This window comes from Vanessa atalanta, chromosome 9 (assembly GCF_905147765.1).
Source record: "Vanessa atalanta chromosome 9, ilVanAtal1.2, whole genome shotgun sequence".
Classification (NCBI taxonomy): domain Eukaryota; kingdom Metazoa; phylum Arthropoda; class Insecta; order Lepidoptera; family Nymphalidae; genus Vanessa; species Vanessa atalanta.
In genome coordinates, this window is record NC_061879.1 from 8,113,917 (window position 1) to 8,245,789 (window position 131,873).

Sequence of the window (131,873 nt, forward strand, 5' to 3'; positions counted from 1 at the left end):
TATATATGTAAAAAAATATCGATTTTATGATTAAAATACCATCAATAGATACATTTTTACAATCTGTAATTTTATGATGTAAGACATCGAATTAACTCAAATATGAAATGCGTCTGTGCCAAGACGCATATAATATCTTAAGTACCAGGGTAAATGAATCCGATAAATTTACTAAGCATTAGAATATTTCTAATGTATAATTCAATTCCAATCGTTGTATCATAATTAAATAGCATAAATATTCGTAGAAAGAATTAAGTAATAGACTAGTTACTTGTTTTAAAAACTTTGATGTTGATTTAAATAAAAGACAATTTTTTTATATTATCTTTGTATTTATTCAATCAAAACCCCATCGCCCACGCCCCCCTCGTCTCACACCCACACACTCAACCACAAAATTTAACAAGTGATAAGTTGAAAAATAAACTTATCATTATGTAACTCAAAACCTAAATTTTGCGTAATATAATTGTTCCTTTCAAAATAAGTGTTATTATTGAATATTTTAAACACATAACTATGTTTTTTAGATTAATTTTACGCAGCGCAGCCATGTTATATAATGTAAATACACATATAAATATATACGACAAGTGTGTAAAAGCTATTTCGATACATTTTTTTCTTCACCGGTGGATTTCAGATTGTTGCGAAAATACATAGCCCTCAACCCGTTTTAATTTTTATTTAAATTATAGATCAATAATTAATATAAATTATAATAAAAGCAACGTAAGTCAAGTGTGAGTCTTGGACTGCAACGCTAAAATATGATACAATTAAACAAATATAAATTACGAACTACCGTACCTCTGCACGAAATTGTAATTTGTAACAAACTTTCTGAATGCACCGCCAACATGGCCGCCCGTTGAACTTCATGTCATTGAATATTATGGATTTAATATCAAAATATCTCGATTATACGAATTTTGGGAGTGTATGTTATCGACTAAAAAAACATTATTTTCGTAACGATCTATAATTGTGGAGCCGAGATGGCCCAGTGGTTAGAACGCGTGCATCTTAACCGATGATTTCGGGTTCAAACCCAGGCAGGCACCACTGAAATTTCATGTGCTTAATTTGTGTTTATAATTCATCTCGTGCTCGGCGGTGAAGGAAAACATCGTGAGGAAACCTGCATGTGTCTAATTTCAACGAAATTCAGCCACATGTGTATTCCGCCAACCCGCATTGGAGCAGCGTGGTGGAATATGCTCCAAACCTTCTCCTCAAAGGGAGAGGAGGCCTTTATCCCAGCAGTGGGACATTTACGGGCTGCTTATGTATAATTGTGGATAGGTTTCGATCAGGTAACACGCATTCCGACTTGCCGAAGTTATGTCTCGTCTTCAATCAGCACTAGAAAGCCAACATGGACAATTTCTTACTTTTACTAACTCTTTTCAGTAATTTTTTTTTATTGAAATGGAGACTTTAAATACTTAAAAAGAAGAATCCCTAAAAAATATGCTTAAAATCTAATCTTTTGTCCAAGTATTTAGTTAAGTAAGTTTTTTTAGACCGTTAACAATAAATTGAGATAAAACACAGAAAAATGATTTAAGTCTCCATCAAATTGCCTTTATTTGACAGATAATTTCATGGAATTTATGTTTGAATATGATTTCGGGCATGTAACCGTCGCGTCTGTCGCGTACATAGCAATCACGTACATACAATCTGGATATCCTTTTTTCATAAACTCTTAGCAGCAAGCGAAACACCTCTCATCAAGAGATTTCCGAAACTTACCATAGTGATTGTTTCGAAATTTAACATACATATGTATATGTATATGTATAATAACGATTTTTAGAATTTTAATTCAATGAACTGTTAGATGTAACTTTGATTTTAACCCATACGAAGACGGGACGGGCAACAAATAATTTATAATATACATATTATTTAATTTATGCGCGTCAATCCAAGCCAAGCTGTAATCCCACATAATTTGTATTGAAGATTTGTATTTGATGAATATACTTCTTGCAAAAGTTTTAATATTTGGATTTCGTTCATTCTACTAGAAGAACTGGTACGCTTGATTATGAAAATGAACTGGTTAACCGGCACCTTTTTCTTATATAATTTTATTTATATAAGCCAAATATAATATTGTATTTTTTTATTTAGTTTAAAAAACAATTTTATTATTTATTATACTTAATTACTTTTCATATATGATATAAATAAAAAATCTTAAAATGTTACTAGGCTCTTATGAATTCATCAAAAATCAATTCAAGCTAAATATAATATTCCTTTTTGTATTTAGCTTAAAAAATAATTTTATTCTTTATCAGACTTATATAATACTTATATTACTTTGTATATTAAAATAAATAAAAATTCTTAAAATGTTACTAGGGTCTTATGAATTCATTGGAACGTTTGTGTGAAAAGGGATTGACAGATATCTGAAATGTAGAATGGTGTTATAGTTCAAGGTCCAGATAGAAAAATATTTTACCGGTAAGATATCGGTAATTTATCGGGTAATTAATTTTCTATTTATCTTCTAAAATTGAACCATATCTTGGATTTTAGTTATTATTTTAATTTGGCTTTATATCAGTAATCCTGAGAAAAATGTTCGATCTTTTAAATACCAATTTTATTTTGCTTTTAAGGTCAAAATAAGAATTTACTTTCATTTTATTGTATTTATCTTCGATGGAAATAATTGAAAAGATAATTAATTATTTATCTTTTCAACACCAACTAGAATTTCTGAAGTGTAAACGAAATAATCGCTCAGACTTCAATCTGTTCGACCTCCAATCAGGCACGTAGCGCAAGAAGAGAGTATATTAGATAAATGAATTCATAGATTTATTGCTTTTAATTTTAAATTCTCAGTCACCATAAAATTTTGTGAATTTGATATCTAGATTCATATCATCATTATTGGTCTATTTTTTATTAGATTTATTTAATATGAAACTTTGTAACACAATATTATATGCGATATATTTCTTCCTTAAGAGATTTTTTGGTCTTTCTGAGTTTCTATTTTAGTCTTCAATGTATAGTAATGTCAAAGAAGTCTGGCCAATGATAACGGACGTGTTTTGTTTTTCCTACTATTTGCATTACTATGGTTACTGTGTTAGTTTTTGTCTATCAATGTGATATTATATAGGTATGATCTGTAAATATTTTTATCTCATATTCTGTGTTAGTAAAATGTCGCTTAATTTATATTATGATCAAGTATTACCTTTTGTTTTCATTGGTATTTCACTTCTGCAGCATATTGATATTTTATACTTCCGTAAATTTTTTAGTTTAAAGTAATATAATTATAAAATTTCATGTCTTTATTCTTAATTAATAATTATTATCTTTATATTTTTTATCTATTGTAAGGAATAATTTATCAATTGTTGACATTAATCTATATATATAAAAATGAATTGCTGTTCGTTAGTCTCGCTAAAACTCGAGACCTGCTGGACCGATTTGGCTAATTTTGGTCTTGAATTATTTGTGGAAGTCCAGGGAAGGTTTAGAAGGTGAGTATGATAATAATGCTAGGAATTTAATAAAAACAGCTTTGTTTTTCCTTAGAAATAGGGATGATCGATTATCATTGATTTTCGATGATCCTCGATGTTAGACAATAAAACATAGATGTTTTAAAATTGATTTTGGTTTATTTAAAACATCGTTGCCTCTATTTCTCAAATTTAATAATTTCTTCCCTTTAGGACGACGCAAAGTTTACAAAAAAACACCGATGTCATCAATTAACATCGATGTTTAGTGCGTTTAGTTTATGTCATAACATAGTAGTTTAGTTTATGTCATTATCGACGCCATAATCATATTTTTGCAACATGGTAACCAACAAACCAACCAACAAATAGATCGAACCTTTACTGTCGATTGATTCCTCTTATGACAAAGAGTGCATTCTGCATTCTTCTATCCCCCTATATATTATTATACTCTTTGCTTCTATCTTTGTGAGTGACGGTTACTACTTCGTGCGCGAGAACTTTTTTTTACTTCGGTGATCCTTTGCGATGTGTTTTTTTAACTTTGGTGATAATGACACTTTACCGCAAAGTGCGCGAGAATTTTTCTTACTTTGTTTACGATGCTGAGGAGAACATGAGCTGACTTAGGTCGTCGCAGTCAATCAAATATGCGAAGAGCTACTTCACGTGTTAACCGTACTAATGACCAGAAAGAAACAGATCGAAAAAATAGTCGTATAAAATTAAATGTTAGTAACATAATGAAATTTAAAGATATCGCAGACTCAGTGCTCCTGTGATTTTAAAACGATCCTGCATTCCACTGTGATCCAGCAATAGATTATTGTGCCGAAAAATCGGTAAAAATTGGGGAACATTAATTGGTAAATATTGTAAGATATTACAATACAGTGGTGAATCTGCTGGATTATGTTGTGCTGGAGGCAAAGTAAAATTGCCACAATTGGTCGCACCACCAGATCCCTTACGCTCTTTAGTTTCTGGGATGAGATATGATTCTAAACTCTTCTTGGCCAACATTCAAAAATATAACAGCAGTTTCCAGATGACATCATGCCCACTTTCAAGGTATTATGCTATAATAGTTTTTTATAATATTCAAGTTGGAATTGTATTGGAATATGTATTAGGAATAATTATATACAAATCTTTAAAAATTACCGATACAAGGACAAGTTTATCACTTTTTGGGGGCGCTATTACCACTACCAGATGCAGATCATCTATTTTTACAAATTTATTTTATGGGCAATTCAGATGCGGAAGTTGGTAAGCGTTGTGCTCACAATCTAACAGTGAAGAGAACCATTGTCCATGAATTACAAAATTTTCTTCATCGGAACAACAATTTAGTAAACATGTTCAAAATAGCATTGGATCGAATGCCATTCGAAAGCCATAATATTGTCGTTCGAGCTGACAAAACACCTGCCGATGAGCCGATGCCGATGAGGCCGATGACACACAAGGAGGTTTAATTCGCTCACCATTAACGAAATGGATGATGTCATTGTAGGAGAAAATTTACAATCTAGAGATATTGTGCTTCATCGTCGGAATAATGATTTGAAACATGTATCTGAAACACACAGGACTTATGATGTGTTACAATCTCTTTTGATCGTCTGGCAGGGGGACGATGGGTACCATTTGAATATAAAAATGTTTACACAAGTAACAGCGCTGATGCCAAATAGGTGCCCCCAAAAAGTTATTGCTATGAATTTCTATTCATAAAGACTCGTGATCCGTGAAGGTGAAGTAAATCTTATTATTATCATATTCTGAGGTGCTTTTCCATCAGTTTGCAGTTGACATATATGTCAATTGAAACTGAACGATTGACATACATCCAATTGAACCAAAGACATCGATCTGAAAAATACATTAATTATAAATGCTATGAAACAGTTGACCCAAAATTGCATGCAGTAGTTACCAAAACACATGATACCCATGTATCTATAGAGTTTTCAACTGTATGGTCGACGGCAAGTGTTCCAAGCGATTCCCATCATGGGAAATGATGGATACTCATTGTATCGTCGGCGATCAGTTGCGGACAATGGTCGATTGGAAGTTGTGAGGGTAAAAGGACAAAATGTTGATGTAGACAATCGTTGGATTGTGCCATACTCGCCAATATTGTCCAAAGCTTTTGAAACTCACATTAATGTAGAACATTGTAACTCTGTGAAGTCTAAAGTACATATGTAATGTTAGCAAAGGTAGCGATATGGCCGTCTTCGCTATAACCGATGCAAATTATGAAGTATCACAGTACCAGATGGGTCGCTATGTAAGTAGAAACGAAGCAATTTGGCGTATCTTTTCATTTGTGATCCATGTAAGACAAATACAGTAGCCCAAAAATAAAATATAATAATAAATTATCGATTATGGCAGTACGAAGTCTGCCGGGTCAGCTAGTGTCCAATATTATTATCCGGTAATTTTTTGTTATAGATAATTATTTGATTAATTTTAAAAAACATGTATAATTTAAAAAAAAAAACTTGTTACTAAAATTTTTTTTTTTTAATGATGAATTGTAAATTTATTTCCTACTTTTATTATTATGAGAGGTGCCATTTTATTTTTATAATAAAAGAAAAACAAAATGACACCATTCTGGAAAAATACGAGAGATCTGAGAACTTTCAAATATGAAATAACTTATTATATTTTTATTTATCCAAACAATTCGTCGGAAATTTCTCTGTGAAAAATGTGGTAAAAGATGTAGAAAGATTCAGCATCTCTATGCAAAGCCAAAGGATCAAGTAGGTTGGAAAGGGCTTGATCGTCAATAATTCAAGCAACTGTGCGTTGAGTACGGTTAAATGGAAGAAACCGGTACTGGAGAGTTCGCAGAGGTGAGAGCATTACTCCATGTGAGGCCGAATTTGCGCCTTGTATAGTTTTAGGCTATGGGCCGACTTCTAGTACCGTCTTGCAGTGTTGAACACACCAAGCTTTTTACATTCCGCGTAATTGAACGTGGCTCGAATTATCAACACTGAGTATTCATGTATATAGTAATTTAAATTAAATCTAAGGATGATATTTTTTTTTTTGTAACTGACTGTAATCAATGCTATCCATTTTACACAAATACAATACATCATTTACTATGGTATATTATTAAAAAAACAACAATATTTGACTAATCATTATATCTGAATTTAGGACCACTGAATGTAAAATTAAAATAAATTGCCTACACTACAACGTTGATTTATATGTATATAAATAGAAACATATTATTATTATATTATTTATAAATAACGATACAATAACTAATTAAAATCTTTAAAAATTCCTTTAAATACTACATTGTTATAAACTAAAACTAAACTTATAAAATACGATTTCAGTAATTTTCTACCTTTAGTTTCGTATGTGGCCATTACAAAGACCTAGAGGCTCTGCCTGAGGCAGGCCACGGATGAATAGAGCTAATCGTGAACCAGTCAACGGAAAAGTGGTCGGGGGAGCTGTCAATAGTTTGGATTTCTATAGTGTAAACTCTTATTTAGAACACTAAAATAAGGGTAGCTTTTTGATGGCTATTTCACTTTAAGCTGTTGAAAAAGAAATTGTGGTCGCTATTAATTTTTCTTTGTTGAGAAGAAAGTATGTAGTTTAGAGAGATATAATAATATATTTTTTCAATGATATATATAGGTGGACGAGCAACTTTGCCACCGATAGTAAGTGGTTACCACTGTTCACATCACCATCATTTCTTGCATCACCAATGCTCCACCAACCTTGGGAACTAAGATGTTATGTCTACTTCTGCCTATAGTTACACTGGCTCACTCATCCTTCAAACCGGAACACATTAATAAGCTCTACTAGCATGTAACACAAAGACCTACTACCAAGTAAAGCAATATTATGAAAACAAGTACCTATTTTTTAAATATTGTTTGTGTGGATTTTTTTTAAATAATTTGAGCACCGTTATAAATTCATAATAAACTTTACCGAATTCATTATTCAGCAAATATTTACCCTCTTATATTCTGATTAAATATAAACACACGTATAACTCAAAGAAAACTTCATCACTCTAATTTGGACTCCCATATAAATGCTAATAAAATGTAAATGTTTCATATTTTATTTAGGATATTCTCTTCTGTTTGTGTGTGTCTCTGTGTAAATAAACTATAATTGAACTCTAAATGTCAAATATGCATACATTTCTGGTACTAATTATGTCCTTTTGACAAATTTTCTGTCGTGGCGAATATCTGCTTAGGACGTAATAAAGTAAACATGTGTGTGCTCAAACATGCATTTGTGTTTTCGTATTCACTTACTATTACATCTGATAAGATATAAAATAGCACACGACGAGAAATTGTTAAGTACTATCAGATATTGTCACCAAGCGACAAGGGTGCGTAAATGCTGCCAAATTTCAGACTCCGAGTTGCTCCAAAGTTTATCGACAGGAAAACTTTAAAACTTTTTTTATTGAACTGATTTAGGATTTGAACCCAGGACCTTAGAAGCAAGGCTTAATATAGGCACTCGATATCTGGTATTCATTTATATTTAAAAAAACTACTACAAGTCCTATCAACTTAATCTATTGTTTTCAAGATAAAGCAGAAATGTATTAGATTTAAATCAGAATATTGAATTTGTACGGCTGTTTATTGGTAACTTACGTATGATAGATTGCGAGGGCAATATTGGAATTCGTCTGAATTTGATTCTGGATTTTGGCATCGGTATTCCTCAAAGTAAATTGAATATGAAATAATAGGGTTTCATATTTAAATTCATAAATGTACTATCCAATATTAATAACCTATATCCAATAAAAGTGATATGATAATATTATAAACCCCACTGCGGCTCCGATTACAGAAATGCAAGCATTTAAAACAAAAATATACTTACGATTTTTTCCATTTAATTATTTAATCTTAAAAATTGTATCTTTTATGAAATGAACTAATGATAATATCCGATAAATAAATTGTATGAAATTAAACTCACGAATTTATGTATTTTATAGTTTCTTAAAGTTTCGTACCATATAAACCATATGAAAATAACACGAGATAAAACAATCGAACGAATAATATACTTAGATGTATGGTTAGATGTACCAACGTATAAGTATCTATACTTTTAACCCAATGAAATCATACGCTTGCAAGTCATTTAATAAACTAGTCTGGGAGAAGAATCTGATAATGGAGAGAAATAAACACATAACGCGTGAAACCAATAATTAAATTAACTGTCCTGGTGAAACCATGGTGCAAATGTTGGTATTTTGAATCCAAGTCAAAAATCGACCCTCGTTAAAAATTGACAAAAAGTCAAACAAAAATGATTAGCATTTCGAATTCCTACATGAGGACTATGTATGACAATCAGTTACATAAAAGTCAATTCAAGGTACCATAAATTGACACGTAGTTGTTTTTTTAGGCATTGGTTGGCGGACGAGCATATGAGCCACCTGATGGTAAGTGGTCACCACCGCCCATAGACAAAGGCGCTGTAAGAAATATTAACCATTCCTTACATCACCTATGCGCCACCAACCTTGGGAACTAAGATGTTATGTCCCTTGTGCCTGTGATTACACTGGGTCACTCACCCTTCTAACCGGAACACAACAATACAGTGTACTGTTATTTGGCAGTAGAAAATCTGGTGAGTGGGTGTTACTTGTTGTAGTATCAACAAGAGCGAATAGAAGCGTCAATGCGGTTAAGACATGTGCTTATAGCTTTGTTTCTTTGTCTATGCAATGACAAGAAATAGTTTATTTTGTCAGAATCAACCAAAGAGATGATGGCTAAAATTTTTATGGAACTCTGAATGTGTAATGGCCAGAAAACGTGGTAAGATATAACACAGTACAATACGGGTATATAAAATGCCTCGATGCTAATATTATACTAACCCTTAATTGTACCCTTGCAAAGTTAGAATAGGATAAAAACTTGGGACGAATAATGTTATATATAACCTAGATAAGGTCATATAAAATATTATTATCACTTATATTTGCCGATTAAATTCAACTAATATAATTATAAATACGTGCCACATTTCGTTTGACCATTTCGTTAACTTTTATAACTAGTTTAGTTTAGGGTTTGCTCGTTCTTAATCTCTCTTAAAAATTGGTATCTAATTTGAGCCGTTATATATTATAACAGTGCTCTTTAGGAATAGAATAGTTTAATTAATTCTCATGTAGTAGATTTTGCTATTCCTAGTATTGACAAGATCTTGTTTCAGTCACGGCAACGATGTGCAAACACAACTGAAACATAATATTTAGAAAGACTTAAGTGATCCCAACATACTTGAGCTAATGAATGATAGGGAAACTTCTGTTCAAATATAATTATCCATTGTTCTGGCTTCTTCTTATCTTAAAAAGAAGGCTTGAACACGGCTTGAAATAATATATGGAAGAACTTCAACCACATATGCAGGTTCCCTTGTAATGTTTTTATTTACGAGCCGAACCGAGCACAGGATTACCAAACACAAATTAAGCATGAGAAACTCAGTGGACTGCCCGGATTTTTTCGTAGCTACAATTCACGTGTTCAAGCTACATGACGACTTTGTATCTCGTCACATAATAATTATACGACCGCCGTCCCTTGCATGCTTTTTATATATAAAGATCATAGAAAAAAAACAATTGTTCCAGTGGCATTACACATATATTTTTTTTTATTTCATAACTTTCATTCTCTCTTCTAAAGCATAATATCTTTTATTTTTGTTTCTGTTTGTAGGAACATTCCGCATGTTACTATTATTATTTAATCTATGTATAGAGAGAAATCGAAACATACGTAGGTATATTTCAATATATAAAGAGTATTTGAGCCGGGATATGGGTAAAAGACACTTAACCAACTACGGTCTACGGACCCATCGTTAGAGAGTTAACGAACAGTTAGGTATAATATAATGTAATTTACTCGTGATTTACATGAATAGACACTCAAATTCAATACGAATCTATTTAGTCGAGGCAATTAAAAACCTATTTCGCTGCATATTTTCACTACCCTGCTCAAATTTATTAAAAAAGAAGATGGATTCTAACCAATTTGCTCTGCTTGCTCTTTGCTTGTAAGGTTAATGGTCAAAATCATCCTAAAAATTCATGAGGCAGACATCCAGCGCTCAACACTATTACGCGAAGTAGTTATAAAAAAAGGCACTTACGTTTAATATTGTGCTAGTTGCGTCTATTATAACCCGGAATAAATAACACATTGAATTTTTTACACTGACTTAGAGCTGTACAATTGTATGGTATTTATGGAATAGATAGATTTTTTCAGAAAACAAAAAGGAGCTCGATGGTAACTGGTCACCATTTTTTCATTGACACCGTAATTGTAAGAATGTTATTTGCAAAATTTGCATCAGCAGTGCTTTTAATTGATAAAATCTGAGATGTTAAAAATAACATCTTAGTTATTACTCATTTTTTTTTTTTTTGTCATAACAGATACATAATATAATATTTAGACAGTTTACAATCTCACAAGATATATTACCAAATAACACACAAATTTTAAGGTGACATATATACAGTAACAGCCTGTGAAATTCCCACTGCTATGGTCTCCTCTCCCTTTGAAGAGAGCATATTCCACCACACTTGTCCAATGCGGGTTGATGGATCACACGTGTGACAGAATTTTATTGAAATTAAAACATGCAGGTTTCCTCATTCATCCGCCATTCATGCGCATTGAACCCGCAATCATCGGTTAAGATGCAGGTGCTCTAACCACTGGGCCATCTCGGCTCTTCTTATAAGTTAGTTCGTTTGAAAAATGTCAAGTGACATATACAATAGATATATATTGTCAACTACGTATTGAAACTGCACACTTAAATAAATAAAACGTTTATGTTCATACTCGGGAATGTCGCCCAGGCCAAGTCTATCTTAACAATTTTCTACGATCTGTAAAACTAGCCTAATCAATTACACGAGCCTCGTAGATCCATTTTGTATAGAATACAAAAGGACAAAAGCCCATGAATAAAACTAATAGACTCCCAGCCAATTGAAAAAATCTCAGGAGAATAGTTGGACTGATTTCATATTGTAAGCCCGTACTTAAAGGAACTAATAGTTAGGTAATATACGTAATGACTATTTTAATGGTCTTTGATAACAAATAATACTTTAGTATATTTTCGAACTTTTGTGACCTTGAATACCGGGCAATAATTATAATTAAATTAACCTCCTCGTTAGTAGAGGTCAATGAATCCCCGTTCGGGCAATGGATTTAAAAAAAAACCGTTAAGCCTAGGTTTGAAAATTGTATTATTGTCATGATGATAATAATATCAAAATATACTTTATTCAAGAAGGCTCATACAGGTACTTTTCAATCGACATTTTACAGAATTGTAGGAAACGTAACGCTGCCATCGGTTCGGAATTTAATATCCGCCGAGCCCACATACTACATACAACAATACGACTACATACAAGAAAGAAGATTTTATTATGTCATTAATTACTACTATACTATATACTATTGTCACCTTAAACTTAAATCAAATTATGTATCGTTATGACCATTATGTATGTTACAATGAGAAAGTGTTTAAGCGTGTCGTATTTAACGCTTGAATTAGCAGGAATATAAGGATTTTGGTTATTGAGTATGTAATTAGAAACTATAATCGTCTTACTCTAAGATATTGGTATTTCTCGGTGCATCTCTCTCGCACGTTAAATTATTTATGTTAAGACAAAATACATTATCACGTAGCCCAGCTGGTGCGATTAGATATAAATACAGCTAACTAAATAATAATACTCGTATGTAATATTTTACGCAAAGTAATGCTTTCTTTGGCCATTAAGATAATCTTAATGTATATTTATATTACGATGTTTAATAATAGTAATAATTATTACTGCAAAATTAAATTAAGCTTATTTCATCTACCTTATTAAGATCACAGGATTAACCAGCCCGAGTCTGTGGCGGTTAAACTTAGTATATTTGAAGCAAGAAGATATAATTTGTAAAACTTGAATGTCAATTTTGTAATTAAAACAGTATATTTTATAATTGTTTTAGAATAACTTAGGATAAAATTTAAATTGGTTATTTTGCAATATCAGCGATGCTTAAGACAATATTATTCTTTAGATAAAATCGATGTCCAGGTATATTTTAAAGTAAGGCAACACATTAACGAAAGCGTCATTAACTGGTTTGCTTTATTCTGGTTAGAACTGTGGTATGACCCCGAATAATCATTGTAAATAAAGCACAAGTAAATCATCTTGCCAATGTTTATAGTCGAAGGTAATTATCAAACATCACGTGACACGTTTGATATCTGTATTCCAAAATCAAACAATAGAATCTTGTCTTTAATTTTTAACTTTTACATAAGTATAACTTACAACGTTCTTGATGCTGTGATATTATTTAATATTATACCATAGTGATTAGGAGTGGCTATTACTGAGAATAATGTGTGTCGTGGGACCACTTCGAGGCCACGGTGATTTATAATAGTTCAGAAGAACACGTCATACTTCATGTTATGGCTAATTTTAATTCTTTTAAGATTTATTTCTTTCAAATCTAGATGGTAAATAACTAAGCACTTGTAATCTGTTTTTTTGATACTTTTTGTAAAGTTATGCTATTGACATTTGCTCAGCAGTTTAGTATCTTTGTGTTCCCTGCATGAACATGGTGATATCGTTAGATGCACTGCGCTTAAACATATTTGAGACATCACATCCAATTTCTCACAGCACTACGAACAAAATACTTAAGTCAACTTCCATTAATAGTTTGCTTTGCATTTAAAGCTGGTTTTTCAAATCAAATTCATTTACGTAATTTAAAAGAACTATACTTACTTACTGGTAGTCAAATTGAATTTTACCACTAGCTTATTATCATTTATATCAATCGATTTTATTGTAATAAAGTAAATAATATAACCATTGTTGAAGCGTAAATTTACGTAATCATTCGTTAATTGAAATTGAAATTAATCACTATTGGATATAATTAGTCCACCCTTTATCTCAGATGGGGTATGAGGAAGTTGCTAGTGCCAACTACCTACTAAAAAAATTAAACGGTACACACTCCATCTTCACAGGGGGTTTCACGGGATCGCTTGCGCATACTACCGTGGTGCCTCCATTCTTAGAGGTACAAGGGTATCCCTTGTCTACGGCTGGAGAGAAGGTGCGGTTAGCGCCGATGCCTCCTCCCAGGTATTCTTCTGCAAAACAGGTCAGCGACGGCACGCCCCGCACGCTCCCACTTCGCGGTACTATTTGCTCCCCTATCTAACAGTTAAAATAAAAAAAATAATGATACTAGAAAATATCATATTGCATTAGCGGTAGTGGCTTAATGGTATGTGTGCTGACGTATAAACATAAAATATTGGGTCAGCTTGTTTTATCGCGTTGTTAATGTATAATTTAGGGTAAATTTTTTGTTATACTGTATATGCTAGAGGTAAACATATAGAAGTATTATAATTAAATAGAAATATTATATTATATTACAAAAAAAATGTCACTCGACCGCAGGGACAACGCGCTTCATACGCGGCTCATATGCGGTTTTTATTAATATAATAGAAATTAACGGTGAGACGATTGTCCATTTATCAGCGACCTGGGAAGGAGCCTTGGGTGGTAGATTAGAGGGATTTTAAATTTATGGAATTTTTTTAAATTGTATTTTTATCAACTGAACGTAAATTATTTTTGCATGCAGAACATAAAAAAATGGTAGTTGAATGTCATTTGAAAATCAGTCTCCAAGACATCTTTCCAGTGATATTTCCCCCTTTCTTTCCGTTGGGTGGTAAAAATTCAATGGCCTATGCTTGGAAAATTTATAAATCCGCTATTGCCGTCCAGTCCCGGTGCAGCTAGGTAAATACCTTATAATATTCGATGCGGTTAAATAGTAACAATGGTATAAGTGTAGATGTTAACATCAGAAAGTACATTATGAGTGTCGTAACATCTAAAAGCTTTCTCGTTGAGCTCTGCTATTCACGTGGGATTATAAATGGCCTCTCACACTAACCCTTGGCTTAAGCATTTCTTCAATGCAAGTAACTAAAAAATGTCTTTTGGCTATATTTAAAGTGAGGTGTCAATTTTTGCAAATTGCAATATTGCATATAATTTGGTCTTAAAAATCCCCCACTATAAATTAAAAACTACATAAAAATATTAGCTGTTAAAATTAAAACTTTCATAAATAAAGTAAAGCGTTATTTATAGTCATCATCTGTAATTAATCTAATTTAACTCAATTTAATGTATTTTTAAGTGTTACAGTGCATTTAAATTCTTAAAAGTTAGTTCACTAATTATAATTAATATGTATTAATAAAAATTTGTACACGTCAGCGTTTTGTATAATTTAGAGGTTATATCCAAAGGTTGTCTGAAAGAGATCGCTATCTTAGCGATAGCACAGCCTCTGTACACTTTTTTATTTCTATTTATAATTTAATTTTTTCGTCTAAAATAAAATTTTATACTATAATGTATTAATTAACTAAAAACGGATAACCCTGTGCCTGAATGTAGCATAAAATAGTCTTTATGAATACTTAGTGTATACATTTATCGAAGGTATTATTGTTTTATTTCGTACTCAATAAAACTTGAACATAAATGGAAGTTTTATATTTATAAATTGCGGTCCAAAAATCAGAGACAAAAGAATGAGCGCTTTCTGTGTAATTACAAAAGATCAAGGGCTTCGCTTGAGGCATTCTCGGATGAATGGAGCTAATCGAAGTCCACTCAATAGAAAAGTGCTCGTAGTATTGTCAATAGACTGAATTACTACTGTGTAAAGTTGTAACGGAAAAGTGTTGCCCTTTGGTAGTAAGATACTACTTTCATAACTATCAGGTTAATGGTGATTTAAGTTGAAACTTAATAACACTTTAAAATGAGAAATCTGTATCTTTTCGAAATCATGAATATTACAATAAAGTTATTTAAATTTTGCGGCATATATGATATATTGTGAAATATTAAGATATTATATTCACAAAATAATAACGACAATAATCAATAATTCCTTGAAGAGGCGAGATGGTCCAGTGGTTAGAACACGTTCATCTTAACCGATGATTTCGGGTTCAAACCCAGGCAGGCACCACTTAATTTTCATGTGCTTAATTTGTGTTTATAATTCATCTTGTGATCGGCGGTGAAGGAAAACATCATGAGGAAACCTGCATGTGTCTAATTTCAACTAAATTCTGCCACATGTGTATTCCACCAACCCGCATTGGAGCAGCGTGGTGGAATATGCTCCAAATTTTCTCCTCAAGGGAGAGGAGGCCTTTAGTCCGGCAGTGAGAAATTTACAGGCTGCTAATGCTAATGCTTGAAGAGGCACATAGATTCAGTAAAGAAATAATGTTTAAAAACCATTATTTCATTAGTATTGCAAAAAAAAAGAAAAATCTTAGTTAGCCATATATAGTTTGATAAATTTCTAATATGCAAATCATATCCTAAATTCCTACGATATTTAGTAAATATAATATAATTTGGGCTTCACTATATCCCAATGGGATAACTGAGTCATTAATGTTAACAGTCGCCAGGGTCTGCCTAAAATTGCCATCGGTCCGTCGCGCCATATTATCCACGTATTAAATTGTTTGAGGACTGAAAGCCGAAATCGGGATCACATCGTTAAATTTAATCTATATCCTAAAGCATTTAGGCTAGCTGGGATTATCCTGGATTAAAACAAAGTGGTGCTAATTTAGCCTAGAACCTTTCATTTCACCTTTCGGATGACAACTGATTGGATTCTAATTATTAAGTATTTGGTAATTTTCTTAACTATTAATTACATTATATTACAAAATTGTTAAGATCAAGTTATTATAGTTAAAGACTATACTGTACACATGACTGAATATATTAAAGGCGTTTTTCTTCGTATAACCAATATTCAAGAAACCTCAATTTTTTCGAGTCAACTGCTAAGTGCTATCTTATGTCAACGACTTATTATAGCACCTTATATATACTACAGAAAATCATTGCTCTTAATGGATACAGCTGTTAATACAAATATTCATCGCGACGAAATTTATAAAATATATCTGAGTCTTAGAATCTTCACAGTTTTTTTACTATCATTTCCACCGATACGACTAAAATGTAGGCAAGTTTAAATGATACAAATCGGGTATAACTGTATAAACGAGAATCATAATTATTATTATTTACTTGATGGTAGTTTCCTGCAAGCCCTAATATATTCCACAGTCAAGCAATATTACTTTGTATATTTGTGTTTCGGTTTGATACACAACCAGGCACAAAGGACTTCTTAGTTCCTAACATTGTGGCGCATTTGATATGTAAGGAATGGTTAAAATTATCCTACGGTTCCAATATTTATAGGCGATAATGGCCGCTTACCTTATGACTCCTTATATATTATATTTCATAAAATAATCATTCAGCAATGACTTGCATAAAATAACTAAATTAATAAAACCAATGTTCGCCCAGTTGCGATTATTTATTTTGTATTACGATATGCTATTTTTAGTGCTACCAAATTTATAAAAAGTATTCGATCGACAGACAATGTTTAAAAAGATACACAGATTATCTATATAATTTTAGTTTAAAAGCAATAATAATTTTAGTATAAACTCGTCTTAAGAGGATCGGATTTGCGATTCAACGGCAAAATGCTGCTAGCACTCTTGTCACCATTCCACGCGGTCAAAATTTATACAGTAACTACTTTTAATACATATTTTTATATAAGAAACTGCATAAAAATTAACCCAACACCTACCCGTAATATCAAATTTGTTGTAGCATGAAAAATATTATCTTAATGATACTTTAAAATTGAAACATGAGCAAAAAATTTAATAACTTGATCGATTTATCGTTTATTATTAATTGTATATTGTATAATACTAGACATCATATAATTGTCACATCTCCCTGCCTTTGAACTAACCCTACAATTAATAAATCGGCCAAAATTATATATGTTTAGCCTCAACTATTAATCGTATTTATTCAACTAAATACTAACCCACTAACAACGACCGTTCCATATTTTCCTTAATTATATTATTTAGACCACTATTAACTCGACTCTGGCTAATGTAGGCTGAAAACAAGTGAAAAGGAAACATCTGCTTTTAGACCCGTCCTCTTAAATAATAAGCCTATATAAATTAATACAATATTATCCTATTTACACTTCCTTCCTTGGTATTATAATAATCTATTATTACAGAATCAGAATTTGGTGAAATTTATGTCTGTGATTGGTGACTTTTCATAATAGATGTTATTTTCGTTTTATTTAGACATAAATAAATTAACACGTGTTGTTCTTATCACTCTTATTTATTTATCTGATATTAAAATCTTCCTTTATTAATACCTCCTCTGTATCGGTCGGTGCATACAAATATCGTAGAATTTTACACAAAATAGCAGTTCTTCTTACGACGTTTTTAATCACCACCGAACAGGAGATTAATCTACACAAATTATTAAACACTTGAAAACTCAGTAGTGCTTGCCCTTGTGGAAAAGTGATTTTGAGAGAAACTTTAAGTCACGGAAAACATAACATAGCAAGAAAAAACAGTCGCTAATTGCAGAGCAGTACACAAATACCTAGATGTCATTTGATTTTGTGAAAAAAAAAATACAGTGAATTGAAAAAATAATTAGCTCACGTTAAAAAAGGCAGATCACATGAACGAGAATTAATTGTATGTGTACGTATAAAGAAACCAAAAACTAGCTTCCGTGACAAAATAGCAGAAAGAAAACGATTAATCACTATGGAAATGTGATTCGGGAAGATGAATATCATATAACAAGAAAAGTGTTGTGAGGATAATGACTATGAGGAAAGAGGGAGACCTAATAATGAATGATAGTTGGTATTTGGTTGACGACGAAGAAGGGAGTTGAAAAGTTATAACTACAGATATTTATATACATATATATATATAAATTAATGGACGATGCAAGACCCTAAATAAATTTAGTAAGACCAAGCGAATTTTAGTGATGATTATCAATATGTTCAGAGCAACTAACTATGGTAATCAGTAAAGTGGCTCAAATTTTTAACAAACACTCAATCAAAACTTCATAATAAATTGAAATTTAATAGTGATATACAATGACATATATTTTCGTTATTCATTGTACTAAATAATGCATAAAAATAGTTGGTTGGTTTTAAATGGTAAACAAGATACACAAGATACAATATAATCAAAAAGTTTGCTGATATCACAATCACGGCTTCCAACAGAAATTTAAACTGAAATCAGACATTTTAATATCGATAATTTTCGAATGGATTCATCTTTTTAGGTCACTTGGTATTTTAAGCGTGATTTTTTTAGAACAATAATTTTATCTTTACTTTGTCCATGGTAAGTATAATAAATGCTGCCGTTCTCTTTAATTAGAACAAACAATAACACGTACAGTCCTACATCTCTAATACTTCTCGTACTTATTTCAATTATCTACTATCGTCCTTGGTATAATATAATTACTTACCATATTTTAAAAGCATATCATTTGTTACATAATATGATGATCTTTATTTTCGTAACAATTTATTGTTTATTTTATGAAACCATTTTGATATAAAGGACGTTTGTTTTAATTTACCATGAGTAACGGTTATTACGGACCCAAAAATCGTAATTGCATTTTTTTTAAATAACAGAAATTTCATTTTTACGTTTCCGTTTTTGATACGGTTATATTTATCATTTTAGCTTTTAAGTAATTTATTTAATTGAAAACGCCCTACGTAATTTGTTTAAGAATTCTCTTAAGCCATATTTTTTGACTTAAGTAATGGAAAGGGATTAGTATGGGTGGAAGCTCGTTCTGAAACTAGACATAAATAAATTAGCACAGGTCTTAGTTCTTAGGACTTTTATCGCATTAAAGGTCACAGGGATTAGATCTAATTACAGGTTCTTTGATCTTCCAGAGTGACACGAGTTTGTCGGGCTATTGTAGTGGATTTTTGAGAGGAATATTTTTGAAGCTACCCAACATAGGCCGTCATTTGACATACTATAATTTTGGAATGTTATCATATTATTTCAATAATTTCACTTTAGAATGTGGTAGCAATTAAGTAAGTATTTCAATTAGATAGTAGGTTTTTATTTCAGCAAACCCTCGTTCCCTTGTTGGTAATATATTTTATTTTCACGAACACGGAAAGCGATGCTCAGCAACGCCATAATATATCAGGTGTTTACCGATGTTTTTCAAGCATTAATTTAATAATATAATGGGCCGGGCTCGCAGATTAATGTTCTAACAAAGTTAAATTAATCTATCTGTCACTAATATTTGCATATGTTTGTATGTTGTTTATTTTATTGCTATTGTCAATATATTTCCTATTATGTTATTATTTTACGCATAATATTTGAGCAAAGTCAACAACTACCCTAACAATAATATTAAGTGTAAATTTTAACTAAGCAGTCATTGATGCCTGGATATTATTTTTTATTTTAATTTTAAAACATAAAAATGTTGGTGTTTTAGGCGTAAATTAAAATAAATTTTATGAACGCAATTACTTATACCGAATATATATTATAACGAATGTTATAAGGTGTTGTTTGTACTTCGGAAAGTATCAGTATTGATTAGTAAAGTCAAGTTAATTATAATTATTCAGATTGTAAAACGTAGATATTGTTAAAATTTTGACTTTCAATAATAGACAGAACCATAATTCCATCTTCATAATGACTTGAAGTAGATATCTATGAAATAGTAGTTGAATAAATCTGAATATTTAAATAATTGTCTAGTAGTATAAAGTCATATAAGTGCCGCGTTATAAGAATATATATTCTATGTTTGAAACTTCGATAAGGTTACGTATACTTGAAGCCTTGTAAGTTATCAGGCGAGGAATTGCGTGATCTTAATTAGTTGCTGATAATGATTGTTCTCATTCCTTGTAAGTAGGCTAATTTACAGCTGCCAGTACAAGGGTATTTCCAATTTTAAGTTGTGTTCGTAGTTTTAATTTTGACAGATTAATACGTGGCTCGGTTTTTTGTTGCAATTAAATCTATTTTATTTTATAAATTAAAAAAATCACCTGGCTGACTGAACATAATTACATTCTTTGATATATTATAATCTAAGAGCACTTAAAAAATGAGTGGGGTTGTGGGACACCCTTTTATTTCGCTAGAAAAACGCCATTATACATTTCTCCCACATGATATGGGCGGGGGAGTCAGTAGGGCTCGCCGGTACTGAAGAAGCGGGAATATCGACTAAAATACCAGCAGTACCCATTCCGTCTTTTCGGGGGACGTCACAGGATCGCTTACGCAAACTACCGTGACATCCTGACGATAGGCCCACCTCTGCGAGCCTCTAAATCCTAGCAGGTTCTCAGGTCATGGAAAACCCAGTTCGATCAAAATTGCTTTCTCAAAATTTTGATAAAAAAATTGTTTGAATGAAAACAATAACAAAAAATATATAAAAACGTTTACAACAGAATAAGACAGAGAGGGAGAAAAGTAAGAAAAAGGACGTCTGGAGGGGGCATAACTATTTTCCCACAATTTTTTTAAGATTATTTGTTTTTCAACATGTTCTTTAAGCTCGTACTTCCCAACATAATATAACATAGATATAAATTATTAAACTAAAAGACCCATTAGAACCAATTCAGGTTAAAAAAATTAAGCGCCTCCATTAATACCATCAGCTCTTTTCGCTTAAATTCGCATTATGGTAGCGGAAACCAGCCGAACAGCTTGAAGAGTCCAAAGAAGTTTATTCTCGGCGGGCGATCGATTGTTTCAAAATGTTTTCCAAATCCTTTTTCTTGGAGTATCAAAAGTCACTCTGCACCGAACACATTTCAAGGAACAGGCGAAATATGATAATTTTGACTGTGATAATATTATACTCTTTGTCAACAAAGTATTGATGAATATTGAATTTCAAATACATCATTTAATAATTTTCATAATTAATCATGCCGTTGAATAAAATCATTAGCACAAAATTCCCAATTATCCAGTAATACTGCATACATTTTCGAGTTTTAAACTTTCAAAAACTGTTTGAGAATACCGATTCAAAATAGTAGGTATTCGGCAGAGCTCGACTTTGCCGGCGTCATGTGTATTTCACTGCCTGCACTCAGTCTTTTTTATTTGAAAAAGAAAGGCTGTTTTGCATATCTATGCAGATACAGAGAATACATCGCTTGAATACAGGAAAGAAAGAATTTTTAAAATTTTCTCATTCCCATTTCGGGCGAACTAAACTTTGTCTTATTTTATCGACAGATTTAATTATAGCAAAAATGAGCTTGATAATTATTGTTATGATAAATTGTTATAATAACAAATTTAGTTTTAAAAATTTCCTCGGAAATTAGTCCAAATTTAACCATAAAAAACTGGTAATTATTATTTTAATTTGATGACTAATATATGTGGAATTTGCATGTTGCACACATTTATTTTTTTTAGTTAACCACAATGACTCGTTAAGATTTGGCAAAACCAACAATAAAATAAAAAGACCATTGATTGAGAAGAGACAAATGTAATGAACTATTTATTCATAGATAATATTAACTAAGCAAGCAGACTAAGTTGTTGCGCGCTGTTAATGTGGCCGTAGCTTTACACCTAATCCGGTCGCTTGGTCAAACTTTTAAAGTTTAATCCAAGCTTAATCCTTCAAATTATATACTGTTATCTATAAACGTTACACAAAATTATTTAAATTATTATTTTGTATGGTATTAGTCTACAGACTTGAGTGAGTGATAAAGATTTGATTTAACTTTTAATTAAATTAATTAAATGATACGACGAAAAGATCTGTTAATGGTATTTCTTATTCAGTATTACATCAATTTTTCAAAATAATGATACTTTTATTTTAATATTCTTGTGCCATATATACAAAAATCTACTCAATAAAATTTAAGAATAAATTGCTGTCATACAACGCACCACTTAAATCGGTGGGTCTAACAGGATGAAAAGGAATTCCTCGTGGAATGTAGGTGAACACTAAGAGAGGATTATTCTAGAAATTCGTCATTATTCATGTTCGTAATTTAACGCATTTGCAAACGCATTTTTGCATTCACTAAACTTTTCATATCTTCTCCATCTTACTGTGCTTATGGATATCCGAGACTCATGAAAACTGAATAATTTATTTTTTAAATTAACTTTTCTATTTCAGTAAGTACATTCTAAGTCTATTTAGCTCCGTGGGGACGCGTTAAAGTCATATTTTCTTTTAATTATATAATTAAGACAGCCATTAACGGAACAGAATAATGAAGCCGAGGTAAATGAAAATAGTAAAGAGTCAGAAAATATTAATTAATTTTCAACGGGCACGTAAATGGATCTATCTTAACATTATTTTATATTTTAAATTGTCATTTTAAATATAAATTCGTCATTTGTGCGTGTAATATAAAGATTACTGAAACAAACCATAAGAAATTATTGTTAGAAAAATATTTCTTTTGTGTAACAATTACTAAAACATAATTAAAAACATAAAAATTATAACAACCCGCTTAGTTATTTTCACCGCTTCTTGGATTGAAGTATGTGTATTCTGAACCGTTTGGTAATATAATATAATTATAATATAATATAATTTTGACAAAAAAATGGCTCTAAATAAATACACAATTCGAATTTTTGATTTTACGATTAATATTTTTTTTATTCATGAATAATATATTCTAACCATTTTAATTAAATTGAATGACAGATTACGACAATGCAATTATATGAATGAAATCATCGATAAAATGAAATGAACTGAATTAAAATGCAATTTAAAATCTCATCAGAGATACGCAATGATTACGGCACTTATGAATAATTAAATCATTTCTTTTATACCATATATTTGTATGCACGTACAAATCGGATAATTACTGGAATGAAAACGTTATTCGAATTTATTTGCTGAGAAGTGTAATTATACTAATTAAATAAAAAGGGCCAATTTAATAAATTGAAAGATTTACTGTTAAATGTGATTAAATAGGCATATAAATACTTTATTAAGTATTCACATATTACGTTATTATTATTAAATAATACTAGTTACCAGACCCGGCTTCGCATGGGTAAAATAAGGGCCTACATAAAACGTTTACGTCATAATATACATTTCTACTGATCTGCATATTTTTTACCGACAACTTTAACATTCTTCATCATGTCAAGCAAATATAAACCAATACTTAATGAATTATACACCAATTCTTCCTTATGTATTGCTCCACCCATTAGGAAAAACCGTATAAATCCGTTTAGTAGTTTTTAGGTTTTTCGTGACTGATGCGGGGAGGACTTTATTTTATAATAATTTGTAGTGATTTATAAAAAAATATTTAATTTTTCACTTTGTGTAAAGTCATTACAGGTAAAAAAAATGAGCTTGCAAACGACTTGGTGGTCGAGCTTTGTGTGAGCCGGTTTGGGCTAGTACCACCCACTTATAATATAACACTCTCACTCTAACACCAAGAAGTAATACTTAGTATCATGGTGTTCTGGTTTGAATGGAAAGTGAGCTAGTGTAATTACCAAATTTCCAGGTTTTCAGAGCATTGACGATAGAAAGAATGTTTAATATTTCTTATTATCCTCTACAGGCTGTGGTGACCACTTACCATCAGGTGGAGAATTAGCCCATCCGTTCTTTTAATAATAGACTTCATTTGTTACAAACGTATAAAATGAAATGTATTCGTTTTCAATATTAACCATTTATATATTATATAAGGTATAAAAATCTGTCACTATTATAATACGTTATATGATAAGTGAATTGACGAACAAGAGTGTTCCTAAAATTAATGTAGAAGAAATAAGCCTAATACACACTTTAAATTTTGATTAGTATAAGGTAGTATCAGGTTATCAGTTTTTAATTGTTTAGAAAAAGGAAACGAGAAAAATATATTTTTTATATTTAATATCGCGGTAATAAACGGAACTGTAAGAAAGTTTAAAGTGTGTGATATCATAAATTCCCTACGACAACTTTATGAACGTGGCCTAGGGTTATATATTTAGTTGGAAAGTTCTGGAAATGAAACTTTTATCCTGGAAAAGATGCAGTCAGCGTAAACGTTAGAACCGAACTTGTTAAATTAAAAATAAAACACTAGAGCATTTAAGCGGATATATCATGTTTTATAAACAATAAATTAAGGGCCTATAAATATCGAACTACTGAAAATGGACACGAGAATCTACATTCTGGTGTCGGGATGTCACCTCTAAAAATGGTAGGTTGCTTGTTTGCCATGCTGCTGCACTGCTGGTATGGGCAAGTTAATATTAGAAGAGAAAATTGAATTGAAATATACTTTATATACATACACCACAAACAACATGAAACACACAGAAAAAAAAGTAAAATAAAATTAGTAAAATACAAAAACGAAAAATAAAAAAATAAATGTTGATTACGAGTGTTGTAAAATGGGCGGACTTATGGCTAATTAGCCATCTCTTCCAGACAACCCAAACTTTCATCCGTTACTTTGATAACTGGACATTGGTAAAATATAAGCCGCAGGTCGGGTCGATAATAACTAAGTGAGTTTTACACTCAAAAAATTCTCAATAACGTCATGTGTGTACAATCTTATGCCTCGAAAAGAGCTTGAACCTGTGCCTGTCGAATTCGCAGTCCTGTCGGTTTACGAGATTGCACCTGTGTTTGCATTGTATGTCCACATTGTGCACTATATGTCCTGCGTAGTTGGCTTGTCACCCTTCAGATAAATGTATATTATTTTCATAATTTTTCTTCCGCAGGTGAACGTGTCAAAGTCAAAGTTTAAAAATTAGACAATCACTTATTTCTCATCCAACCAGCATATTATACCTGTAATGGCTTATAATGGCTATAATTATTAACACTCACCTAAATGTTTATTTTGTTGTTGTTATAACTTTGTTTCAATTACGATATAATTTAAACTAAATATTTTTGACGTTTCCTTCTTAAAATTTGATATAGCTGTTATTTTTTTTTATTCACATATTATTAAGCTTAGTCCACTAGTTTCTTCATTAACAATTCCAATTATTAAAATATTTGAATTTGAATATGTTTGAATTTGATGCTTCCTTAATAATATTCTTGAAATAGATAAAGGATATCTGAATGTAAGAAAAATTTGATTTCTGTATTTTTTTTTTAAATTTTATTATTGATAACTGAAATTGCGTTTGTTCCTGTTTTGTTTCATGATAGTCAGAGTATTAGTTTTAGTACTTAGTAGTTGCGTCTAGGTCTAAAGGCTCATCCAACTAGGCTCTAGTTGGATCTGTGATACAAGGTAGTCAGTGTGGTATTTTAGATTTAGATCTACCTTATATGTATATAAATAAAACTTTTTGGATACTTCAATCGATTTTTATCATTCCAATAATTACCGTTAATATTTTGTCTCAAAACTTATAATTAAATGTCTCGAGGAACCCAAAAATGTTATACTTTTATGAGTATTTTTTCTCGCTTCCTGACCAAAAGTAATTTAAAAATGAGACAATTATATGATACGCTAGCTAATTGGCAAAGTTTTTAATTTTTACTGTAACCGAATTCGCGAGGCAGCTTTAATTCCCTTTCTACTAAAAATAATTTCATTAAAAGAAAAAATACTGTAAAAATCAGATGAGAAGCTGCTCGAAAATCATTTAATGTGAAATTTTAAGAAACAAAGTCGTACAGAAGTGTTCTCTTGACTTACAATTACATTACAATTAATTCATCTACGTAATTATCATTAACATATGCTCACATGGTGAGCAATAAGAATTAAATGAGTATATACGAATTCAATTAAGAGGTTTTATGAGTGCCCCGTAATGACTATTATTCGTGGTAAATTAAAACAAACGTGCAGTCGACGCCACAATAGCCCGCAAACAATGAATGGGGATAATCATCTGCAACAAATGAAGATCACGCAGACCCTGCGGCTAAAAACTTATATAAGGTTTCGTGCACACGCTACAGCGGGCTAAAAATTTATTAGTTTTGTTCAACGTTTTCTATTTACGTTTACATTGTAACATTGTTCAAATACAATTTTCATTATTGTGTTTATGTACACATGTTCCTAACTTTGTTAATTTAGAGGCAAGAAAACTGAATATGTATTTAGGATGATCTTGTATGATTTGTAGTAATAATATAAAACAAATAAGATAACGTCTTAAAGGAGGGTTAATTTAAAATAAATTATATTTGATTTCATTAACAAAACATTAAAGAAGCTATATCCTTATATCGGTGATTCTTACATTATAATAAGAAACGTAAAGATCAAAATCAAATAATTTTTTAATTATGTTTAACGAACTATTATGATCATCTTAGAAAAGATTAAATATAATCTTCTAGGGTAACGTTTAGACGAAAAAAAAAAAGTGTCTTATTGTTAGTTAGTAGAAATTAGGATTTGGGCTTAGGTATTCCTTGAATGGTCATATGATTCGAACAATTTATATTCGAATAGAAGAGATTGCATTTAATTGATGTGTCATATGATGGTTTGAAAAATATTGTTTATTGTTTGATAACATACCCCCTTAAGTCGTTGGTTTGTGTTGAGTCATCGATCCTATATGATTGCCAAATTCAAACTTCTTTCGTCTCATAAATTCGGAAGAACGCAGTTGTGTAATTCAGTCAGACAATACAGTGACCTTATTAAAAATCACCCCAAAATCTTATCGGTAAAAATACATCAGAAATTCATAAACAAAAAAAATACTTCAGGCACTACGTAATATTATTAAAAGTATTACCTAGATTCATCTAAAATATTTTTCAATGATACAGGGAAGAAAATTTCCCGGAAACGTTTGTTTCAAAAATCGTTTAACTGAATTCGAGTAAGAATATTCCTGGGGTTCATCCATCATTTCTTTATACCCGGCGTTGCAGTGGACAAGATTACTTTGGTCGTTAACTTTGCCATATTGCTTGAAGAGGGTGCCTTTCTGATGTAAATTTCAAAAATATGTTCCATTAGCTCTTAGAATTTTGAAGACCCTTTGGATGAATGCACCTTATTTAATTACGGATTTAGGAGAGATAAGCTTTTATTTATTTTTTCTACCGAAGCAAATAAAAAAAATGATTTTTTTTCTAGGATGTTTCACAAATTATTTACAATCGTCAGTTAAAAAGATGAATTTGTGTTACCTACATATATCATAAGTCATATGACTTTTGACTAATGGTATAGGTTATGTTAGTTTACTATATTATATATACTATAATTATTCCTTAATTCTGTGGGTGACCCCACAGAATTAAGGAACCTTGACTTGCTGCATCCTGAGCATGGGTAGTCTAGTCTTTGCGATATTTGTAGGTTAAGGAGAGTTATGTCTATAACGGTTTTTTGTATAGTATAGCTATTCGGATTGGCAAATAGGTCACGTGGTAAGTGGTCATCACCGACCATAGCTTAATAGCTGTTATATAGATTATTAAATATTAAATAAGATATTAAAATATGTTTAATATTAAAATAAAAATTAAAATATTAAAATATATTTAATATTTTAGTGCAAATTTTATTTAGAGCACAGTGCTCTAAGAAATATTAAATACATTGTCAATGCGCTATAAACATTGAGGCTTAAGATGTTATGGCCCTTGTACCTGTAGTTACACTGGCTGACTCACTCTTCAAACCGAAGCACAACAGTTCTTAGTATTATTGTTTGGCGTTACACACGGAGTTGCACAAAGCATAAGCCGCAGGGCTGATATAGTTAATTTTATTTCAATTTAAATAATTAATTATAATTTAAATATATAAAATATAAGATTTGAAACTTAATGTAACATATTAGTGTGTAGTGTACTTTTGTTTATTATTTTTTATAATTAATTTAAATTAAAATATAAATATTTGCCTTGGCAAACATAAAAATATTTGCGGAATATTATTTACGAATAGGATAACTTTCCCCATCAATAATAATATATTGACTTTCCGGGAAACCAAACCGAACATCGACAAATTTGTATTATAAGTTCTTCTTTACTTCTCGAGTATTTAACAAAGTTAAAGGTTACTGTCGGGCTTCTAATTAAATAATATAATCATTATTATTTCATATTTAACTTTAAATAAATTATTTAGATTTATTTTATTTTAAAGTCAACCAGTCTTATAAACTGTCAATATTAAAGTACTAATTTGATTATAATGCCAATTAACTACTTGGATCGTAGTGGGAGCCAAGATGCAAATATCTATCATCTATTTATTTCAATTATATTATAAAATTATTATCAAATTATAGATTCAACGAAAATAAAGTAATTGATTGTAAAATATAATACACACTATATTAGATCACATTGTAACTTAGCAGTTACAGGATTATTTGATTGATTTTAAGACGCAGACATAAGTTTAATAATAACATAGCATAGATATACCATTAAAAATAATATAATCCATATTAATTATTAATATTATAAATGCGAAAGTAACTCTGACTGTTTGTCTGTGTGTCTGTCTCGCTTTCACGCCAAAACTACTGGCCGATTTAAATGAAATTTGGTACACAAATAATCTAGAGTCTGAGAAAGGACATAGGCTACTTAGACATACTTTTTATTTGGAAAAAAGTGCTGTAAAGGGTTGAAAAGGGGGATGAACGGTTGTAAGTTGTTGAAAGTATTGTCATTTTTAGAACTAGAAGCATAAAACTTATATTTTAGTATAGAAATAAGGGTTGAACGTTTGTATGGTAGTCCGTATTTTTTTAAATTAGAAACTTGAAACTTTATGTTTGGGATACTGATTAAAAAGGAGTAGATATTTATTTAAGTGTTTCTGCATATACTACCCTAAGGGGGTGAAATAAGGGTTGAAAGTTCGTATAGAAGTCTGTCATTTTTTAAGATAGAAACATGAAACTTTATTTATGGAATACTGATTAAAAATGAGTAAATACGTATTTAAGCGTTTTTTGATATTCTACCTCTGAGAGGGTGCAATAAGGGATGAAAGTTTTTATGGAAGTTATTCATTTTTTTATGCTAAAAATATGAAACTTTATTTTTGAGATACTGTTTAAAAATGAGTAGATACTTATTTAAGTGTTTCTTGATATTTTACCCCTGAGGGGGTGAAATAAGGGTTGACAATTTTTATGGAAGTCGTCATTTTTTAAGCTAAAAATATGAAACTTTATTTATGGGATACTGATTAAAAATGAGTACATAAATATTTAAGTGTTTCTGTATATTCTACCCTAAGGAGAGAAATTGGGTAGTCATTTCGTATATAGGATAGTCTGGAAGCCCGTCATTTTTTAAGTTAGAAGCATAATATTTTATTTTTGGGCTACCGACTAAAAATTAATTGATTCGAATTTAAGCGTTTCTTGATATTCTACCTCTGAGGGGGTGAAATAAGGCATGAACGTTTTTATCCGAAGTTCATCAATTTTTAACTTAAAAACATGAAGCTACTGATTAAAAATGAGTAAATACGGATTTCGGCGTTTCTGGATATTTTACGCCTAAGGGGAGAAATAGTGTTTGACATTTCGTATACAGGTTAATCTGGAAGTTCGTCATTTTGAAATTAGAAGCTCGAAATTTTACTTTTGGGCTACCGATTAAAAATGAGTTGATTCGCATTTAAGCGTTTCTGGATATTCTACCCTAAGGGCTGAAATACACACCAATGTGGTATACAAAGAGGTCTTACATTAACGTAATATTTGAAGTTAATTTATTAATATATTCATATTCTACGCGAGCAAAGCTGCGGGTAACATCTAGCACAAAAATAAAGCTCAAAAAGGTAGAAAAGTCACCAAATGTACACAAAAAAATACATGTATTAAAAAATAGAAAAGTTACATATAGATAGGCGGACGAGCAAATGGATTTAAGTGGTTTTGTTGTTATGGACATCTGCAACACCGAGGGCTTGCAGGTGCGTTGATGAATACGCTCTTTTTTTGAAGGTTCCTAAGTCGTATCAGTTCGGGAAAACCGCTGGTGAGAGCTGGTTCCACAGACTGGTTGTGCGAGTCATTTTCTGACTTAAAAATTGCGCTTTTGTGGATTTTCGGATAATTCGAGGCGCTCTGCGTTGGATACGGTCAAATAGAAGGAGCTGGTACTAGGGTGCATCCGCCTAGAGGTGAGAGCAGTACTCCGACCGAGTAGGCCAACGTGAAATACTGTCTGGCCTTGCTGAGCACACCAAGGCTTTGTCACCACCGGCCATAGACAATGGCGTTGTAAGAAATATCAACCATTCCTTACATCTCCAATACATTACCAACCAAAACTACACTGGCTCACTCATCTTTCAAACCATAGCACAACAATACTGAGTACTGCTTTTTGGCAGTAGAATGTCCGATGAGTAGGTGACCTCTACGCAGACGTGCTTGCACAAAGTCCAACTACCAAGTAAATTTATTATTATTAATAATAAATATTTCCCTGAATGGTTTCAGCCGTGAATATGTTGGAGAGTGTCCCACGTGGGAGCACCGGAGGTATTCTCTTTTTGCGATATTTAGCGGAAGTTCTCTCGCGTTTCGCGTTTCACCACTTTCTTTGGTGAAACGCGTAAACGAGTTTTTCTTGCTAGATAAAAATGATGCACTCACTACAGCAGTCATCGAACTCCGATGAGACGATAATCTGACATAGCCGGATATCAGCTGTAAGTCTCACAGTTATAAGAGCTTGTCGAGGCACAGGAGTATAATAATACCAACTTCCTAACTCTTGGCTGTTAGTCAGAATTTCCCAAAGGAATAATCCAATAACTTTGTTTGCCATAACCCGGGATTTGATCTCAGGATCCCGTGATCTGGAATCTGAATATTTAGTAACCAGACCAATGTGGCAATTACTGAACTATATAAAGATAATTTTCTTTCACTTTTTAAAATTAAAATTAACGAAAACTTTATTTGCAAAACATAATAATTTAAATAAACTTTATTCAAGTAGACTCTTACTAGCACTTTCACCATATTACAAGATTTAATTCAATCTAGAGCTACGACTTGTTCTTTTTTCCAAGATTTTATATCATCTACAAAATTGTACATAATAATATTAATTTTTAGCATATTTAGGCACCAAATAATTTTCTACCTCAAAACATGTTTTCGATTTCGGACTTTTCTTTACAATTTGAAAGTTGATACAATAGTTATCAAAATATGGAGTGTCTTTACGTAACAACTTTTAGGTTATGATATAGGTATTGAAACAAATTTATCATAGGCATATTCCCGATATTTGGAAATTCATTTCTCATATTTTCTACGAAGAGCCATAAGGAGCTATTGTTACTTCGGGCCATATGCAACGACTATTACGTTCGAATAAGCTTGGCTTGAATTCAAGTGCATTACAGCGAACATATTTTACGTAGATATTCAGAATTTTGTAAAAGCTAGCTAATAATATACGGCTAGAAGCTGATACTATTATTTCGAAGACTGCTCTAACTGTATGATTTTTATTGAGTACGTGTATGCAGACATGCAAATGGGCAACTTAGTGGCTTCTGATCTGATAGCACTGCAATGCTCCGAATTTATTTATTTGTTCACATTCAATAAAAATGAAAACTAAATAAATGTACATAGATAACTAGCTCCTTCAACCCCTAAAATCCTGATAAAGCCCTTCACTTCTCTTCAGGAGATAGTTTTTAAGCTTCAGTCATAGATTTGTCGAACGGAAATCTATAGAGTGTATCAGCTTACAAGACAAGACAAGAGCGAATTCTTGGTATCGATATAACAAAATCTTCAAAAGCTTACTCAAGTCTTCCGTTGTCGTTGGAACTCTCCATTCAGCAAGTGAGAATAACTTATATTGTGAGTTCATTCCAAAAAGTAACATCCCACTATTATTGGCAAGGGGACAGGGAGGTACGGGGAGTTCTGCCCGACTATCATTTTGGAGTCTACCACGATTCGGTGTAGATGGCTAGTTTTGTTTACATTGTTGCAGATCATGAGTCATAGGGAATGTTGCTCTACTTCATATTTTTGTTTTATACATATTGCTTTTATTTAAATGCTAAAAAATAAATAACGTATTGTTCTTAAAGGCAAAAAGTAAATATACTTTACTTACTAAAATCATGCTCATCATAATATATAAAGGATTTACGTGAAAACTAGTGTACCAATTCCTGTGATACGTTGACATTACAGACGGCAACTAGGCTGACCATTAGACTAACAACTTACACTAGAATAGTAGGATGGAAACAGCTCTAAATCTTTTCAACGATGGGAGCGTACTCTTTCCTGAAAGGCCGGCAACGCACCTGCAAGCCCCCCGGTGTTGCAGATGTCCATGGGCGGTGGTAGTCACTTTCCATCAGGTGAGCCTCCTGCTCGTTTGCCACCTTATGACATAAAAAAAAAAAAAAAAAAACCTTCCAATTTATTTATTTAATTTTTCTTGGCGAATAAAAACTATGAGTTATTAAGCTATGATTATTATATATTGCATTTTTTTTCGACATAGTTTATGTTAACATAGTTAAAGAGAAAATCGTCGGTCCGGATGCTTCCCGAGCAAACGCTGCCAAAACAGATACAAGAAAGTTTTATTCGTGGAATTTATAAATTTCGAAAATATCTACGGATAATAGCTATATCACGATGACATTTAATACATCTGCATCGTTTATAACAGTAGATGTTTATGTATATATATATACACATACACAAGTAATTGTTTTGCGGAAATAGTTATTTAATTTTTTATCGTATAGTTTTAATAATAATATTGCAACACTTTAATAATTCTTTCAATATTAGCAAGACATCTTGATGTAATATTGGCTATATTTTATTTGAGTAATAATAATTTTATTTCGAAAATAGTGATATTAGTAAAGCAAGCTAGAAGAAAAAGCGGTACCGAGTTGCTAGATGCGCGTGAACGCATGTAAGTGATAGTAATCTGAAAGCCACTAATTGCATTCCACGAGGGCAAAGACGCGTCCACAGGCAAGTTAGCGACGTAATGAATGGTTAAAATTTCTATGGCGCCAATGTCTGTGGATAAAATCTTAATTTTAACAATACAAAATTGCGAAGGTTTGCATTTAATAAAAAAATATATTTTATGTAATTTCAAAGTAAGGTGAAAATACTTTAGATTTTTTATTAATACCAGAATTTTTTCGATAGTCAATGTTACAAATGTTACATTATTTGGAAAGGTGTGACCATAATATGCATTGAATGTTATACGAACAGAATATAATAATAGAATGATAATATATTTCACATTGCATAATTATCGGCACATCTATATTATTATACGTTATTATAATTATATAATTATTTGATGCCATCAAATAATATTCAGTCGTTAAATTTAAACAAGACAAATATTATTACATAAACACGATTATTGTTGATATTATTATAATAATATAAGGAGTGGTTTTTATAATAATGTAACTAACAAACACTAAATGTAACTATTTTTTTTTTGAAAAGGTACTCTATATTATAAAACAACAAATTAAAAAAAAATATTTAAAACGAAATATAATATGACGGTAGGCTTTAAAATATTGTGATTTGAGAGATGTATTCTCCGAAAATTTATTTCTAGACAACATAGATATATTGATAACTTTAATCATTATGATGTTTATTTTTTCGATAAATAGCATACATTTATATTTAAATAAATTGAATAAAAAAAAATATATATTTTACCATCAGTATAATAAATAAATTAAAATACTTAGAGTCGAGTTAGTCTGTACCCATTTCTCGTGTTTAAATTTATTTCCTTTCTCGAGATAAAACTAAGGATGTAACATTTGTTCATGTCGCAGTCTTTGGTCAAGGTCTTTTTTATCAAGAAAGATCAAGGAGCTTAACGCTCACTTAAATATATGGCTCAGCCCATTTTCAGCATTATTAAAAAAAAAACATAAATAAACATAAAATAAACATGCCTTTATGTGTGCGTGTATACACACGCACATGTAAATATTTTTTGACTGTGTAATTTCAATTCAATGTGCAAAAGTTATTCAAAGATACATGTTGCAAATTAAAAATACAGACACATCTAATTACAAATAAACAGTTCATTTGACTAAATATTCGTGTAGTTTGTTTGATGAGGTGGATACACGTTTAGGCGTAAACAAAGCTTTCACAACGTCATGTACTGAAGTTTGAACATATTGTATTAAACCGTACAAAATTAATGAAACAATTATCACTGAAAATTTAGATAAAAGCAAATTGTCATTACTAAATACTGATATATTAACTTATTTAATATTTTAACAAAATGATAGTTTAGAATTTGTGAATAAAACTTAAATACATACTTTACGGATGGTGCGTTTATTTAAACTGTTTCGAAAATATTAATTATATTTGCAATACTTTATATATTGATAGACATATGCAGTACTTCTGAATAAATATTTTGTATCGGCTAATATCGTGTTTATGAACGTAAACAACCGAAGGTTTATAACATAGAGCCCTTACCAAATGACTATGGTGATTTTTCGATATATTCGATAACGATCAATTCAAAAAAAAATTATGCCGATAATTTAAGGTGAAAGCTTGCGTCTCCGAGATTAAATAAACATAACAGAAGTAATGTATTAATATTACAGATCCTCACGTAAATATAATATACTTTTATATAAAAAAGAAAAACCGAGTCGATTTCGCGTGACTACGATAGTTTAGTCGAGTCTTTTTTTGTTTAATAACTATGTCTTGAATAAAAAATAAAAATAATATCCTAAAATTAACCCCTATTAACAGCTGCATTATTTGCACTATGCATTTATTATATCTTTATTACCAGATTGCAATTGTTTTCGCCTAGTAGATTTGTTGAAATGAGTTGTAACAGACGGATACAGGGTCAATTTATACAGACAAAAATTGATCATTCAATAAGGATTTCGTTTTTTCATCGGACGAACGAAACCATGATAAATTGCACACATATTAACATAGTAATCATTATAATGGCCATACTATTACTTTTGATAAAATATAAATACATAGTGTGAATTATTGAATTGGTCGATTGTCCTGTTTTCAGGCGCCATTACCTTAATCGTTCATTGAGTCTGCTTCTCCGTCGATGAATATAACATTCATAAATGATTTGCATTGTTTGATACTGAAAATATCATAAGCCTATAAATTGTGATGCGCTTTATCGCCCGTAACTTGAAGGTTCGACCACCGAAAACTTAAAAAAACAACTATCAAGGGCGGCTAATAAATAATCACTGCAGTGGTATAAAGTATTTTTGTTATTTACGATTTGCTCTTTTTCACCATTTAAATTATAAAATTATGAAAATCTAAACACAATTCAATAAGAGACCAATGTGAATTTATTTTTAATACTCGGAACAATCATTTCGATTATTTCAAAGCTATTACAAGAGTTTCACTAGTCGAATCGCGAACGTCTAATCGAACCACTACAAAGAACTCGTAGCATTTCAAGTTGGTAAAACGTTTTTTTTTTTACTTTGTTGAAACTTGTTGAAAAGTAAATTTCAAAATATATTTCGATACTAACTTAACACGCGCCAGTTAATTTAGGTGTTTCTGTACCCTTGTATACTTATTGAATATTATGTATTTTTTATTTAATTGCCGAGAATATAAATAAATTGAGATCTGGCCATATGCGAGCAGAAGTCGCTCACAAAGGGTTCCATACGTATTTATAAAAACAGCAACAAAAATCATGTCTGTTATATGAGAGACCCTGCCTTTTAATTGCCATTTGAGCGTGCGGTGACTATAAATTTCTTAGGCTATTAAATATTCGGATTTTTAATAAACATGTAATATTTGTTCAATTTCGATCCTGAATCCTTTATGATATAAATCCATAAAATACCCATTGGCTTACTATTTTTAACCCCACTACTTAAGTACAGTCCTCTGGGAACAAAACCTTGGATAGTTAATAAATTAAGACATTATAACAATAAAACCTTTTGTACAAATTATTTCCGATTTGCAATTTAATTCTTCTGAACTATATGCTCGCGTAGGTTTTGCATGTCATACCATTAGCTATAATTAGACAAACTCGTTTTGAAACCGAATCGAAAAACTTATAACGTATATTTCCACTATTGAAAAGCAAGCACATGAGAAAATTCTCATCATCAAATTTAATTTAATCTAGTTTATATAATGAATGAACTTCGTGCACCGCAATTCAATCGAGTAACTACAATGATCTAACTCATGTTAATCCACACATAAATTTGTAGAATTCAGCGTTCGAATGCACAAAATTTACTAATGGTATTCCTATTCGAATTATTAAGTAAATTTATTGAGATATGTGTTTTTATGGTAAGCAACATACGAGTGTTCTGATTTCAAATAATGGTTTCTTATTTAAATCGAATGAAATCGAAATATGTTCACACTTAAAAAGGCTCAAACATTCTTTCATGTTTTGACATTTTACAAGAATAATTTTTAAATCTAATGGAACATAACGTTGGTATAATAAAACATACTAAAGTTATGGTTATGTATATTTTAGTAGCTAGTTTGGCCAATAAAATCCAGCAATGACATTTTTAAGATTTTTAAGATTATATTTATATTTTTAATTTTATATTTTAACGGAAACACACGAATCCACACTTGCTAAATAATTACCTATGTCAAAATTATTGTGCTTACACTAATATGAATATTTGTATCGTGAACTGAGATGCCCGACAGGCCGTGTGCCTCCGGCAGAATTAATTACAAACACATGTCTACGTATGGACGTTGTATGAACAGATTAATAGAGTTTTTAGAGAGCTTATACGTACACGTACGAGGACGGGAATCAGCGAAGTGTTATGAAGAAGGTTAAGCGTCAGATATGTCGCCGATAAATCATTCCCATTTATATGCCAGATATATTTTTGATTAAAATCTATCTCTCCAGATCGTAAAATGCTCAAAGATTATAAACTATCGAATTTTTATACGTTTTATAGTAAGTTGAATTACAATTCATAATCATTCGACAGAATCTCTCGAGATATATTATAATCTAACGGTACAATATTACGGTGATATATGTATATAATTCTACTAGAAGTATCTCCAGCAAATAATCCAATAGAGGCTTAAAGAGGAATAAGTAGTATCCTAAACGCAAAGAAGAATATCTACCAGAGGGACATTATAGGGCGTTACTATAACGATAAGGCAATTAACTCAACATGATATCTTGATATCATCAGATCAGCCAGAAGGCACGTATAAAGTATATAACTGCTTGTAAATGATTTTTTTTAATAAAGAGGCCCATCGGAGATGATTTTTTTTATTTCAATTAATTTACACATCTCTGCGAATGTTTACAAAGTCAAATAAAAAATATCAACTAAAAAATGTTACTGATGTAACATTTTTTAGATGATTACTATATTTGTACACAAAGATTTGTTAGTTTTGTAAAGCAAAGGGAAAAGAATCAAATAAAAAAGTAAAATCACCCGAAACACATCAGTTCATCTACAAACATAGGACAATGGAAATTACACCGATAAATAAACTGAAAAAAATTCAGGTTAAAAATTTGTGTCCTGTGAATTTACTAGGTGCAGGGAAACGTGAGAATTTTGCATAATTCGCGTTCAAATTACCCGCCTTTGACTTTACTTGGAATTCTGCCACGATAACCTTACTATACTCGAAAAATGTTCCCTGTATGACAACCAACCTTGGCTAATGCACTAGCAGCTGCACTGTATCGTAAATTCGTATAGCACTGTCATGTAACCAATTCGTACTAAATAATGATAGTTGGAAAGATAGAGGCTTGTTAAAATGTTCACAACTATTTACATAAATCTCTGTTTATAAATAAAAGAGCAAAAATATTTTTTGAACTGGCTAGCTGGTTCATTTTTCACAAAGACAATCTAAATGACGATTCAAAAGGGAAATGCTGCTGAAGTATTTACCAACATTCTTGTCGATCATGTACCAATTGAACAGTAGCTATTTTAATATTGATATACATATATACATATGTTATGATACGTGTGTTATGACACGTGTGCTTACTTAGTACTTTAATGTAAATATTAGCGTTAAATTTTTATATATGTCGGCGGAAAATCACATATTTAAGAAAACCACGTGCCCGAAAATAATTATTTTAGTAATTGAAAACTGTTTGATTATTAAATTAATAATATTTAGTGAATTTTAAGATGTTAAATTAATCTGAAATATTTTACCGTCCATAAATAGTTGTTATATTGAGTGAATAGTGCACCCACCTAATTTTGTTATAAAAGGTCGAACGCCTGCCGGTATCGAGAGGCTTGTTCGAGCCGTCGGAGCGATCGGACCTTCTGATGACCTGAGTTTAATTTAACACCTTCGAGGATGAATAGAAATCCAAACCCTGACATTCTTCATGACGTCAGCAATACTGACGTCATGTTTTTATAAAACAAGCCGGGAAAAGCGTCATATATATATTTATATATTGTTTTGAGTTGTATGTTTTTATTTATTACTAAATAAACTTATTATGTATTGTGATTTTTTTCTGAACAAGTTTGGATATACGAATTATCATTTAAATGTGCATCAATTATGTTTTTTTTTACGTTAGTTTGGAAGGACTCATTGGCCCCCTTTTGTGGTAAGCTGAGTCGTACGGCAAATGGAATAACGTTACACCGACATGGCCCCTCTCCGCCGCTCTCTAGGCCCTAGTATGTGCGATAAGGGGATCACCCTTACATTATACTTCATTATTATATATTTTTATTGTTATAAGTATTATAATGATTCTATGTATGTATTCTATGTATTCAATGCGTATTATGTATACATATATAAATCTATTTATTTATTTTACTCAATAATTGTTTACTATTTTTCATTAAATATAACATTTTTTAGTAAACAGCAAATTCGAAATTTTATGTCTACCGTCTCATAACGGCTACACTTTTTTATGTTTTCGATATAAAATCAGTTTACAGAGAAAGAAAAAAATATTACTATAGCATAAGTTAGATACTTCTCACTATGAAAAATGGACGTTTTCTTAAATGTGGCGTTGGAGAGTCGCCATTTCATAAACCACTTACCACGCTTTTCTTGATGTAGGTAAAAACCATTTAAATAATCTATTCATTTTCACTATTATACAAAAATAAAATATATTTTTATTTTGTTCAAAAACTGAACACAACTGGTCGGAGCCGGCCGGCCAAACGGTGCCGTTGTAAAAACTCACGTCCAGCCTCTGTCTTCTGATTAAACAGACGGTCTGTCTCGGTGAGACTTATACCTTATAGTCTAATCAGAGGTGCCCGTGTCTTATCCTGCCCAGAAATGACGAATTTCTTTACAAACTTTCATTGCCTATTTAACCTACTTATGAGATGAATTTAAAAAAAATTTTAGTGCTTCTTTCTTCAGTGCGAAATTTAATATTATTTGACCCACCGCCTTAGGCTTAGCGTTGTATGTCAGTGAAGTTACTAAATAAAATTTTATGAAATCTACTGATTGCATAGTTACATTTTCTCATTTTATGGGTGTGCTTAAGGGTGAGGAATGTGATCTTTCCCAACCGCCTTGTTTCGTCCTCGCCTACAGCGGCACTATTGGGTGCCATATGAAGAGTCATATCTTTTCATTTGATGAGTCCTGAGGTGTATTTATTGTACTATTGGTTCCTTAGAGTTCCACCTTATTTCATATAAGCTTTAAATAGGTGTTACATTGTCTTTGTGGCTTTCAGCTTGGAGTAAAGCCACCTTACTTATGATGTTATCTGAATTTTAAGCTATATCACAAATCACTTTTCTCTCTCCTTCAGTCACTTAGTAAAGAACATAATACTTATGCATTACATAATTATATTTTTCTATAAATGATATATGTATAAAGACCAAAATAGTAATAAAGTCAATTTTTAGTTAGCATAACTTTTTTTATTCACTTAAATTTTTCATAGAATTTATCGTTAATGCAATTATTAAAAGCAGGATATTTAATATCAGTCTATTATTGTTTCCAGAGTTTCAGTTATTATATATATTCAGTTTCCAGAGAATTAAAATAAGCAAAAAATATAAGGCGGAGCGGAATATATTAATTCAAAGCAAATAACTTATACACAGAAATTGCTTTTTTTTGTATATTAATGTAGAAGAAATTATTTATTAAAATATTGATTGGTATGAAGTATCATACAATATTTTGTAAATGTTTGAAAAATATAAGCTGAACATTGAATTTCTCATTACATATAATATAGTGCGACTAATTAATTTACTTTTTTATGATAAAGATAGATGGACAGACAAATGGACCATCTGACGGTAAGTGGTCACCACCATAGACATTGGTGCTGTAAGAAATATTAAATATTTTATTGCGATTGCGCCATAAACCTTGGAACTATGCCTGGAGTTACACTGGCTCTATTCTATCTCTATACAAACTATTGCTGTTTGATGGAAAAATATCCGATAAGTACCTAGGTATAGATATAGGTGCCTTACCAGCTAGGATTGTATTAAACTCTACAACCAAGCTAAGCTTACTGCAACTAAATCTATGTATCGGATTACAATTAGTTAAATCTACGAACTGCGGATCAATTTAAGTTTATGGTTAATTCAAGCAATTTCTTGTTACTTATTTCCTCGTCTACTTTAAAACTCAGCAACCTAGTTACAAGTTTATGGGTAATTCGTTTAAAATAGAACTTTATTAAGAACCTCCGCATTCGTAATTAACAAACAACCGACGACTGGCTCGTTTGTAAACTTGTGGATAGTAAAACTTGACTAACACTAGGTATACTTTTTAAATCTTACTAAAAACGATATATTTTGCTCTCTGATTCATTCAATTTATTTCATAGTTGGCGAGTTTAATTTTATTATTTTAAAAAGTTATAGAGTTTAACATGATTTAAAATTATATAAATAATTAAAGGCATATATTTTCCAGGGCTTGAAAATAATTTGCTTTGAAGTAGATTGATAATAAAAATATGTCGTATAGTTCTTACATCGTCAGACTGCTTTCGACGTTACGTCGAATATTCTATTCGACGAATCGTCTATTGACCATCTCACTCCTTTTGACGTAACCTATTAAACTCTACATACCTACTGCGAATTTGTATCGTTAGTGACTATCGTTAGTAACTTTCAAACTACTGAGAATTTCCTAACACAAATCTCTATTTTATAGCCATAACCCATCATTTGCCCTTTTCCAGGTTTAAACGGCGTTTATGTGCATTATATAATACATAAGCTTTTTAGCTTTTATGAAAGTACAAGCACTTGCAACTAATAATTCTTTTCATTAAACAATATAACATACTATGCATATTTATTCAGCCAGACCAGCAAATGAGTAAATTATAAAAACTAAGCTTTAAAAACTAAGCTGTGTGACACTTGACATATTCATTTAAAGCCGGTATAGCAATAACTCTAGATAAATATCGCTATTCGCCAATAGACACATACACGCAATACAAACGTAAATATCGCAAGCAATAGAAAAGTAACGGCGCTTAGTAAAAAATAGTTCTCAGGTGATGTATGTGCGACTTATTTTTATATCATTTTAATTGCCAAAACTAAAAAATTTTTAAAAATTAGTTCAAAAAAGATAATTCTGACTTACCTTAACGAATTACAATAATAAAAAATTATGCGTCATAAAATTCACCCATATTTGCCAAGGAAAGTCTTGGGACGTAAAACTTGAATATTATTTTATACTTGGTAAACGAAAAACAAAAGACAACAACGCAAGAGATGTCAGGACCGCTTAGCGTTTCAACGACGTCTTGAAAACTTTGCCACGGACAAGTTTGAAATGGTACGACAACATTGTCGAGAGATGTAATATATTATTTTTATGTTTGTGATTCAAAAACTTTAAGTATAAAAGTAAAGATTATAAAACAGAAGTACGAGCGTCTCCATTTCACACTCACCACGCTCTTTAGGAGTTGAATTAGTGACGCGCTGAATTTAAACTTTAACCATTAATTCATTTGATTATTTTAAAAATACTAACATAGCATGTTAGCTGAGCAAAGTTTACAATAATAATAAAAATTGTATACGTTGAATATTATTTATTTACACTAACACTATCGAGTTAATTCAGTAATTTCCAAAAGTGAATTCCCCAATATTTTTATATTTTATTAGATTATTATAAAGCAAACATATTGTATTGAATTCCACAACTAACAATTTTTGACTAAATGTCTTGAAGTGATAGCGGTCATATTTATTTGTTTAAAGCTGCAATTCCAATTTATCCTATGCTAATTCTAGCATATTTTATTCACACGGTATTTAATTGAATATTTATGGTACAGGTAGGCGGACGGATAAATGGGGGATCGTAGCTGCAGTAAAAATAAAAATATATCATTCCTTATATCGCCAACGCGCCTCATCATCATCATCCAAATCATCATGGGCTTGGGAGCTGTGCTGTTGCCCCTTGTACCTGTAGTTTCACTGGCTCCCTCACTCCTCAAACCGGAACACAAAAATACTAAGTATTTTTTCTGTAAAATATGTTACGAGTGGATGGTACCTACTCAGAAGAGCTTCTGCAAAACCAATCTCGTTGTTTTTACTAAACTAATATTTTTATTTTATGATACATTACACAACACGATATAGATTATCATTATATTTATTTAATTAGTCATTATTCAATGCTGACATCATAAGAGTAAGGGTGATAGATATATGTTTACATTCAATTGTTTATAGGTTTCAAAGCTACGTACTTCAGTTAGTTTAGAAGTGATCTCACTTTAAATGCGCACATTCAGTGACTAGCATGCAAGAATAAACTGCGTTAAATGAAACGGTTACCAAATTAAATGACGACAAAGAAATAAAAGTTTCTTTTTATTACATTGCTTACAAAATATTAACTCGTATTTAGTGAATAAAAGACAATTTTTCCCTAAAGACTCGCTGGAATAACGATAAAGAGGAAAGCGCTGGAACTTTTTTAAGCGTTACTTTGTGTGACGAATTTCTAAATGGAACCTCTGTATATAGTTACGTATTCAGAATTCCTTTTAAATGTACATAATGATTCTTAGGTTGATATTTTATATGTATTTTCGGCTATGTGTCGCAGTCAATTTTAAGAATAGCTATCACAGGATGGACTTTTTAGTGGAACCACTACCACGGCTTTTCTTATTGATTCTGCATTTATGCTTGGGCTTAATAAACTTAAGCAATCATATTACTGTGGTACTATTGTGTAGTTGATATTTTGTAGTACGTTATGTAAATATTACATCTATTTTTATATAAATTGTACATTTTAAATTGATTAATTATATTAACGATATGACGTGTCTTATATGAAGCGAAAAAGTTGCGACTGACTTAAACTAGTGGATGTTTTTTAGTTACTCTTTCTTGAAAGAAGATTATCAAACATGGACTTATTCTTTGAAGATGTTTATTCTAAGTGCCTCATCTATAATTCTATCTGTTCTATAATGTATATATAAATGTACATGTACTTGCTTGCCCAAAGCCCTACCGCCAAGTGTTCATTTTTTATACTATAGTTAAAAAATATATATGTATAATATAATTTTAACTACTATAATATAGAGTATATTTATTTTATTGGGTTTCTTTTAAAATTAAACACCAAATTAACGAAATCAAAACGTACTAAAAAGTCTTATCTATATAGCTTTATATCACACAATATGTATCGAAAATAGCAGTTAAAATTTTTGTTTATGTTGTCTCATACAAAAAGGAATTTCACTTTATATATTTCATCTGAGTTCAACGCGGTAACTCATGTATCATTATGAATAATGGAGAGGGAATTAGATTTTGTTGCTATAAAGCTATCCAGTCAACTAAAGGTAAGTGTGCCAGATTTTTTCGTCAAAGTATATACATATATATAATACCGATCAATATTTATGAACGGAGCTATTTTTCACGTAATTTTTGACAATAATCACTTGAAATAGGTTACTGAAATATTAGTAGAATATCCATAGGCAGAATTTTTCATGAGTGACTGAGCACCAAAATGTAAGAGACGTGAATGAAAAATAAAAAAAATCTTTGCATACTTGCATAGTTGTTAATGAAGCTTTTTTGGTAGTGATGAGTACATACTGAGTTCTCAATATCAAATTATTTTTGTTGCATCAAAAGTAGCAGGCGTTACGCCAACTGTATCATATTAATGTTGTTATCATCTTATAAGGGTACAAGCCTCGAAGTCCTTGTTTTAAAAGTTATAGGATTTTACCGTCGTAAATTTCTCAGTAGCAGCTCAAAGTTTTAAAGTTGGCAGTAATAACGCTTCTGTGCCCCGGATACTGGGTAAAGTGGTCGGTCCTGCGCGCATTGCTATCCCATGGACATATGAAAGCGAGAAGAAAGATAGTCAAACTACCTTTGCGCACACATTTATGCCCTTTAATATCTTACATTATCATACTATAATTGAGAGGTTCGATAAAGAAAAAACAACTATTATAAAATTATTAGTTTTTGGGAAAACCTAATTAAGTTAGCAACATACGACTACACTTATATATAAATGGCGTTTACGTCATTGCAGTCACAAATTAAACAAAATTCTATCTTTTTCTTTCGAATATCAAATCAATGGTTTAAGAAAGAGAGAAATCAGTGTTTAAATAAACAATCTAAGTAAAGAAGGTCGATATTTATTAAGTTTGTAATACACGCTTAATGACTGTGTTTACATGAGTCCGGACATGATGCTATTAAAATTGTACCATGTCCGATTAAAGTGAAGGTGGTGTGAATGGAATGTTTACAAACATCCTGTATTCATATTATTTCAATTATTCACAATATATATATTTATTCAATAATAAAATAAATTATATTTATTTTAACCGTTCAGTGAAATTACTAATTGAATTAGATTTTACTAACTAATTCGTTGCTGTATTTGCTTGAAAGTTATTTCCCATCGTATCAGATCAATTTATTAAAATTATTTATAATAAAATTATCAGATCAATTTAATAATATTTGTATGAAAATGTAGTGATACTGGTCACATTCCTTAAACTCTTTAAAGATTTAAGAGCTTTCGTACTCGTTCTTTTTTCATTTTTCTATCATCGGCTTAACACTGAATTCAAACTTCAAATTCGATTTGTTGAATACATCGCTGAACTATCTTAATATAGTATATTATTATAATAGTTGAGTATATATTATAATAGTTATTATATAGAATATATATTATAATAGTTGAGTTTCTAAATTTGTGATTGATTAGTATTTCAGAGCTTTAATAGCATATTTTTTTCAGAATTTAATATTTATAGCGTTTTTAAATTTGACAAAACTTGTTACATTTACTTTCCAACTTAAAAAAAAATCTAAGTCTTTAATAGTCATTTGTGATTTTTGACACATTGGAATTATTCGCCGGAGTTGAAATCGTCATTTAGAGTAAGCACGACTTTAAAGCTCCAGAAGGTAAATTAATTCTTACATCCCTTGATAAAGGTATTATTATAATTTTTTGGTTACTTGATTTTAATTATTGAAGCTGTAGATTTCGTATTGCAGGTTTTTTTTACGTACATACCTCATGGATTACAAATTTAACGCTGTAATATTAAGTATAGACGGCTACAGTTTCCAGGTTGGCTATGATATATATATTTCAGCTGGTACTACTCCAAGCATGGCATACCTGTTCCCTTAAATATTAACATTATCCACATGTTACTGGAAATTTGGTTATTTACCCACTTTTATTTGTATAGTCCATTTTACATACTGCGAAACGGTATTCTAAATAATTAAATACAAAATTATTTTAACGTTAATGGCATCTATCAGTCCTAAATAAGATAAATTATGATTATTCAAATGTTCTTTTATGCCACGTGACCCACGCTGAATCTAGCTAGCCTACATTTTAGTTATAAATTAACTCGAGCAATTGTAACACTATAAAGATCTGTATTTGTATTAACAATCTGTAAAGCAAATCAATATATTTTGTAACTTGTAAATAAATAGTTATCTATCCATAATCTTTTTTTATATAACAATGTATAATAAATTATATCAATTGTAAATTGTTTTTTAAATACGTCAATTGACAGGAGACTGTTCTGAATATAAAGTGTTTAATTTGTTCAAAACTCAATAAAAATGCAAATGCTCAATAATTTGAATCGGTAGAAGTTCGGAGACAGTTCATTTGTTTATATTGTGATAAGCGTTGATATTTACTAATGATAAGTTTTTAATATAAATAATGACCTCACGTCTTGAGTCAGATAGATAACAGGCTATTTCAGATGATACCAGTTTTAATGGAGACACCAAGCACTCACTTAGGGAATCCTACGGCCTTAATTAAACTAGCCAAGTTGTTTGACACACTACTGAGGATACAAACTTGTTGGGAATAACTAAACGTTTGAATGAGTATTTGAAATGGAGTTTTGAATTTAATATATCCAAGTATTAATTTTAAGCGAAAGTACATTAGAGAAGACGGTCGTTTGTTTTTAAAAAATGGAAATTCAAATCTCTATATGAATATGTAATGTTAAGTAAATTGTATCTAAAGTCTAACTAAATGATTAAAATTACGAATTATGAATATTTTTAGCCAATACGTCTTAGTGGCTAAAACAAGTGAAGATCCCTTTTCAACAACAATTTTTTTTTTATTGTGTTTCATCTCGAATTTGCTGCTAAGGAAATTGTCGAGGGTTGATCTGCAAAGCTGATCTTGAAAGAGCCGAGAGGGCCCAGTGGTTAGAACGCGTGCATCTTAACCGATGATTTCGGGTTCAAACCCCAGCACGCACGACTGATTCATGTGTTTAATTTGTGTTTATAATTCCCTGGCAGGCACCACTGAATTTACATGTGCTTAATTTGTGTTTATAATTCATCTCGTGCTCGGCGGTGAAGGAAAATATCGTGAGGAAACCTGCATGTGTCTAATTTCAACGAAATTCTCCTCATAGGGAGAGGAGGCCTTAGCCCAGCAGTGGGAAATTTACAGGTTGCTAATGTAATGTATGTAATGTAAAATGATCTGCATGTATGCAACACGTATTGGAGAGCTAAGCAAATTATTTGCTCAAGAGAAGAGAAAACCTTTGTGCATCAGTGGGCCAATTTGCAGGTGTTATTTCAGTTTAATTTTTACAATTGCTATCCAAAAAGGTTTATCTCCTGTAACATACTATTAGAAAATTACGCGGTACAGGTCTGGAACTCCGGTGTTAAATTTTACATTGTTGCTAGTTGAAAATTTGACTGTAGTCTATTCAAAGTGGGTTAATGCACTGGAACAATTTGAACTTAACCGTTAAGCCAGTCTTGTGTAGTACAGTGGGCGCATTAGCATAGAAATGGAGCCGCGGTCGAGTTGGAGCGTGAACGCTATCGCTTGTAATTAAACTGTCCACGCCTGTCCAGGCCGGATAATTTTCACCTAGGCACGGCCGATGTAACTTTCCGATTACCCCTAAAGTTTCGAGCTCCAAATTTACTATAAGCCCCAATTTGTAAGACTGACAGAAATGATTTTGTACCGCTTAATTGTTTCTAAGTTTACACCAGAATTTTGATCGAAGTATATAAATATAATAAATTATTATCATACTTTCGATGATATAAATTGAAATATTTCTTCGTTTGTATATATGATATTAGTGATATAATCATTTTTGATGTCATTTTATTACAGCAAGGTAAATTTTATATATTTATATTGGAATGCCATTATTTTTTACATGAGTTATATATTCCGAATTTTAATCTTCCTATCCATAATAATCATAAAATTAAACGAGATTTTAATATTCAAATTGTCGAAAAGTATTATTGGAAAATTTCTGAGAAATTAATACGCAAATATTTATTACTTTGCTTTACTATTATAAATAAAAATACAGCAATCCATAAAGTTTAATTATCCTAGAGATTTCCTAAATCACTGTAAAGCTTCAAATAAGACGCGATAAAAGTTCAATAAATAAGGTGGATCCAGATTGCCTAAATGTATTCTAGCCGTGTTGCTCGAGCAAGATTATAAACAACTTGTCGGTTTTAATTAAGGCCATCGAATTGTAAGTGAATGTTCAGTATCTTCAATAAAGCTGCTAATATAATCTACAGGAGACAGCTGTCTAGACGAGACAAGGCGTAGTCTCATTATTTTTCCGTTACATTATTCATCATGTCTTGAAAGATGTTGCTCTCACAATAAAACCGCTAGCTTATTAAAATGCTTAGACATAATGCGTTTTTCTATCGCAAGCTATGAATTCTTGGTATTTAGCCAAATTTTATGTTTCATTTGCCTTTTTAGTATTTTTTTTGGAAAAACGCATTACACGTTTTCTCCGTCTTTTCACCGGGCGCCACAGGATCGCTTTCGCATATGACGCCCTGATGTTTTAGTTGCCCCAACAAATACTGATGTAGTATTTTATACGTCGTATGATCAAGGGAAAAAAACATTTGTAAAAAATCAATAGTCAACTTTTATTACTCTCAGTATAGAATAAAAACATGCCAAAAATAACGTGTTGTTTGTTTGAAATAAAGGTCCTTTATTTCAAACAAACATTATATATATTATATATGAGTACTAACGTTATGTATAAATTAGTTAAGCAAATTTGAGCAACCCTGGTAAGCATAAAACCATTCCTTATACTATCAATGCACTGCTGACCATGAGGTAGTAAACTTACCCTTCAAAGAAGACAGCACAAAGGCCTATTATTCGTTAAAAACGTATAAATAGAACTGTAGGCTGTTGCATGTGCTCAACTCCTTGGTTATATATCCTGCATTGAGGGTCAATACCATCATAACACAGATACACATGTGTGTTACTGTGTATACTAAATATTCCACAAAATATAAATCGTCAATTGGATCAATCTTACGACGATCAGAGTTTAATATTTAACATATATTAAGTAGATTAGCACACGGAAAACTAACACGAATGATGTATTTGTTAATGTGGTCGGAGCTTTTTTTATTTATTTCGTAAACGCCCATTACTTCTTGCAATGCTTTTAAAATCTCGTTCCAATGGTCGTGAGTACATTTAATTACACGCTTGCTTCAATTTGGTGGTGTGCCAAAAGCCTTCAGTAAATCACATACTGTGTACTATTAAAGGAGAATAAGCTTTATAATGGTTGTCTTATGGGCTATAATGGTAAACCTTGGCGTCTTAAAAACCAACATTGTTAACGTAAAGTCACGATCCTGTTCGCACAGGTGTGACTAGAAATTAGAATGAGCGGGATCGTCCACAGATTTCTTGAATGTAACGCATACCAAATAGGCCCAGCTAGATTTGGGGACAATGTGGAATTATAACATTTTTGTTTTCGTGGTAATTTTGCTTTTTTACTTTAAATAGGAGTAGAAATTAACCTTTGTGAATCTTCATTTGATGAATGGTAAAAACACAAAAATGTAAAATAAATAGCTAACTGTTTCCTTAGACCTAAACAAGAACTCTTCCTTTGTGTGAATCTCATTGGCACTAGAACATAAAAACGAAAAACTGAACGAACGACTCAAACCGGAAGACAACAATACTAAGAATTGCTGTTTGGCAGAAGACTATCTAATGAATGGATTGTACTTATCCAGAGGGGATTGCATAAAGCACTAACTCCAAGTGAAACCTACCACCAAATTATAGGGCTTCTATTAATCAGGAAGCGGCTCTGGAATTTTCAATATATGTACATATGTATGGACATTTACGAACTCTATGGTAATAGATACAAACAAAGACGATTTTTAATATAAATTTGTAAGGGATCGTAATAAAATATTTCTAATTATTAATGTAAAAAAAGGAATCATATCAAACATTTCTTATTTTTTATTTTTGTTTTTATCATTTTAAAGTTCCTCGTTGACCTAAATACTTGAATATTCAGCACGTAGCGTTCGTTACTCCGAAGAGAAAAATATGCAAGTGAAAAGTAGGTATAATATTTATTATGCAGATGTATGAAACTTGCATCTAAAATTATGAATTTGTACATCTACTGTTCGCTTTTGAGGCTACAAAAATAATGTAATGTCATCATGAATACCACGCAAAGATCGAAAAATGTCCAAAAAGGTTGAACCAGCAACCCGTACACAGTAGGGATATGCAATAAACAAAGAAAATAATAATTATGTTCAGCATTTTTATTTAATCTATTTTAGTATACTTTATAATATTCATTATTTGCTGTGAAACAATAAATAACTTAAGAAAAATAATAAAAACTACATTTTTTTATATAAAAGTACTGATATAAATACTTGTGTCTGTGCATAAACACAAAATAATAGAAGTGTTTGTTTAATATTTACAATTCCTTGGAAATAACCGCTATTTCCAAGCACGATTTCACAGTGAAAACATAAACTTCACATCCCGCGTAACTTTATTTGCTCCTTGATTAATTATTTATTCGCCATATTACGTTCGAAAACAAATCAAACAAAAATGTTCTGTTTTTATTAAGCGAAGCAAGTTGTACGTTATTTGTATCAAAGGATCGATTCAAATGAAATGTTCGCAGTATTACTTAAATTTTAACAACTTAAACTTCACGGATACAGTCATTTTACCAAATATGTAAGTAAGCAGATAGTAAGAGATTTGCTGACTTTATCCTTATTTTAAAACGAGGCCACTGGCTGCCACAACTTAATCGATACATGACAGCTCTTAATAAGTTGTATTAAAATCTGTTGCTAGTTTCGAAGCTGACTTCGCTGAAATAGATTCATATCATGAAAGTGACTTAGTACATTTTTACACATAAATTATTATTATATTTTTAAGCAAAGTTAGCATCGAATACAATCTTCAGCATTGGTTTACCTCTATATGAAAGCTTATTTGGGTCTCACTGGTGCCTAGAAAGCATGGTGCGCTCGAATACCCACTAAAAACCAGCGGTGGTTATCGCTGGTTCTTTAGTGGTACCTCCGTCTATTCGGCATTGCAGGATCGCCTGGCTCGGCGTTCTTCTGTAACACTTAACACCACCTCCATACAGCAATGGGCAGCCATTACGAGCATTAGGTTTCTAATGATCGGCGGCGAAAGCTACACCAACTATTGCATCTCGAAAGAATGCCTCTCGAGTTCTAAAGCTCTCCAGCTCTAGGTCTAAGGCACTCGTAACAGGAGTGTGTCATCTTCCACCTTAGCAGGTACTAAAATAATAACTAATAACTATTAAGTAGATATGTATAGTAATTTACAACACAATTCACGATATGTATGTATGTAAAAATACACAGAGATACTGAAAGACAAGCCTATGTACAGCAACATATTATCAAAGCAAACAAAATAATATTCATTTCAAATTTTAAAACACGATATGAAAGTTCAGTAAATGTTTCACAATAATGGCGTCTTTCCAACTCTCCATTTAAGGTGCTCGCATTTTTCATAGCGAGAAGTGTCGTGTTTATGAACTAGATAGCTCATTCGGCGAGAGTTCTAAATTAAACTGTGAAAACCTTGAAATTCCGGTTAATAATATGGCAATAAATATTAAAAAAAAATATAAGTTTAAAATTTCATAATATTTGAAGTAGAGCTTACTAGCAACGCAATTTATCGATATAATTTATTCAAAAATTCGACCAAGTAAATGTTTCTCTTAATAGCCAAACTAAATAAAAACTAATATCTATAATGTTTTTACTTTTTTCTTTCCAAAACGCCGATAATATTTATCTTTATTGGCCATAACTTTATATTATTAAAAGACGACTGTTCAGTATTATTATAGCATTCCCTTGCTTATAACCCGTGTCTTGTTCGCTGTGAAAGTTCATTTGTTTTAAAAAGTTACATATTCACTTTCATTGAACAATATATGTTAAAGTCTTTAAATATATATTTAAACAATTGCTATCAAATTCCGACTGATTTCCCTTTTATATTATGTGTTTCTCTAGATAAACTTCAGTGTTCAATGATTATTTTTTTCGTAACGAGTTCCGTGATTAAATCAATATATTTTTATTCATGCAGGCTTTTACAATACTTTTGATTTGTTATTTATCTTCAGTCTGAAATATTTTGAAAATAAGTCTTTTTATATTATAAATGAATTGTAAACTTAAGCATCTAAGTAAAACGTACCTACCAACCAACTAATCTATAAGCAATTGTACAATATATCAAAATGTATGTATGCTAAAGAAATATTGAACAACGGTTTCTAAATGTTTGCGCGAAGTCCTCTTGTTTACATGAAGTTTAGTTAATTTATTAGCGTAATGGCATGAGTCGGAATCACCAAGTTCCCAATTTACTTCATTGAATTACTTTCTAAATGGAATCCATTCGTTTTATTAACTAGAAGTAGAGTTGCATTGGGTACTTTCGTTCGATTGGAAAATTTATTTGTCTTGCGCTATCACTATCTAACTGCTTATTATGGTCTCGGCTTCCTAAACATTACTTGAAAAATTTTGTTTTATTATTATATTCTAAGACTCACTTGGTTGTGGGACTTTGTGCAGTGTGTACCACTCATCAGATATTCGACCACCAAGCAGCAATACTCATTATTGCTATGTTCCGGTTTGAAGGGTGAGTGAGCTAGTGTAACTACAGACCTCGTGCCCTGTGCCTTGGACATAATATCTTAGTTCCCAAGGTTGGTGGCGCATCGGAGATGTAAGGAATGCGTAATATTTCTTACGGTGCCATTGTCTTTGGGCGGTGGTGGCTATTTGCTCGCCTACCTATATTAACAAAAAAATACTAATTAATAATGTAATGATGATCTTATCTTAAATCCCATTTTACTTTTGATGGAAATGCAATTTCATCGAGGCAATTAAGTTTACTTGAAATTTTAGAAAAAATATATAATTATTATTCCGTATCGATTGTTATTAATACGGACGGCATCCTCTACATTTGAACCCCGGAATTTCATATTGTCACCAGGTGCTGTGCATTAGCGTGTGATCGTCATGTTATCAGTGTAGTTGTTTACTGAACAATGGCTGAGATACCTGTCTAGAACTGCTTAGATTATTGTGATTTCGGTATTGACTATTTTTGAGTTTTGCAACTATTTGAAAATAAAATGATTTTTTCAGAACCCACTCACAATATATCGTCTATAAACGAAGACTAGTAATCCTTCTTTACCAAATTACTGACCCGACATATTGACACAAACACAATGTACATAATATATAATACACATATATACGCATAGAGGTGACTTATTGGCGATTACCAAATACAATCCCTAGCTATAATCTACTAGATTACTTAGCTAGGTTGCTTAATAACTTTCCCTTTACATCATTATGCAAGTCACGTCAAAGAATACAGTGAGTTGCTGGTAAACTAACCTTAGTAAACGATTCTCCGTCGTGTTTTATTTCCAAGCTTCCATAGACAACATTGTGATATCAGTGACCGGGCGTACACCCGATAACATCCTATTTGCCGCGTTGACAGCCGTGCCATTTATCAGAGGCTTGTGTAAAATAATTAACCACTATAAGTTGTATTTTTTTTTTCGTTTTATTTTATTATTAACTCAGATGTGTCGTAATATCGTTGGTTTAACATTATGACTCACCTGAAAATTATGATGTTTATTGGCGCTGTAGCCAAAATAGGTCAAGAGGAGGTAGGTGGCAGATTATAGGTAGACCCAGATAATACAAAATACAATTTAATCAACTTCCAGATGAATAAATATATACTCCTGAATGAAAGGCGAATTAGCCATATATTAGAAAACAAATCACATTCAAAATCATATCATATAAATACAATACTCCTTGTATTGATTTTTTTTCATATTAAGTACAAACTAGAGTTACTAAAACAATTGAATTAGAGGATGTACAACTATATAATAGTTCACTAAAAAATGTAACTAACGCTACGTCTTTTTGAATTTGTCTTTTATTTAAACGTATTAATAAGTTGTAGCCGATTGATGGTTTTTAATGTTTCTCGGAAACTATTGTTAAACTTATTAATAATTATATGTAAGTATATAACTTCACCACTGAATTTTCATGTGCTTAATTTGTCTTTATAATTCATCTCGTGCTCGGCGGTGAAGGAAAACATCGTGAGGAAACCTGCATGTGTCTAATTTCAAACGAAATTCTGCCACATGTGTATTCCGCCAACCCGCATTAGAGTAGCGTGGTGGAATATGCTCCAAACCTTCTCCTCAAAGGGAGAGGAGGCATTTAGCCCAGCAGTGGGAAAATTTACAGGCTGCTAATGCTAAAAAAACAAATATAACTTCAATCTTATAACAAATGAACTATGTTATTTTATGAGTAGATAAATGAACTTTAATCCGACTAGCACGAACTTTAATGATCGGCAACATAGTCAAAAAAAAATGTAATAAATCTCTTTCGTCATATTTGACATATATTGTTTACTCGCTAACAATTACGACACATAGAAGCAATTGCAATATTTCTAAAACTGTAACAGCAATATATTTCAAAACACAATACTAATTTATTTTTGCATCACAATACGTCATAGCTCGAAAATGGCTAGGCAGTTGAAATGGGCTAAATTTGAGTTTGTGTCATAAATCACGGATATAATAATGAAAAATAGAGGACGTCTACATATTGATATATGTTCTGAACTATGACGATCATTATTGATGTCATGAAATTTGAATTGCTTTTAAAATATTGGATAGTATGAATATGATCGCAATTTAAGTAGCTAAAGCACTCATATTATGGAAAATCAAGAGTAACGTCGGTACCACAATCACCCAGACTCAAGACAACATAGAAAACTAATGAACTTTTTCTACATCGACTCGGCCGGGAATCGAACCCGGGATCTCGGAGTGATATACCCATATAAACCTGTGTAGGGTACACACACTACTCGACCACGGAGGTCATCTAAATATAATATTAGATCATAGATACGATTATGTTAATAAAATAAAATAAAAAGACTGTTATTATATAGTCTAGTCGCTTCGATCGTGAAGGAATATGAGTGTAGGAAGAGAAACTTAATTAGAAAAATCATTAGCAGCCCAGTAGTCTAAAGCACGTAAACTTGTTGTTTATACGCCTACTCTCTTTCAGTCTGACATTACTGTCCCATCGGACTATTAGATTAAAAATATAGAGAGCATTTAATAAATAGCTGGCGTTTAAGTCGTAATTGAAATTCGTCCAAGGGGACATTATTATTATTAATTGTAATTTATTTTTTAATTAAAACAATAAAGTTTCATCTCAAAAACAGAACTGTAAATTTTACATCAAATCAATTATCAGTTTAATAGATAGAATACTTAGTAAAAAATTAACTAACGTGATGTTTCTTATAGCAACGTCCAGTGGGAAAATTAGCATTGCTCTCTTTTCTCTATATTATTTACTATAATTCAAGGAATACTGATTATTCGCTTTTATCATGTATTTAATATAGTATAATTTTTTTTTTAACATAATAACTTAGTTTCCAAGGCTGGAATTTGTTCAAATTTATATGGGGGGTGGTGACCATCAACCATCAGATGGCATGGCAGATAGGGTTTTAATTATATTAGCTTTATAACAAAAAAGCTAACATTTATAAGTTTTGTTTATTAAGGAATATTTTTCATTAAATACTTTCACTTGGAAATTCAATACACCAAATGAAATAAACAAACAGCATTAAATTTGAGGAAGTTAGCCACGTTAAATCAACTAAGTCACGCGTGAAATTGTAAATATTTTTAAAATATGTTTCTATTTACAGAGTAAAATCCAGTAAAACCTTTTTCGTTATTACGTAAGAATTTCCTATCAGACACAATGGAACAATACATCATATCCTCACAGAAGGGTCTAAATATAAATTTAAAAAGTCTTTTGTCAGTAATTTCTATTAGCCATTGAGTATAACCAGCTGGTGAATCACACTTTGACTGAATTATGTTTTTTTTTTTTAATAAGCAATTTGACTATTAAATAATTCTAAAACATAAACATTACGATAGACCACCATTCGCTGCAGTCAACCCTTCCATAACATAGGTATAAATATAAAATGGAGATTAATAAGAATTTCGTAATTATATAAACTGAAATAACATTTTACCCTTTTAAAATTGCTTATAATATTTTTTTATGTCCTTTGTTTTTCAATGACGGCTGTCAATCCGTGACCGACGCTAATCCAGTCGCCGCCGCTCCATCTACTTCACACAGGCGCACTAAAGACGATATCGTTATTATTTTGTGTCAGAGAAAGCAATAGATGGTATCTGCGATTATATAATTGCATAATCGTATATTATAATACATATTGCTTATAAAATCTGAGGGGTTTTCAAGGAGGGAGGGAATTTTTCATTACTACCCTAAGCCTAACGCCTACGTAGAATGTCAGCATAAATAGCAATATAAAAAATCATAACACATAACTCCTTTCAATCGAATAACAAAACCCATATTGCTGTCGCTTGTTTTCTAATCGTATTGCGTCATAAGGTATTTATAATACAGGACCAATTGACGCAATACTCGATAATACTAAAAAAAAGTGCTAGAAAAAGGAGCTCGGTATAAAAATAGAATTCAATTACGCACTGAATTCTTATTTTACAATACAAACTTCTATAGCTTTGATAAAAATGTATTGATAGCAAAAAATAAATAATGTATTATTAAAAAAATAAAAATAAAAGAAGATGCCACATCTTCTGTTATTTGTTCTGTTGCTATGTGTGCTAAATATATATATGTGTGTGTGTTTTTAATGTAATTATTTTAACGGTACGGTTGTCAAAACTTGGACAAAACCAATAAAACACGAACGAACTGTAATGAAGTAACATTTTCGCAGAAATAGTGTTGCTTTCATACTAACTTGAGATAAAGTTATATTTTTTACGTAACCTTATGAAAACTTCGTCTAGATTGGGGAAGTCCCAAGAGCATGCGACCGCTGACAAACTAGTACCGGTGCTTGAATACAAAATAACGCCTTATTTCAATTTAGATTCTATTTCCCATAATATCTTATTCCTTTGAGGCAAAATTTCTAAATTATAACAAACATATAATATTAGCAGAAATATATATGCAATGAAATAAATCTTTATCTCTATAATAACTTTTTTGACATTTTCTTTTATTGACATTGACATTTTTTGAATTACAGATAATATAATATACATTTCATTATACATACATTATTACATGCACAATGAAATTAATAATGTATAAAATAATAGATATAATAAAAATGCATATACTTACACTGTAACTCCAAAAGAGTGCATTAGATGAATATGTGTTATTGTTTGTATATTCAATTGCTGCACTTATTAAAAAAATTATTAAAAAAAAATTTAATTGACCACAATTCACATTACAGCAGCAGTGTATATAAAAAAAAAAAAATTTAGATATGGATATATTTCTTGCAATTAATGTACATAATTTTACTTTGGATTAATTTAATATGTATACTATATACAATGCACTCGGAAATATTTAGTGCCAGAAAAGTATTATTGCTTCAAATTATATTTCGAATCCGATTATCATGGTCACCCTACGCAAAGTTATATTTGTACTTGATGATATTCAATAGTTCTGACGCCAACCATAATCATGTCGCAGTAAATTTGGGAATCACATGTTGTATAATTTACGACATTGTTATAACATTATCGTTGAAGTTCTGGCTGGGGAATAGTCTGATATGGCTGTACGAATATTTACTTATGCCTCACTATTATTTTAGAATTGTGAGAAGACTATTCGTATATCATGTACTTATTAACAAACATATAAAAATTAAAAATAAAACACAGATGTGCTTCTTTTTGAGAAGCATGAACTTTTAACTGTATTTCGACACAGAGTTACATGCTTTTTGAATTAACCGTAATGGATATAAAGTAGAGGAAAGTGTTTCAAAAAATTAAATGTTTTAAACTAAAAAAATATATATTCCGGTAATTAAAAAATAATGAAGATAGAACATTATCAATGGTACATTTTTTGTAATAGAGCTTAAATTTGAAAGCCGTGTTATCTAGATTGCTTAATCTTTAATTTAATTTTGTACTTTCTACAATAATTTATTTGTAGAAAAATAAAATGTATCTAGTTGGCTATCTTTAGTCACTAATTCACATTTACATTGATATTATTTGCGAGGACTCTCAATTGCGTTTCAGAACCCATTGAGCTCAACTATTTACCTTTAAGAGCCATAATAAAACCCAATCACCGAATTTAATAATTATACGGTTTAATTATTATTAATATTTCATCGAATCCAATCAAATGAACGCAAAGTTTCTGGCGTATACTTGGTATTGGTTTTAAGTTGAAGGGCGAGTGACCATTTACCGATAAATAATGCACTCCACCTTCCGTCAACATCAGCAGTTATGTTGTACAGAGTTGTTATAAGACAATAAAAAAAAGTTATCGTTTTTGTGAACGAAGTTATTTCTTTTCTACTAAGCAGCGTAGGCTTAGTAGAGTGAACTGGCAGAAATCGTCATGTAAGGAAAAATCGTTATGGGTGTTCCACGTGACCTTTCTCTCTCTTTCTCTTTCTTTTTTATACAGTGTAATGTAACATTATATAGTCATGTCTTTTTTGTCATTGTTTTAATTCACATGAGATTTTAAAAACAATTTTACTACTTGTCAATCAATTATTCTCTAAAGATTTTTTATTTGTTTCATGGGGTATGTTATTTAATACACGTTCCAATGAAATATCTCTTATTTTTTTTATCAATAAATTCTCAAATACAAACAATGCAACGAAGCCTAACAAAAGTGTTATAAAAATATCTAATTTCTTGTATCAATATCTCGTTTGATAAATAAAATTCATTTACGGGTTTCATAGTAAATAAAATATTCAAATAAATAATTTAGAGAACACTTTTTGATATAAAACCTATTTAAAGTAATAAATAAAGTCAAGTCTTTTTTAACTCTCGGCGCCGTCGCTTCGATATACTTAAAACACCGACCGCACGCATTTTTTGTACTGCGTTTGAAATTGCTTTTATGGTTTTGAAGATAATTAAAAGCCGGGTCGCATATGCAGTGTTTTTAAGCCCATTGGATTATACCGCTGCTTATATTGTAGAATTCTATATTTAACTCTAAATATATAATTATATATATATAGTCATCTTCCATAAAATCTCATTATTAGTAAAGTCTCAGTAATAAACTCTCCTTTTAAGGAAAAGGCTTGGACTTTATTCCACGGCGAACATCTTATCCGACACATTAAGCTTTCCTCACGGTATTTTCAACAACAAACGAGTACAAGATGAAATATAAACATTAATACTATGTCTAATCAACAAGATAATAATATACATTGCCTATCTAAAAACAACTAGATATCTAGTTAAGTAAGAATAACCTGTAAGAATTTGTTGCGCATTTTTCAATGTTCATGTGACTAAGCTCCTTTTAAACGACCACTAAAAGTGTCGACTCTGTTCCTGTAGCAAATTGGTATTAAGATTCGATTAGCAGTCACGAACAGAGTAGCCTGCCGTCCACACCTTTCGTGTGATAATGTAAAGTGGTAAAAAACGTCTGTGAAGAATGAAAATAGGTATATTTTAAATATAGCTTTTTAAAATATACCTATTTATCCTTAAATAAATAGTTTAAGAAAGAAATAAAGAAATAAATCTTATTAGGACATGACACAATTATAAAAAGTAAGAAAAATAAATAAAAACAACAAAAATAAAACAAAAAAAAGCTAATTATAATTTATTAATTTAATCGTTAGACTGGCTGAATTAACGAAACTATAAATAACATTGATCCATTAGTTCTACATAATATTATATCATCGAATATCCCATAGTTATTTAATTGTTGTTACGGAAGTTTTGAAAATTAAATTTTAAAAAATATACATTTGGTTTTTATGTCATTAGCATTTTAGGTCTTGGAAGTTGGCAATGTTTACACTGCCGACTGAACTCTTGAAACTTGAATAATTCCAATGTTGTGATATTTCTGGTCCAGTCTGGAATCGGGTATCATAATTATGTTATCATACTAATTTAACAGAAACTTAATAATAGGTAAGAGATGCTTTGAATGTAAATTATTAATGGTAAAATGTATTTTATAATTATAATAAAGGCTTTGCATGTTATAGAAAAATGTAATCTGATCGAAATTTATTACATCACGAATATAATAATACTAAGAAAATAATATATTCATTTTATATTTTCTTGAAGCTACATTGACATCCTGTAAATTTCCCACTGCTGGGTTAAGGCCTCCTTTCTCTTTGAGGAGAAGGTATGGAGCATATTCCACCACGCTGCTCCAATGCGGGTTGGTGGAATACACATGTGGCAGAATTTCGTTGAAATTAGCCACATGCAGATTTCCTCACGATGTTTTCCTTCACCGCCGAGCATGAGATGAATTATAAACACAAATTAAGCTCATAAAAACTCATTGGTGCTTGCCGGGGTTGAACCCGCAATCATCGGTTAAGATGCACGCGTTATAACCACTGGGCATCTCGGTTCTTGAAGCTAAGCGTTACCTTAATAAATGATCCAAATTTAAATTTCAGAAATATTTTCTGGTTAGGTTTCTTGTGATGTTAATTGAAGCTGCGATGCTATCAATAAATTGTTATTTGACGTTATACATTTTTCTAAAAATATAACATACTATATATTATCAACAAAAATATAAAACATGATACAAGTAGGCTCCGCCAAGTTATTTTCAATCACTCTTTGAGGTTAAACAGAAAGCTATCACACATTCGGAATGTAAGAGATAAATTAAATCATTTGTTGGTGGGTCTTTGAGCAAGTTAGTCCGGGTAGGTGCCACCCACTCATCAAATCAAATATTCTGCTCCCGAACAGCACTACTTAATACCATCGTGTTCTGGTCTGAAAAGTGAGTGAGAAAATACAAGAGACGTAACATCTTAGTTCCCATTGGCAATGTTGGAATGGTTAATATTTCTAACGGTGTAAATGTGCAGTGATGACCACTTACCATCGGGTGTCCCATACGCCTGCCCGACTAACTATTTTATAATAATATAATTAGTAATATTTTCAGTCTAAGATTTTGTACACGTATTTTATATATCCTTCAAATTGATTTATTTTGTCCATTTCCTTAAATCTCTTCTTTAATTTTGAATTTATGTAAACATCACGCTAAAATAACAGATTAATTATCCGTCTAGTGAAACAATGTCAGTTTATAGTCTATAATTATAGCTATGTTTATTTATTTATTTTATTTAAATGCTTTATTGACCACCAAAAGTTAATGGGACAAAAGGCGGACTTAATGTCTGAAGGCATTCTCTGCCAGTCAACCTTTAGGTCAAACAGAAAAACCATGTATGTATAACAATATATGCACATACTTATATAAAACTACATAAAAAAACCTATACATACATATCCATATTGTATCTACAAAATAAATATATTTCATTCTATGCATGGAAAATTGAAATCTGAGTAATTCATTGTCGTTGGATTGTAAAAGCTATTGAGAGGAGTGACACATTTTACGAGTTTAGGAAACATAAACTCGAGTCACTTGTCAAGCTTTACTGCTTCCTATAACCTGGATATGCACACATTGGGATGATTTAATCATAATTGTTATAGCGCAACATTAAAATACTAGCTAATCCGGGTGATTTCACCATCGTGACTAGTATGATAAATGATCTGTAACCTTTTTCAATGAGTGGGCTATCTAAAGATTTTTTTTCGAACTCTTCACCTTTATAACATGAATATAGATAATAAAATAAATACTAAATAAATATTGGACAACATCACATACATTACTCTGATCCCAATGTAAGTAGCTAAAGTACTTGTGTTATGGGAAATCAGACGCAACGACGGTACCACATACACCCAGACCCAAGACAACATAGAAAACTAATGAACTTTTTCTACATCGACCCGGCCGGAAATCGAACTCGGGACCTCGGAGTGACGTACCCATGAAAACCGGTGTACACACTACTCGACCACGGAGGTCGTCAAATATATAATACAGAGACTTAATAAAATTATATTTATAGACTTAATAAAGGTTAGCATATTGATATTACAAGTACACATGCTTGAATGATAATAAAGGCACTTTTGCGAAACTAAACTAATCTAGATTATAATTACTTAATAATGGTGAGATCATTTATTATTTATATTAAAACAAAAGCTTCAGAAATAAAAAGCAAACTATGTTATATTTTATATGTTTAGTCTACCTGTGTGGATGTCAGATTTCCTCGGTTGAAAGTGAATAAATCGTGAATTCCAAAGCGATGCTAATGTTAGCATCAATCATAGTTAGACCCTACTTTCAGAATTTTGCACCTTGAACTATCAGCGTAAAGCGATTCGTTTCATTTTTCTGATAACTGTATAGTATGGTAAAATATTTCATATTTTAAAAAAGATTCTAGATATACACAAGTCATTAATACATTAATCTCGTGCTTGGCGGAAGTCATGACGAGGAAACCTATCGTATGAAAATCTGCCACAAGTGTATCGACAAAATAATTTTGTAACAGCGTGGTCGTGATATGCTGCATTGTATTAATGAGAGAGGAAACCTTAGTCCAGCTGTGAGATATTTAAATGCTGTACTTTTTTAAAACGTCAAACTATACTATCCACCACATAAGTCTTTTATATTAAACGCTGAAATATTAACAGGTTCCCTGTATAAATAGCCGACGCAATAATAATAAGTATGAATTATATGCGATACAAGGGTCAGTAAAAGGGTTAACTACATATTGCGGTTAGAGCCCTGAAATAGAACCAAAAACAGGAAAACATGCATCACGATTCTTACTTGTTAACTTTATGGCTTTTTTGAGTCTCTACTAACAAATATACTTTTTACAGGGAGCACTCCAATAAGTGATCGAGAATTGTATAGTTTTAATAATGTATGTATTTTTCTCACTTTAGTCCTTGTACATAGTCTCTAAGTTGGCGCAGGTAAATACAATTTTTTTTTTATGGCATTGGTTGGCGGAGCATATGGGCCACCTGATGGTAAGTGGTCACCACCGCCCATAGACAAAGGCGCTATAAGAAATATTAACCATTCCTTACATCACCTCTGCGCCACCAACCTTGGGGACTAAGATGTTATGTCCCTTGTGCCTGAGATTACACTGGCTCACTCACCCTTCTAACCGGAACACAACAATATAGAGCACTGGTATTTGCGGTAGAATATCTGATGAGTGGGTGGTACCTACCCAGGCGGGCTTGCACAAAGCCTTACCACCAAGTAAATTTACCTCTTTATTGGAATATTTATCTGGTGGGAAAAGTTAAAAAAATTAAATTTAATATTATTAACGAATTGTAATCTACGTATTAAACTAAAAAAAAATAAAAATAATACAATTTATATATTGTTGTATTTAAGGGACTTAAGAAAATGGTGACTTGGTCATAAAATCAATAAACAGCTCCGTTATCGTCGAAGAAACCTTTGAGTCGATAATCCGCTTCGTACAGGCCTTAAGCCCCTTGAGGGATTATGACGTTTAGGACTCGCCAATCCTTCATTTCTGTTATTCCACGATTTGTTTGTTTAACTTGTCGTGTTTGATTTTACTTAATACTAATAATAGCGATAGTTCTATTTCCATAACTGAAGATGACTATCTATATCTATATCAAAACACATATAAATCGCAGATGCCATCTATTGCTTTATCTGACACTTAAAATAATATTAATATCGTCTTCTGTACGCTGGAGTGAAGTAGATGGACCGGCGGCGAGTGGATGGGCGTCGGTCACGGGTTGAAAGCCGTTATTGAAAAACAAAGAAATTATCAAAAATATAAAAAGATAGTAAACGATTTTAAAAGAGTAATATATTATTCGAGTTTGCTACGATGTCTCATGATCATATAATTACGAATCCTATAACAAGGTCCTCATTTACCTTCGTTATATAATTTATCTTTACACACGTTGTATATATTCAATGATAAGAAAATTACATGACTGAAAATAACAAAAGTTTGCACTACAGACCCAAACGCCTCTGAATTTTTATGTGTGTAATTCACAATATAAACACATTGATTATATTCATGAAAATTCGGTTTCATATAGTACTTTTAGGAAATCATCGCACGGAAATCTGACTTCCTTGCGATGATTTCCGATTAAATTCTACTTATTATGTTGGATGAAAATCTGCCATATGTATCTACAAAAATCGTTTTGAAGCAGCGTAGTTGTCATAAGCTCTCTTCTACTCATAGGAGAGGAGACCTGAGCCAAGCGGGGTATATTTATAATACTAAAGATTGCATTTAAGAACTAAAAACAAAGAAAAACAGTCAATATACGATCAATATCTATTTTCATAGAGCTATTTTCGATATCAGTTACGACGCTTACTAATAGTTAGAAACGCAATCGTTTCTAAATTCAACAAACAGTCTGATCAGCATGTGGACTCAGTACGAATGCGTTTTGAGAATAAACTGAATGGAATATCGAAAAGTCGTTATCGTAAATCATTGTATTGATGTTTGCAAAGTTTGCAGTTAATACTATGATAATTTGAAGATCTAATAGTAGTTTCAATACTTTTTTGTATCGTAAGTCACACTCAAGTTACTAGAACTCTATAACCTGCCTTTCACTTAACCATTAAAACTCATTTATATTTTTAAGTATAAAATTAGTAAAGATTCTAATAGCTAAAACGGTTAACGATCCATATAACCATACTTACCGCTTTTGTTACCGAGTTCCTTTACTCTTGCAAAATAAAAAAGTAGTTGTTAAATTGAAATATTTACACGTGAGACGATGGTGAAATTCCGTTTCTATACCTTTGCAATAGAGAATTGAGGACCATTTACAGTTTTTTATTCGTATGTAACATTTGTATAATAGAACTTTTTAAGTGGTTTCGTATGTATAGTAGCTTAAACGGTTTGTGCAACTACAATAAAGGTTATTGTGGTTATTCCTGAACACTGAACAAATACTTACGTGAATTTAACGCAACAACATAATATAAAGTTAGTAAAATATATTTTACTTGTTTATTTTATCTTTTATAAAAGACTAGTGATCGTTCAGGCTTGGCATGAGAACGATTATTAAGGGTCGAAGTTTTACGTGAATACTTTATTGTCCAATACAAAAAATATATATTGTAAAAAAGGATAGGCGTGTCATGCTGAGACCGCTAAACGTCAAAAGGAAATCTCTCGAATTTATTGATGAATATGTAATAGATGCCGGGTGCCTACCTGAATCCTATTCAAGGTTATCGATATAGATGAATGAAGATAGGTTCGGGGTATCTTTAAACGATAAAATCAGAAATAAAATTTAGATAAGGAGTTACTGACATACCATGCAAAATTTGCAGGCGTTAAGCCTACAACGGTCGTTGGCACAGGTCAGGGTTTGACAAAGAACGAAGCATATGGCAGCCTTCTACCAGTTGGAGAGAATGCATACTTACATACATATGCAGGAGTAGAAGGATTATACAAAGGGATTGAAGGTAACCATACAGTACTTACGATTATAAGAGACCGCATAGTAAAGTCTGGCATTAATAGGTAAAAAGTTAAAATAGTAAACTGTAAAATTCTAAGACGTAATAAATTAACCAAAGTAATACATAATTTACGCGATACATATTTAATATGCTACATCAATCCAAGAGACAAAAGTTAAGAATTGACAATGAAACAAACAATTGAAAGTGGCAGAGTAGCTTGAAAACATGTCAAAGGATCTAAGGCACTACCCGAACCAGATAAGGTATAAATATGCTATTCCTCGCCTCCGAATCCTTGGAAATAATCACCAAAACAAAATAATTTTGACGATCTAGTTAGTGGTGGAAAAGTCTGCGCGTTTATATAACATATACTAATTAATTACGAAATCCGTAAAGAATTCCATACAACATTAAACCGCTGTATAAGAGTCAGTGCTTAAATCAAGTATAAATATTTGTTATTATTAAATCTAACAAATAAACTATATATTTTATGTATAATCTTTTACCATACAAGATTTTTTCAAACCGGACTCTAGAATCTGAGAACAGACAAACTCTTCAGCTTTTAATGTTAAATATGCCTTGGGGACAGCTTAATAATAATTGGGTACAAAATGCGTCACATTTATGTACAAATTTTATTCCTACTAGTATAAGTCCCTTCATAATAACAAACACCTTAAGGTAAATAAAATAACATAATATTACCGACCAGGAATGAAAATGTCTTTTTTAAAATTATAGATTATCTGACTTTATAATTACAAATGACATCAACAATGATAATAATAACCAAAAAAAACTATGGCGTATTTTCTGAGACTCAGAAATAGGGTACAGTCTGAAGCATTCAAGCTTCGTCCCAAAAAGTAAACCCAAGCCTCTGTTCACACATTCTTTTTTTATTTATTACACTAGAAGGTATTGATGCATTAGGCGGTGGGAATAATAAAATAATATAAGGGTTCCCAGATATTTTTATAATTTCTTTGCTTCCTATGATTTTATTGATATATTCAAATGAAGTATATACATTATTAGGTCATGTAGGCAAGATTTGTGGCCTTTTAATTTTAAAATGTTTCATGAGTATTATTTGAAAGGAAAGAATAAAGACTATTTATCGTTCTCTGGCAACGACGCCATTACGCTAGAAAAGGACAGCTTGTGTTCTTATATTACATCCGAAATTAAATTCAGTAATATTTCTAATAAAATATTCTTGCTGAAACATTTTTTTTCTTCATTTATATTAGAAAACCAGACGAGCAAATAAGTCTCCTGGCGCAAGTGGTCATGATCGCCCATAGACAATAATGTAACCACAATCAATAAGCTGTTAAGCTATGTGACTCTTATGATTAGTAGAAATTTCTTCAAACAGAACACATTATTCCAACATATTAAATTTTGGCGATATAATAATTAACGCGTAGGTACTACTCACCCCTGCGGTACTGCACGGAGCCCTACTAGCGGGTAAAATATGTACTATTGTATATGTGTATGTGTCCTAAAATACTGTTATCTCCCATATAAATTTTGGGCATAGCATTCATAAAACCTTGTTAAATTGACTATGTAAAGAGCCTTTTAATAACAATTAAGCAACGCGTAAACCAAACATGGTAATTGGACTGGACGCGCGTATATATATCAGGCTAAAATGTAGTGCTGTTGGGAAATGGATATCAACAAGCTAGATTTTTAATAATAGTATAAACTTTTAAAGTTGGAACTCATTTTATTTTATTTATAAACTCTATACAAAATAGATATTCTCTTTATAAAATACTTACTAGTCCAAAAACTAAAGAGCAAGAATTCTTAAAACAAAATAAAAATATTTTCGTTTGTACTCGTATATTATATTTTTGATACACCTCGCTTAATAAGCTTTTTTTAGACTACTCTGATATAAAAACTTGTATCTTAAAAAGGACTTCGACATCCATGTAAAATACCACTATAAAACTATGTATTAAAGGGCCCAAATAGATCAGATAAATAATAATACACTCTAACAATAGTTAAATTCGCGAAGTAGATGATAATAACAAATGTATATCTATTCATATCAACTGATACAGATATTTATGTCCAACGAACATACAAATAGTCAATATTTCACTAAATCTCCTACTCTCCAGTAACAATTAATCATCGATTGCGGCTCTCAATCACGTGCTGAATGTCCGACTATGATACGGCGCGTCATGATGGATGAAGATGTCCGCACGAGCGATTAGTCATGTTCCTTCATGTTTCAATTGACAGTGCGTGATCCATATCTGCATTTATGAAAATATGTTTTCGAATAAAATCAGGTTATGGTTTTTTGTCCTTTTTGACTCCAGTAATGAGGATATGTTTAGTAAACGTTAGGTCTCACTATAAATAGTGTGACTTAAAAGTCACATTTAAAAGCATAAAAAATAAGCTTAACGAGAATAAAATCTATTTTTAAGAAATAAAATTACTTCGTCAAACTTTTCATGATTGATGTTTCAATGAAAACTTAAACATAACAACGATATTAAAAAAATATTTTATATTATTCTTAAGGGTGATATTCAAAAAACTCGGGTCCCATCAAAATAATTCTAACAAAACTTAATAGAAATTGTGTGTAGCTTATGAATAATTCCGAAAACATTTTAGAAATTATTATTGTTCAGTTGTTGAAAGTTCGTCAATCGTAACCGATGAACGAGGCTCATTATAACGTACATTTTGTAAGTTATTAAATAAGAAAATTGGCTGCGGTTTGATCTCACTATCAATTTTAATTTAACACCGTATAAGACACACTCTTTACTAAGTGTAACTACAAGGGACGTAATATCTTAGTTCCCAAGGCGCATTGGTGATGTGATGAATGGTTTATATTTCTTACAACGCCATTGTCTAAGGGCGGTGGTGACCACTTACCATCAGGAGGCCCATTTGCTCGTCCTACCGATATCACAAAAAAAAACACAAACTATTCAACATTTCGTCGTTTTCATTCATCGAATCAAATAAAAATATTTATTCAATATAGAAACCTTACAGTTGCTTACTGTCAATAATTTACCAAGTGTTCGGTAAGAAATGCCGCAAACCACAGAGAAACCATCAAAAGAAACAACAGAATTATATTTATATATTTGAACAAAAATTTTTCTTTGCGGTAACAATTTAATGTTTGAGACAGCCCGGAGGCGATCGTTTCATTCCCAAGGTGTGTTACTATCTATAAATATTGTAAAACATAAACTTGGTGTTTGCTCTTTTATTTAAAATTTTAGAATTGAATTCAGTGAAAATTTTCAAACGTCTCGTAATAGAATGCTTTTACGTAACAGAAGAAATTATTAAGAAACTTACTTAAAAAATATATCGCTCTTGATAATAAATGCACTTGCAGGACCAATAACATGACACACGTTAATAAAAAAATGTGGGGAGCGTAAATTATTTAATTGTAATTTTATCAAGAGAAATACGTTAATTCAATTAGCCTCATAGAATTGACTATATGCTTCTGCAAGTCGAATTTTATTCATATTTTAAAATTGGATATTTATTCATGCATTGTAATTCATGAATAATTGTTATTCTTATTTTATGATATCAATAACTTATTACATTGTATGAATGTGTATTAATATATAAAATAGCATGCTTGCTCTGTATGCATATTATCAGTTTTTAGTTCATAGTAATATATCATTCAACGACTAACGCATTCAAGAAAACATGAACTCTGAAAGTAAATCGAATGCGACAGATGCCTCCATCGATAGATCACGTCTGTAAGAAGGCGCATTCGGAATAATCCCATTTCGCGAGGATCTCACAAACACGACGTATTTACTCGTTCTTGTATGTGATCGATTCTAAGATTCGGGATTCTGGTATTACGGCTGACATGAAATGCAATCACAAATCATCGCCAAATCTCGATTTGTGATAAACTTTATTATATCCGTAGTTATAGTATAATGTACATTGTCCTTTCGATGTGATAGGATATGTTGGTAATACTGTGTTATGTGATATTTTTTTACTAATTTATCATTGAAATGTCTCTTTGTGAATTTCATTTTGTTTGACCATGCTAATCGCACATTATAGATATTCATGTAAAAAGGAAAATGGTGTATCTTGGCATTATAAAGGTTCTATTCTAAATCATCTGATTATAGTGCTGTAATTACACGTCGTTGTAATCGTAGGATAATGATGAATGTGACATTTGACAAATGTTACAGGCAGTCATTTCAAATATTTTTTATAGTTTTTTTTGACATACATAACTTTATTTACAAAACCTGTTATATTGAAATTTGACATATATCTCTCATTAGTTGTACGTAAGATTGTAATATCTAGTCTCTTTTCGAAGGAAAAGCGTCATATAATTATCAGACGAGGCATATTTATAACGAATTTTATTTCAATTTTACAATGATTTTTATGTTCTCCCCTCTCTATGACTGTGTCTTTCTACCGAAGTGCTTAAATCGTATTTTGCCAAGTTTCCTTAACATTTCACTGATTGAATACGTGTTAAAAAAATACTTGTGACAAAGACTGTAAATTGACGATTGTGTTTGAACTCTCTTGAAAACTCTATTTCTTTTTCTGTTTTGTAATAAAATTTTACAATATGAAGCCAGGGTTTTAACAATTGTCTAATTTCCAAAACTTGTCAGAGACACTTTTCCTTTCAAGTGCAAAGTCTAGGTATAAAAAAATATTCTAGAACGGTACTGCCCATTTTTGAAGAGTATTTTTTGCCTTCATTTGCTAAACGTTTTCACTTCATCCCAGTTGTGATAATTTTCTGATGATGGCTGACATTGACAACAGGGACCCATTATTATCAACTGTAGTTGGGGTAGGGTGGGGTTCTTGAGGGGATGCAGATAAATATGATGTCAAAGTGGAGGTAATTAACGGAGATGGAGTTGAGTTAACATTTAATAAGGATTCAACATATTGAAGATATACCAGATATACAGATTATCTTACGGCATTAAACATGGGAACGGGTTCTTAACCATAGTGTTAAATAATCTTCTCTAATGACACAAGCAAATGATGGTAATATTAGGATTCATATTCTCTTCATCCGTATCAGAACACAATTATTACATTATTATTAACAACCATAAATAATATAAGATTTGAAATAAACTTGTAATACATTTTTGGGATAACTAATGCGTGGGTACTACTGCAGATCCAATGTTTTTGTGTAAATCTATAAAAAAGTGCAGCTTTATTTGATTTTTTCGTTCAAAGAACAATTAATATGCCAAGAAGAGAAGACGAGAAACAAAGATTTCGTTGTTTTTGAAAAAAATATGGAAAACGTAAAAGGCGGAAATTAAATTGATTTTCAAGAATAAAGTCAGTGAGTGAATAAAACACTTAGATATAAAAGACTGCTGACGATATTCTACGCATAAGGCGTAGAATATCGTCAGCTATAATAATCAATCACTCATTATTATCGAGTCCATAGAAAGTAATATTTACGACCTCCGTGGTCGAGTAGTGTGTACACCGGTTTTCATGGGTACGCTACTCCGAGGTCACGGCTTCGATTTCCGGCCGAGTCGGTGTAGAAAAAGTTCATTAGTTTTCTATGTTGTCTTGGGTACCGTCGTTACTTCTGATTTTCCAAAGCACAAGTGCTTTAGCTACTTACATTGGGATCAGAGTAATGTATGTATGTGATGTTGTCCAATATATTTATTTATTATTTAATACTACGGTATTTACTAGGATTTTTTAGATTTTACAAAAGCTTTTTTAGGAAAGCGATACAAATTTAAAGAAATTTTATTTTTTATTTAAAAAAAAAATTGCAAATTTGTTTACAAATCATTAGATTTTCAGACTTTGATAACTTTAGAATTAATTTTTTTATTGCTTTAGTATAAGAATAATTCACTGAAAAATAAATGATGCTTACTATAAAATAAGAAATAAAACAAAAACTTATAATATGAGCTCAAACTGAGTTATTCCAGATCCCATATATTGGTTAGGTGGTCGTTTAAGTTTACTGCTTTACAAAATTCTTTACCACATATTAAAAATTTAAGCTTTCTTACAATTTCAGGCGTTAGGATAAGATTAATCATATTCAAACAATTATTATTTTTTTTAAATAACTTCGTCAGTTAAAGAAAATTAAGATAGTACCGGAACACATTCAATTAAGAGATAGCATGCTCATAATATTAAACTATCGTTATCCAATCAGCTGACATGAGCCTGTATCGCCGTAACCGCCTGCTATCCATTGTAACTCTACTTGCATTTAATTGCAAATACCATTGCAAATTGCTAAATTAGATCCTGTGATTGTGAACAGAATTCGAGATATTCGTATTTAAACCTGATTAATAGTAATACTTATATTACAGCGACAATGCACATTCATTAAACATTCTATGTATGTATTTTATGTAATTATAACATTACATACCTGTCCATGCTGCTAAGAGCATAGATGTGGATGGATGGATTGTGCGACTAAAAAGAACGTTACTTGTGAGATGACGTCCGATAGAGAAGTATGGAAGAAGAAGACATGCTGCGCCGACCCCAAGTAAAATTTTGATAAGGGTAGGAGGATGATGATGAACATTACATACCTGTATAATATTTAACTAAATACTGGGAATTTTCTTAGCAATTGGGTTTCTTTACCAAGTTAATTAGATATAAAATTATAATTATAAATTGCTTTTAAGGGCCTGCATGAAAAAAATATATTTTGAATTTATATTAAAGGCGTAAGTGATTACAATGATTGGAACAGCGAATAATGCTGTACCGATGTAAGTGTTTTTTTTTTTCATTATTATTTCATTATTGCTACCAATCATAACATATGTTTTGGGTATTGAATAACCCTAAATGACTTTTAGCCCAAACTGAAAACCAATATAAATTTACCAAAACATTTCTCGTACTATCCAACAAGAACTCACCTCGAAACTGAAGCTATATTTAATTGTTAATATTTGAGTAAGCGTCTACCAGAAATTTCTACGTCAACAGACTCAGATTCTATGCCCCTTATGACAAATACAGTTCAGCTCACACAAGATATTGTGGTGTATGTATTTTGGATCATAGATTCTCCTGAAGAGACTATCCAATAAGACATTTATTTCTTTATTGAATTATTTCATTGCAAATTATTGTAATTATACTAGTACTGAATGTAGATAATGCTTTACTAATTAAATAATATATATGTATATTATAAAAGATAACATCGTTTCCACAGAATTAAACAATATTTTTAAGTTTTATCATGTGTTATATAATTCAATTTCATTAAAAGTCAAAACCCAAGCAAACTTAACAATGATAAACATAATATTAATTTAATTGGAATTTTCATTACTCGTAAAACGAATAGAATTAAAGATTTGGAATTTAAATTTAAGATATTATTAAATTTTCGACTAAAAATAATGATTAAATAAGCCCAAGTCCGTAGGTATAAACCTTTTTATCTAAACGATTATATGTATCGTTGGAAACGAAGCGCTTTCAAATTTTTTCTCCAATATTCGACTGAGTTCGACGAATTTTTAAACTTCGTTACATTTTAATCACAGTGCGAATTATGCTCACAAAAATATACAAATCGGTACAGAAATAAGGATGACATTCTTGAAAGCGGAGATGGCACAAGTGAATATTTCCTCAGCACTTTTATTTTTAAATAACATTTTATTTCATATCTTGAATTTCAAAGTTTCTCTTACAAAAATACTAAGGACTATTTAGTGCAAAAAAAAGATAAATTGCAACATGTTTTTTTTCCATTTTATTATACAACTTATAAATAAATTTATTTAAGTCTTAGATTATTTATATTTTTTTTAAAACATTTTTTTTTTCATTAAAAGTTGTAGGTCGTATAAAAATACATTCAAATATTTATATAAATATCTTGTAAAATCATTTGACCTAAATTGCAATATTTCGCCTTTAAAGAATATCATTACAATGAATATAGATGTTATGTTATATAAGGATTAATAACATCTGATAAATAAGTGGAACTAAATTTATTCAACATATTTCGCATGTGGAAAAATAAACATAGTCATATATATGTCGTCGATTATGAATAATTATTAACTTAGATGATTTTCTTGTATCTGTGGAGTGACATAGTGAGTCACGTGATCGGAATCGTTTAAAGGGACAACTGTCATATTTTGAATTCTTTGGAGAGCGATGAGTCGGAAGCTAAACTTTATTATAGTGAGCGATACAGTTCGGGCCTCTCAAACGGGACCGTTGGTTTACGCAACTCGGATAGTTATAATATACCTACTTTATAATTTGTGTTTGCTGATTACCTACATAAAGTCGACGATACAAAATTGTCATATTGTATCGTCGTGGTTAATTGCCTGAGACCTACGCCATGAACCCTGTACCAGAAGCTCATACCGATGACGGGCGTGCTCCTGATCTATCGCAGTCGCCGTCATATATATAATATATTACATAATTTGGAAGGTCATAAAGTAATTTTTACTTTTTATGATGTTACAGATACTTGAGGGTGAACAAACGATTCCTACATATAAACTTTGCATAACTTTTCGACATTTTTCTTTCGACGGGTTTCTCCCGGTACGACGTTTTGGTTCAATTCAATACAAAGCCAAAGTTAAAAATCTTTATTCAATATAGAAAAATTAACACTTGCTTATTGATTGTCAAAAATCACCGTCCACATATGACGCTATATTAGTTTGGAAACTTAAAAGATAGCTACGCTAACGATCACTTTAATATTGAGAGTTCCATATCAATCGGATTCTTAGATTTAGCTTGAAATCAAAAATTAAAAGAATAAATAAAGAATGAAAAAACTAAATAGAATTTATCTAAATAATTTATATAAAATAATAATATATTATATTATAAAATTCTTGAATATGAAATTGTATTCAGAACACTCAAGAAGCTCCTTTATTTAACACCGTTGTCACCAGCGGAGATATAAAATACTCGAATATAAACAATGAGTCGGAATAATTCAAGATTATGTAAATATAAGTAACAATTCACAAAGTATGTAAATGGGAATAGCGTCTGGTAATAAAATAAAAACCAGTAATAAATGAAATAAATTTATTTTATTTCTTTATTTAAATAAATAATAAATTTAAAGTCTTACCTATAAAAAAGTCTTATACTTATTGCTTGTGAACATGAGTTCACAATCTTTTCTATGGTATTCATTACACATAAATTTATTGCATTTATCACACTTGGTTTTTATTATTCTTATAACGGGCATTGCACAATTAGAACGGAATCATCTTTTTAGGGCCCCAAGGCACCGAGGAAATTTCAACTCTTGCCTCAACTATACTATACTACACTTTTTTGTTCAATATTTTGCGAAGCTAACTTTCAGTCAATTTCATCAAACGCTAGGAAAGCTAGGAAACTACTGTAACAACCACTAACTAAAATACTAAATCATACGGGTAACATTTACCGAAATATGTCAAAAACAAAGTCACTTGGGGTCCATAAGACCGCAGGTGACTAATTAAAGGTTAATTATAAAAGGGTTGCTTATCCCCGAAGAGATTTGTTGTAGCACACTCGGGAATGAAAAAATTATAAACATTAGTAGTAATTAGACATAATTAGAGGCATTTAAAATTATATTAAATTAAAGTTTCAGTGAAAGACAGATTTATTAATGGTCATTGTCTTTTTTTTTTAAAAAAAAAATAAAACTACACTTAACTCTCGTTTTAATGCATGACTAACTTTTGAAACGCTCGGGGGAGCAATTTGAATAGAATCTTAGAGTGTAGCCAGTGGAATTAAAGTACTCGTGTAAATGAGTATGAGCTGGAGACGCAGAAATTAGGTCGCAGCCGCATTTACATGTCATATTATAAATTCCTTGAAATTTTTTGCTTTACAATAACGAAACTATCGGTGGTGTTCAAATTAAATATAAACAACGCATCCCGTAAAATTAAGTTACGCTACGTGAGTATTGATTCGATAAATAATAAATCATATAAAGTATTAAAGTAAAAGTCCTTTAATATCCCATGGATAGACAAATATCTCCTACCTTGGTATACGTTGCTGGAAAGGCATTTTTACCTAATAGCTGGATCCTTCAGATGTGTTCCATATCTTCCTTTCACGAATAATATATTCCAGGTTATAGAACTTTATTACTCATAAAGAACCTTACAATGAGGAATACGTATAACTTATACACAAAAGTTGGTTTCGGTGGTAGAATCTGTGGTTTTTTCATATTCAAATTAAGAACATGAAAATAATGAAATAATACGAAATATATGTGTTACCTATTAAAAAATAAGCAACTTAAGCAAGAGCGTTCAGAACGAAGCGAAGTTTATATCAGAACACAACTTTAAGACATGACAATTAATTAAATAACAAAAATATTTCTTTTTAAATAGACGATTTATTAATATTTAAATCTAATAAATATTTTTAATCATTTTATTGTATGGTAAACCTCAGCCTCATTAACTATTCTTGCATCGTCTTTTTAGTATGGATATGTCAATTGGCACGTGATATTGTAAAATTAAAGCTTTTCATATTTCAATAATATAAATCGAAAAAGGAAAGAAACAATTAATAATTATGCTAAAATAAATGTGAGAATTTCCAGGTTCACTGAAATACAAATCCACTTGCGATAACCGCTAGCGAGTCCACATTTTAATCGGATTTCCGTGACCATGTCAGTAGGCATTGCGTGTCGTTTTGATAGCAAAATCTTCAAATAGAAAACTATTTGTAGCAGATCGTATTTAATGGCATTTTTAATTATTTTCAATTTAAGTAACTCATTTATGATTTTATTTATACAAAATGAACAAAAAGTGTAACGTACACGATAATAATGCAAGGAGTAAGCTTAAGCTCTTTACCTCTGTTACACAACTACATAGGAATAGGACTGCATAAGCTCTTAAAACAAATGTCGGATTATTTTTGAATTAAAATATTTTATATTAAAAACCTATTTTAAATAACAGGCTTTTATCTTCAACAAAATTGTCTAAAAAAATTCGCATTTATACTGTTGACTATTGAAGAAGTCCTTCAACTAGATTCAATTCAAGGATTGAATCTATTTGTGCTTAATATAAAAGTGAATCGTCATTGCAACTGAACTATCATACAAAATCTCAACTCACGCTGACTCATGCTGAATTTAAATCACTTATTCTAAGAATGCAACTAGGCAACCTTAAAGTAGAGGAAAGAAACAGATAAAAATAGGAGGGGGTGTGCATAGCCGAGATAGACATAATATATATATTACAATGAAATAATAATATCTTTAAAATAAATTAATGTACAATAATTAATATAAAGCTATAATTAATATTAAATTAAATTATATTCTCACAAAACATACACTTGAATACTATTAATATTTTAATATTGTGTTTATTTTGTATTAGAGTAAAGTATGAAATTAAAATGATTGTTTTAAGGTTTTAAATGAAACAAGTGAGAAGTGATAGTTCCACGTGGAGGTGATATTCTCCAGACTAATTCCAGCTGTGACCAACAAGAGAGACTAGTTAACTACACAGAAAATATTATAATTTAAACGTATCTGTGAAAACACAACTGCAATTTCTATTTCTTTACTTTTACACCAGAAACCAGAAAAAGTGATAACGTGCTTTCTTGGGCACAGGAGTGAAAATATTGTAACTTTCAGACTTCAGACTGACAAAAATGAGACAAATCAAATGAATTTACTTTCTCCAAGGATTAGTACATAAACCAGTATTTAAAATAAACATATACGCCTTAACGCTTTCCTCGTAACCGCACGTATTCTCTTGCCCATAAGTCGCGGTTAGACCAAAATTTATTACTCAGATTTATATCTATTCAACCGCAGCAAATTGTCTTAAATTCATAAGTTTTATTGAACATTTGATAACTCTATAAATGATTTGTTAGGAAAATTTTAATAAATGTGCACTAAAGTATAAAATATATTTTTTAATTTATTTATAGCGCTCTCTTCTGATTTCGTATGGATGCAATTTATTTACTTATTGTACTTTTGTTAATTTTTTTTTTTTGCGGTTAGGCCGCAGGGCCCTTTTGGGGTCGGTGCCTTGCCTGATGTGTGAACTCTACAAGAAAGACATATGCTTTTATAGTACAAGGTTTTTATGTATCTCCTAAGTTTTAGCCAGCGTTAGATTTGTAAGCGTACAAAAACACGATGATCACAGATTGTTGGTGAAAACCGTATCAAAATCTATTGAGTAATTTAGAAGAATAAATGTGGTGGTACACACAAAAACTGACAGGGTATTTGTTTTATATTGTTAATATATAGAATACATTACGAGTGTAAAAATCGGCTACTAATAAAAAAAAATTACATTAAATATGTACATATATAAAAATAATATTTACAATATTTTATTAGTTAAATTTTAAGACCTCAAACCTCAGGACAGTTTTCTCATACGTTTAGATTTGAAGAAAAACTTAATGTTAATGAATTCTATTAATGTTTCGTATATTTTGAATATATTCTATTGTGAATTAAAGTAGTCATTTTAGCATAGCACTTAAGTTACATATGTAAAGAAAAAACAGCTATGTTTAAAAGAAGTGTAACCTTGCAATAACGAAGACGGAAGACAATTGAAAACTAGAATTGTCGTTTTCTATTTCACACGGTAAGCGTTCCGGTTTTAAAACACTAAAACTTTCATATAATAGTCGCCATACTTTGAAATAACATAAAACATTTGACAAATGATAAAGACCTAGTTAAGTCGACAAGTGTATGACACCGTCTAAATTAGTCAACGGTTCAATCACTTATATTAATAAATGCACTTACCTGTTTTCGTTTTAAGCTTCTATCGTCAAAAATGGTTGATATTATACATTTATATATATATATATATATATATATATATTTATTTACATAAGAATTATTAACATTAAGTATATACAAATATGAATTAAAAATAGGCAGTTGTATAAATCTTGACCGCGTGAAACGGTAACAAGAATGCTAGCATAATTTCGCCGTCGAATCGCAATTCCGATCCTCTGAGCAAAAAACGAACCAGCCCTCCTGTCACCAGTGAATAAGGCGAAGGAATATGAATTTATCAAATAACACATGTAATTATTTTGTAAGACAATTTGTATTTCGAAATCGAGAAAAATTCAAATGAGATCATATTTGTTAATGCACGCCGATTATTAATCATAGAGACGTGCGCCTCCGTTCCTTCGTTCACTATTAATTACATAGTACGTTGCCCTGATTTAATTATCTTATACTTAAGACTTAATTGCTTTATACGAAACAAGTTGTCGCCTGCGGCTTCGCTCGCGTTTTAGGGGTTGATTGTCATGTGCAAGGCAAAAAAGTAGCCTATGTTCTTCCTTGGAGTTCAAATTTGCTTGATACTAAATTTCATCAAAGAGCGTCAGACAGACAGACAGTTACTATCACATTTATAATATTAGTATGGATAATTTAGTTCTACTTTTATATGTAACATCAGTCCCTCATTAACCTTAAATGATAATTGAAAATTGAAATTCCTGTGAAATTATATTAAGCAAAGTTTATAAATTAAATGAATTCTAAGAAATATTTTTGGCTGCCGTTTTATTGAGGGTAAATTGTTTCGAAATTGACACATCATAACATTTGCTATCGTTGGTCTATTTAATATTTGTTTTATTATCATATACTTATTAGAATTTACTTAAAAAGTAATACTTCTTGAATTAAATTATCTTAATAAAATTAATCTATCTAAATCACATTCATTACATTTATATATTCTTTTAAGAAAACCATCCATAGTAATAGTTGCCGCAAACGAGTGAAAATATCCTAGAGAGGAGTGGTACATAAAGTAAACGTATTGTTGAATAATGTATCTTTGAACTCCTCACAAAGTAGTTCGAAAATAGAAATATATTTAAGTCATTTACTTGGTAGGGTTTCACACAAACCCGCCTGGGCAGGTACCACACGTTCATCTTATAATCTACCCCCAAATAGTAATACTTAGTATTGTTATGTTCTGGTTGAAAGTTGAATAAGCTACAGGCACAAGGGATATAACATTTTAGTTTCCAAGGGTGGTGGTGCAATGTTGAAATAAGGAATTGTAACTTATATTTAACTATGAACACTGCCTTTAAGTAGCCCACGATATAGTAATCACCACTTTTTCTACCCATATGACATTAAACAAATAAATAAACTATATCACACACTAATAGGCATGAGCCTTCACAAATAGCTTTCAATACATAAGCCAAAAATAAACAAATAATTAGAACTTCAATTTCTACGTTCATGAATATAATACGATTACGTATCACGCGTGGCTTTGACTATTTACGTAATTAGAATTGAAAATTAATTGTACAAATTTTCTAAACGGTTATACCACAAAATATTTCGATGTGAACCAATTGATACACACAACTAAATAGGTTTGAATTGTTGATGAATATCCAGCGATTATTGAAGCTACCCTTTATCGTAATAATTCACACTTTACCAACCTCAAATGTTAGTTTAATAGTTTTTAGTTGTTCAACAGAGGATATATTATTTCACAAAAGGCATGAACGATAAAAAACGAAACAAAATAGATTGGTAGGTACGGTCGACATAACAATATCCAAAATGTTAACGGTTTTTTTTTAGTTTTTGAAAAGGGTATACAAAACATGTATCTAAATAAACTGTTTTATCTATTTGAAGAATATATAACGTACTGAATGAGTTATAAACCACTTTCTTCGTCTTAAGCCGCCTACCATTAGATAAGATAGGTACTACATATACTTGTGATTACACAGGCTTACACTGCCTAGTCTTACAAAATATTTTTGCGTACAAACTGGTAAATGGGTCATATCCCAGGCAGGTTTTCATAATGTTCCACTACTAATAAAATTTAAAATAAATAGAGCGATGTAACGAAATTGCAGAATACCCCGATAATACGGCCAATGGCATTCAAAGTAAAATCCTCGATGTTAAATATACTATTATTCAAATGTGTAAAACGCAAATTCCCATCACGTAATCCAATCTCTGCAATTTTTTTTTTCCGTTTTAATGTCGTAACTTAAAAAGGGAATCCTGACAGTCAATCCTCTGAAGTTTTATGGAAAATAGGAAACTTCGTTAAAATTGCCGCAACTAAGATTAAGTTCATGACTTGAAAAATGTTCTGGTTACTTTCTTTCTACTTATATTTTTTCTAACCACTAATTATAATCGCCTCATTGTTTTAGTGATTAGCTTAAAAGGCTACAGCGTCTTAGTTCAAATCTGGCAGCCATTAATTAAGTCTTTTACGTATAAAGTCATTAAAGTATAAAATTAAAATACTTTTTCTCACGCTGCAACGTATGCAATAATCTTCGTATACAAATTCATCTCTTAGTAAATTTTCCAATTGATTTATTTTCTATTGCTATAATATATATATATATCCATGCTCATATTATATTTTCTTTTATACAAACATTTTCATAATTTTACAATACACAACAATACTTTCTAGAAAGATCTTCAAGCCATTTTGGTTTGTATTAAACACTTGAGACGTTACTCTCAACGCGTTTTAAAGTCAAGATATAATGATAATTCATATAAATGGGTCATTGCTGGCGCCCTTCTTAACACACAATAGGACTCTTTCACCTTTTCACCTAAACGATGCTATCATTGTCACTCGCAAGTACATTACTCAATACAGTTATCGAAAATCGATTTCGGAACTCGAGTTTAATGAACAATTTATATATGGATGTGTTCTAATCCCACCATAGGCTGAGGCTATATACCTAATAATAAGACAATTTACACAGTGGTTAATAGACGTAAAACACATATTGTATTTAGAAATAATAATTATTATATCTATGTACAATTACGAGTAAATAATTGAGGTATTATTTTTTATTACACTAGTTCATACCCGTATACGTATATCTGTTTTGAACAAAAATATTCTGCTACGTTTTCGTTGGGGACAAACTACTTTTAAAACTCTTTAAATTTGTATCTGAATAATGTAACTTTTATAAATGTCGTGTACAAAAGCAATAATAATTTTCAAGATTTTTAACCCTTGAAATTTCTTTATTTAAAAACCGCAACGTAATTTATTACGTACAGTTTTTATGACAGTGTTGCACAAACTTATCGATAAAGTAAGTTTACTTGGTTTGGTTTGTGCAATTTGGTAGGTACCACCCACTCTTCATATATTCCATCGCCTAGCAGCAACACCTGTATTGTTGTGTTCCGATTTGAAGGTTTAGTAAGCCAGTGTATCTAAAGGCACAAAGAACAATAACTACTACCCAACTACCCAAGAATGATGGCGCATTGGAGATATGGATATAAGGAATGATTAAAATCTACTTACCACCAAAAGGGCCATTTTTCCGTTACTTAAAAAAGTAAATCTAAGACTTAATAGCGCAAATGGTAGTTAACAGTAAATAAGCTTATTTAATAAGTCACAAGTTAAATACTTTTTTACCGAGTATTGTAAAACTTTGATTAAATAATGTAAAGACTCATTTACTGAGAGAGATAAAGTCTTCCTATAGTGAAAACCAGTGTGCTCTTGAATTTTTTCTTTGAAAATTGAATATTAGAGTTAAATTAAAACAAATATACAAAGCTAAGCCGCGAGTGATATTGAATGAATGGAAAATGAATAAGGATGAAATATAATTCTTGGAACTAGATTTAATCATTTTAGTAGCATATTTTACAGTTGTGTATTTTTTTAGAAATTAATTGGAAAGGAAAATAATTAGTCCAAATAAGTTAATTGTGATATAGAGATACAAAAAAATCGAATTCAAATTCTTTATTCAAGTAGGCTTATAAAAGCACTTTAGAATCGTCATGTTACAGTATTTAATTAAGTGCAAAGCTAACACCGGTTCGGAAAGTAGATTCTACTGAGAAGAACCAGCGAGAAACTCAGTAGTTACTATTTTCAATCATTTTAATTGCAGAGTAAGAGTAAGGTACGATTATTTTTTTAATTTTTTTTTTTCCAAGAAATCAATAAATACTAAATCCAAGCTTTTTTTATCTTTATTATATAATCTTGTTTTGAGTAGTGTGCCTTGCTTATCATTGTTTTTTTACATGAGTTTAATATTTTTAATATATATTGTGCCATGTTATAAATAGCTGTGAAATATTATAGAAACGAATACCTTGTCACAGGTAGAATGTATAAACTTTGCGTATTTGGTAACTAGGTGTTAATTATTTACCTTTCCTCATCGTTTATTTATAATAATATTATTGTAAACATATTGTGAAGCAATTGTAAGTATACCCACTTTATTAAAAAACAACCGGAAGGGTTTCAATACAAGATTTATGTAATACCTTATTCTTATTATAATAAAACGGCTTGAATATAATTTTAGGGATGTTACTTGGAAACTGGAAACATTATTTTTAATTACAAAAAAGTATTCGCAATCACTTTTGAAGGAAGCATATCTAAGGAAGGAAATGTATCTGTCTGATAACGGGACAGCTATCTTGGCTTATAGCCTAAATGGCTATAAGTGGATTTTAAATAACTCCGATTAAACTAACTAAAATACACAGATTAATTTAAGTATAGTTTGTAATTTATTTAGCTTAGTATTTGTCTGGTTCTCGGGGGCATAAATAAGTATGTGTAAGACAAATTTAAAATTTGTAGCTAAAATAGCAAAAATTTCCAGTTTAATCACAATTTCAGTTATCTGGAAAAAATGAACCAAGCCTGTCTGCAGTTAAGACATTGAGAGATGTTATAATATGCTAAAAAAAATATTTTTGAACCATTGATTACTCCATAGTTTTAGTGTTTCATCTGCAAACAGTTCTAACTTATAAAATATGATATGAAGCTCAAAAAATATAATTTGAATGTTTGCTTTTGTTTGTTTCAGCCTTTTCTTCTATTGCTTTCGTCTTTAACATTGTTTCCTTGATATGAGACGAACCTAATAAGTATACTTTTAGCGTTCTACAATATTGTCTATCCTTAAGTTAAAGTTTCAAAATAATATACTTACTTTTTACACAATCATTCATTCATATAAACGTCTTAATGTAAAGACATGGTCTCTTTGATTTCAATTCTTGTAAAAGAAACTCTACCTCGAGCAGACCCCGGTATATATTAATACAAATTAAATATATAAACGTCTGAAGTGGTTATTGAGCCTGAGGGTTTATTGACAAATCTCCATTTAAGACAAGATAATTATTATTAACACATTATCATGTTCTGTAATTTTTAATTTTCCTTTCGTAAATATTAACCCTGCAAATTTATTTGATCTTGTTCTTATTCCGTTATAAGCGTTATAATTTTCATCCACTAAGTTATATTTGTATAACCTCATCGTAATTTTAAATTTTAAAGTAAATGTAAAGAAACAGCAAGTTTCTTGTTGAAGGATTTTAATTGAAATTATATTTTCTGTAAATATGTTATAACAAACAAAATATATTGGTGAAACCATTTTTATAATGGAAACATGTTTCTGCCTGAACCTGAGATCAGGGGGCTATGACGGTTCGTCGGTTTCAATCGCTGTTTTTATATGTTGCGATTGGAACCTGTCAAAGTGACAGTTTTGCGATCATCATTGACATTTTGTTGCAACAATAATTTTATACCACCACGTTTATTATCGATAAAATTGATTTACCTGAAAGTTCTTTAAAGAAACCCTTTATTGACTTTGAATAATAATATTACAAGTTTCAATGATTTCCTTTCAATTCGTTCATGCTCCAAACTTTATATATAAAGATACAATAACAAAAATAATGACTTCGCTTTACGTAGCTATTTGCAGGTCCATCTTGTTATTTATCGAATAACTTTAAACAATTATAATTTATACTATAAGTTCTCGTTGGCAGCATGAGTGAGCCAGTGTTATTGGAGATTCAAATCATAAATGATGTTATAGTTAATAAGATATAGAGAGGTCGTTAATTTAATTAACTATAATCTTTAAATTAAAAAAGCAGCCTGTAAGTATATAAATGCTGTTCAAAGATACTACTTCGTGAAGGAAAGAGTCTGGAGAGTTTTGAAGCTGAGTGGTTAATCGAATTTTAGTGACAAAACTTATTCGAACGTATGTCGCCGAATCGTGAACACGAGATGAATTATAAATACATATTAAGTACGAGACAAGTCGTACTTGTTTGGATTCGAGACTGCAAATTTAGTTTAAGATTCACCTGATCAATCTATTAAGACATCTCAGATTGATTAAACAGTATACTTGCCAAGCAGCCTTGGCTTAAACAGTATAATATATTCAATCAGCAATACTCAGTACGTATAATATATATTATATACAATATGTTTCAGTTTAAGTTTAGTGAGTCAGTATCACTAGAGGCACATGAGATATAACATCTCAGATCCCAAAGTTGGTGGTGCAATGGCGATATAATGAATGGTAAAATTTCAACCAAAAATTGCAATTGTGACCACTAGCCCTCAGATAACCCACATATGCACATATATAACTAAAAAAAATAAGCAATCAAGATGTGTAATTACCATGGCATTTGTAATATAAATAAATCCGCTTCAAATAATATTAGATTGATGTACTCATACTTTATAATTTTTTTCTAACTAAGATATTTGTCGTGAAATTAGTATCCTAACGCCAGTTTTCTACGAAGAATTTTCTAGATTACTTTACTCGGAATTGCTCTTAAGTGCACGGAAGTTCTTCAATAGTGAATATATTTAGAAGAAATAATGTACGTAGTATAAATATAAAGAAAATACTCTATTAATTATTACGATGTATATTTAGAATTTAGCAGAAACTAAAAAAGTCGATTTTTAAATACAACTTCATTATTTTCACATGTAACATTGTAAGATTTAATTAAGCACTTTCAATACATTACTTATAATGTTTATTTATATATTAAAACTAGATTAGTAATTTTACCTTTTCATAATTTAGCGCCTCCAAGATGCGCTGTATGTCAGCCTCTTCATACAAATAAAGTATGTAGTGAGTCCATTCAGAAATGGCATTTCAACGAAACATTTCCATCAATATTTAGTCCACGTTTCGTGACTAGTGCTGTTCCATGTTTCTTTACTTTTAAAGTAAAAGGGTTCACTTCAGACATCAAAGGAAAGTTGTGAGAAACTCGCCGACTTTCAAAAGTTGTAGTAGAGTTTTTGTACCGATAATTTAGACTCGATATCTATTTAAAGTTCTTTCGGGTTTATTTCCTGATGTTACAATGTTATAGATTTTCGAGTTTCTTGAGCTGGGTTCTGTGTGTTCGTTCTTTTAGAAGAACTAGAATATTATCTTCTTGATCTCCTCAGCTATTTTTTTATAGAGCTCTTTGCTATCCTTCTAAGGTTATACGCGTTATACAACTATCAATGTTTCTTATATTTGTATAGTTTTTTTCTTGTGTTTGAATGAGCCAATCTAATTATAGAAACAAGGAATAATATTTTAGATGCCATATCAACGCATTCACTGAACAAGTTGTAGTTTGGACTTCTGACAGCGCTATTGCCTATGGGAGAAAGCGACCACTATCTTCTCTAATTTTTAAATTAAGAAATATAGTTAGAAAGATAGAAAGATGACTATATAAGAAAGGTGACTACGACCATGAAAAATACATTTGCTTGTATTAACAATTAATCTTCTGGGTAAGAACCACCCATTCATTACATTAAGTGAGTCAGTGCTACTACAGGCACGAGGAACATAACACCTTGGTTGACAAGATTGGTGGCACATTTGTGTTTAAAGGAATAATCATTTTTTCTTACCGCTCCAATGTCTGTGGTTGATGGTGAGCAGTTACCATCAGGTGGCCCATTTGCCCTGTTTCATAAAGAAATACTTAACATTGTTTTAAATTTTCATATAGATCCAATTTTATTTTTTATAACATATTTTATTAGCTAAGTTAATTGCTTTGTATTGAATCATAATAAAAATGTAAAATAAAGAGATAATGAAAATAAATTTTATGATAAATAGCTACTTCTGATGTTCTTTTAAAAAAATGTCTAATACAGATTCACACATCAGTGTTTCTAAGATCACACAATGAAAAATTAGTGTTATATTTTGGATAAATCTAATTGATAATGGATTATATATTGTGACTAAGCTAAGAAGTTTTATTTTCTTTTTATTTAATTTTAATTTTATAATACGAGTACAGTCGAATGTCATAATATGTCTTTTAATAGAAATAACTTATAACCTATTAAATGAAACAAATAGCAATTACATTGGCTTCTTTGTAATTGTTACATGCCTTTAATTAAAATAATAAGCTGTGTACGTGGTTTGTTTCTCACACGCCTTTGTCATAATGCAGTAAAATAACTTATTACACGAAATATATTGACGACATTGAATGTAAGGGTCAGTTCATATCTAGAGGTTTCAAAGCCAGTACGCATGCATATATGCATGTACCACTCATAATAACCACGTCAAACAAAATCTTTCTTTTTAGTAAAGCTCTTAATTTAACATTTTTGAATTAAATTTAATGTTACCATTGACTCGAAACGTAATTCTACTAAGAAGAACCGGCAAGGATTACTTCGTAGTTATTTTCTACCGATAATTAAATTACATAGGTGATAGAGAACAATTATTGAATTATTATCTGACTTGTATTAAAATCTTTTGTCTATGAATGTATTTAAACATGAGCTTTAAATTTATTAATAAGCAAAACTGAAAGTATTTGAGGTATTTTATTATCCCATCAAAAACATAAATGTAAAAATGAGAGCCAAGTTAAATATTATGATATATACCTTGGTTGTTGTCTTCAACGACAAAAGAAGTGAGATCTAAATTTGTGCCAAGTTAAATAGTCCTTTCTGAAATTTATTTATAACTACATAAAATATCATTTCTTCTTATAACTTGGGGTAATATATTGTTGTCTAAGGTCTGACTTGGCTAGTTCTTATATGTTTATAAACACAAATTGTAGTTTGTGTTTAGAATAACAAATTATAACTCAGAACATCTAAGAAGAATGGAGGACAGCTCAGTATTGCTTAGTTAGTATTAACGTACATTAAGAGCTGCGATGGTCCAGTCACTTGAAAACATGAATCTCAACCAGATATTGCGAGTTCATATACAGACAAGTACCATTGAATACTTGCGAGCTTAATTTGTGTTTATAATTCATTTGTAACAGGCTTAGAACTTACGAAGGCTATAATATAATTTGTATATGAGAACTAGCCAAGTCAGACCTTAGGCAACAATATATTACCCCAAGTTATAAGAAGAAATGATATTTTATGTAGTTATAAATAAATTTCAGAAAGGACTATTTAACTTGGCACAAATTTAGATCTCACTTCTTTTGTCGTTGAAGACAACAACCAAGGTATATATCATAATATTTAACTTGGCTCTCATTTTTACATTTATGTTTTTGATGGGATATCACTACTTTTTGTATATAAATTATTAGTAGGTACTTATTAATAACAAAATTAATACCAAATGGTTTTTGTTAAGATATTCTATTTTCTTATGTTTACGGGGTATAATTGTCTTTTTTTTGATACGTTCTTATTTTTCTAGTAGGTACCTCTTAAATGTTCGAGTGAATTGCCCATTCAGTGTCTGGATATTTTTTACGCGTTTTCTGTTTATACTTAATTTGCCCAAGTAGGGGTGGTATAATGTGCGCAGACGGTTGTACTCTACAATAATGCTCTCTTTTGTCTTGATTTGACTTGGACCTAAATTGATAAAATGTACTCCATCTAAGTTTTTAACTCTAGAGAGGCCAACGTAAGCCTGCTCTTTACTTAATATAGAGGAGCCTATGTCGAAAAGAGCACCATCAAAGCGAAGGTCTTGTGATTTGTGTATAGTAGTAGAATATGCTAAGCAAATAGAGAATTGTTTCCTTTGAACATATATGTACATTACTTAATATCTGTAACTTGGTTTGGCTTCTAGTTCGCAAATTAAATTATGTTTAAATTGAATTGTTATTTTACGAGCGCTATTGCTTTTGTTGACGTCCTCAATGTACTTTCTTTATTTTTCCATTGGACCCATTCACCAGTCCTTTGCTGACATCAACATGCTCGCTCGATACTGTTCTTCCAAGCAATAAGGATCCCCGTTTGTAGCGTTAGATTACAAACTTAAATCATTCCAGTTACGATATACATACTCTACTAAAATCTCACGAAACCTATTTTATTGTTGTATACTAGTATACTCAAACAAAAAATATGCAGTCGAATAGACTAGGCAGCTTCCATCGGAAGGCATTGAAATAATTCTTATGAGCGCGGTTGCCACTCGCTCAGACACGTCCGCTTTAAGGTTTAATCACAACGCTTCTATCCCGCTGCTCCGGCGTCGCGTCGCGCGCCGTGTACCGAAATGCTAATTACTATTTTTTTTTAAAGTATATATATAGATTTTGTACCATTGATGTGCGCTAAAAGCTAGTTAATAACGTAATAAATACCAAAGTCGGCTATACTAATAAGTAATAAAACAGAAAAATATTTGGATTTAAAAAACTTAAGGGTGGTATTCAACTTGTTATATATTCACGTGAAGACCTTAAAATCCACATTAAGACCGGCTGTCATAAGTTTTGATTGCATCATTTTTTTTATTACAGTTATTTACAGGAACTAAGTATATAAGTGTTCCTATAGACCCAATAAAATGAAAAATTATAATAAAATGATAAAAAATTACCAGTTTCAGATTTTTTCCTTTATATTGGCCTAATTATCTACCTGCATGCCAAATTTCAACTTTCTAGGTCACCTGGAAGTAGGTTATAGTTTTGATCTATAGGTCAGTCAGTGATAAAAATGACGATTTTTAGACGTTAATATCTAAATAACCATTTGAGATGCCTTTATTAAATTTGGAACACATATGTATCTCGCGAGTCTCAATATATGAGCCAAATTTGACACATTTATGTCAAATAGTTTTTGAGTTATGAGGAGGTCAAAAGTGGCTCCAAATGGTTCGTGTAATATTACACACGGTGCTGCACGCCAGTTCTGTTACTAGAACTTGGCTGACACGCTACCGCGTGTCTAGATAAACCTTGCCCAAGAAAACGTGTAATTAGTATATAATAAAATGACTTTACGTTGACGGAAAACTGAGTTTCTGGTGCCAAAACTTAATAGAAGATCGTCGTGGTAAAGATAAAATCGACCTTAAGACTGTGAATAAATAGGGGCCTTACATGAGAGGTTTTAAACGGCCCTCAATAGGACGAAAGCCATTATGACTTCGGGATAACGTACTTATGCCACACTTCCGAAATAATTCACTCTCTTCTCGTGATAAGCTCCAGAGCACGATATAGGACACAAATACGCAAAATGAAAAAAAAAAATTTCCATTTTTTCCGACTCCGAATTTGATCCGTATCAAAACCAAAATATACTTTTTCAATTCTTACTAATTCTTCTATCATACCCTTTCCAAGCACAGGATGTATTGACAATGGCATTGCGAAAAGTTGGTGTATAATTTTATTTTATAATCTCGTATATCATCTCTATATTACATATCTAACATTTGTTGCCGTTTTTATCAAAATCATGGATCATCATTCAATTATGGATATTATTCTAAACATAACAGACGATACCGTAAGATATTCCCTTACGGGATAATGGATGGAGTTTTCTGAAGTCTGTCTTTCACTGCCGAGAACGAAATTAATCATTAACACAAATTCAAAATAAAAACTCAATAATGGTTACAACAAGCTTAAGCTTAAGCTTCTTTTAAGATTAACGTGTTTCGATAAATTTCCAACTTCGGGAAAAATAATTTATTTTCTCTTCTTGCAAATGATTTTATATTTATGCTACTCATTAAATAGTTTTATTGTGTCGATCCTCGTGTAGCACCCATCAGTCTCAGAAGGCAATTAAGAAGTCCTTTCCGATTCTGATATGATATCGACATCTCACCTCAAATGATATCCGAGTTTGCTGTAACGAATAACCCGTTAGTGTATTAATTTTGGGTAGTCTACAATTAGCTCTATACATTTGGACTACTTAACGGGGCCGTATTAAAATTATAGTTCCAAATACCCATAAATATTCTTGGTGAATATTCCCTGCATTCTGATTTTTAAGCTGTGCTGTGGCTAAAATAAATCTGGCTACTAAATTTTAGTCAATTGTAAATTATGGTACAGTACTATTCGTTTAAAAATTTACGATTTAAGAAAAATGTAAAGTTATTGTCTAAAATTTTAAATAAGCTAAGTTTTATCAAAATTTAAAGCATAAAATTTAAAAAAATAGTCCCTATAAAGATAAGCCTTTCGATATTGTTAGAACATAGGAAGTTTATTGATGTGTCCGATCTTACACAGGTATTATCAAAAACAATTGTGACCGGTCATTATAAAGGTCATCTTCAGGTAACTCATCGCTTTCTAGACGGTGGTACAACATCGTGAGAGCCCTTCAATGTTCCCATCATTTCAAAGCCTAGAGCGCATTAGGAAGGGCAGTGTTTTCACCGTCCTGATGAAGAACGTCGGTGTACTGACAGACTGTCTCTTTATATTCGACAGAATATTCAATCGCGAAGGTGTGCTGAGACCGTTGCCAAGCGTCACGTAAACGTTTCATTCTGCGAATGTGCACTCTTACACAATCATTCTTGCTGACATTATAAACGATAAAAAATAGTCAACTACTAACCAAACCAGCTATGCTTAGAATCGAGTCGTATAAAACAAAAAATTGAAGGGAAGAGATACTACCATTTAAGCCAATTTTTAACATTAAATAAAATATCACGAGCAAAAGTACATGCATTTCACATTATAGTGCCTGGCAGAGTATGAATGTTTGCTATTTTAGCTGGAAACTACTGATTCTATAAAATGAGATTCATTTTAGACGTTGTTGACTGTATACTGGGAAACGTATATTTTCTGAAACATTTAGCTAGATTTTTGATATAAAATGAATTTTAAAACGAAAATGGCGCATTGTCTTCAACCATCTAAATTTGACATAAAAATAGAATAAAAAAGTGAACGTCTTCATTGCGTATAATATAATCTACTATTTCTAGTACAAGTTTACAATGTTAATACTAGTCCTAGAAAAGATTCCTTTATAAAAATGCACATTACGTTCTACGCCGAATTTGTACGTCCGATACATTTCGAGTGACATCTATTCTATGAGTAAATTAAAGTTTATATTAATAATGTTAGAAATATATCTTTAAAATGAAATTTATATGTATATATATCGTATATATAGCGTAAGCCGATTTTTAATTATTTATATACATTTATTATTTAATTAATTTTAGAAAGTGGTTAAAGAAGTTACTGGGCGTTTAGAGAGCGGTACTAGGGCTATATATGAAAAAAAATGAAAAACGTAAACAAAATTAAAGTAAATTTTTATCGACAAATTCAAATTCTAACTGAACTAATGAATACTACTTGACATTTAAATTTTAATTTAAAAAATGTCATCTACATTTGGCGCCAAAAAGGTGACTTGCAGTTAAAAATTAAATTAAATCAAAACAAAACCTGCTATCGCTTTCCAAATTGCTAAAATATCTTTAAAGTAAACGCGAAGTTTTGCGGGTGTTCCACTTGTTTAAGTTAATTGCTATAATTTTCTAGTCAAATTGCACGTATTCATCAAACATATGCAATATTATCATCTTCCACAACAATGCGCATTGCGATGCTATTTATCACGAGGCTAAAAGTAGCTTTCTTTGCTCAGACGAAGGTTTCAAAATTGTCCTTATAGTTCTATATATATTTGTTCTATAGGCGCAACGAGAATGTTCGAACTTCTCTTGACTGACTTCAATACCTTTTCTGTCTCTACCTGGCTCTATATATAATACCTATATATATTTTATATCATTTACATTCGTGCTATTTACTCGTATATGTCTAAAATTACAACATGATTATAAATTTCGGAAACATAATAATCAACTATTTTTATTAACAATTTTGATAAATAATAATCAATTCACAAATTAATTTGCACATTATCTACACGTAAACACAAAGTGAAACAGTTAGTAATACAATATTTCCGATCATATTAAAACAAACGCCTAGTCTCTAATTAAAATAACGAGCGTATGAATAAATGAGTATTTTCGCAATTAGCTGTAAACATTATTTAACTTTGAAAAATTTCATAGACTAGGTACTAGTATACGTTTGTAATTAAATATTCCAAACTAATGAGAATTTCTTATCTCTGTTCAAAAATAATCTCAGTCTAGCTAATAACTGAAATGCATTGCAAAGCTAATTTCCAACCAATAAAACAATATGTGTAGCGCGGGCGCTGAAAGAATTTGCTATATACATGTATATATATATAAAGGCGAGAGATCACCTTTGTCAGGATTAGCCATGATTTATGACACGTGGATGCAATCGGATAACAAGATAAAACGTCAAAATCAATTGTATAACCAATTTACTTCTTCAAATATAATTAAAATCAGTGTTTAGTCCAAAAATCAAGTTAACAGTCTCAATAATCTCTTTATATCACAAATATCACAATTAACAAAAACTATCGTAGATTACACGAAACAAAAGCGATTCGTCTTATTTGCGGTGCATTTACGATGACGGTTTCTCTTCCCAGTTGAATGCCGCCATTATGTCTGCGCTAACCATCCACACGACGCTCAGCTAGATTTTGACAGTGACGAGTAGTTGTCAAATCTAGTTCCGACGTAATTCAAATTATGGCGCTACGAATGCGCCTTCATATATATTATTAATCATTTAAACTTGAACTTTATAATTAATTAAATAATGCTTAAGACTTTTGATTTTAAAGAAAGGTTATACTTGGAAGTTAGGGTAATAAATTACAATACGCTGTAAATTTAAATAACTGATGAATTTAAACTACATGATATGGTTCTTATTGTATTGGACACGGAACCCTAAAATAAATTATAAGTCTGCGCAAAACTATCTTTTAGAACACAATGCTTAATAAAATTGTTGGTAATTGACGTATTATTTCGAGCGTATTATTATTATTATTATAAGTATAATATGTAAATTATAAACATATGTGCATTTTAATTTTTCTAAACATAATTAAATAAAAATTTCATATATATAATAATTATTTATTATACATATTTTTGAATAATTTAAAATCATACGAGTTGATATAAAATATGGGTTACGATTATTATTTGTAAGTACGTAAAAATATACTAACAAGTTAATTTTAAAAATGCTTAAATTGCTTTTCCTTGATTTTAAGTACATTTTATTTTCATTAAAAAGATTGCCTCGAAATATTATACTATGACCCCATGCTAGTCAAAAGATTATATGGTATACTGATTATTATAATTTTACTAAAAAGACAACTTTTTTTTCCCTAGCTAATTTTTTTAGCCTACGTTATATTGAGCTCTTTCTGGTATTATCTTTCGCTTGTCATCCCATCTATTTAAGTTTAACACGCACTTTTATAATACTGCATGAATAAAAACCTTTCCTGATGACAACCTTTCTTGGTATTTTTTTTTCTAATTTCATTTCCTACCACTGTTCGGGCGGTTGAGGTGACGAAGTCAGTAATATGCACTTTCCAAAATATCGTTTAATCGGTTTCCTCTTAAGCTCGAGTGACTCTTTTCTATTATTAACTGTTTTTAATATTTCAGATCGCCGCCATTAAATCAATTATTTTATCGTTTCATGGCTAACATGATGAGCTATTTCAGTGTTGGTAAAAGAACCGCTTGGGGTTATAAAAAAAATACAAGAATGCAAGTGATTAACAGCAGGATTATGACCACGTTCGCTCCTTTGTGCGGTATCTCACAAATCGTTTATTTGTACATCAATTATTCTGAATTAACATTCGATATATTGGGTATAATATTTTCTATTTTACCTGCTACGTTTTTAGCAAATGTAAGTGAAAAAATAATATTATCTTACCTGAATAATTGAAAAAACACGACATCATCCTGAACAGATTTTAAAGAATTGGTGTGGTTAGAAAACCAAACTTTTAATTGTTATGAGTAAAGAAGCTCACATACGTATAGACATTCACTTAGAAACAAGTCCTATTTTGGCATACGCGTAAAAAGAAAACCTAGTAAATAGTTTTTTTTTTTGTCATGTTCTTTCATTTTATTGATGTAAGGTAACTTGATCAAGTGCGATTTCATATCGAAAAAAATATTCGACAGCTTTAAAATAATATTGTATCTATTAATTGCAGGTGAATATATATTCAGCTAAAATGAAAAGCTATGAACGAATTTCAGAAAACTTCTTGCAAAAAGTTCATTTATACAATATATATGCGGAAACAAAAAGTGAATTCATTAAGAAAGTAAGAATAATAATATATTCATAGTGACGTACGTATAATACAAAAATTGACAGATCTGTGGAGCTATTCTGTAACAAGAACGTAACTCACTGCAGAACACGAGCGTGAAATGTCAGATGGCGATATATGAGACTGACTATAATAATAATATTATTTATAGGATACGCATATCAAAATGGCGTATCACCGCAAGTAGGTAGTCAATAATTCACTAGTGAGATACGAAGTGAATTCTTAGAGAATCGCAATACAGTGTATCTAATAATTTATTCCGTTAGAATAGATGCAAGACGATTAAGGTAGTAGGAACTATAATATATGCACCGTAACTGCTATTGATCTTGTCAGTCTCCACCAGCTATAATTAGAATAGGAAAAAAAAAACAATTTTTGATACACAATGGTTGCACAAATTGCGCTCACTTCAAGCTCCAGTAAATTGACATTTCGAACAGCTATGAACTCACGAGAGCCCAACTCGCGTTTTTGACAAGTTCATGACAATCAAAATCGTACATGCCACGGTTGATCGTGCAATGCTGGTGCACACTCTTTGGTTATCGATAAGTGTGTGACATTAAAACAGAAAGAGGGTTTTATGATACATACACTGCGGACTGGCAAATGTATCTCCTTAATTATAATTAATGTGATTTCGATATATAAATATTTCTATTGTCATATTATCATATCACACTGCAAGAAAAAAATATAATCATTCCTCGTGATGTGACCAAAAACCTTCTAACTAAGATATTATGCCCCTTGTGCCTGTAGTTTACTCACCCTTTAACCCGAGACGCAACACGTGTGGCAGTAGAATAAATGGTCTGTAGCAAACCCGTCTAGGTAGGTACCACCCACTCATCAGATATTCTGCTACCAAGCAGCAATACTTGGTATTGCGTCGTTCCGGTTTGAAGGCTGAGTGAGCCAGTACAACTACAGGCACAAGGGAAATAACATCTTCACCTACCTTCTACATAAAAAAACGAATGTAAATTTAAAACACATTTTATTACATCCCACGAGACCGATAGTATTATTCTTTGGGGCTCAGTTTTAACTATCCCTTGAGATTATTGTCATTTTCCACTATAAATTATTCTATTTGTGTATTCAAGGAATAGCCTAACATATTGACATTCAAAGTAATCCTTCGTGTCGCACCTGAGGGATATATACAAAAATGATAGCAAAAAGAAATACTTTATTTTTAAAAGTCGCGATTTTATTGCTCCCCTATAAGTAACTTTCAACAAATAACTATGCAAAGTCTTAAATTTCAAATTGTTTGTTTTTCATAATTATATATCTCGATTTAAATACCAGTCTTCCTGAACAAAGTGGCGACGGTTGCGCTGCTTTTGACTTATTTAAATTAATGAAAATCCTATTATAACAATATAAAAATATGGATAGAGACTTATAGAACACGCCAATAATGCCAATTTGGATATGAGAATTGATGATATTCTATATAGAATATTAGTATAAATAATTAATTTGTTTGTTTAAAAATTAAGTACGATGTGATGATGATCACCCAGATGTACTAGTATGTTGGCTAGTTAGGTAGCCTTTTTAAATATTCTAATATAATACGCGGCTAATCCAGGCTTACTGAAATCGTAGTGACTTCTCTGAATTGGATAAATTAAACAAATATTTGGAAATTGTAACTATATTTCAAAATTATTATCAAGGAATACAAATTGATCAAATTGCCTCTAAACATTTATAATCCGTGTCGTTATCAAACTTCTTTGATCCTGTTCATTAATTTAATTCAATCCGAATTATTGGTTTCAATACTTCTTTTAATTGATGATTTAATGTTATTATAATAAAGGGCCTTAATGGATCCAGAAATTTAGTTTTAAAATAATAGGTAGATTTAATTTTTAGGTAAAACGTTATATCATATAAAGACATTTGTGTTTTTTTTTTTACAGAAATTAATTAATTTGGAACGAATATCACGTTGGAGTTCATTCTACTTAATATTTTTCTTTTTTTCTAATTCCTTCGCATGGATAATAGTAACAGCGGTAAATAATTACAACAACAAAGAATTAGTCTTGAATCATACAGTGAGACTACAAACTTCCCTCTTTATGTGGATGCCATTTGATTACGGCTACAATTACCAGAACTGGTTTATAATTCATTTAATAAACTGTTACACGGTACTTAATGGAGTATCATCAATGATGATTTTTCAATGTATAAATTATATGTTTGTCTTCAACATAATCGGTCACATTCAAATTTTGAAACATTTACTTATGACAATCTCGGATGATTTGAGTGACGATGAAGTTCATACGAAACTTGGTCAAATAGTCGACTACAGTAACTTTATAATCGGGTAAGTTTTAAATAATATTATGGTGAGTACTATAGTAAAATGTAACATAATTTTTCAAATATTTTACCGGAATTGCAGTGTTTTTAAGGACGTACAACATGCATTCGGATATAATGTCGCTGCTAACTATTTACAAAACTTATTTGGAAACAGTGTATTTATGTACCAATTAATGTACGGGGTATGTATAGTTTTTAGTTATTCATATTTTTTTTATTCATTGGACAGTCGACTGCCTAGTTGGCCTAGTGGCTAGATATAATGCCACAGAGCCCGTGGTTCTGGATTCATACCCCAGGGTGGGAAGATAAAAAGATATGGGTTATTTTGTCGAAAAAATCTCAGCATCGATCGTGTTGGATTAACCGTCCCATCGGACTATGACAGTGAGGGGTTAGCAGATTGTCCCTGTGTTTATGCTCTCACTTTTGCTTCACTAAAATATGTTCTGAGTAGTTGACTTTTCACTCTTGAGAATGTCCATCGAAATCACTCAAGACGACATCATCATTAGATAATGTAAATTGATAATAGTTTCGTCAGTAACATTCAAATAAAGTCTCTTATTAAAGTTATAATGAGATTCCTACATATGCTTGACATGGTATATAATAATTGACATATATAGCTACATGACAATAAATGCTCTTAAGAGACAAGGAGATCATTAATTATTCTTATCCCAACAGTGGAAAATTTACAACCTGCAAATTTTACTTTAAGCAAATAAATATGTGCAATTACTTTTGAGTTTCTTGTCAGATATTCTGATTAGAATCTGCAATACTAGTCTTATTTACCAATTCAAAAATGATTGCAAGACGTTACTTAATAAAAATATACATTTTGATTCGATTCATTACACTTGCCTTAATCGTCGTCTTAATTTTATTATTAGAATATAAAAATAATAATTTTAAGGGTAAAGAGAGCATGATGCTATATGTGGGAATGATCCTTGCATACACTGGTGGACCGATTATTCTATCTTTCGTTCTTGAAGAAATAAAACGGCAGGTAAGAATTTTTCGAAATGTTATACGTGGTATTTAGAATTAGACTAAGACTGTGGTAGATAGAGGTAGATCTGTGTGTTGGATGATAAGTACAAAGAAATTAGAATATAAATAAAAATTGAAGACTAATGAATAGAGAGAGATTGAAGTTGTTGGTCCAACTAGTTTATATATGTGCTTCTCAATCTTTAATAGCAGCCCAGTATTAGAAAGACCAGAAAAACATGTAGAGCCTATACTATTTCACCTGATTTATAATATTCAGATTGCTGTATCATTGGATTATGAATGCCTGTTGATAATGCAAACAATTGTGCAATATATATAGTAAAACTACCTTACGAACGTATAGAACCAAAAATTTTATTTTATATATAAATTGTGGATACTATTATCTGTCTATAAGAAATATCATAAGGCTCTTCTTAGAAATATTAAGTGTACCTCATATTGTCAATGCTCTATCAATCTTGAGACCCTTTTGTTTTTTACAATTATAAATAACTGTATTCGAATTTATTACTAATAAATGAATAGCTTAAAAAACTAAAAAATACGCTTTTAACACGCACTAAAAATTACAAATGGTGCGTCTTGTCCAAAAAAAAATAGCTTAAAAAACTAAAAAACAAGGTTTTAGCACGCACTAAAAATTACAAAAGCAAATCCTTTAATTTAATACCCTTATCATGGGGGAGCATTCAAATAGTCAATACGCCATCTTTGACGTCGGCCATATTGGATTTAAGTCATGTGACTATTTTTTTCGTATTCCTGACAGCAAACCGTTTCATTTGATATCCATATCATGGGGGTCAATTTCAAACAAACAGTCCACCATCTTGGGGAGGCCGCCATATTGGATTGGTAATGACGTTTCTTAACTAGTCGTGTATTGTCATTAGAACTTAGAGGTGTGCAAAATTTCATCCTAATCGAAGACCGGGAAGTGGGTCAAATTAAGATTCCAAGATTTTCTTACATATGTACATAGTTACAAGTGAAGCTAATATAAGCGTGTTAAAAATATTTATATTTAATGTCACCAAGAAAAAAAATTAACATAAATTTCATGGAATATAAAATATTGTAGACAGACAACTTACCACATATAGCATACAGCATGCCTTGGGAGAAAATGTCGGTATCTAATCAAAAGATAGTGATCCTTATATTACAAAGAACGCAGATTTTAATGGAATTTAAAGCACTTGGATGTATGAAAGCAGGCGTTGGACCAATGATGTCGGTGAGTAACAATATGAGGAAACCGGTATTCCACTGCAAAATTAACATTTTGATACTCGTACTAATAACACTTTTAAGATAGAGTAATACTGATAAAGTACTATGACAATTCAAAGGTAATAAGAGCCAACTTGGAATATAATTTTTTTTTTTTTTTGATTTTCGAATATTTATTTAAAAATATTAAAAGTGTTTCAATATATTATTTAAATGTTCAAAAATATATTTTTTTTAAATTAACATAAGATTAATCCTGCTATCCGTAACAAATTTCCTGAAAGATTCGTTAGTTCAACTCATTGCTCTATATTTTTTTAAACATCACATCAACATATAATTTTATATATTACTAACGCCTTTTTACTGGGCGTTTGATGTTTGTACCAAAAACCTATTGGATTTTATTTTTTAAATACCAATGCTAAGATACCAATCATAATCGAGCTGCTTCTCGGAGCTCGCAATCGAGAAGTTGTATGATGAAACGCCATTTCCTTAACTCTACCTTCACCTTCGGATATTAACCATTCCCTCCGTCCTGAATTGTGTACAAGGTACACTATGTCGTCAAAGGTTTAGTTTACAGACTCACAAAGCGAAAACCCAAACGGATACGTTTATCAATACTAAACGCTTACAGCAATGTACCTATGCCGTTTATTCAGTCAGTTGAAATCCCATAACGTTAGAAAGATACAAAATCACACAAGAAATCACAGTACATAAATGAAGTTTATTTTAACCATTTGTAATAATTTCAGATATTGAAGACGACATTTTCGTATTACTTAATGCTGGAATCATCTATAGCAAAAAATGATTAGAAAATGAAATATTAGTATGTATGTATATTAAGGATCGAAGATACTATCGATATACTCGATCGACCTTTAATTAATATGTATATAACCTTTTATATTTATCTCAATAAAATAATAGTTGCAATTTAAGGACGCTTTAAAAATATACAATGTAGCTTCGATACATTAGGATCGCAGTATTAAATTGAATAAGGCAGTATTATACTCGTAAATGTATAGTTGAAAGCACTTACCTTAAAAATATTATTTCAGTGTTTATATTTTTATAATGTTTTAGTTTGACCGTTTCGAAAGATAGAGAATACACTCCACGAACTAAAATAGTCTGTAGAAAACACTTTTGATCCAAGTTTCACAAAGATGAGATTAAATTTTAACGTGTTTTTCCCATTCTAATAACGAGATCTATTGTATAAGTTATAGAAGAGATTTTATATATTTACACAAGCGGCTAGAGTATAAACCCGTAGTCCTAAACTTTATTGATTTTTTCTGTAAATAAATTCTAAGTACTAGTCCGGATTTTGCCTATGGGCTATTGGCAGTGTATTCCTTGGAAAGCATGAATTATTTTTGATCCTATCGAATTAGTAGTCTCATCCCGAATAAAGATATCATTTTTGTTTGCTATAAGATGCGCGCACTTCGCCAGTCACTTGTAATTTAAATGGCTGCCGCGACTGATATCGACCAGGAAGATGTAATTAGGACTAAACGAAACATTTTTTTATTCTACTATTGACAATTTCAATTATATTACAATCTAGCTATGCCCGCGACTTCGTACGCGTTTGATTTAACAAAATTGTTATTCTTCAGTTTTCAGATTTTACTATAACTTATTAATTCTGTATTGGGCAGCTTTTGTGATATTAAGTTGTTGGTAGGCACCCGAGATGACGGCGGAGTGGTGGCATGCGCGAGGGCTGCGCGCAGTACTGGATAGTATTTGCACATTGCAGCGTGACTTTATTATTGTTTTATATATAATTCTAAAATAAAAGTAGCCGGCTTCTTATTACATCAGATATCAGCCAGTAAAAGTCCCGTCAAAATCGGTCCAGCCGTTCTAGAGATTAACCGGAACAAATAGACAGATTCACAAAAATTATAACAAAATGGTTTTGGTATACGTACCGTGTAAATACATATGCACATATACATAAGGCAAGCAGACACTCCAATTTTATTATTATTAATAATATTATTTAGTAGTTTAGATATTTTAGTTGAATGGAGCAATAAAATTTCTTTAATTTGTATTATGTTTGTAAATGTGTGCAAAATAGAATATAATTTTTTATTTCATGATGATTAAAAAATTGGTACTTTCAGATTTAACCAGACTTTTGAGTGGGTGTTCTAGACTGAAAATATGTCTATCATAAGTTTCATTAAAATCTGTCCAGTAGCTAGCGCGTGATGTATACAAATATAATAAATTTATATAATCATTTTAATCAACTTTTATTTATAGGTCTATAGATTATTATTGTTAATTATAAAATATTATTATTAGTATAGTTATAGATTATATAAATTATAATCTGGGTTAACGCAGTATGCAGCTTATAATTACTATTGGCTAAGCTGCATATATCAATGCAAATTACAATTTATTAAAATCCACCGTTTAATTGTAATATGACGAAATTAAAATAGAATTAATTGTATGTGTGTTTTGCATAAACATTAAATAACATGTAAATGATTATTAGGTTTTTGTACCTACAGAAAATGTAACCCAAGAAAAAAGTTCAAACTATTTAAAATAATTTTATCTTAAAAAAATGTTAAAAACGAATTAATATTTTAAATTTGAAGTCTATGGTGACAATCAATATTTTTCATTTTGGATATTTTTCATTGATAATAATAATCGTAAATAGGTAATATATTTCTACTTTAAAAAACGGAAATCGCATCAATACTTTCACATACTTTCTATATTAAATAAATACATTTAACTGCAACGCTTGGTATTTTATTTTCATCCTCAGTAGCAACTCGAAGTTACAATATCGCCAGTATTATACTCCCGTGCCTTTGAAAGCCTTTTAAATTGTTTGTCCTGCGACTGACTGACGTATCGGATTGCCATCTCGTCGGACTATAGGATTACGAGAAGAGAGAGATCGCATGTTTTTACGCTTACATACTTACGAGAAGAGAGAGATCACATGTTTTTACGCTTACATACTTATCTCTTTCTCAGATAGTCTTTGAGACTGGGTAGGCATATTCTATTCAATAATGATTTTGACCAAAAACTATCAAGAACAACTATGTATGTATTAGCTTTAGACCAGGACTACGTCTAAGATTTTCAAAATACTTAAAAAAAAGAGAGCCGGTGAAAGAAACAACTCGTTTTATAAATAAAACTACGAGCTGAAGAAACAATGTTTATTTACTTATTGTAATAATTTAATGATGATTTCAAGACTGTGCAATAAAAATGTGTTTTAAAGTGTGTGATTCTGTGTTATTTACTATAAGAGTAATTGTATTTAAACGATTAATTATTTGCTCTTTCAGCAATGTGCTCGCGTCCTGCATCATATATAATCTATGATATTGTTGTTTCTAGCATCACGTAATATGAAAATGTTGTTTTAAGTATCTGAAATATAGATATTTAAAAATTAAATAAAACAAATTATAACTAATGTTTTTAGCGACAATTTTCAGCAAATCAACGACTTTTAATGTACCTCTACTTAAGTTTATTGTCATCAACACATAACATATAACATTGAACTTATGTATTTTATTTTATTTTCATTAGGACAACCAACAGTAGATACAATATCACATCCAAAATAAAAAAAAATACATTTCAAAATTATCAAGGCAAAAGTATATAAATATATAAGAATAAATCTTAAGCATATATCTTTAGAAATTTATAATATGCTCTACTTAATAACATTAATGTTACTGACTGATATCATAGGGCCGACACCTGCTTTGAAGCCTCCGAGTGCTTTAAAATCCATCAAAATCTGTGTTCTTTGTAGAATAAGCAATACCGTTTTCTGATTCGGTACTGACATTTTCTCCCATGGTATGCTGTATACAACGTCTGGTAAGTCATGTGTCTGAAAAATATGTGTTCTGCTCCATAAACTCCAATGAATATAAAACAGAAAAAAAATACCCAGCAATATATTTTTTACCCCGTTTTTATTAATTTTGTAATTGATTTTTAACTAAAGTACTCATGAATTCGAGTATTCAAATTTCGAAGCACAGGATTTCATTGAAAAGTAATCAAATGAAAAAGTGATATATTATATTTATTCATTTTGTAATCTTTAATTAGTTAATATATTTATAGCAGATTTTAATAAGGAGTTACTAGTAAATACTTTTTTCTCATGATACAGGTGGCAAGCAAGCAGGAGGCTCACTTGATGGAAAGTGATAACCACCATCCATGGTCATCGGCAACACTGGGGGGTTTGCAGATGCGTTGCCGGCCTTTAAGGAATGAGTACGCTCTTTTTTTGAAGGTTCCCAAGTCTTATTAGTTCGGAAAAACCGCCGGAGAAACTCTGGTTCCACAGAGTGGTTGTGCGAGACAGAAAATGTCTTAAAAAACGCGCTGTTGTAGATTTTCGGACATCTAGGTGATGCGGGTGATACTTTTAATTTTGACGAGATGTTTGAAGGTGAAATTCAGCAGCTGGGATTAATCCAAACAATTCCTTAGAAAATTCAGTAGAAGATGCAGAGTGATCCAACGCAAACCAAAGGATCAAGCAGATCGGAAAAGGCTTGATCGTCTCGTCGAGCGATAATTCGAGCCACTCTGCGTTGGTTACGGTCAAATGAAAGGAGCTGGTATTGGAGAGCACCCGCCCAGAGGTGGGAGCAGTAATCCAAGTGAGGCTTAGGCATTTTTAATAAGAAGCTAATAATTGTAATAGTTGTTTCATCAAAATGACATATTGTTACAATAATTACATTGTAACTGAACACAGACACTGCGACAGATAGACACGCAAGCTTCAGCTCTATCTCAGATCAATCAGTCAAAACCTTAAAACGTATTTATAGACAAATTATATGGAGCAAAATACTCAATGTACCTAAATAGTTTTCCATACAACTTGATTTAAATTTAATCATAACACAACACTAATTTCATGGAACTAATAATATAATATATTATAGTTTTGTGTCTTTTGTCTTTTCGTAAAAACCCGTCAGAGTTTTTTTAACGCTTCACACCCATGCTGTTCAAACGAGTGCCTAACTGATCACTTTATGCCATTACATCGCTCGATACGACCGCTATGAATTGTGCTCTAATTGAAGAATAGGTATTTCTGCTGTAAGCAGAAAAACTAATTTGTTTACCCAATTAGTAGAGAATGATTTTTAAAAGGCAAATAGCAGGATTTTTGTGATAATTTGAGAAAAGATTAAATTCTTTAGCTCCTTAAGAATGACTTGGCACAACTTAACGATTAACTAACCATTAGAGGCCGAAGTATAAAATGTAACATTACAACGATAGCTACGTGACATTTTCCAAGCGCAGTCTTATTTGACAGGTTCGAAACTTAAAAAAAGGAAAAGGTACCGAACATTTTACGTTTACATGTACGTGTGCGTTTATGTTTACAAAACACCTATGTTGCAAATATTGGACGCTTTGCGCTTGAAGTTAAAAATAGACATGGGTCAGAAAATCTTCCAACACAAAATACCGATGGGAAATAATAACGCAAACATCAAAAGAATCATCATAAGCACAATGAATAAGGTTTGAATTGAGATGTCATTGACATCTCAATTCAAACATGTCTGTCATGACATTACCTGTCTTCGTATTTCCTCAAGAACGAACGACATCAAAATCGGTCCCCCTGTATATGCCATGATCATTGTCACGTACAACATCATGTTCTCTCTGCCCTAAAAATAATGTTTCAATAAATAACTAAAATATAAATTATTTATAATTAAATTTATAAAAAATGTAGCTACATAGCTATATATATAGCATACATGGCAAGAGAAATTTACATAAATTCGAATATAATGTGAATTGTTAAGCAAAATCTTAAAGTATACATTGAACACAGTGATCATTTGAATATCATTGAAACTTGTAATGATTAATAAAATTATAATATTCAAAATTATGTAGATTAACAGCCAATAAATTACAAAAGAAGACCTTGAGACCATTAGCCTTTCCTTTTAAAATAAGATTATTCTCATCATACTAATTATTAGGATTAAAACAATTCGAATCTGAGACTATAATTTTGGAAATTAAAACCTCTTTATTTATAACAATTTGTTAGGATTTACGAAAAACAGCATCATATCAATATCACAATTAATCTTCTTTTGTTCAATTTAATTCAATACATCCTTGTTCAAAAGAATTTTGAACAATTATGAACACTTAAGATTGTATCTTTAAAACTTACCCCGTACATTAATTGATAAAGTACTACGCTATTGCCAAATAAGTTTTGCAGATAGTTGGCAGCAACATTAAATCCAAATGCATTTTCCGCTTCCTTGAAAACTCTGTGAAAATATCAAGTTATTTGTCGTTGTCTACGAAGATTTCACAACAACCTGTATTTTAGGCAACATAAAAACATAATGAGGTTGGCAGTTCGACTGTATTTTTTAACGTTTATATTACAAAAATAATAATATACATAATGTATAAAATAATTCTTATTTTTATATTATCCGTGATGGTCCCGGATTAGAATAGGATCTCCCAACTCTACCCGTGGGTGTCGTAAGAGGCGACTAAGGGTTTTTATAGCCCAATGTATATCCCCAGGAATTTTGGGCTACCTGCGCGGTAACGGGTAAACCACCACGACAGCATTAACAATGAGGGTTGGTGTCAGGCAGGCGGCTGACTGTAAAATTTAAGCCAAAACCCTTAGCAGAATGGACAGTGAAAACCATACGAGTTATAGGGCTAAGGCGTACCCCACAGGTGACGCACAGGGGCAGCACCCTGCTCCTGTGGGAAATGGACAAGAGTGGTCGCACCGGAACGGGCGGGTGCGACGTAAAAAGCGAGCTCGAAGTGTGAGAGAGTTAAGATTAAGGTGTGCGAGTTGGAATGTAGGAACGCTCTCTGGAAGAGGAAGAGAGCAAGCAGATGTTTTAAAAAGGCGACGGATAAAAGTAGCGTGCCTGCAAGAGACAAAGTGGAAGGGTGCAAGGGAAATAGGAGAAGGTTATATGTTATTCTACTGTGGAAGTGATAGCAAGAGAAATGGTGTGGGAATATTTTTAAATAGTAAAAAAAACTTACTTATTTATAAATGTATGGTATTCCACAATTTTACTGAGTTTCTTACGTACGTCATGATCACTCAAGTTATGGGTAAAATCCGTCTTGAGTGATTTCTTTAAGACATGGATATGACCGATTAAATTATAAACAATCATATAGTTTACGCTTTGAAATATCATCATAGACGATACTCCAGCCAGTACTGTATAACAGTTTATTAAATGAAGAACAAACCAAGAACGGTAATCATAACTGTAATCAAAAGGCATCCATATAAATAGGCACGTTTGAAGTCTCACTGTATGGTTTAAAACCAATTCTCTGTTATTATAATTGTTCACGGCAGTTATTGTCATCCATCCTAACCAGTTGGTGACGAAGAAAAATATTAAATAATATGAAGTCCAGCGCGTCATTCGTTCCATAGAAACCAGTCTCTGTAAAAAAGTGTGTACTTTTCTGTTAAATATAAAAAGATACTGAAAACAAAACAGACTGATGTTGTGTGTTTTCAATAATTTTTTTCTTACTTTCTTAACAAACTCATCTTTGCTCTCCTTATAAATATTATATAAATGAATTTTTTGTAAGAAATTCAAAGAAAGATGCTTGTAACTTTTGAATCTAGATGAATATATGTTCACCTGAAACAAAATAAACAATAATGTCACGAATTCCTTAGATTAAAATAAATGATTTTGCTGTTCATTTCAATCAAGCAGAAATTAATAAATATTTAGCTATTTATAAATAAACAAAGGAAAGTAATACTCATATTATTTACATTACTATAGTTAAATGCTCAAACGTAGATGAAAATCATCCAAACATTCTTTATATAAGGAACACTAGCTACTACAAAATACATAATTCTAAAACACAATAAGTTAATTATAACATTTGTATTATTTTTTTAGCATTAGCAGCCTGTAAATTTTCCCTTTGCTGGGCCAAAGGCCTTCTCTCCCTTAGAGGAGAAGGTTTGGAACATATTCTACCACGCTGCTCCAATGCGGGTTGGCGGAATACATGTGGCTGAATTTCGTTGAAATTAGACACCTGCAGGTATCCTCACGATGTTTTCCTTCACCGCCGAGCACGAGATGAATTATAAACACAAATTAAGCACATGAATATTCAGTGGTGCCTGCCTGGGCTTGAACCCGAAATCATCGGTTAAGATGCACGCGTTCTAACTACTGGGCCATCTCGGCTCGTATTCATAAATAAACATTTGTATTTCATAAATAAATTACAATAGCATAATATATATTCATAAATTAATATTTGGACAAATATAATTCAAGGGCTTTATTATTTTAAGCTACCAGATATTTGACATATTAACACTTTGATTGCCAAAGCTAAATTTGGAATTTTCTGTTAGTGGCCCATACCTTTTTTTTTAATCAATTAATTCTTAAGTACAGCAACTACTATTTGTGGGTGTGTTTAGGGTTTTAGTATAAATATATTATATTTTACATAATATAGCTATATATCACGCGACGTCGCGTGATGGGCCATGTGCAAAGTACATTCGCGGCGCGTTATGGGATATCTCAGCAAATTTAGGGGAATTATGAGTTCAAATGTAATACAAATGAAACCATTTTTAGTATTAATTATTTTTATTTGAATTATATAAAACAAAAAATAAGAAAATATCAAAGAAACATGGAAAATAAAAAATCTTCTAAGCATTTTGGACACCAAAGTCTATGCAGCAGCTTTAGCAAATAACTTCTATAATAAATTACTATTTACTAGGATAAGAATTAGGAACATATTTTCTTATCAGTCTTAGTAAACAAATCAGATCTCAAGGCTAAAAAAAAATATTTGGTAAATTAGTTTTTGGTACAAGTAACAAAAGGCCCAGAAATATTTTGAACTCTTCAACTGTCAAATCTTTCCATCCGATGTTCACTGGAACTTTTCATACGTTCGGCGTATCTGTTTGTGCACTCTACGATCATTCTCAAATATTCTTCATGGAAAAAGAGACAAAAGTAATCTATTGGTTGAGATGGCGGTTCTATATGCAGCTTTGACTCTCGAACGAATGGTATTTGCTTCATGGACGAACAAGAAGTACTCCAGTGTGAAGTTGAGCCTTCGATGGCAGGTTCAGGAGACTCATGTGGCAGAGCTGACTCTTCAATCGTTTCATTTAAGCCCTCCCTTTCTGTAGACAAAACTCGAACTTCACCAGAGGGCGACTGAACTCCTTCTTCATCTTCATCCGACTCCAGGGTTGAGCTGCCTTCATCATCATCACCCAATAAAAAATCTTCGTCTTCATCACTTCCCATAAAATCATCATCATCGGAGTTTTCTAAAGCGTTGAGAATATCCGATTCTTGCAATAAAACACGTTTAGATTGCACTCGCGAAGGTATCTCATTTGGTCGTTTTGTACCCCTAGAGGTACCAGGTTGATGATCACTCATTATAAATATTAATTTATTATAAATATTATAAAATTTTAATACAAAAAAACGTAAAATTTGTTCAAAAGCGACTAAAAGCAATCAAGAAAGCCGTCCGCACGAGCGGCGACACTTAAGCGTACTAACCAATTACGTAACACTAAAACAATCGCATGATTCTCATGGCCACGCCCACTTTACAATAGCTCAGTTCTTTCTCTAGTGGCCCATAACAAACACATTTGCGATAACGCTCCGGCCCATGCAATACACTGCATACAAAACTCTACGGACACTTCACGCGACGTCGCGTGAGGGGCCACATCGAAGAGTATTGGGAACACGCGACGTCGCGCGATTGGCAATTAACGTGTTAAACGTATAAGGTATATTGTGATATTGGCAAATCAATTTGCTATTATTATACGCTAGGTAGATATAATAGGTAGATACAGCAGAGTTATGAAGGACCTATTCTCGTTTATAATCATATTAGCTGGTATTAACCGATAATATTATAGATATATTTCATGACAGTAAAGAAAAAAACAAAACAATAAAAAATTCAAAACGTAACTATTTTTACAAATTACTTTTAAAAAACAAATAGTGGCGTTATGCAAGTAGTGTTAAAGATGGAATGGATGTGCTCGAAGCGTAAACGAATATAACAAGCAATCATTTGTACAGATGCAACCGTACTTATGCGGCTGAGTGAGAAAACTACTACAAAGAGAGTTCGTAGCCCTCGATCACACAGATGTGGTCGTAGCTTTATAGATAATTCGCTTTTGCTTCGTTTAGAGACACAGGTGTATTTGGTTCGAAGATGTTGGACCTCTTTTTTTATACCTTATAACCTAATGGAAAATGTGGACCAAGAAGTTTAAGGCTTAAATAATAATTTACAATTTGGTTACTCGTATCAGGCAATTTAAGCTTCCAACATTTTATCGAATTATTAATAAAATATTTGCGACAAAATGAAACATCGAGTGTGTAGAGTCTCGAAATAAAAACTTTAATTTTTCTATTTGAGACTGATTTATAAAATTAAAGAATATTATGGAAGAAAGACAATTAATGTTATTATAAATATTATTAAAGAATATAGAATTATAAGTTTATGACACATATCAATAAGTGTATGGAAAATATGATTTAAAAAATAAAAAATAAATGAAACTTAACAATATACATCGTCACAGTTCTTTTTCAATTCATCAGTACAAAAGTGTTTGATTAAACCATTATTTTAAATCTGAACACAAGTTACAATCAACTTTAGTCTAATATTTACTTGTTTTCTACTAATGCAAGACATTTTTTTGCAATCATAATTTGAATATCTCTGCAATCGGAATTTTTGATTTTTTATCCGAACTCCAGGCGTTTTATATGGGTCCTCGATCTTGACCGAATTAGTCCGACATCTTTATCAATTAAGAGCAAATTTTAATAAGATTCGGTTTTCACGAAGACAAATAACACTCTTTCATATTCCGAAACAATAAAAATGACGTCTGCAACGTTTGAATTCTTATACAGATAGATATTTAATGATAAAAATCCAATTAAATTGTAATGCTATCTGGGAATAAATATATGCAGGTAAAACAAAATTTATTAAATTCAATATCCAAATTCTATTCCTAAGAATGGAAATAAAAAGATCCGTCAAGTAAATTACAACAGTAAACCATTATAACGATCTATACGCATGTAAATATTGATAATAGTTCGTTGCTAATAAATATTTATTTAATTCATTGCTAATAATATATGTATATCTTACGTCTATATTTTTTGTTTTCTTAAACATCTTATAATATTTGCGAAAGTACTTGTCAAATTTTCATAGTATAAACACTTATTGTAATGTAATAAAAAAATAGATTGTATTCATTTATATAAGGATTAAAATTATGTGACAAATAATTTAAAAAATAAATAAAAGTAGAAAAAAATAACTAGGAAACTACACATATTTTGATTATGATTACCAACGCGAATTAATAAAAGTATGTAAAAAAATTCTTAAAATTACTTTTAAGAGAAAATTTAATAATTTACAAAGATTGTTGTAGTAAAAAGTGTACAATACTCACATTAGCTAAACACGTTGCGGGAAAAATAGAAAACATGATTCCCAATATATCGAAATTCAATTCGGAATAATTAAAATAAAAGTATACTATTTGAGAGACGACGCATACTGGTCCAAATATATACATAATCGTACTATTAATAACCTGGACCGTGGTTACTTTCTTGTAGCCCCACGCCGCCCGATCTCCGACGCTGAAGAAACTCATCAAGTTAGCCATATAACGATAAAATAATTGGTTGACTGGCGGCTGTCTGAAATATATGAAATATTTGTAAGTGTGTTTTTAAAGAGTGGTTTCATTGCCTGATTCCTTGACGTGTCAGCGTCGGATTAAAGAAAAACGTAACAGACGATGCTCTTATACAGAGGACTAGACATACAAGGTTGGTCGCCGTGCACGAAATTTGGTCATTTGAAAAACATTAGTTAAATATTTTAGGTAATATAATTATTATTTGGATACCATGTTGAAAATTGTTGAAAGTTTAATATCAATTAGCACTGTGATAGTGCGAATTGGTGATTTCAACTGACCCCAAACAAATAATCATATACTCGTATATTAAAAATATGGTATATTTATTTATGAATCATTAAATAAGAACATTTATTTATTTAAAGTATTACTGATCTGAAGAATTACAATTAAAATGGTTTTTCGATCCATTAATTTTAATACATTTTAATTTTTATATTATTGTCCATTATATTTTTATAATTTTATTCATACTTACAAATAATATTCGACGCCCATTATTGCGTTTTTAATGTATTAAAATTGTAATATATTTTGAAACTATTGAGTTACAAAATTGTAATATTTTTAATGAAATGAATAGATCTGTAGCGTTTGTTTTATACTGTGTCTAATTGGATACACAGTAACGAGTGCGCATCGCACAAGTATGCTATTAATTTAAGTGTTATCAATTATTGTTTTTTTCAGGGTACTGTGTTATAAATTTGAAGGTTTTATATCTATTTAAATTGAAGAAAATAATGTTTTTTGTTGTTATGTGCTAGGCCTACGATAATTTACATTTAATAATATTCTTAAAATATTATCAATATGAAATTAACTTTGTATATTTGTGTGACGTCATTGGTTTCATTTATTTCCTTTCAATCGTCTTTACAGTATTGGTTTTATTAAATTGAAATAGGAAAAACACATTTCATGTAATAATTTCAGAAACCGTAATACTTAATTTCATCGTTACAGTTCTGTCAGTCAGTGTCAGTGTTCAGTCTGTTACAGTTCAATAAAATTAAAATTCATATAGCTTTTACACCGCTATTGTAGATTTTTATAAAATTGATTTCAAATTTGAAAACACTTAACACTGTAATTAAAATCTTTTCGTTTCATTTAATTTATATACATTCATAACTTTAAGTTTAAAAATCAAGCTTAACTACGATATGTTCTGTCCCTTGAAATTACGAAATTATTTACTTAAGCGTTTAATAAAATGCACTCGTTATTTTAATTAAAACATTAGTTTTATTACTCGTGATAGAGCTGTAATATTATAATAAACACTAGTGCTTTCCTTTGGCTTCGTCTATTATGAAGACAAATAATAAATCAGTTACGTCAATTGCGTTATAACGTAAACATGCTTATAATGTTTCATTACAACATTTTATTACAAAGAAATGTTTTCGGTCTGAATTGTTTGTTCGGCGAATATTAATGAAAAATTGTTACTGTCGGAGCTTTTGGAAGGTATGCTGGTTGATGGAGCAATTGTTGCATGTCCAGTGGCCTGAATTTGTATTATCCTGGCCGATTTCATTCTCCACTTATTTGTTATTGTGTTCTTGGGAACGCGCAGAACTGTGCAGAACATATTATTGTGTATAATTGTGCGCGCAAATACAAACACACTTTAAATTCCTCCACTTTTAGAATCCAATGGAAATCCATGGGAGTGTAATTTATCATCGGAAAAACCCAATAACTTTTTTAATGGCCCGAATGATCCGGTGTACGGATCCCGGGTCTGCAGCCTTATAAGCTACTACACCAATGAGGTTCGTCTGTCAATTAAGATATGTTCATATATAAAAAAAAACAAATGTAAAAAGATAAATAACTAACCCAATGTGCTCTCAAACTTGCGAATATTTTCAGTTTGTTTCGAAAATAAATTGCTCTTCATGTCAACCGTTATATCGGAATCCCGAATTTTAGAATCAATCTCATACATGAAGCAAATACGTCTTGTTTGTCGATCTTCGCGAAATGGGATTATTCTGAATGCGCCTTCTTTGAGACGTGATCTATCGACAGAGGCATCTGTCGCTTTCGATTTACTTTCGGCGCTCATGATATTTTCTTGGAGGTGTAATGATATTCTGGAGGAAATGGCTGATATACGTACATATTAAATTGCAAAACACTATTTAAACAAACGAAATCTCTTGTTTTTTTCCTCTCAGACTTTTCAGTAATTTTTTCACCATAGGGCTTATGAATACTTGATATATGCTTATCCTTATTTTAAATCACATCAATTTATTAAGATTAATACGCTCGGTTCACTTGTATATTTTAGTTTAATAATAATTCAAATAATCATTTTATATTTCACGACACGAAGATTATCCTGGGTGATATAATTGAATGAGATATTATTTGCTTTAAAATTATTATTATTATTTAAATAAAATTAATATAAATTATCATACATATATGTTCGATTCAAGTATGTAGTCAACGTACACCATCACAACCAAATGGGTGATTGAATTCAAATTGAATACGATGAATTATAAATAGACGCCGTGAATAATAATATGATAATAAAATTGATTATATTATTATTTTTTTGTTTGTTTAATTACTCTTATTAATTAATGTTGAATAATTAATGATTTAATATCGGATAAATTAATATATAGTGTATTATTTATAGTATCAAATAATAAAATATTATTATTGTTTAAAACGTATAATTTTTATATTCGAGGTTTCTAACAATACTGGTTACACCAAATATTTTCAGGTCTGAAGTGTTTATTTTTAAACAACCGTATAATGCTTTTATATTGAATAAGGATTTAGACTTTTACTATTCTACATTCATTTAACGTATGATATAATATATATGCTTAGTAAATATTAAACTAGGTAATCATTTAGTATCGTGCAATCACTTATATAATTTTATATTTGAGCTAATTTTATATGACTTAATTGACTAATTGTGACCATTTCGCGACCAATATAGATTACTTTCTATGAGGATTAAATTAGAACAACATATTAGATAAAGACGATTACACATCATAAAAATAGATATTTTACATAAAAAATTATAAGAAATCCAATTTTTTTTCTATGCTCGGGGTAAAGAAATATTAAAAATAAGACTGGATTTATAAAAATTTTTAACAAAATAAACTTAAAAACAAAGATGTAGTAATAATATGAGCAAATTTGTATCATTTTTATGCTTTTAGTCGTTTCACGCAAACAAAGGCATCTTGTAAGCACAAGCTTCTCATACTAATGCACGCCATTAATAATAATTTAACATGGAGTGAATAATGCTATAACTAGCTATGAGGCGAATATTCTACCACGTATAAATTGAATTATACATGTCTGTTTTAAACACAATATGCTGATTACTTACATGAAGTTTGCCATATCGGTTGAAGTTACTGCTACTCTCCTTAAGATCGTAGCATGAAGCTACGAGCTTAGCCTACATTAATCCGTCGCTCTTTATTTATTATGTTTTTTTTTTTTAATATTTCTACAATTGTATATTTGATTATTTGATTTACATATGGTCGCATTATTTTAACATTCATACATTCAAAACAAAACTACAAGGTAATTTTAATATGACCTTTATAACAGGATTTTCCTAGCAATAAATTGTATTAATTTATAAATTTTACTACAGTCTGGGTATGTACCACCCACTCATTAAATATTCTACCACCAAATAGTAATACTCAGTATTGTTGTGTTCCGGTTTGAGGTGTGAGTGAGCCAGTGTAACTACAGGCACAAGGGACATAACATCTTAGTTTACACGGCTGGTGGCGCATTGGAGATATAAAATGGTTAATATAGTTAACAGCAAAATTGTCTGTGAGTATTAGTGACCATCACCCAATTGCTCTTCGCTTAGCTTTTCTGTTAAGCCGAAAGCAATAAAAACTTTATGTATTTAGTTGTAGTTTTTACTTATTTATTGCATTCAACAATTTTTATTTAGTTAAGCTAATAATAATGAGATCATTATGTACCCTTCTCTGAATGGTAGAAGAGAGGCAGCTTTAACTCATCAGTCTCATAATATGTATCATTTTATAGAACTTATAAATTAAAATATTTAAATAAAAATGTACCTATAATAATAACTATTAATAAATAGCAAGTATATATAACAATCTTAGAAAACTATTTTATTTTTTTAATAGTTCTGGTAACGTAAAAACGAAATTGTAATAATTTAATTGACTTCAGATACATGGAGAACCTTACAAATTTATCACAGATTTTTTTTAAATATTAATATATTAATATAAAAAAATACATTAAGCTATGAGCAATTGTATTAAAATGACTTAGGGTCAGCGGCGCTGAATTAGTGCGTCCTTTACCATTTGTCAGTGGAATTAGAAGTAGAAATAGCAGATCGGTCGGATGTTAGCGAAGGTCCAATTTGTTTGCGGTCGTCACAGGTGCAGTCTACATGTTGCTGCCTAATTTTACTAACTGGATTAACTTGAACTGGGCGCACTAATGAAGCGAGTTGATCACATCGGCTTTTCAATGTTTTAAACGAACAAATTTGGATTGAATCTACTTTAAAACCGCACTGCATTCAAAGAGCGCATTTACAAAGCGTTACGTACATACTTTTTTTTCACTAATGATTCAAGCACTTTAACATGTAAAAACCTTTGAAATAGTCACCTGTTCTTAATCTGTACTAGTAAAATTAGAGTTTTATTCGATTGCATAAAATATTATTTTTTTATTACACTACATATTATAAAACAAAGTTGCTTTACGTTGTCCTTCTGTCCCTGGGAATGATTAATTCTTTAAAACTACGCAACGGATTTTGATGCAGTTCTTTTAATTGATGGACTGATTCAAGAGGAAGGTCCATGTGTATAATACATACGTAATATAGTCGAGAAACACTGATATTCTTAGAAGTTTCTAATGTGATGTCATGCATAAACAATTTTTTGAGCTTACATTGCAAACGCTGGCTGAACCCTACGAGTTAGATCAAAATAATGTACTACAATATTGTACACCTTAAAAAGGACTACAAAAAACTCCAATAATAATATATACCTATCTCTTAGGGATAACCCACAATAAACATTTTTTATCCTTTACTTTTTAAGAAAGATAATGGCTTATTTAAGAAGCGACTTAAAATAATACAGCATTAATCTTTATCCAATAAAGTACCAGTTAAATATAAAAGGCAAATATTAATAATATAAAAATATCAATAATACACTCAGAAACGGGTCATGCGATCTATCCGCCCGTAAAGTAATGCCTTATCGCACGTCTTTTATTACATTTTAATTTATTTAAATATCGTTGACATCTTCTAACTTAATTTTATATAACAAATTGAAAATGAATTATTATTTGTAAAAAAATATTTTACTATTATATAAATATAATATATGCTTTTGATTAATATATAATATAATATAAATGCTGTGTGATTTTGAGATTCCTTTTGAGACCAACAAGCCGAGTTGTTGGTCTCAAAAGTTGGTTGATATTATATCAATTTAATGTATTAAGTATCGGTACTACTTAATACATTAAATTGATATAATATCATATATTATATAATATTATCTCTTATGGACAACGGTTTAAATTTTACTATATGGTATGAGATGAAGCCCTTTCTCGACATATAATCTAAATAACATCGAAACCACATCAAAATTAAATGTATAGTTCAGAAGAAATTAGCAACAAAAGACCTAACAAAACACCTGATGTCAGAAAAATTGGAGAAGGAAAAAAATATAAAAAAATTTTAGTCAATTTTAGCCAAGTCATAATCACATGCGTCAAGCCGTTTATCTATATTAATTCAAGGTAAATTTTCTAGTGACGTTTGGTCACCTCATGACTAATTGTTTCATACAGATGTATACAGGTCAGTTTAAAAAAAAACAAAACCTTTTTGAAATTGGATTTTTTTTTTTATAATTTGATATTCAATCTTATAAAAACAGCTCAGAAAGCATCTACGAAAATCTTGAGAAAATTCTTGAGAAATTTCTAAAAATCTTGAGAATTCTAGGTTCAAGCCCGAACAAACTCCACTGAGTTTTCATGTGTTTAATTTGCGACTGTAATTGATCTCGTGCTCGCCAATAAAAAAACATCGTGAGGAAATCTGTATGTGTCGGAAATTTGACACACTTGTTTCCACGCATTTAGATTGAAGCAAAAAGCGTGTCAGGTTAAGCTCCAAGCCTTCTTCTCAACAAAAACTAGCCGTTACTGGCCTTCATTTTCTATTTGATTATATTTTTTTACTTTTACGTGACCAAGCTTAAATTGGTTTAAACATTGGATAATATCTATATTAGTAATAATTTACTAAAACTTTAACTTTGTGACACCTTAATTTGCTAAATTTTATAAAAAAAAAGCTTTAATTAATATGATTTATTTTGTCAATTACTTTAATTAAATAATTAAAAATATAATGCCTTTTCATACTGCTTGTACTCCTCTAGTACCAAAAAACGGTATAAGATCAATGGTATCATGTTAAATGATACACCTAATCATATGATATTAAAAACTTGTATTATTTTTGTTTCAAATATATTCATAAAACTACTTAGCTATAAGATGACGTCTAAGATAAAGTTTTAAAACAATCTCTATTTAAATTTGTATCTTCTCTAAATACCAATAAAGTATACATTACAAATATTCTTAAACAGTAAAAATATTTCTCAAACGTTGACTGTTAAAGGAAAAAATGAATGAAATATACTCCCGAGCTCAAGTCGCAAGGCAAATGCTAAAGACGGAATTCCGTCACGGTTACACGTAGCCCCACGACGTGAACATATTTCAATTTAACTACCGACTTTTTATTCGCTCAGAAAGCGTAAAGGAAACGAAACAAAACCATAATCCATTATGACATTACAAGGCTCGTTTGCCATACATAGATACTCATGTTTTATACAATGTTTGTATAAGTCTTTTGTTATGTTTTTTAAAGATGCAAAAAGGAAAACCTTTTCTCATTTAAAAGTAGCTTTGCACTATGTATGCTAGACATACATACATACAAACATTTAGAGTTTAGGTAAATTATTTTATTCAGATTTCCCCGTCTTAGGATATTAGTCTTTAGATATTACCTTATAATTGCCACGATAACAATTATTCGATAAATCATAATAATATATTGTATTTATAAGGAATGAGTATAAAGTACTAATAATAGGAAGTATGAAAGTGGCTGTCATGGTAAAAGCATGTTATACGGAGTAATGAAGACCACATTGTGAGGAAGGTCTTGAGCTTGGATGTGGATGGATATATAGAAAGGGGACGACCAAAGAAACGATGGATGGATTGTGTGAAAGACGATATATATATACTAGAGGGACACCCGGGGTACGGAGAACACTTCTACTCCCGCCTAGGCTAACAGTGAGCGCAGAAGGTATGTATAGTGCAGTCGCCTTCTTTCCCGGTCTTCTTTAACGCAGCGGATCAATGTTTTTCCGACATTTTCGCAAAACCAGACCATCTCTATCAGCACCTGATTAACCGCATGCGCGGCAGCAAGAGATCTCCACCGATTATCACCACCAAGAAATTCATATGGGGCTAACAACGTCAGGGTGTCGTGCACTGTCTACCCAGTAACTCAAGAGGGGCTTATCGTTTATCAATGTCGCCAGGCCTACTGATGGGGATCCGAGGTCCTCCTTCAAAATTGCAAAACAGGGCTCGTTAGGCTAAAGCCTTGATTCGATAGCAATCTAGATTTTAACAAGCATAACATTATTTAAGCTTCTATACATACGAGCGTAACTATAATAACGAGATAACCCTTTCATGTATTTGACTGTTGCTATAGAGAATACAATGCTACATTTGCTAGCCAACAATTAGTGGAAATTCTAATTAATCAAGCGTTTGTATATGTGAGTTTACGATTGAGTTCGATTACGTGGTTAATTTAAATGGAATAAAATACATACTGAATATATGTTTATGAGAACATCACCGTATATTAAATTCAACGTGTGGAATCGCGAAGTAAGATGATCGATGCCCACATTAACATTGCCTTGAATTCATCTCATCTCATGCTATCTGACTTAGCGAGTGGGATCTGCCAGTTATAACGTACATAATTCAAGTTGTGTATAGGCGCACAAAATGTTATTATAACTTTTGTTTTATTTATTTTCGAGCTTGCGTATCGCCATTTTGGAAGATCACGGTCTATGTGATTATATTTAAATTTTATTCTGTTTGTTTATATTAATACTTAATGTAATAAAGACATGTAAGTAAATCTTACTTTACTCCAATAGACTTTTCGAACTGTTTTGAATTATAATTTTAAGGTCTCAGAATTTTATGTAGTATTTTCTAAAAATATTTTAACATAATTAAAAGCACCTTTTAATATCTCACTACTATGCCTAGCAGCATATAATTATTTGCCATAATAAGTTAATAGTAGTATAAAAGCCTCATTGTTGCGCTAAAGCCTTTTTATAAAAAAAATAGAGATTCATAACTTTGCCAAATAAATTGAGTTTAGTATAGTGCGGTAATAACCAACTGTTAACAAAGTCTGAGGACTTAGATCTAGGTTGAGACCTAGACCAGATTGCCCAGACCTCAAACTTTCATTTGAAATTTCCATAATAAGAGTGTATAGGCACAAAATATCTTATCTTATTCAACTTTCGAATAACAACTATAAACGGATTAATTTAATTTAATAGAAGATTAATTATGGGCTTAAGACTCAATTATGCGTGTAATGATATTAACTTGCAGTCGACAGCGTCTTTTGTTCTCAAGACACGCGAGAACTAAGAAATATTCAACAACATACGTACATACATACATTGCATTGTCTTAAAAAAATACAAGATCGTACACTTAAAAATCGATAAAATTAAACTTTTCCGATGATTTCTTAATAAGTAAAAATACATACACAGTAACAGGCTGTAAATTTCCCACTGCTGGGCTAAGACTCTGAGGAGAAGGTTTGGAGCATATTCCACCACGCTGCTCCAATGTGGGTCGGTGGATACAAGCGTGGCGGAATTTCGTTGAAATTAGACACATGCATGTTTCCTCACGATGTTTTTCTTCACCGCCAAAATGCACGCGTTCTAATAACTTGCTCTAGGCTCTTAAAACACACTCAACATAAAAATGTTACCCATATTTTACAGTAAAAATTAAATCTGTATTCACCAAAGGCAAATATTGTGACACAACACAAACCTTTCATGACATCATAATCTAACATTTTCATACAATATGAGAATACTCTCGATATCACCTCAAAGGTGTCATTGAGGGTTGAAGGAAGTCGTAAAACCTGACAAGTTTCAGGAGATTTAGAAACTCATAAAACATGATTTCCCACGATAACTTATTATGTACCCACTTCAAGGGTGCCGTAAATTCTATGTCCTATAAAAATAACCTTTTTACATCTTTTGAAAATATTTTATATATATTTCGATACAAATCGTATTTTCAATAGACCGAATACCTAAGTTCTACCGTGCTATCTTCAACGTATTATTATTAGCGTTTACACAAAGAGACAAATAAATTAAAAACTCTCCACTCTGATTTTGATTTAATTAATTTTACTATTATATTCTGTTGTAAGAGCTCTGTGCGGACTCGTCTGGCTTCCAACACTCAATTATAAGTCATTGACAATATTCGTGACATTGTAATAATCAACAACATTTCTGCTATAAGACAAATAGATATAAACTAAAACACGTATAAAATACAATTTTATTTTCATTCTAGACAATGAACGATGACAAACAATACTAACCAAACAATACTAACTTAAAGTTAAAAATAAAATAAATAAATAAATATTGGACAACATCACATACATTACTCTGATCCCAATGTAAGTAGCTAAAGCACTTGTGTTATGGAAATCACAAGTAACGACGGTACCACAAACACCCAGACCCAAGACAACGTAGAAAACTAATGAACTTTTTCTACATCGACTCGGCCGGGAATCGAACCCGAGACCTCGGAGTGGCTTAACCCTGAAAACCGGTGTACACACTACTCGACCATGGAGGTCGTCTAAAAATAATTTAATAACAATTATTTGCAACCTCAATTAATCCATAATACTAAAGTAATGTACGTATAATTTTTTTTAAGAAACATCTCGCAGAATGAATTTCTCTAATACAGCGTTAAGACTATTTTTGTGAAAACACACTTGATTTTATCCGAAAAAATAAAATATATATATAATCAATTAAATTATGTTATTTTTTTTCGAGCCATTTTGTAAGACATAAATTATAATACATTTTAAGTTAGTAATATTCTATAATAATAAATACCAAATAGTATATATTATATTTTTTTAATTTAAAAATGGAACGTGATAACGTAGTCTATATATACCCTATGTTCCCTATGTAGTCGTATACCTGAAAAGCCTTTGTGTATCATTAATTAATTACTATATGGAAGTAGAAATCACAATAGTTGCTGTCAGATTGACAGCGAATCTAGTGTCGATTTAATTATCATTGGATTACGAATACCTTATCGGCATCGGTGGGTTGGTTAGAAAAATGTTCATAGACCGATCTATATATGAACATTTTTCTTTAATTATTTACTTATATTAGCATTAATTAAAACTTAGTCATTTAAATATTTTTTACCTTAAACTCACCAGCAGATATTCCTATAGACCAAGTTCCTATGGACCGAGCCTAGGATTTATAAATTTAAGCGGCGACGAAACTTGGTGCGTTTTCATTTTAGTAGCCCATTCTGAGCCAACGTCAAAGCTCAAAACGCAAAAATGTGTCGCTAGCAAAAAAACTAGTATGGAGTATCCGACTATTAAATTTTCAGCGGTGCAATATTGTAGACATAAACATCTTGACAAGAAATCTAATTATTTAATATGTAATTAACGCTTAACGAATACTGACTAAACACGGATGATACCGGATAATAAGAAAATAAATACTTAGGAGATGTTACAGCTCGCATCAGTATGTGCAAAGACTGTATCCAAAATGGTTGTCCGATTGGGCAGAAAAGATCAGATGTACTACAGGTTCCTACTGAAAGAAATTTATTAATTGATAATAATATTTTTATACTTATCTCATTGCCTTGGAGGAATCATTCACCTTAACAAAATCTTTATCGAGATTAACCTCGACAAAAAAATAAGTGAAATTGGATTAGTTATTATTTATTTTTGTTTTCATTTTCTCAAAATAGTTCACTATTATTTATGTAACTGAAATTTAAAACGCTTACTTTTGGTTATTAACTTGTCAAAAATGTTATGCTATAAAAGTGCTTCTCACGGTCCGTCAGTCGAATGATTAATATATCAAATGAAAAATAAATCATTAAATTTTTTTGTCAAAATAATATTGATAATCATCAAAATATATATTTTAAACAAAAAGGACCTTCCAGAATAATTAGGAAATGTATTGTAAGTACAAAAAAAATACTGAAAATATTATGTTATTCATAAGATGATCAAGTCAGAGTACAGACACTAGATCCCACTTAGAACGAGAAACCGAGAACTTATAGTGTTTTGTATTTAAATAAATGATTCTATTTTATTCACATGGCAAGTGAACATTAGTTTCATGAATAAAACTACTGTAAACGTGTATAAGCAGATGCAGAGCAATGGACTTATATAAAACGAAGGTTGCGTGCCTTGCCTATCTTACTTAAATAAGACTTTTCTTCCTGACAGTCATAAGTATCGATTTAAATGGTTACAGTCGCTTTAATCGAATTATATTAATGAATCCTGTAGACAATATATTCTACTGTATTATTTATATGAGGAGACTACCTTATTTACAAAGTCTCGGAATGGTGCTTGCTAAACCTGGTCCAATGGAAACCCAAAACTACACAAGCTTGCGCGTTAACCGCTAAAGGTCACCATTTGTCGCATCTCCACGATTTGAGAATATTCCCATTGGTGCTAATTGTCGGAATACTTAGCGTTGATGTTTCAGGTCTCGTTCAGTTCCGTGGTCAATTGAAAAGTAAAGCCAAATCTAAAGGCATCTAAAGAACGTGGTATGCTCAGTAAAGCAAGATGTCTAAAACTATACAAGAGGCAAATTCGACCTCACATAGAGTACTGCTCTCATCTCTGGGCGGGAACTCCTCCGTACCAGTTTCTTCTATTTGACCGTAGTTAACGCAGTGGCTCGTGTTATCGACGATCGAACCCTTCCCGACGAAAACCATTAAGCAGGATCGCTCTGATGTTGGATCACTCTGCATCTTCTACCGTATTTATCACAGGGAATGTTCCGAAGAATTGTTTGAATTAATCCTGGCTCCTGCAGTTTTATCCGCAATACCTAGATGTCTAAAAACCCACATTACCCCGATTTTTAAGGCATTTTCTGTGACGCATAACTACTCTGTGGTGAAATAAAACTAGTTTTTAACGGATTTAATCGCGTATATTAATTATTTTAACATCCCGACGTTTCGAGCACTTTGCAGTGTTCGTGGTCACGGGCAGACTAAATAATTAATATACGCGATTAAATCCGTTAAAAACTAGTTTTATTTCAATGTGTAATAATCGCGAAAATCTAAGACAACATTACTCTGTGGTGTGTATTTCAGAATAGATATGACTTGGTAACCTTCAAAGAAATTCCATGTTTTATAATATAAAATATTCTTATTTGAATAAGCCTAAAAGGAACAGTAAAATATACTATCCCTCTTGCTTGTCAGTGTGCACGAACGGAGCTGTCGAATACTCGGAATTATAATATGAAGCCGCCTAACCAAGACTACTTCTTATAGTTAACTTATCACGTGTAGGTTTATTTAATGTCAGTTCCAGAAAAACGAAAACAACTTTTATTCCGACATACTATTATTTCCAATCAGGATCCTTCTTTTTTGTACCCATCATTTTATTTGGTCATTTTGTGCTTATTTAGTGTTACTTATTAGCAAACATAATATATAACGGAGTCACTATTGTGAATGCTTCACGATACTTTACGTTTTTGTAGACTATATTTAAACATTCATTTTAATATCTCGAAAAGTGCGAAGACTTATTCTAAAGATTCAACAACATTATTTTTTTAATAAATAATACGTAATATTAAATTAATTTTTAAATTGTAGAAAATAAATTAAATAGTAGTCATTTATCCTACACATATCTTGCAACTAAAACCTATATCGAAACTATGAAATAATTTACAGTTTAAGTGCAAGTCATATAAACGTCATATACACTTATTCTACTAAAATCTAAAGGACTAGGAGCATTATAACACGCCAAAACCTTTTTTTTTTTTTTTTTCTCGCTGGAAAAACGCGTTACGCGCTTCCCCCACGTGATGGAAGGTGGGGGGGTGTGTGGGACTCCCCGGAGCCCTGGACGCCGAGTGCGCCCAGGTACGCCGGGTTTACCCACTAAAAAACCAGCGGTACCCTCTCCGTCTTTCGGCGGGCGCCACGGGATTGCTTGCGCATGCTACCGTGACGCCCTGACGGTCGGCCCGCCTATGCGGGCCTCCAACACCTAGAGGGGGTTCTCGGGGTAACACGCCAAAACCTAGAAGTACCTATGCTAAGTTTAGAATGTTGATATTTTTATTGATATGCGTGTTTTAAGACCATTAAAACTAGATTAGTTTACTTTTCAGCAAACCAATAAACATACAGAACAACAAAACTACAGGAATCATTCTTTTAAATGAATTTTCTGACGTAATCATTTTGATTTATATTTAACTTGTTATATAATTTAATTTAAGCAATAACGTTGCGAAGTAAAACGAATTCAACAATTTCGCACGTATAAAACAGTAACAAACGTCAGTAAAACTGCTTTTCAAAGGTAAAAACCAATAACGGAGAGATTCGAATGATAAATGAAATACATTAGCGACAGCAATGAACGATAACTCACTCGACATAAAAGGGGTGAGTTTCATTTCCAATCCTTTCAATTTACGTGCACGTTCCAATTTCAATACTTGATGATGACGACGCGACGCTTAAAACTTATATTTATGATGCATCTTTAAATTGCTCATGTTAAGAAAAAAAAAAAATCAAAAACTTCAGAATCTTCAACTTACGATAAAATTAAAAAATTTATTGGAGATGTTTCACTACTAAAAAACCCTTATTTTTCTATATTCGTCGGTAGATACAATTCCCATTGCATTAAATAATTTGCAGTTCTTAGTAGAAGGTAGTATTTTAATAAAAATATAAGGTATATTTGTAGTGTATAAACCAACAGAAAAACAAGAAATAGAAAGAAAAAGGTGGTCTTATTGCTGAAATAGCAATCTCTTCCAAACAACCTTTGGGTATAGGATACCATATAATAAAATGTTTACGGCTAAGAGGTATACGGATGTTAACCAAAATTAATAAAAAGAAATAAAAACGAGACGGTAAATAAATGCGAAAATAAAGGATACTGGTAACTTTTATGTGCAATTGAATTCAATATATTATCTAATTAGGCCTTGCAATGACACGACAAAAGAGCCATTTCTCTTTATATTTTTTAGTAAATTGTTCTGGCTTTTGGATGTATTTAAAAAATAAATATTAAAGGATATATTTTTAATCAATAAACTAGCTTAGGTAAAATAGCTTGGCTTTAGTCTTGTGATTATAATTATTGTACACATCACTTGGCCCTACGATTATTGTCTTATAATATACAAAATAATCGAACTCGTTTGACGTAAGGGCAAAAAAAAATAATGAAATGAAATACCTTATGGAGATATGAATATTAATTTTTAAGTTAGTAATTTTGTGATCCTTACACAATTTAAAATACGATTTTAGAAACCACAATCATAAAAAAAATTAAAAACCTTATTATTCATGTATTGGAATTATTGCAGAAAAATTTCTTCGTTCAAACAAAGCTTCAACTATTTCGCATTAGTATTGAACTAAGTAAACTCGTCTGCAATAAAATCTATTGAAGCTGTAACTCCCGTTTAACTGAAGAATACTTTATTTTACAATAATTGGTTTTTTAATTAATAATAAAATCGATGAAACGAAAACTAGTCAAGCTTAAGTCGTTGAAGATATTGTTGTAATCGACATATTTACTACACAAGTCGTTATATAATGCTACAATTTATTTGACGCATTACAAATAAAGTAAATGACTTAAAGCAAGTTAAAATGAAACAACTATTACAGTTTTACGGTCTATCGTAGTTTCAACAAAATCTTCCAATCTCGTCTTCAGAACACAATGTCTCCAAACTTTATTTTGCGGTATCCCACGAGAAGCGAGTTTTACAAGTCTGAAGGCAATAAAGTTTAGAGAAAATTTGGGAAATAAATGCACAATCTGGCCGAGGTTTGAGGGATCGTGTCCATCTGTAGAAGAATGAAGGATAAAACTTCTTAGAAATTTACTTTTACTTGATGAATATTTCAAATATAAATTTCAATGACATTATTTCCAGTATTAAAGTATTTTTAAATGAATAATACACATTTTCTTAAAAAGTCTTTTTTATAATGTAGGTAGGCGGGCGAGATAATGGGCCACCTGATGTTAGGTGATCACCACCGCCCATAGACAATGGCGCTGTACGAAATATTAACCATTCATTACATCACCAATGCGCCACCAACCTAGGGAAGTAAGATGTTGTTTTCCTTGTGCCTGTAAATACACTAGCTCACTCACCCTTCAAACCGGAACACAATAACACTGAGTCCTGCTGTTTGGCGATAGAATATCTGATGAGTGGGTGGTACCTACCTAAACGGACTTGCACAAAGCCCTCCCATCAAGTAAAACTATAAAATATATTTTATTTTTATACGTTACGAATTGCGCGTTTTTTTTAACATATTGATTTTTTCTTCCTTTTCGTCATTGTTAGTGTAGTTAGTTTTATTAGAAACTAACTGAAATTATCTGAAAACTTTCCATTATTTCGAATATTGTTTTAGATAAATTCGATCCTTTATACTCCATTTGAATATACGTCAAAAGCCACGTAACTAAGAACAATAACAAATTACGACGAAGTTGAGACGAGCTTTTTAATGAAACATAATATACTAATATAACGTACCTATAACCGCAACAAAAACGTAGATGAAAGTATTTGAGGTAAGTTATTTATTGAAATATCCGTAGATTTCTTATTATTTCTCAAATCATGGACATTCTACTTAACAAAATCTTATTAGCCAGATTTTAAATAAACCTTAAAGTAGTTTAACAATTCCCTAAGCGCTCTTCTCATTTACGTAGTTTGTTAAACGAATAAACGTTTTTTTACTCTGGTCTTATTATTTTTCATTTTCGCTTAAAATAATTTGCGACGTTTAAAGGCTCGTAATTTGTTTTGCTCGATTGTTGAAATTGATGAACAATTTATTCAATGAGAGAAAAAGCGAATATAAATATTATTTATACCAATATTTACGAGTTGTGGCAGTTAATAAAATCCCGTTTTTCGTAATTGCAATGAATGTATTTCAAATTTAATTTATACGATTTCATAGTTTCTGTTTTAAAGCCATTCACGAAATCAAGTTAACGAATTCTCGAATTTAAATTTCATGAGAATACAGAGAACAATGATAAGTTCGTACTTTGCACGCTATCCGTAACATTAATTACTTGTTAAGTAAACGAATAACTTAGAAATTTATTACGCGCAAGCGAAATTTCGTTTATGTCATTCCTCTTTGTAAAATCTTTAACAAATTACACGTTGGAGTATATATAAATTATATGTAAATACTTTGATAATATGAAGTTTTAAAAGCATTTTTTTATTAAATTATTATGGTAGGAATATTTATATATAGTATTAAAATGGGAACAAAAAACTTGTAACTCGGCTACATAAAGTTGGAAACTGTTAATGGCATTTTGTAGATGTTTTTTGAAAAACATTTTCTGTAAACGCTTAACATTTTTCAATAGATAAAATAAAAAATAATATAAGTGTACGCGTTCTTCGAATAACGCAAGTAATGTTTGTATAGAGAACTAATTTTACTATCGACTCTGACTTTAGATTAAACTTTTACATTCTGTATCTTTTACACACGCACACTAACCCGTGCACTTACGCACGCACACTAATAAATAAGCAGATACATTTAACCTTTCGCAAGTCTGTCTCGGTAGGTACCAGACACTCATCAGTTATTCTTCACGCTAAAAATAATTAGTGATTTGTATTGCTAAGAATGTGAGTAAAAACGTGAAGTCATTCTCAACCTGTCACCTGCGTAGGAACTGTTTTAGTGCACAAGAGTATAAACAATATCAAATTTTGTCTCTATTCTCTTATTCTCGTGACCCGTTTTGAGGGAAAATTATCGGACACGACCGGACATAGTTCAGGTGCAGGAAGGATAGCTGTACGTACTTTCCGAAGCACGTATGTACAATAACAACTTCTGACTACTGGGAATTTCTCGAGAGAAAATCCCGATAACTTCTTTATTGGCCCGATCCGCGATTTGTCCCTACAACTTTGGCATCTCCGACCTAAAGGTCTACAACACCAAGACCACTAGACCAATGAGGAAGCTGCCAAAATAAGGCAGTAGCCTATATTCCTATATACAAAAAAAATGAATGTTCAATTTCATTTTTTTATGTAAGGAAGAGAAATCATTCTTATTTTGCTCTCAAATGAACTTAACTATTTTGTTACTACCTTACTCGTATATGAGCATAAAAATATAAATTAATACAACCTCATCAAAAAAAAAATCACATAACGGGACGCCCGTCAGATGTAAAACATTGAAATTTATTACTATTAAAATAATTGATGGAAATCTATAAATAAAAATGAAGTAAAATAAATAATATCCTCGTTTCGTTAATAAAATAAAAACATTATTATTAATTTAATACGCTATACGCCTCAGCATCACACTCTTTCAAGGGAGTAGAGAATGGTGGTGGAGAGGGACATGACGGCATAAGAGAGAGTCATGCCATTTGCCACGACACGTCACGCCTTTTTGCCAAGTCTTAAAACTGAATAGCCAAATAGACCGGCAAGTTTATCCGGACAATTGGGTAGACACGGACTAGACACTATTAACTATTAGGGATTTTTGAACGGCAATACGTCTTTTTTATGTTAAACCAAGCTGATTTGATCATTTACCAGAAAATTAAATGTTGATTATTTTTTACAAATTAATTGAAAAGTATACATGTCAAATCCGTTAAATTAAATTTTACCAAAATTATTTTAGTGTCTGGTCAAATGTAAAAAGTCTAACACAAGCTGGACACCGTCAAATTTACCAGGACACGGATCCAAAAAGCTTTTATATTCAGGCTTTATCCGGAAGCCTCGCAAGTCGCAACCCATTACCGCCATACAAGTCAGTCTTACTCTATAGTTACGCGAAATAATACTTTCATTTCGTTCAATAAAGTCCACTTTTCGTTATTAATAAATTTTTTTAATAAATCCTTTAAACCTTTAACTCCTTTAAACCCTCCCAAAAACAGATAATTTCTTCGACTGCTCACAGATAAATTAAATCAGATTTATCAGTCTGATTATTATATATTGCGGGATGGAATATTGTGGTTGTAAAATGCTTGGCGTGAAATATTTCAACACGTTTTCAATACGTTTAATTCAAATTGAAATTATTTTTACATCACGATTTTCGTAGTGCGTTGGTTAACGCTGTATTAACAACTGTATAACAAAATTTGTTTTATTAATATTATTTTAATTAAATACTAACAATATTTTTATAATAAATCACTCTTATGATTCTTGAAGACAGGCAAAATGATTTTAAGCCATAATTTAACCATGTTACATTTTCACTTAAATATTATAAATATTTTATCGCCGATCGTCGAAGTGTTTTTTTTTGCTTTAAATAAAAATGTTGTTATATTGAAATTATATATCTTAATATCCAACTAAGTAACAGTAATTTTAGTTACCAGAAAACGCCATGCTACTTAAGTGCATTTCATTTAGAAAGTAATTATCTTAACTTGCCATATTGAAAAATTAAAAGCTCATGTCAAAAAAAACAAAAAAGATAAATAAGGCGTATTACTCAATACAAAATTATTTTAAAGATAAAAAAGATTGGACTTATTGATTTCTAGGCAGGATATATAAAAAAAAAAAATTGTACTTTACCGATATACCCT

The 131,873-nt window shown here is 31.0% G+C and overlaps 2 protein-coding genes across 2 annotated transcripts; one reads left to right on the plus strand and one right to left on the minus strand.

Moving 5' to 3' along the window:
- The first annotated feature begins 13,615 nt into the window (after positions 1 to 13,615).
- LOC125066425 lies at positions 13,616 to 101,534 on the plus strand. The gene is made up of 8 exons (XM_047674494.1): positions 13,616 to 13,806; positions 95,393 to 95,645; positions 95,962 to 96,075; positions 98,031 to 98,446; positions 98,525 to 98,627; positions 99,368 to 99,463; positions 100,556 to 100,711; positions 101,472 to 101,534. Exons 1-8 carry the CDS (start codon positions 13,616 to 13,618, stop codon positions 101,532 to 101,534), a joined length of 1,392 nt encoding a protein of 463 aa, XP_047530450.1.
- Positions 101,535 to 104,100: 2,566 nt separating this feature from the next.
- Positions 104,101 to 113,116, minus strand: LOC125066426. Its single transcript, XM_047674495.1, has 8 exons — positions 113,097 to 113,116; positions 112,361 to 112,613; positions 108,351 to 108,464; positions 107,839 to 108,257; positions 106,982 to 107,084; positions 106,362 to 106,457; positions 104,477 to 104,632; positions 104,101 to 104,154 (listed from the first exon to the last, which is right to left on the minus strand). The coding sequence occupies exons 1-8, from the start codon at positions 113,114 to 113,116 to the stop codon at positions 104,101 to 104,103; spliced, it is 1,215 nt and encodes a 404-aa protein (XP_047530451.1).
- Between the last annotated feature and the right edge of the window lie 18,757 nt (positions 113,117 to 131,873).

Excerpts from the sequence above, each read along its gene's own strand:
- LOC125066425 (XM_047674494.1), top strand. The coding sequence starts at position 13,616 with ATGGGGTATGAGGAAGTTGCTAGTGCCAACTACCTACTAAAAAAATTA. Across the intron at positions 98,447-98,524 it reads TACAGTAACTTTATAATCGG|TGTTTTTAAGGACGTACAAC; the intron begins GTAAGTTTTAAA and ends CCGGAATTGCAG. Across the intron at positions 100,712-101,471 it reads GCGTTGGACCAATGATGTCG|ATATTGAAGACGACATTTTC; the intron begins GTGAGTAACAAT and ends TAATAATTTCAG.
- LOC125066426 (XM_047674495.1), bottom strand. The coding sequence starts at position 113,116 with ATGGGCGTCGAATATTATTT. Across the intron at positions 108,258-108,350 it reads AAGATGAGTTTGTTAAGAAA|AGACTGGTTTCTATGGAACG; the intron begins GTAAGAAAAAAA and ends ACTTTTTTACAG. Across the intron at positions 104,633-106,361 it reads TTGAGGAAATACGAAGACAG|ACACATGACTTACCAGACGT; the intron begins GTAATGTCATGA and ends CATATTTTTCAG.